This window comes from Drosophila mojavensis, unplaced genomic scaffold (genome assembly GCF_018153725.1).
Source record: "Drosophila mojavensis isolate 15081-1352.22 unplaced genomic scaffold, ASM1815372v1 contig_136, whole genome shotgun sequence".
NCBI classification, from domain to species: Eukaryota; Metazoa; Arthropoda; class Insecta; order Diptera; family Drosophilidae; genus Drosophila; species Drosophila mojavensis.
The window spans coordinates 4,444,982-4,588,867 of NW_025318667.1; the positions used below are offsets into that span (position 1 = coordinate 4,444,982).

General features: G+C 40.9%; 11 protein-coding genes and 3 long non-coding RNA genes across 35 annotated transcripts in view; 7 read left to right on the plus strand and 7 right to left on the minus strand.

Annotated features, from left to right (window-relative positions):
• Positions 1-13,495: 13,495 nt before the first annotated feature.
• On the plus strand, positions 13,496-73,874 carry LOC6585879 (high affinity cGMP-specific 3',5'-cyclic phosphodiesterase 9A). Its single transcript, XM_032733089.2, has 8 exons — positions 13,496-16,460; positions 52,255-52,580; positions 60,687-60,838; positions 60,911-61,018; positions 70,150-70,276; positions 70,349-70,644; positions 70,702-71,137; positions 71,905-73,874. Exons 1-8 carry the CDS (start codon positions 14,168-14,170, stop codon positions 73,279-73,281), a joined length of 5,115 nt encoding a protein of 1,704 aa, XP_032588980.1. The 5' UTR covers positions 13,496-14,167; the 3' UTR covers positions 73,282-73,874.
• Positions 65,822-67,911, minus strand: LOC6585881 (neprilysin-4). Its single transcript, XM_002011469.4, has one exon. It carries the CDS (start codon positions 67,878-67,880, stop codon positions 65,889-65,891), a length of 1,992 nt encoding a protein of 663 aa, XP_002011505.4. The 5' UTR covers positions 67,881-67,911; the 3' UTR covers positions 65,822-65,888.
• An 8,016-nt stretch (positions 73,875-81,890) lies between the features above and the next one.
• LOC6585882 lies at positions 81,891-102,467 on the plus strand. 9 transcript variants are annotated; one of them, XM_032733109.2, is made up of 7 exons: positions 81,891-81,956; positions 82,443-82,490; positions 83,124-83,348; positions 84,813-85,270; positions 98,835-98,983; positions 99,055-99,135; positions 99,476-102,467. In XM_032733109.2, the coding sequence occupies exons 4-7, from the start codon at positions 84,991-84,993 to the stop codon at positions 99,599-99,601; spliced, it is 636 nt and encodes a 211-aa protein (XP_032589000.1). In that variant the 5' UTR covers positions 81,891-81,956; positions 82,443-82,490; positions 83,124-83,348; positions 84,813-84,990; the 3' UTR covers positions 99,602-102,467. The 9 variants fall into 9 exon arrangements, with proteins under 9 accessions (XP_032589000.1, XP_032588998.1, XP_032589004.1 ...); XM_032733107.2 differs by having other exon boundaries at positions 82,443-83,348; XM_032733113.2 differs by lacking the exon at positions 83,124-83,348.
• On the minus strand, positions 94,025-98,174 carry LOC26528545. 13 transcript variants are annotated; one of them, XR_006358031.1, is made up of 6 exons: positions 98,156-98,174; positions 96,418-96,812; positions 95,496-96,321; positions 95,310-95,427; positions 94,705-95,246; positions 94,025-94,416 (listed from the first exon to the last, which is right to left on the minus strand). It is a non-coding gene; the product is annotated as an uncharacterized LOC26528545 (long non-coding RNA). The 13 variants fall into 13 exon arrangements; XR_006358029.1 differs by lacking the exon at positions 98,156-98,174 and adding an exon at positions 98,077-98,144; XR_006358037.1 differs by lacking the exon at positions 98,156-98,174 and adding an exon at positions 98,099-98,127 and having other exon boundaries at positions 96,418-96,553.
• A 1,837-nt stretch (positions 102,468-104,304) lies between the features above and the next one.
• On the minus strand, positions 104,305-117,199 carry LOC6585883 (polyhomeotic-proximal chromatin protein). Its single transcript, XM_032733131.2, has 6 exons — positions 117,042-117,199; positions 109,859-112,119; positions 108,788-108,945; positions 108,387-108,739; positions 106,441-108,320; positions 104,305-106,340 (listed from the first exon to the last, which is right to left on the minus strand). Exons 1-6 carry the CDS (start codon positions 117,074-117,076, stop codon positions 105,496-105,498), a joined length of 5,532 nt encoding a protein of 1,843 aa, XP_032589022.2. The 5' UTR covers positions 117,077-117,199; the 3' UTR covers positions 104,305-105,495.
• A 77-nt stretch (positions 117,200-117,276) lies between these two features.
• LOC122757867 lies at positions 117,277-119,191 on the minus strand. 2 transcript variants are annotated; one of them, XR_006358041.1, is made up of 3 exons: positions 119,177-119,191; positions 117,987-119,100; positions 117,277-117,357 (listed from the first exon to the last, which is right to left on the minus strand). It is a non-coding gene; the product is annotated as an uncharacterized LOC122757867 (long non-coding RNA). The 2 variants fall into 2 exon arrangements; XR_006358040.1 differs by having other exon boundaries at positions 117,762-119,100.
• A 9,113-nt stretch (positions 119,192-128,304) lies between these two features.
• LOC6585884 (D-2-hydroxyglutarate dehydrogenase, mitochondrial) lies at positions 128,305-133,811 on the plus strand. The gene is made up of 5 exons (XM_002011472.4): positions 128,305-128,411; positions 130,558-130,800; positions 131,483-131,624; positions 131,695-132,388; positions 133,221-133,811. Exons 2-5 carry the CDS (start codon positions 130,618-130,620, stop codon positions 133,792-133,794), a joined length of 1,593 nt encoding a protein of 530 aa, XP_002011508.1. The 5' UTR covers positions 128,305-128,411; positions 130,558-130,617; the 3' UTR covers positions 133,795-133,811.
• On the minus strand, positions 128,332-129,125 carry LOC122757870. The gene is made up of 2 exons (XR_006358046.1): positions 128,875-129,125; positions 128,332-128,648 (listed from the first exon to the last, which is right to left on the minus strand). It is a non-coding gene; the product is annotated as an uncharacterized LOC122757870 (long non-coding RNA).
• A 730-nt stretch (positions 133,812-134,541) lies between the features above and the next one.
• On the plus strand, positions 134,542-137,369 carry LOC6585885 (6-phosphogluconate dehydrogenase, decarboxylating). Its single transcript, XM_002011473.4, has 3 exons — positions 134,542-134,698; positions 134,786-135,009; positions 135,937-137,369. Exons 1-3 carry the CDS (start codon positions 134,691-134,693, stop codon positions 137,148-137,150), a joined length of 1,446 nt encoding a protein of 481 aa, XP_002011509.1. The 5' UTR covers positions 134,542-134,690; the 3' UTR covers positions 137,151-137,369.
• Positions 137,298-138,282, minus strand: LOC6585886 (protein bcn92). Its single transcript, XM_002011474.4, has 3 exons — positions 138,069-138,282; positions 137,873-137,993; positions 137,298-137,642 (listed from the first exon to the last, which is right to left on the minus strand). Exons 1-3 carry the CDS (start codon positions 138,146-138,148, stop codon positions 137,565-137,567), a joined length of 279 nt encoding a protein of 92 aa, XP_002011510.1. The 5' UTR covers positions 138,149-138,282; the 3' UTR covers positions 137,298-137,564.
• Positions 138,283-138,394: 112 nt separating this feature from the next.
• Positions 138,395-139,415, plus strand: LOC6585887 (U1 small nuclear ribonucleoprotein A). Its single transcript, XM_002011475.4, has 2 exons — positions 138,395-138,853; positions 138,928-139,415. Exons 1-2 carry the CDS (start codon positions 138,501-138,503, stop codon positions 139,223-139,225), a joined length of 651 nt encoding a protein of 216 aa, XP_002011511.1. The 5' UTR covers positions 138,395-138,500; the 3' UTR covers positions 139,226-139,415.
• On the minus strand, positions 139,380-140,390 carry LOC6585888 (thioredoxin-T). Its single transcript, XM_002011476.4, has one exon. It carries the CDS (start codon positions 140,205-140,207, stop codon positions 139,710-139,712), a length of 498 nt encoding a protein of 165 aa, XP_002011512.1. The 5' UTR covers positions 140,208-140,390; the 3' UTR covers positions 139,380-139,709.
• Positions 140,391-140,650: 260 nt separating this feature from the next.
• LOC6585889 (thioredoxin-1) lies at positions 140,651-141,375 on the plus strand. Its single transcript, XM_002011477.3, has one exon. It carries the CDS (start codon positions 140,741-140,743, stop codon positions 141,059-141,061), a length of 321 nt encoding a protein of 106 aa, XP_002011513.1. The 5' UTR covers positions 140,651-140,740; the 3' UTR covers positions 141,062-141,375.
• A 71-nt stretch (positions 141,376-141,446) lies between these two features.
• LOC6585890 (bromodomain-containing protein DDB_G0280777) overlaps positions 141,447-143,886 on the plus strand; it is a 3,302-nt gene continuing 862 nt past the window's right edge. The window contains exon 1 of the mRNA XM_032733130.2: positions 141,447-143,708. Within this exon, the coding sequence (XP_032589021.1) occupies positions 141,756-143,591 (1,836 nt within the window). The 5' untranslated portion in view covers positions 141,447-141,755 and the 3' untranslated portion in view covers positions 143,592-143,708. The remainder of the gene's footprint in view (positions 143,709-143,886) is intronic.

Consider the following 143,886-nt stretch of genomic DNA (forward strand, 5'->3'; position numbering starts at 1 on the left):
CGCTTACTATGAGAACTTAATTGCTTAATAACTTTTTTGTGGACGTACGATCTTCATGAAACTTTCAGATTATGATTATGACATGGATATGCATGTAATTGCCAAAGCACAAGTCTCTAGTATTTGAAATACGCTTTTTACAAAAGTGAGGGTGAGGGGGTGAATTTAAGGGTGGGGGGTAAATTTTAACAAAAACCGAAATTGTATAAATTGCATATAGGCATACATTAAAATTTTGGAGACTCTAGCAATAAAGGTGTAGAAGATATAATTTTATAACTGGTTTTCGATAAGGTTTTTTATCGATAAAAAAAGATCGGGATGAGTTATCGATTTTTAATGATAAACTTGATATGCGCGCTGTAATTACGAACATTTTAAAAAAAATTTGAAGTCTCTAGCTCTTATATCTTCTGAAATCGACGCGTTCATACATACGGACAGACGGACAGACGGACAGACGGACAGACAGACGGACAGGGCCAAATCAACTCAGCTCGTCACCCTGATCAAGAATATATATACTTTGTGGGGTCTGCCACGCCTCCTTCTCCCTGTTACATACATTTCAACAAATCCATTATACCCTGATTTCCCATTGAAAATGGGTTCAGGGTATAAAAATAAGAAATTGCCATAATAACAATTTGAACTAGTTTATGTGTGTGTATGACTCTATGTATATGTACTATGTATATGTATGTATGCATATGCTGACATGTATATATCTGAAGGTGCTGTACTGTTGACATTTTGTATACTCATTCACGACCGTGAAAGGAGTATATTGGTTTTGTGTAATGTTCGTCTTCCGGCCTTACGGCGGTTTCAAGCTAAAGACATGAAATACGGAACATATAGTCGGCATACATGACTACGGATCTACCCACTTTTGGGCTGTGAATGAGTATTCTGAAGTCGGCTATGTCCGCTCTTGTTTTGTCAATTGTTCAGGTGAGAGATGCCTCTACTGGCTCTTCTTAATTTTTTGACTGTACTCTATGTGGGTATTTCTCTATGTATGTGTGTATATGTGTGTGTGTATGTGTGTGTATTTGTGTGCTTATCTGCTGGCAAATATTGTCTCTATTTGCTGTGGCAGCAGCAGCTCAATTTTTTGTCTTTTGCACCGCAAACAAACGCAACACACAAAATCGTCAACAGTTATTTTATTTTTATTATTATTTTTATACGTTTTCTTCTTCTTCGACTTCCTCTCCTTCTGTCTTCTGTCGGCTGTTCATTTCATTCTATTTGTTGTTGTTGTTGTTGTTATTGTTGTTGTTTATCTTGCGGACATTTCATTTGACTCGCAGCTATCATCATTTGTTTTGCCACGTTGACACGTTGACCACGTACCATCTGCTCTCCCCCTTCCCTCTCACATTCTCAGCCACCCTCCCTCCCCCTCTCTCCATCTCGCTCTCTCTGTTTATTTGCAAAGAGGCCCACCACGTGCTCGGCCAGCTTATGTCACCGACGTATCCATCAACGTACCTCACTTTGTCTTTTTGATTAATTTTCGTTCTATTTAATTGAAAGTTTAGTTTAGCCCACTCACTTGGATTAACTGTAAATGCAATCCATTTGTTAAACAGACCCAAATATAAGCCGCAGATTAGCACACTCAAATTGCCTGAGAACGTGAGAGGCTCATCGACGAGTCAAAGTGTCGAACTGCGTGGAGACGCGCAAAGCTATTCTTGGCCTAATAAGAACAGTGTTGAAAAGTGTCCAACATTGTGGAAGCTGGCAGGCTTTATAAATCATATATGTTAATATATAAGGGGCTTGAATCACAACAGTGGGGCCTACTCTTAGATTATCATAATCTGAGAGCGCAGTGTTGCAAAGTGTCAAAGTATATGATGCTTACAATGTTGAAAAGTCTCAAACAAAGCGAGTAAAGACTGAATGAGAATATCTTTGATGACAATTGGACAGTAGAAAATTGCATATATAAATTAAAAACAGTGTTGTAAAGTGACCAATTGAACGAGAATAACATAGCTGGGCTACTGCTATTCCGATTACTTTTCCAAGTCCGCTTGCCGCCCAGTAGTGTTGTAAGGTGTCAAAATGTCTATTCATATACATTGCAATATGCGATAAGCTTTTGTCAAAATATATTCAAATCGATTTGCCAATTTTGCATGCAGAAGCTATTTGAATAGGAATTTCAATAACATCTTGTTTGCAGCTCTCTCATATGAACTCTATTTATTTGAAAGAAATATAATACCCGTAGTATTGCGATTTAATTGAAAGTGCAATACAACTGCAAGTTTGGGGTTATTCCTTAGCAATAAAATATCAATTGCATATGTGAAATGTAGCAAGAGGTGGGGAGCCCATAAATGAGTGGCACAATTGCTACCGTCTCGATCGAGTTACACATATGTATAATTCTGTAGTTTAGCAAATCGAAATTTCTAATTCATTTTGAATTCGAGATATTGTTGGCGTGAAACTTGGCTTCTTTCATTTATTTTTTTTTATTTTATACAAATAAAAAATTGAGTGCTAGATTAATGTTTAGCTCAACCGAAACATTACTCTATTTTTTTTTATTTTTTTTTAATTTTTTAGTTTTTTTTATTTTGTGAGTTTTTAGTTGATGAAATTGCAGAAGTTTTTGAATGCAGCCGCCGTAGGGCGCAGCGCGTGTGGAGGGAGAGGAGAAAGAGACTAGCAGACTCCATTTTGCATACTGAACCCGTTATAATGCCAGCGCCATCTATCGGGCAGAGGCTGCTTAGCACTTGGGTGGCTACTTGCGCGTTGAGTTGTTGTTGTTGTCCCTTTTCTGGTGTTAATTAGCTGTGTTCACGATTTTGCTGCGAATTGTGATCTGGGAATTGGAATTGGATGGAAAGCACACGTACACACACACACACACACACACACACACACACACACACACACACACACACACACACACACACACACACACACACACACACACACACGTACGCCCACGCGCACACACATCTGTTTAGAAAAAGGTATCTGTGTGTGATGCTTAATATCCATGTGCCGCAGCCGCAGGCGTCGCTTGTTTACTCGACTTATTTATAGATTCTCAGGGATAGCGCCCAGAGCTTGACATTGCGTGGATAGAGCCGATATCACACCTCGCTCCAATAGTAATTACCATATTGAAGTCGCACACACACATGTGAGGGACACAGTCACACACACACCCACACACACGGAAAGCAGAGTAAACTAAATAAATAAAAATGAAGCCAACGAAGATGCTTCAAGCAGCTATTTGAAGGTGATTATCGAATACTCTTTAGTGATTCAATCAAAGCCAAAGTAGTAATTACCTAATTAGCAGCTACGAGGGATGTTCAGGAAGTATCACAAAAATAAAAATATCTTTTTGTTTTCATCCAAAGTAATTCCCATTCGTTTTTATACCCTGAACCCATTGAAAATGGGAAATCAGAAGGAATCATCGCAGACCCCATAAAGTATATATATTCTTGGTCAGCACGACGAGCTGAGTCGATATAGCCCTGTCCGTCCGTCCGTATGAGCAAGCCGATCTCAGAAGATATAAGAGCTAGAAAGCTGAAATTTGGCATGCTTACTCGTCTATACCATACGCAGTACAAGTTTATCATATTTTTTCGATAACTCATCCGATAACTTTTTGAGCCCTTTAAGACCTGGAGACTTCAATTAGTATAAAACGTATTTCAAGTACTAGAGACTTGTGCTTTGGAATGTACACACATTTTAACCATATGATCCGAAAGTTTCATAAGATAGTCTTACTATAAGAGAAATTATTCAACTAATAAATTCTCATAATATTGCCCACACTGCAGCGCAGCCCAAGCGCTGTCGCTGCTAACTGCGCAGTCAGCAGAGCGCGTGAAATACGTGTGTGTGGATGCGTGTGTATGCATGTGTGCATAAAAGAAGTGCAGAATGAGTAGAATGTCAGTTTGGAGGGTTCAGGGTATCTCCCAGTCGAGCAGTCTCGATTGGAGCCTTCCTACTTGTTAAGCATTGTGTGAATGCTTTTCCTAATCGGGGAACAGTTCAAAATTGTATTTTTTGTGAACTTTTTTTCGATGCTTCCTTAATCTTCCCAATCGTCGCGTCCTTCTTTCATGTACCTCAGGTACCTCATGTACCTCCCCCTCTTAGTGGAATGCCCAATAATCGAAGACGAGCCAAAGCACAGCCAAGCCAAAAAGACATTCACATTGGCCAAGATTTTTCGGCATGAGTGAAGCTTTTGATGTAATGCCACCGAGAGACCGCGGAACAGACCTCGCACGTTGCCAGTGTTGCAAATTGATTGAAAAACTGTGAGTTGCCCAGTGCAAAGGACATTTGGAAACTAAAAACTAAAGCAGAGCTTGCAAATGGAAAATGTGTGTCTGACAAATGTAAAAGCAGGCAACAAAGGGCGAAGGTAGTTCGCTCGCTATCTCTCTCTCTCTCTCTGTCTCTCTCTCAGCAAAGACTTTTGATTTATCACCTTAATAAGCGGCAAAGGATCCTATGGGTAACATTATTTACAACTAGCTTGAATGATGAATGATGCCACCTCTCTCCGCGCCGCCCTGCAGCCAGGTGAGACAGGTGACCCACGCACACACACACACACACAGGCAGAGGTAAACAAACACATACACACACACGCAGACTGTAGCAATGGCATCATCAGCAGCACATTATTGACATGAAATAGAAATTAAAAACCCACACACACACACACTCGCCCACTCGCACACACTCACACACACATAGTCAGTGAAAGAGATTGGCAAATCTAAAAATCAGTTGGTAAAGTAACTTTGCTCGGGCGTCGTCCGTTTGACATCTCCGTGTCCTGCATCCGGTGGCACGCCTTCCGCCTCCAACCGCCACACATCCTGCCTGGCTCGTCCGCTCGTTTATGTTTATTTTATACGGTTCGTTGGCTTTGCTTTTAACCACGCGTATTCACTCGCCCGCTACGCCCCCTTTTCCTTCCCTCTCTCTCTCTCTCTCTCTCCCACTCTCTCTCCCACTCTCTCTCTCTCTCTTTCTGTCTCTCTTCATATCGCTCTCCATTTCTCTCTCAGTGTCGCGGGCGCGCAGCTTGTGTGCGCTTAGTTTGATTGAACGCCAATGTCTCCATAGTTCTGTTTAAGTGTATTAGTGCCTGCGCCACTGGCATCAGCAGCAATGTCAATGTCTCATCAGACAACACTGGCCTCCAGTGTTGACAAACTGAATTTCGAATCACTTAGCGATGCGATTTCAACTATTTTCATTACTTCCTAGAGCTTGAATGGAAATAGAAATAAATGTCTTCCAGTATAAAGAGATACACTCAACAAAAGCAAATCGACAAAAGCGAATCGACGTTGCAGAACTGTCCAGTGTTGGTTAACAGAATATGAATCGCTCTCTTAAAGCTATATTGAATTGTTAAGTGCAGCTATATATACAAATAATTCAAAAAGCATCATACAACACTATTGTCAAGTGTTGATAAATAGAATTTGAAATGATGTATTTCAGTGTATTTCAGAAGTATTCAACAAGCGACGATCAATGTAATTTTAAAAGTGTAAAACCCTCAGAACTCAAAGATCATCCATCAACACTAGTGTCTAGTGTTGGCTAACAGAATTGGAAATCAGCTAAGGCAAATTTTTATTTACTATAGAGTCATCCTCTTACGAGTTTTCTGCCATCCATAACACAACTAACATCAGACAACACTACATAGTATCCAGTGTTGATAAAGGGAAAGTGTGAAATCACTCAGGAAAAGCTTTTATAATCTGTTGAATGTACGAATTCGCAACTAAATCTCACTCACAGTAGCCAACTTAGAGAAAATTCAAATTGAAATAGGTTAAGGAGCTACAGAATGAGTTCAAAAAGCAGAGTAAAAGAAACCCGAAGTCACGCTCGAGTTCAGGTTGCAAACATTTTCGAATTGATGTTTTTACTATTGCTCTCTGCCATTGTGTGTTAACAAGGGCCATAAACGTAGTCGAAAAAGAGAATGTGGGTAAAAAATGCATTAATTAGTTGCAGCTTAGACAGAACTAAGAATAGCTGTGCCCAGATCCTGCCACAGGATGCATGGAGCAGGAGCTGCAGCAGGAGGAGGAACGTGAAGGGCTTGGCGCTTAAGCGATTTCCGTTGTGGGATTGAATATTTTTTGCACTCTGTTTGTTTGTGTGTGTGTGTGTGTGTGTGTGTTTGTAGTGCGTGAGTGTCTGGCATATTTCTATTTTAAGCAAATGCACAATGCAACACACACAAACACACTCACACACAAGCTGTCAACTATGGAAAAGGAAAAGTTGTAGAGCTAAAGCCAACTCTGAGCAAGCCGCCGCTTCAATACCCTAGCTAGAAAATTTATGAATATATCCGACTTACTTTTAGACTATATTGGAAATATTTAATTGATGCGACAGTTTTAGTGAAGTATGATTATATCTCAATTAGTTGTCCAAGAGATTGGCCTTAATGGAATACCCTTTGCTGTTAGAGCGCATTTGGCGCTGGCCCATAAAGGCAAAGACACACACACACACACACACGCACACACTTGCACGGCTGGGAAATAAAACGTTGCCAACCGCACGCCATTTTCATGTTGCATCCTGCCATTACACACACATACAAACACACGCGCACACACACACACGTACACACACATACACACGCCCTGTAGCCGGTTTTCACGGTTGCTCTGGCCGCATATGCAAAAACTGTTCGTTTATTCAACAACATAAACATTGTTGTGCACATAAATTTATACAAAGTTCTAGTTTACATACCAACACATAAATACACACACACACACACACACACACACACAGACATATAGACACACGAACACACACACTCGCTTAGCTGGCACAGTTAAACGTACCGAATCGATATTCATATCAACCGCAAAATGTGTGTCGACGTCGCTGCCGCAGCAGCAATTCAGCATTTTCTTTTTTCTCTGCTGTTCCATATTTGTTTGTTTTTTTTTTCCTTTCACGATACCCTTCAGGCGTGCCTATTCGCTGGCAGTGCCAATATATGACCCTTGGTAGGGCGAGAGTCCGTATTTCCTTTTATCTATTTGGTTTTACTGCCTTTTTAGGAACCCTTCCATGGACTCTTGACTTGCTCTATGCTTTTATCTCTTTCACCCTCTTGCTCAGCATACAGCTCTCTCTTTTAGTCTCTGTCACTTGTTGCACTTTTCCTTTTTTACTCTCTCATTATATTACATTCCCTCTCTCGCTTTTCATCTCTCCCTCTCTCCTTCTCTCGTTTGCATTCACTCTCTTGCATGTACTTTCTACCTATCTCGTTCTCTCGGTCTCTCTTTCTTTAGCTCTTTCTTTTTCTCACTCTCTCTGTCTCTGGTTTCACATTCGCTTTTTCACTTTTGCTCTATCTATCTCTCTCTCACTCTGTCTCTCTCTCTCTCGCTCTCAGTTTCCATCTTGTCAATCTCTATAATTTCCTCTTTCTATTTTTCTTGTTTCCTCTCTCTCACTGGTTCGCGATTTCTCATCTGTCTCTCTCTCGCCCTCTCTCTCTCTCATTCACTCTCTCTCTCCCTCACTCTCTCATTCACTCTCTCTCTCATTCTCACTATCATTTTCTCTTAATCTGTCTCTGTTTCCTATCATCTCTCTCTCTTTCTTTCTCCCTCTCTCTCTCTCTATCTATCTATATTCTGCCTTTCTACTCTTCCATTAGATTTTCTCCCATTCACTTTTCTCTTTATTGCTGACTTTTGCAAATAGAACATCCACTATATATAGTTATCTATAACTACACTTATATCTAGTATATATAGCATAGGCAGAGTATTTCAGTGTGCGCCTTTCTCTCCCATTTCCTTCCGCTTTCCTAGCTGTTCGCTTGATGCGGGCGCTTTGCCTAAATGTAGGCTGCACAATTGATGCATTTAAAGCACCTGCACATTGCCAGGGCCGCCACGCCTCCTAGGAAAAACGCCCCCTTAATGGCGCAGCATTGAAAGCCTGTAATTTGTCAATCAATGCGTCAGTCAGTCACTCAATTTGCCACGCCTACTGGGTTGCTGCCTACGCTTGCTGCTGCTGCTTTGTTTGTGAATTCCAAATGAATAATAGATGAGCTCCCACAGCTTAACGCGACTTAGCTTGACTCGTTACATATTTGCCTTTTCTATTCTCCACTCGCTGAGAACGTTCTTTCAATTGCTTTCAATGTTGTGCATTTGATATTCAATTGTTAATTGTATTTTACTTGCGATATTTCCATCAATTAAATAATTATTCTGGGCTGAATATGAATAACTGTAGATTTATATGTTCAGGATTATCAAATAAGAGCATTGGCAAAAGTAATTCATATAGATGAATAAAACTTGTTGAGGCTTTTGACTTTCTATTCGAAATGTGATTCAGTATGTAAATAAATATGATTCGGGATTAGCTTTGGATGAATTTGCAAAGCTCACTGAATATACTAAGGAGTTAATCAGTTAAAGCGCTGCTCAAATATACTCATTCTCTTCTTTGTTAGCTTAGCTAGTATCAAACTAAAATACGGCTAAACATGTAGAGCCTAGAATCTAGGGCTGGCGAATATTTTTAAAATATCGTAACGATGCTATTTTAAGTTTTGATATATCGATACATTGAAAATATTGTAAATGTATACGATATTATGGCAAAAAAATATTCCGATATAAATATGCATTTTGTTGACAAATATAGCAATATTTTGATATTTTTATATACAGTAAAATCCGGTTATAACGACTTCGCTTATAGCGTCTGTACGCTTATAGCGACGAAAATTCTAGTCCCCAGGCAAACTTTTATGTGCAAACTTATACGGTTATACCGCCTTCCGGGTATAACGATGGTCCCTTGAGTGTCGTTATAACTGGACTCTTCTGTATTTTCTACAACCCTAGTAGAATCATTTACCCACGGCTCTATAAATGACTCTATTGCTTCCCAGGGTACTTCAGTATAACAACAAATGTAAGCAGCTGATGAGATCTATAGATCAAATTAGTTTCGACCTAGCTGGCGACAACTCTGAGATGATATAGTCATTAATGAATCATTAATGAATCCTTTTAAATCTTTCGAATGCGAAATTTGTCGACTCAGTCGTTTATAACTCCAATGGTATCTCAGTGCAACAACAAATGTAAGCAGCTGAAGAGATCTATAGATAAAATTGGTTTAAGCTGAGCTGGTGACAACTCTGAGATCATATAGTCATCAATGAATTAATGAATCCTCTTAAATGTGGAACATCTTTTGAATGAGAAATTTGTCGACTCAGTCGCTTAGAACTTCAGCTGGCTGATGTTTGTTTGACTCAATAGATCTCGATGATATTCTCTGACACGATCTTAATTTAAATTATCCCTGAGAAGGTAACCTCATAATATATTCATAATATATTCAAATATTCTACTAAATGGCATATAGCTTTCAAATGGGCCCACATACAATATATTATCTCAGATCAATTTTGTTTTATTGCTATTTCATTTCGACCTACAATGGACGCCCATTGATAGGTAACAATGGCTTAAGCACAATAGGTTTATGTGCATGTTAGCTTTAAGTTATGTAACTTGTTTTAGTTAATTACTCATTCTAATCTCATCTCTTTCCCCTTTCGCATTGTGCTCATTATGCAGAGTAAGCTCTAGTCGAGCCCGTTTGTGTGAGCCAAGACGGAAGCTTATTATAAAACATTTCATTTCATTTCATTTGCTGCTGTTTTTCACACACACACACACACACATATATATATATAATATTTCTCTGCTATCCATTTAAACGTAAATAAATAAAATGGCAAACAAGAAGGGCAGCAGCAGCAGCAGCAGCAGCAGCAACATCAACTTTTGGCAAACGCCCAAAAATTTGTTACCATTCAACAGTTGGCCACATTCATTGAGGTTGTCTGGGCTGCCAAGGAGTCGTGGGTCGCCAGAGGGAGGGAGGGGGGCCATCGTGTTGCTGGGCTTTTGACAGAGATGAGGGCAGTTGCTGGCTGAGCAAGTAGGCGGTGGGGTGGGGCGGTTGGGGCACCGAGTGTGAGCCCATTTCTGGCATGTTTTGGATACGAAGCCGCATTTGCGTTCTCAGCGGTTTCTGTTTGCGTTTGCGTTTTGTCAGCCATATGACAGCAACGTTCAGCACAGCAGCGCCACCTGCGGCTCAATATTGACACTTTTGTGTGTCTGTCGCTCTGTCTCGCTATCTGTCTCTGCCTATGTGTATGTGTGTGTATGTGTGCCATTTTGAGCGTATTTGTTCAAGAGCTTTAATCAAATAGCCCATAATTAAATGTAACAAGTTTCCAGCAACAACAACAACAATAATAACAACAACAACAACAACATATGTATACATGTCAGCAGAAATATTGTATTGCGTCTACTCTCTGTCTTTTCTATGTGCTATCCTGCCATTCATCCATCTATGCCTACCTATCTAACTGTCTATCTAACCGCCTGTTTGTCTGTCTGGCTGTCTGTCTGTCTCTCTCTCTCTCTCTCTCTCTCTCTCTCTCTGCTCTCACCTGCAACAGTTTTGTTTTTCTTTTATTATTTTCCTTTTCTTTTTTTTTTTTTTTGCCTCCTTCTATCTCAGCTTGTTGCGCGTTCTTTGGATGCCAGCAACAAATATGTGTAGCATGAGCGACAGAGACAGTCCGTGAGTTAAGGTATTAGGTACAGCCACGCCCCCCCTGTCAGCCCCTTCGCAAATGCCATGCCACGTTAACTGCTCGCAATGCGTTCGGAATTTGAAGCCAATCCAAATATTTCTTCACTTCGCTAGCTGTGTGTGTGTGTGTGTGTGTGTGTACCTGAGGAGTTGTGATAACGAGCCAGATTCTAATAAATGATTGATTGATTGAATGATTGATTCAATAGAAGAACGGCATGCAGTTGTTGCCGCAATAGCTATTAACCAGCCCTTCTATTGCTTAATATACCAATATATATGTAGAGCTCATATATTTTTGAGTTTGCTTTTAAGCTGGCTATAGGAGCGAAAAATATCTTGAACTCCATCTTGAGCTGCTCTTTTATATCTACGCTCTCTACTCCAACACTTCAATCCAATTTGATTGAATGTCTATATGGAGTATACGAAATACTAACTTTTAATGATGGCAAATAGCTAAGGGCAATGCAGAAACCTATCGATAACTTAGATCATACTTGAGGGAGGAACTAGAGTGCTTACAGAGTATGAAATAAATCGCAATGCGAAGAGTCATCGATAATTTGAGTTGTCAATTTGATTAGTCAAGTCTAACAAATGAAACAAAATACGAAATGTTATCGATAACTTGAGCCAAAGTTCAAGTAACAACATTTTTCCGATAATTGTAATCTTATATAACTTGCAATGATTGCATAGCCATGAGCAAATCTATCAATACTTTCAAGAGCAGACACTGCCCACCTCAACGCCCACCTTCTACTTGCACACACCAATTCCCATTGTGAATGGAAAAAACTTTCTGTATTTAATTAAAATTGCTGCATTTTTCTATAGCTGCAAAGGAATTCGAGCCATCCCTTTGACCATAGTTAAATTAATCATTGACAGCTGTTGCCTAGCCAAAGGCTTTCATTTCCTGGTCTCGCTCCTAGCCTAACCTACTTTCATCTCCAGCTATCGGATCTGTTTCATTAAAGCTGAATACACAAAATATCTTCAAATAGATTAGAGTTTTAGAGGCTTACACCTTCTGGATTATGCAGAAATAGTTTAAGAAATGACAAATCCATTCGAACTTTTCGATTGTGAATATATATTACAGGGTGTTTACGAGTTGCGTAGACCATGTCAAAGTATTGGCTGCAGTGGTACGTTACCTTTGAGCTATGAATACACTTCAGGCTGTTTGTATTTATGGCAAATCGCTTGCTGCCGGGTATATTCTAGCTGAGCATGCCCAGCTTTAGTTCCGAGAGCTGTGAGTCCCAATGAGAAGCTGCGAACTTTTCAACAGTCCTATAGAGCATCTGCAGCCTGTGCATACCCGCACTAAGGTTTCATGTAAATCTGTTTTGTGGGCGTGTCTGTGGTTAACATCGTTCACCATCCATGTGGCATTCCACTATGACGCTTTGTCTTGTCGACACACGAGCTGCCAACAAAGATGTCCGACTGAATGACTGAGGGACGTCATATAGCGCCGCTATGCCCTACACACATACACACACACACACACACACACACATATACATACATGTGAGTTGCACTTTAAGGACTGGAGCCATGCACCATGGGGAAGTAAATGTTTGACATTTGCTGTCATTGCGAATGTCCTCGACATTTGTTGTTCTTGTTGCTGTTGTTGTTGCTGTTGTTGTTGCTGTTGACCGACTGCGTTGGCATTGTGCATTTGCCGTTGTTTATCGAGAGCCTTTGGCCAGCAGCAGCAACAACAGCAGACAACAACAGCCCTTTGTCTTTGACAACATATAACTGTACGGCCAAGCGAGCTATCGGAGGCCTTTAACGGCTACCCTATCACAATGCACAACCTTTAAAAAGTACGATTAAAACAAAGCACCTCACAAAAAAACAACAACAACCAGTGCCTGCAGTGTTGTAAAATTCGATTTTTCAAACGATTTTTGTTCGAATCTGACGAAATTTCTTATAAATCTTTTATTTTTCATCCACCCCGTCAGCCGCCTTTAACATTTTATCAAGCTGTCAATTCATCGAATTGGTTACATATCAAAAAATTCATTGATTCATTGATTTGATTTGAGTCGACACCCAAATTTGCATTATCCAATTTAATGTGCAATGTTTTTGATAGCTCTCAATTTGTCAATGGTTTATTTTGACAAGGCTTGAGGGGCGAGAATTTATCTGAAAAACCTTAATACAATTTGATCTTCCTTTAGATTTAGTATGAAGGCTAAAACACTTAGTTTTTCACTACTATTTCGAAATCGATAAATATCGATTCTTGGTTGGAAAGATAAGCAGAAAATAAGAGGTATATGTATATTTATATTGAAATGGGTTTAAATTTTCTAGATTAGATTCAGTTCCACCACTTAAATGCTTCACTTATGGATCAAAATCTAATACTATCGATAAATATCGATTTCCCCTCGTGTGCTTTAGTTTTTTAACTGCTATTTCAATATCTAATATATTAAAGCTCTATATTAAATATTTCATGTCATTGTTAATAATTCTATTTATGCATTCCTTTCAATATATTTCAGCTACAAAAACTAACTGACAGCGGGCAGCTCGAAGAACTTGTGATTATTTCAAAACGGAAACGGAAGCTGAAAGAGCAGCAGCCACAGCAGCCGCAGCGGGGAGTGGAGAAGAAGCAACAGCAAAAGCAGATAGTCGCCAGACGACAGTTGAAAACAATGCAAATTAAAATACAATAAAATGTAAAACACGGCAGCAACAGCAACAGCAACAACAAAGACGACGACGGCGACGGCGACAGCAGCAACATCAGCTGAAAAAGAGAGATAGAGAAGAAGTTAGAGGGAGCGAGAGTGAGAGAGTAGAGTGTGTGCGTTCGTAGTATGCGTTAGGGTGTGAATACTGTGGTTGAAGCCCGTCAAATGGAAATGAGAAGCGGGCGAAGTGGCGGCAACTTTTCTACTGAATTGATTTGCGCAAAAGTCACAGGATACGCGGTGTAGATAGCAACAGCAACAACAACAGAAGCAGCAGCAACAGTCACATCAGCAACATCAGCAACAACAACAACAGCAATTTGCATAATTTTCAGCAACAGACACGCCAGCAACATAAGCAACAAATTGCACACAGCAAACGCAACGGACATAAAAAGGCGCCGAAATAAAACAGGAGGAAAAAAAATAAAACAGTAAAAAAAAAAAAACATGTAAGCTACGTTTGCTCGATGGACTTTTTTTTAGCTTTTCGCATTTAATATATGCAAAACAGAAGAAAAAAAAATTAAAAACCAAAAGCCGAAAAAGAAACAATCAAAAGCGGAAATAAACGCGCGCAAAACGCGCTGGAAACGCGACGAAAAGCAGCAGGAAACGCCAAAGTCCAGAAACAACAGCAGCAACAACCGCAACAACAACAACAATAACAAGAGCAGCGCGTACGCGAAAGTTTTTGCCTATAAATGTACCAGGACAGCAGCTGCAGCAGCAGTAGTCGACGTGGCAGCGCAGCAACAGCAACAACAACAGCAGCAGCAGCAGCAGCAACAGCAACGACGACGGCAGCAGCAGCAGCAGCGGCAGCAGCGGCGGCGGCAACTGGGAATGAGGAGGATAACTTTGAGGCGTTGACAATAATAACGACAACAACAACAATAACAACGACAGCGGATATAGCCAAAGTGGGCGTGGGCGAGGCGACAACAACAACAACCACAACAACAGCAACACTAATCACAGCAGCAGCAACAACACAAACAACAGCAGGCGCAGGAGCAGGAGCAGCAACAGGAACAAGCGCCGCTGGCAGCTGCAATAACAGCGACGACGACGACGATATTTATACATCAGCCGATGCCGAAATAGATATAGAGTGCATAACAGCGCAGGGCTCACGATTGCCAACGAGCAACAGCAACAACAGCCACAGCAGCGGCCACAGCAGCAACAGCAGCAGCAGCTGCGGAAATGCCGCGCTGTTCTGCAGCGCACGACAGCAACAGCAGCCGCAGTCGCAGCAGTCGCAGCAGCAACAGTTGCAGCTGCAGCAGACGCAACGTGCCGCCGCTGCCCTAAACGCCGATGTGCGTTTGCTGCGTAAAATCGGCTACATTGCCTCGCGAGTGCGCTGCCTGGCCAAATACTATAACGACTTTCGCCTGGTCAATCCGTACAGCGCGCATCGGCAGCGACGTCAGCTGCAGGAGATATTGTTGAAGCACTCGATATTCGATCCGGGACGCGAACGGGAGCGTGCCTTGCTGCTGGCAGCGGCAGCGGCGGCAGTTGGTGCAGCAACAACAGCGGCAACCACAGCGGCAACAACAGCAGCAACCACAGCGGCAACCACAGCGGCAGCAATTGTTAGTCGCAGCCAGAGCTGCAGCAGCAACAGCTTTGAGCCGCTGGAGGAGCAACCGTTGCAGCTGGAAGCGGAGTCTGATACAGAAGAGGAGCGAGAAGAGCTGGCCATAGCCACGGTGACAACGACAACGACAGCGACAGCGACAACAGCGACAGCAACAGCAACAGTGCGACGCAAATCGTCGGCTAGCAGCACCGGGAGCGGCCCAGTGACAGCAACAGCAACAGCTTCCGCCTCGGCATCGGCATCGGCGGGCGCCTCGACCAGTGCGTCGGCCTCGCTGCTGACAGCTGCCACGCCCATAGCGCTGCTGGAGGAGTTGCTCATACAGTTCTACGAGGATCAGGATCAGTGCCGCAGCAAGTTGACTGTTATACGGCGGCGGCTGGCCTGCAGCGACAATTTGAATACACTTAATAACAACAACAACCACAACAACAACAACAATAACAGCAACAACAACAACAACAATAGCAGCAGCAGCAGCAGCAACAGCAGCAACAACAACAACAGCATCAGCATCAGCAACCAGAACAACAACAGCAACAACAGCAGCATCAACAATTTCAGCAACGGCCACAGCCTGACCATGTCCACGTCCATGTCGAACATGGTCGAAGCAGCAGCAGCAGCTGCTGCTGCCACAGCCACAGCGACAGCAACGGCGACGGCCACAGCAGCAGCGGCTGCCGCAGCTGCCGCCGCCGCCGCTGCGACAGCGACAACGACAGCAGCAACTGTTGCTAGCGACATTGCTGTTGTCCTGCCCACCAGCAGCAGCGGCGGCAACATGTGCACTGGCAGCGGATCTAGTCAGCAGCAGCAGCAGCAGCAGCAGCAACAGCAGACGCGCGCCTATTTGCAGCCCTCGCTCGACGGCGACCATCCGTCGCGTCGTCGTCGCGCCAGCGACTGCTCAGCGGCCGCTCTGACGAACCAGCTGCACTGCATCACGCTGAAGAACAACAACTGCACAGCCGTCGCAGCGGCCAGTGCGGCTGGCAAGCTGCCCTTCCATCGGGGCAGCTGCGGTGCTGCCGGCGAGCATCTGCTGGCAGCGAACTCGATCGCCAATCGCGCCACCATCATATTGAGCAAGTCCTGCAGCAATGTCGACGGCGACGTCAGCCTGACGGCCACCGTGCCCAACAACAAGCTGCGGGCCAGCGCCACCGACATCGAGAGCAACTCGAATGCCCTCAATGGCGGGCGGATCGATGCCATGCAGCAGGCCATTGCCGATGCCACCTCGAACAACGGCAACAATGAGTACAGCATCCTCCAGCTGAACAACACGATCATCCAGTGTCACTTCAACGACGACGACTTTCGCGCCCTGGTCAAGGATCTCAAGCGCAAGGTTGAGTATACGGAGCGCATGAATTGGCTATGTAAGTAGAGCTCTAACTATACTCCTTCCTTATACATTCGAGTCCCGATAATCCGAAATGGCAGCGGGATCAGTTTTTTTTTCGATTTATCGGGAATTATCGAGGACGAATTGTTTTACAGGGGATCGAATTTTTTCGATTTACCGCGACATCCAATTTGGCGGGGTACAAATTATCGAGACTCGATTGTCTATTCAATAACTATTATAATAAATTGTTTGTTACAACAAATACTGGGTCGATATCAATGTCAACTGTTTTTATGCTGAAATTTTATCAAAACATATCTAGAAACTCTCGAGAGAAACTATCAAAATCATTATTGTATACATGGAAGTCCTATAAATTGTATAAGTGTCCATGATAATCGAGTGACTCTTAGCACTTATCGATAACAAGTTGTTACCATTTTTGCATGAATCGAATTTCTTGTAGGCAATCGATTACATTTTGTTACATCACTTGCAATATTTCCCTTAAAAGAAATCAAAATCGAATTGGCCAGCACTCGATAATTTTTGCCATTTTCTCAAATGGATTAAAAGCAAATATGTTTCAAATAATCGATAACTTTTTCTCAGGCAATCGATGATTTTTTAATTTCTATTAAATTACATGATCATCAAATTTGCAAGTTATCGATAACGCTGTGTCATTTTATAAAATTAATTGAAATCAAATTTTTCGGAAACTATCAATAATTTTCCTATTTTGAATTCATGTCAATTAATAGCAATTAAACAATTTTACATTTTAATGAAATCAATGCAAACCAAACTTCTTTCTACTTGGCGAAAACTTTTGTCATTTCTGTGAAAATAGACCTTGCACTTCTATTTCCATGAGAAATCAATGAAAAGCAATTACAAGCTTTGCTTACACATCATGGACATTTGTGTCGATTTTCATAAAGTCAATAAAAATCAATTTATTTTCAAATAATCGATAACTAATTAATAAGTCACTGAAGTCGATAAAGTTGCTTCCTAATATATTTCAAGTCTCTTTTAAAGCTGAACTCATCAAGCAAAGAAAACAGACCGAGAGAGAAAGAGAGAGAGAGAGAAAGAGAAAAAGAGATAGTGTTATCGATAAAAAACCAATAGTTGGCACTTGAGTCCAAGTCATTTGGACTCAGTCAGCGAATGCAGTGAACCGAATGAAAGTGCATGGACCGAGCCATCCCGCCCACCCTCTTCATGGCTATTGTGAATGCAATTTGAAATGATTTTTACATTTCATTGTTGTTCCATTTAGAATTTTTGCATTCACTTTCGCACTCGCACTCGCATTTGCCAGCTCACGGCTCATTTGAGGCATTTACGCATCAAATTTGACCCGTCCATTTGTTAGTGGCGTCCTTTTAGCAAATATGCAGCATTTGATATTTGCTAAAGGGACGCCACTAACAAACGACCCGAATGCATAACATGAACACTTGAACACTTGAACACTTTCCATGCATATGCAAATGCAATGTCATCTACTCTGATTTTGTTGCATGCAACAAACTGCATGTGCGAGACGTGCTTTGATCTTAGATATAGAAATGAAATATCTTACCTTTACAAGATTCGAAATGAATGCATTCAGAGACTAGACTCTCGTTTGAGCATTCAGGTTTAACTATCTCTTCTCTAACTATTTCTTCATTTGTATTCAGTCTTCATTATCTTTCATACTTCTAAAAAGTTTTACTCAAGACTCTTTAACTAAACTTGCCTTAAAGAACAAAGTATAGTTTTAATTACAACAAAAATCGAAATTGTATGAAATACATGGAAGTATACATTTAAAGTTTGGAGACTGTAGCTCTACAGGTGTAGGAGATATAATTAACTAACTAGTTTTCGATAAGGTTTTTAATCGATAACGAAATACCGCGAGTAGTTATCGATTTTCGGAGAAAAACTCGATATGCGCGTGATATACACGAACCTAGGAAACAAAATTTCAAGTCTCTAGCTCTTATATCTTCTGAGATCGACGCGCTCACACATACGGGCTGACGGACGGACAGACGGACAGAGCTAAATCGACTCAGCTCGTCGCCTTGGTAAAGAATGTATATACTTTGTGGGGTCTGCCACGCCTCCTTCTGCCTGTTACGTTCTTTTAACAAAACCAGTATACCCTGATTTCCCATTTTCAATGGATTCAGGGTATATATAATAAATTCAGATATTAACAGATTTAAAGGAATTTAGATATGGTAATAAGGTATGGTATAGTATAGATATAGGAGAATGATCAAAGGCCCCCAGCCATAAAGCTTATTGGGCTGATTCCTGACTTAAAATCTTGAAGCTACAAAGGTGTCCTTGAGCTTTACCTGGAACTTACGCCCCAAAACTTTTTCTTTGTCTGTCTTCCTTCGCCATCTTCCATCTTTATATATTTGCAATAGCAATAGCTCTACTATTCTGGAATCAGAGGGAGAGCTATATGTAGAGGGCGTAATTTTAAGAGCGATTCTCTATAGTAGCTCAAATCCACTTGTAAAGCTCTGGCAGGTAAAAGCTCTTAGCGTCAGCATGAAAAATGCGAGTTGGGCAAATAAAATTGCACAAGTGCCAACAAAGTTGCATTGAAAATGCAAACTTTCGGTCATAAATATTTCTCTGCATATATCTAGATATATCAGTTATTAATTGAGGTATCACTCTAGAAACTTCAAGCTCAAACTACAAAAAAAAAAAAAAAAAAAAAATCGAAACTAAAACGCAACTTGCAGCGACTTGTGCAGCGTATCGTATAAACAGTTAGCTGCAGCAAGCAAATGGCTTAAGGAAACTGCAACAACAAGGAGCAACAAACAACAAACAACAACAACAATGACAAACAACAACAACAATACGGCTGACAGCAAAGACATCAATCGGAGCATGTAACTTGTGATGCTCATCAAGAGTTGCGCTACTTTTGGACTGTGTCCTTGCCAGCGCTGTCTAGGTCTGTGTCTATCTATCTATCTCGCTCGCTCACTCCCTCTGTCTCGCTCTCTCTCTCTCTCCCATACTCTCCCTGTCTCTGTCTGCTCTGCTGCTTGTGGCTGTGGCAAATTTTGCTTTTAAGGCTTACGCCTTTTATATGTCCTGCCCGTGTACGTGTGCATGTGTGTGTATGCGCCCGAGCTCAGCCAAGGACAGAACAGACAGGGCCGACGACGACGACGACGACGGCGACGGCGACGGCGTCGGCGACGACAACAACTTTGTTGAATGGCATTAAAAGTTGTCTTTGTATCGACGCGCAACGTTTGCCGTTTGCCGTTTGCCACATTTCGTTTTGTTTCTCCTTCAATTTTTTTTACATTCCTTTCTGTCCTTGCACTTGGCCAGCACGTGTGTGTGTGTCTGTGTGTGTGTCCGTGCGTGTGCGTTTGCCTGTGTGTGCGTGCGTGCGTCAGTTTTCCGCATTGTCGCATTTTAAACATTTCAATTAAATTGCGTCGCGTCGCGTCGTTTGTTCTCGACTCGCCGTCAATTCGCATTTTTCGTTGCCTACTTTTTGGCGCCTGCTGATTGCCTTCCATTCAATTCGATCTGTCACTCTCACTCTCTCTCTCTCTCGCTCTTCTCTCTCTTCTCTTTCCTCTCGATCGCTTGCTCCGCAGAGTCGTGCTTAAATTTCTGCCCGATTGTTTTGATTCGCATTGTAGTTTTTAATCTCTTAAGATGATTACGCCCGCGCTCGCTCTTTCTCACTCTCGCATACAAGAGTGTGCATATGTATATATGTGTGTGTGTGTGTGTGTGCTTCTACATGTGTTTCGCTTCTGTCTGGCATAACCTGTTCGAGCAATCAACGACATCGTTAATTTGCTTTCAATTGTGCAACTGCTGCGGCGGCTCCTGCGGCTCCTGCTGGCGCCTTGCCTTCTATTGGCCTTGCATTATTTTATGTCGGGATTTTGAACTGTTTTTATGCTCGTTCAAGATGCGAATAAGAGAGTAGATTGGCTTTTGGATCAGCATTTCCAAATCGGAAATCTGTTGCCAGGTAAACTTGAGGGTCTAATAAAGCCAGAGATATGAAAGATGGTTACATGGTATATGTATATACATAGCTTGAGATCCTAATGAATCCAGAGATACGGAAGATTTGGACATGGTATAGATACATTTCTCTATGTTCTCATGCAGCTGCCATTCACATAGCGGAATCCATCGATATGATCTTTGAGCATATTTCTTCCAGTTTCCTCTGCTGAACTCTCAAATGTGCTGCAACTCAATTTCTCTCTCTATTCCCCTCTTGTACCGTCAGACCCATAAATTTGACTGTTCTCCCTTTGAGGTAACTTCAGCCGTTTTTAGAGTTTTATGTAGTCAGAGTATTATGCAGTCGGCTACACCCGTTCTACTTCCTCTTTCTGGCACGCAATTGTGATTTTTCCCGCTGCTGCTGCCAACAGCAATTATGAGCAGCAGACGCTTTGCCAAGGCTCACACACGCTCTCACGCACTACCCCTCCCTCTGCCCACCCCCTCCCTTTTTTCCACTCTCTCGCTCTCTCGTACAGTCATCAAGTTTTGGCTTGTCTTTTGTTTGCATACTAAGTATTTTCGCAACACTGGCTAATTTCGCCGAGTCGCTTGGCAACACTGCGCGTAATTAAAATTGGCATCTGATAAAGAGAAAAAATAAATACATAATCTGCTTTTATGACAGCAAATTTGGCTGCGAAAGCAGCTGGCCAAATATTTTACGACAGCAATATAAATGTCTCACTGTCTCCTTGTCTGTCTGTCCGTCTGGCTGTCCTGGGTGGCAGCAAACTGGGCAAGAAAATTAGCAGACATTGACGAAAGTTTTGAGCAAACTAAACCCCTGCCATACACATAGTGTTTCTTAATCTGGAATATTACGATGGACTCGCTGAAAGACGTTCAGATACGGAAGAATTCTATCTTGAGAGTAGAATCTTCTTGTTCTTCTTCTTATTTACTGCAATTCGAAATTATAACCTTAACTTGGAAGACTTCCTGAGCTGAACGTGCTGAGTAATTTGAGTAATAATTCCATAGACACTTGGAGTATGTTAGGCATAAGAAATTCCTAGCTTTGTGTGAACTTACTCCATAAATTCCATTCAAATTCTCTAAAAGTCAAGGAAACATTGCGCTGAAGAGTCTTAAAGAGATGCTTCAAAGGAATACATATACAAACGAATCTAGACGTAACCAAACGCATAGCCAGTGTTGGAAAACGTTAAAGCTTCTCGCTGCAATTCACAGATGTCAGCGCTTTGTTGCTATGCTGCAATCCTTTTGCTCTTCTCCAGTATCTTTTGCTTTGGCTTTTATCAATCTTGACTGTCTTAAGCCACTCGATCAAGTCGTGTGCCTAACACCTGTGTCCTGTGAACACCTGTTGTCAGCCCTAAGTTGCGTGTCAATTTGAATGCACATATAAAGCCGAGACTTAGTCAAGCCGTGACGCGCAGAAGATTGCGGATGCTGCCAGGAGGCGAGGGGCAGGCGAAAGCATTGCTTCAAAGTGGGTCAAGCACGACGGCGGCCTGTGGGTCGCATTGGGTCGTAAATCAAAACAGAGTGCCACACGTACTGCCTACACGCCTGTCGCACTCAGCGAGTATGTGTCAAAGGTCGCAAAACCTAAATTGCCCCTCGCGGCAAGCGAAAGCAAAAGCAGAGGCGGAGGCTGGCAGAGGGAGGGGGCGCGGGAGCGTTTGGGGTGAGCCACAAAACGCAAAATGGTCATAAATTCAAAAAGCCTAAATGGCTTGGCAATACTTACGGCGGCAAAAAATGAAAGAAAGAAAGAAAAAAAAAACTCAAAAGAACACAGCCACAGCCAAAAAGGAGAAAAGGGAGACAGCAATGAAAAGAGGAGCAGAGAGCAAAGAAAGCAAAAGAAAAGAACAGGCCACATAATGCGAATGACAAATAACAAGAGGCAAGAAATATGTCGGAAATCTACTCGAGACAGCCGCAAGCCACCAAATGCCAAACGCTAACCAAATGCCACAGCCGACACGCAGGGTGTGAGAGATTGAAACTGTGTGAGAGAGACAGCAATAGAGCGAGCGAGAGAGAGAGAGAGAGAGATGATGACACTTGAAGGCAAACAGAATGGCAGGGGATGTGTATTTGGATGAGGAGGGGGACAAGGCAATGGCCAAAGCAAAAATCTAATAATAATAAAATACTTTATTGTTCGGTTAACAATTCAATTGTTTCACTTAACAAGACACAACAGCAGAGACAGGCATAGGCTGCCCAGAAAGAGACAGCAATACGAGCAAACGAAATGGAGAAATAAAAAATAAATTGCCACAAAACAACATTAAGTGATAAAGTGTTTGGCAAATCAAAACGAATCACTTCAATGGCTGAGAGCGCACACAAGGAGAGCGCCAGAGACTGAGAGAAAGAGAGAGAGCGAGAGAGCCTAAGAGAAAGAGAGCAAGCTAGATGGCGCTGTAAAAGCAAGTGGCCCTTTCATTCATTAGATAGAGTAGCCATGGGTGGGCTCCGATTGAAAAGGACGCCGACAGAAAGCGAGTGTTGATTCAAAAGCCACAAGTGAATCATGTCTATATGGGATCAAACAAAGTGAGGGTGTTCCTGTGTGTGTGTGTGTGTGTGTGTGTATTTGAGTAAGTGGCATGTGGCATCAAACAGAAATTTCAGAATTTATGAAATTTACTTCAGAACAACTATGCCTCATCAAAATATGTTAAGTGAGCCGTTTCTGTTAACTGAGCTATGTTAACTGGACATTGCTGTATTTTATTTTATTGTTGACAATCATAATATGATATCATATTATATTAAATGATATTATAAAGCTTATGCATTAAATTTATGTTTAACAGTTTCTGTTAGCCGAGCTATGTTAACTGTATTTTGCTGCACATATTCTGTAAGCTCATCTCTAGTAACATAACATAGTAAAGTGTGATATTTTGAACATACATAACAAATGCATGTATGTATAATATGTAGCACAGTATATCAGGTAAATATATCAATGGTTATATTAATGTAATATCATTATTTTAAATAAATGTAGAAAGTATAACAGAAAATTATAACAGATTATTATATTAGTTGAAAATGATAGATAAAATATTCCTCAAATGATTAAATCACCAAAGTATAACAGTATAGTATAACAGAAAATTATAACAGATTATATTACTTGATTATGATAGATCAAATATTACTCAAATGATTAAATCACCAAAGTATAACAGTATAGTATAACAGATTATTATATTAGTTGATTATGATTGATAAAATATCATATAGATTATATGATTGAAAAAAGTAGTGTAATATAACAGATTAATATAACAGAACTGTAAGCGCACATAGTCAGTAAAACTTAAGAAAAAGACTTTCCCGTTGCTTTTAATGCAAGCCTCAGCTAATCATATGTTTTTGCAAATGATTCTTCCAATACTCCAGCATGAGCTGGAGTCCATATACGGTGCTCATTCATGTATGTGGGATGCAGAATGGACTGTTTCATTAAAACGCGTACTTTCTGGAATTGAAATGTGTCTCTGCTTTATTGGGAGTGTAACACACGGACTTAATGCTATCATTAAAGAATCTTCAATTGGCTTCCAAGTATAAAGCACAAACAAATCAATATTTCTTTGAAAATGTTTCCCAGCCCCACCGATGGCGGCCAAAATAGAATTTCAAAATAAATACAGTTTTCCTTGAATTGAATAGTCGGACTCCAGCATCTCTTTACATAAAGATATGCATATGTATATGTATATATGTATGTATATATCTTTAATTGGAATCGTACTTGTGCGTCCACTTGTGTTATTTAATACCTTGACAAAGGCAACCACAGCAGCGGAAATGCGAAGGGGCTGCAGAAAGTGTTTACGCGTTGGGTAGCATCTGAAGCTTGTGCGTTGAGCCGGAGACTGCTTATTGTAGCCAGCATACATAGATAGATATGTAGATGTATACATATTACAATAGCAGCTATGCAAAATATTTGTTAACAAAGCATGGAATATGCACACATACATACATTCATCAGGTTTGCTCCTGCCAGCTCTCCCATATATGTATACACATACGCATAGAATTAGCTACCGGCAATATGAGAAGGAGAGCGAGGGATGGAGACTGTGGGAGGTCACTAGTTGAGCTGCGAGCTGTACTTCTGTATATCTTCACATTCATATCAATATCTGTATCAATATAAACAATCTGTATCAATATCTACGAGGTATCCCTATCATATCTATCATATCTATATCTATATCTTTATCTACTTCTACTTCGATACACATGCATATACATAGGTATATACATACTACTAATGAAACCGCCTTTTCTTAATAAATGATGGCTCCAACCGCAGTGCTGGGGCTCAGCCACAGAATGTCATGTTAGACGTAGCAGCCCCCTGCAGGGGTGCGAGCTAATTGCCTGTTGCACTCGCATGTTAAGCAGCCGAAACATGCAGCATAAGTTGCCAGCAGGCAACTGATGCGGAGTAAGAAAGAGCAAGAGAGTGAGTGAAAGAGTGAGAGAGCGAGTGCAGCCTTGACTTAAGTTGAAAAATTTAAGAAACGTCAAGGAAATTGTTCTCAAACGTCAAAATTCAAAAGAATTTTTTTTGGCATATGCAACTTTAATCTTTTGTAGCAGGCAAAAGGTGACGAAGCTACAGAAGATTTAAATCGATATATCGATACATTTCTAACTTTCTTTATGCTTACCCAACTGTCTGTTGTTTCATTCTCAAAAATATCGTTAGCCCAAAGAAGCGTAAGACTTAAAATTCAAATTACTTATATGCTTGTATGCGTGACATCCATCTAATCGATATATATCGATATATGCTTTTAGAGCATAGCTTACATAAATTTTCAATATTTTCCAATATGTATGCCTTTTGCATATTTCCTCAAGCACTAAACGCAGAAAACCCATTTCGAATAGCTATTCGATAGAACTATGATCGAATAGTTTGATAAGGAAGTATTAGATTATAGGAAGTAATAGTAGAAATTGCCTTCTAGATTTCTAGAAAAAACAACTGTGGTCGCATGTCATTCGATAACTCATAGTCGAGCACTCCCAACTAGAGCACAGTTACATGCTTTAGATATGGGTGTACGTGTATATGTACATATGTATGTGTAAAAGAAAAATAAACAAATTACATAGTCATGAATTGACGCCATTTTATAGAACATTTCCCACTTGCTGGGCGCTTTGCCGCAGCAAAGTTTACGACTCGACCGACCAGTGGAATAAAAAGCAAAGTTTGTTATTTTTTGTGTTTCTCTTTGTTTTTGATTTTCTCTTGCTTTTTTCGTTTTTGGCAACAGCTGCAAGATTGTTGCATTGTTGCCAGTTGATTGTGTGTGTGAGAAAGGGAGGGGGGAGGAGTGGTATGGTTTGAGGCGATCTGCGGGGAGCTGGAATTGTTTTGTGCAGTGCAACAGCTTGCACGATTCATTGACGCTCCAGACAGACAGACAGATAGAGAGACAGACAGACACAACGATTGCCAGAATATGGCACGCATTAACTGGTAAAACGAGCAAATTGTTTACGGTCTAACAGACAGGGCAGCCCGATGAACTTGTTGTGCGAGTCATTCAACAACATCATCAATGCTGAGCGGCTACCAAATGAGCTGCGAATGAAATTAGGTGAAAGCAACACAAAAGTCAAATGCAACAAAAACACTTTATAAACAGCGTTTAAATAATGAAACAGAATCTGTTTTTGATGATGATGATGATGTCTTTCTAGGAATTATAGAATGCTAAAAAGGCGAATAAAAGATTGTGCAAATTCAAGGAATTTAAGTAATTCGTAGTCTCAAATTGCAACATGCTAAAAGTGGCAGTAAAATTTTAACGGACACTTGATAAACAGTAAAGTCTAGATATAGCGATAAAAAAAATGGCATAAAAAGTAGAGAAGAGACAGAAATAGGCAGATATATAGAGAGCCAAGAATTAGAGAGTGAGATGGGAAGACAAAAGTAGATATACAGAAAGAGAGGACAGGAGAGTAAAAGCGATCTGAGAGAAAGATAAGATAGAGAGAGAAAGAGAGACAAAGTGGAGTGCCAAATAAAAGAGAGAGAGAGAGAGATAAAGAATGAGAGAGACAGAGAAAGATATAGAGATAGTGAAAAAGAGAAAGATATAGTGATATAGAGAGACAGACAAATATAAAGACGTAAACGACGGAGAGAAAGAGAGGTATAGAGAATGAGAACGAGAGACCGAAATAGAGTCAGATTCAGAGACATTGGAAGAGAGAGAGAGAATAAAAGAGAGACAGATATAGAGAAAGAGATAGTGAGAGAGAGAGATAGTGATATAGAGAGACAGACAAATATAAAGACGTAGAGCAGATAAATAGTAAATAGGTGCAAAGAGACAAATAAAGAGAGAGAAAGAAATCATCCTGAGACAGAAAGATAACGAAAAAGCAGGTAACGGTTTTCCTTCTTTCGGTAGACAGCAACGGGAATGTTTGAAAAGAAAGCAAATAAGAAAAAGACAGAAACACGAAGCCAGCCAATCAGGAATTTTTCTCTATTCTATTTTCTCTGTAACTCATTAAAGCTACTAGCTACATAAATACTTCCCCTTGGCTTTCCCTCTCCCCTCCTCGATTGCTATCTGGTTTCTGTCTGTCTGCCTGTGTTTCATTTTCTTGTCAGTTTATTTCCATTTTTAAAACGTTGACAGCTGTTCCCCCCTCCCACGCAGCCGTTTTCACTCGTCTTCGATGCGCTCATAAGTATGCTATAAATTTTTTGAAAATATTTCCTTCAGCCCTACTGCGTTTTGCTTCGTCACTAAAAGCTGAAAACTACCCTCCGCCAGGCTGGCTGGCTTTTGGCCTGATAGTGTAGTCGACAGTCACACCTAGGCACGCACACACCAAAACACACACATACACACACGCATATGCATAGAGTTGACTTCGTTTGTTCGCTAATAAAGTTAAGCAATCAATAAAAATGTTGATTATGTGCGCCAGCAACAAAAGCTTTAAGAGGCGCACACACAGAGACAAACACACACGCACACACACGCACACACTCTTTCTGTCTCTTCCTCCCTCCCTGCCTCTCTCTTTGTATGTAAATTTCATGATGCTTGGCGCATAACACAAAATAATCAAAGTGTGTGTGTGTGTTTTTTTTTTTTTTTCAACTAACGCCTCGACAGACCAACCGAGTCACCCTCAGTGCAGCCGCCCCCCCCCCTCTCCCCCTCCAGCTGTGAGCTGCCTACGCGCACCCTTGTTGTGGCCGTGTCACTATGCACTCAATCAAGCGTTGCCAGATCGTTGCAGTTTTCGTTCGCCAGCTTTGCTTGTTGAGGCTGTGAAATTCCAAATCGAATTTTGGGTCCAACTAATAAATTTGTTATTGACTTGTGTTGCGGTCATGAAATCATGTTGTTGCTGTTGCTGTTGTTGTTGCTGTTGCTGTTGTTGTTGCTAGGGCTTAGTTCATATATGTGTGCATATGCTCGTAAATACATTTATGTTAGCAACACTTTTAATGAGCAATAAAATGTTGCATACTTAAGAGCAGCAGAGCCAAAGCGCAGTAAAAACCTACAGCAAACCGCGGAGTGTGAGTGTGTGTGTGGGTGTGGGTGTGGGTGTGGGTAGTTACATGGCTTATATGTATATAACCATTTGCTAACCACTTTTGACACCTTTTCGTACGACTTTCTCGCGTACTTTTCAAAAAGTTTTTCAGCAACAAAAACAAAACGCAGAAAACTGCCGCAAAACACCTTGCCAAAACCATCTCGCTCTCTCTCTCTCTCTTGCTCTCCCTCTCTCTCTCGATTTTCGCTCCCTTTTCATTGTTTGACTGTTGGTAAAGCAAGCATTTAACTTAAATTATTTTCGAACAACAACAACGAGAATGAGCAAAGTTTTCTCCTTCGATTTGGCAGCCGCTGGCAAAGTCGTTTACGAAACTCGAAACTAAATTACATTCGAAACATGTCCAAGTTGTGATGGGGCATTACTTATTCTGATGCTACTGTTAATAATATTATTACCAACACGACTTGTTTTTAGTTTCCGCCCTCATGCCCGTCTACTCACTGCACAGGCTTAATAGGGAAGTAAAAAAAAGAAATGTATAATGATTCACAGCTTTGCTTTAATATTGAAAACTCGCTAAAGAAATAAAAAATTATAGAATATATCATATAATAGAATATATATAATATAATAGAATACATGTATATATATGTATAGAGGCATATTTCATATGAATTTCTTTACCTTTGTGATGAATGAGCATTTTATAGTCGGTCATGCCCCACTTCAAGCTTCTTCTGTGTTTTACGCTGCTGTTTAAGCTGCTCGTTACGCCAACATCTCCCTCCCCCTCCCCCTCTCTCTCTCTCTCTCTCTCTCTCTCTCTCTCTCTCTCTCTCTCTTGCTCTCCGCCGTTCTCTGCCTTCTCGCAATTGGTTTATATAACTATTGTTAATCTATATGTGACTTCTAGCCATACTTTTGATTACATGTCATGTCCTCTCTCATTTCAGTTTAGTTAATTTTGTTGTCTTTCCTTTCCCATCATTGTATCATTGCATCATTGCAGCAAATGAAATTCTCCTTTTTATAGCATTCAGTATTCCTTTTGTCAATTAGATAAGCCCTAAGGAAGTATGTGGAAAAAGAAAAGAAGGTCATGTCACACGGCTCTCAGTAGCTTCACAGTTATGCTGGCTCACTCATATGCATGCGGTTTGTTGTTCGCCGCGAATGGCAAAGGAAGTTTCGCAAATTAATTGACAAATAACTGTACTGGCTGACCATGAGCACCGGCTAATTGACAGGCACTTTGACAACAGAATATAGTGGCTGCTGTGCTCGCTTCGCTCTCGCCCAAGCCCCAAAGAATGCGTTCATAAAAATAATTATCAAACAAATTTGGTTTGAAGCAATTTCATTACACTTAATTAAGAAGCGCTCTGATACATGTGGCCAGGAGTCATGTGGCAACTGAAAGGGTACACCTGCCATGCAAGGGGAGCAGGTTTCAGACTTCGGGCAGGACGCGTGTGACCTGCCACATCTTTAATGCATGCGCGAAAGAGTGGGCTGGTGGGGTGGTGGGTGGAGAGGGGGTGGGTGGTACACTGGCAGAGACAGAGTTGACAGCTGAGAACACCTAAAAATGTTTGCCATTTCCATGATACGTGGCAATACATATATGTGCGTATAACATGTTATATAACAGTATATTATGGTATGTATGCTCGCGCTTGCTGTGCGACGTGCCATGCGGCGTATGCGTAATTTGGAAATGAATTTTAAGACGCAGCCGCCAATTAGTCGCCCGCCCATTCGATTGGCAAATGCATATTGAATGTCATTCATTAGCGATTCATTAGCGATTCGTTTTATGTTTATGTTTTTTTTTTCAGCTATTTGACATTTGGAATTGAAGTCGGTGTCAATTTCATCTGATTTAATTTGCAATTATTCATTGACTTGTCTCGCGTTGTGGTTTGAGAGCTGCACTCGCGTGGGCAGATGGGGAACACGCATTTAGCTACCCTTTCATGGTCAATCGCAGATATGACTGATGAAACTTATAGTATTAAATTATATTTCAAGTTATCGATAACTTCGATAACCGTATGTTAGTTATCGAAATAGTTATGCAACTGTAAAGTGCAACATATGATAAATACATACCTGTAACTAGCCAAGATCTTGGCCAAAGAAAAGATATTCAATGCTAAGCTCTGATATTGCTATCGATAGTTATCGAACTGCTAGGCAACCTAGCCACAAGACTTAGTTCAACTAGAAACTGAAAGCTGTCTTAAGGCTATAGAAGAAGCATTATGAAATCCATTAAAAACCAAGACACCAAAAGTTATCGATAACTTTTTCATTTACATGGCTAGCTATAAAAGTAGTCGACATAATTTAATTCCAAAACAAAACTAGCTTAAAATTCAACACTTGATAAAGAAAATGTGAACATTCAAAGTTATCGGTAACTTCGTTATTGTTATCGTTTGTTATCAGTGCCATTTAGTGTTAGACCTCAGTCAAAATAAACTTACTTTAAATAGAGCCAAACCATTCACGGTGCTATTCATATAATTTTCCTAAGTTATTTATATCTTAGCTATCGAAACAGTTAGCTATCGAAACGAGTTATTATAACCCTAACTGAGTGTTATTGAATTTGTTTTATTTACGGGGCATAATATAGCTTACACTTGTATTATTTGTCTTGCCACTTTTCTGATATTGTAATTACAATATTCTTATCTGTCTCTCTCTCTCTCTCTCCCCTTCTGGCTGTGTACGTGTAATGCCAGAGGTTGTTAGTTTATGGAGACTAATGCACACATACATACATATAGATATATTTATATATATATTTGTTAAGTTATTTTTATTTTTAATATCTAAATTGAGTATCTATGTTAGGTTATGTTTTTTTCTCTTGTTTTGTATGCTTTATTTTTGTCTTCTGCTTGTTGCTGTTGTTTCTTTATTCTGTTTTTTTTTTTTTTTTTTCTTCTTTTGTGGCACGTGCTGTAACTGTCAGGCCTCATTGAATATTATTTGAATATTTGTCTGTGCATGTGTATGGGTGTATAGGTGTGTGTGTGTGTGTGTGTGTATGGGTGTGCGTTTGGGTAGTTGGGGCATGTCCGTATCCTTGTCCATGCCCACACGCCCACAATCGACAGCGCAACGCGCACAGCCCAGAGCTCGCAGCCCGCAGCCCTCAACCCACCGCCCCCCCGCCCCCAGCTCACAAGTACGCACCACCTGTCCACCTGCCACATTTCTCATGACGCGTGCCCCGCTTTGTTTTATTTCATTGCTGTTGTTGTTGTTGTTGCTGCTGATGTTGCCGCTGTAATTTATACGTGTTGTTTATTTTATGCCAATTTAATGCAACTTACAAACACACACACACACACACGCACGCACGCACGCACACATACACACACGCGTTCAAATATAGCCGCAAGCAGAAATATAACAAACGAGCCGCGATTTGACTAACGGTTTCATCTCAAGAGCTTCAGCGCGTCGCGTGTGTGTGTGTGTGTGTGTGTGTGTGTGTGTGTATGTGTGACATAAAATATTTGACATATTGTCACATTCACGTTCGTGATGAAGTGCAGCCAAGTTAGTTTCGGAGACTTCGAGACCAACAATCGAATATCAAACCCCAAAGAAAATATGAATACCAAAACTGAGAACAGCCTGGACGGTGCTGACTATGTGATACCCTGTAAAATTATATCAGATATCATCATCTGTTGAATTCTGCTTTGCATTTATCTTATTTTTATTGTCTTTTTCAAATTGGTAATTCTAACTGCCAGTTAAATATTTGACATGAGGATAAAGTTAATACTTAAAAATTATTAGGCAATTGTAGCTTGTAAACTAAAGACAATATACAACATATTTTGTGAATGAAAGTAATTTAACAACATGTTAGATCTGCCTGTTAACTTTGACATGAGCAATTGATTCCTACTCACATTTGCATATATGCACTTTTTGTGAGGTAAAAGGATTTAATAACTTGTTAGATCTGCCGGTTAACTTTTACATCAGCTTCAGATATATTTGCTTCTTCCTTGCTTCTTCTTGGATAAGCAGTTAGCAATCCCTTTGCTGCCTGGAGCAGCTAGATTTCATAACCAGCTGTTAAATATTTGACATGCAGTTATAAAAATGTGTTTCTAACAGTAATATATATAGCGGGTTTATATTTTATGAACGAATGTTAAAATTTAATTTGACAACATATTAAATATGGCTGCTAACGTTGACATGAGCCTGGCACATGAGATCAGAGGCAGTTGCTGGCACCCTCGAGCTATGCAGCTACTGCTTTATGGTTCTTGGCCCGACTAGAAGAAGACATTTTCCTTGCCGCTTGACAAGTTTAGCTGTAAATTATTTTCCTTCGTTCATTTTGCTTTCTTTTTTGTGTTTTTGCTCTTTTCTCACTTTTTATGACCTTTAAATGTTCGCTTTGATTTAAGAGTTTTAAAGCAATTTCACTGTCGCCGTTGCCGTTGCCGTTGCTGTTGCTGTCGTTGCCGTTGGCATTCGGATTCCCATTGACAGCGGGCCTGGGCCTGGGCCTGGGCTGTTGCTATTCATTAGATGCGCTTAATCAACTGTATTTGGGAACTGTCTAGCGTGCATGTGGCACATGCTATATGCCACCTGCCACACATGAGCACACACACATGCCAGGACACGCCCACATATTCCTTTAGAATTGACTAAAATTTCTCAACAGCAGAACCAGAATGAAAATGATAACCAAAATGGGAAAATGGCAAACTCCAAATGTAAAATGTAAAACGAAAATGAAACCAACAAAGCTAAGGCACAAGTCGTTTTGTTAGATCCATGGCAATCCACAGCAATCCATAGGAGTGCATTGCCTAACGACAACGCTCAGTGCATACCCTGTAATTGCAGTAAATGTTTTGAATATTAGGGATATTCCCTTAGTTTCCTTTGAATTGAAATTTTGCACGGAATAAGCTAGTTATTCGAGTATTATGTATATGCCTTAGAAAGAAGACTATTTCAAATATTAAGGATATGCCTTTAAAATAATAGTTTTTCAAATACATATTAGGGATATGCCCTAGAAATATAAACTGATTCGAATATTAGTTAATTATTTGATAAGCCTAAGCTCAGCTTGCCAGACAGCTTTCAAATATAATTTGAATAGCTCAAAGGATTGAATGCCATAAAAACTAACCCTACACACACACACACACACGCACGTACAGGATATTGTCAGCTATGCTGAAACTTACCTCTGCTCTTTGGGTTGCCTAGAAGTACAAAAAAAATATTTAAAAAAAAAAAAAAAACGAGACGTTAATAATTAAAAATGAAAAATTCATGTTGTTGTTGTTGCCCACCTGCTATACATGTGTGCGTATGTGTTTGTTTGTGTTTGTGTGTGTGTGTGACTTTGACAGTTGAAAGGATTATGAATCAGTAAAGAGCGAATGAGAACAAAGCTGAGCACGAAAATGGACAAAAATATGACATGGCCCACAGGGACAGAGACAGAGATAGAGACAGAGACAGAGACAGAGACAGCAGCAGCAGGTCAGCAGGTAAAAGCCTGCCGGGAGCAGGACGCGGCTAGGGATAAGGCTGAGTATTATGTGCAGATTCCATGACAGGACACTTTTTGGCCAGGCCACACGAAGCGTTGTACTCTCTATCCATCTGTGTGTGTATATATATGTGTGTGTGTGTGTGTGTGTGTGTGTGTGTGTGTGTGTGTGTGCGGTTTGCGGCCGTCGCTTTTAAAACTGTTCCCAAATAAAAATTTCCCTCGTCCCAGGTGAATAGAAGTTGACACCTTTTGACGCGCTTTCCTTTTGCCCTGTTTTTTTGCTTTTTTTTTTTTTGTGGCCTGCCAATGAAATCATTTGAGTATATTAATTAAAAGCACTCGGTAAATACGCTCTGCTCTGTTGCGCCTCGGCCTCTGCTGATGCGCGCAGCTGCCGCGTCCAGAGCCCACAGCCTGCTCCTGGCAGCCGACCCACCGCAGTCGACGCGTCGGCGGCCCCAAGTGCTTGCCGCTAAGCAAATTGGATTGCTGTGGCGGAGTCACTCCAAAGCAGGATGCTCAAATTGTCTGCCCGCACCCGCTCTCTCACTCTGTCTCTCTCTCCCTCCCTCTCTCTCTCCCTCTCCTTCTCACTTTCTCTGTCTGTCCTCGTCACCGGATGTTTAGCAGCTGAATTATCAAGGCGAAAAAGTTCAATAGTTCCAATTCCCCAAACGCGCCTTTCAAGATCGAAGCCAGCAACAAGCGTCTCGGCTGCTCCAATTGCGCCATTTGCATTAATTGAGAGCGTTACACACACACTTATACACAAATACAGATACATACATACATATATATGTATTTAAATCTCTATACAGTCCTCGCTGTGTCTCGCTCAATGCCAACGCCATTTTTTTCACTCAGCCTTTTTGCTTGCGGGTCATAGAAGTGGAAATGGAAATGGAAGTAGAAATGCTGAAAGAAAAGAAGAGAAAACGGAAGTTTTTGTATTTTTTCTTCTTTTGTGCAAATTAAACAATTTGCTAACAAAAACTTTATGCAATAGTTTCTCAATTAGGTGAGCTAACGGCATTTCAACTGCAAGCCAAGTGCAATTGTGCAATTTCTCAAATTACTTTCATTTCATACTATCGATAAAGATATACAATATGTACATATCTGACATAACTCAAAGACTACAAACTTATTTTTGAAAATTATTAACTATATCTTGTATATGTTATATCATGACATGATGTATATATGATATGTAGTAGTATTTTTTCCAATATCTCCAATATCTCGTGAAGAAATAAGATGTTGCCCGGATTAGCATAGAGCTCTAGCATCAATTGCACCCTGGTTTCCCAAGACGGCTAGTTGAAGTCTGCTCTCCTGCAGTCTACTTAAAGGTGTCAGGAAGTGACCTTTAATAGGAACATATTCCAGCTGGAACATATTCTCGAAGAAGGGAACGCATCACTCCTTTAGTACCTTCCGTCTCCATATAATCCTAATATTTGCTAGAACTGTCCAGATGCTCATACTAAAGCAATAGACTGTCCATCTGATTCTCTTTTCCCAGATGTAGGGCCGTCAGCATGTTCATGCTTGAACACCGCATTCTGTTGCAGTAGTGTTGACGTTAGGCTAACAATTCAAATAAAGTTAGAGTTAGAGAAAGATGTTCTCCTAGCACACAGTTCTCATATTTGACTTATACCTTATACCTATTGAGAAAGAGAACGAAATATGACTTTTGCGGGCGTTGCTGATTGAGAGCGACCGGACTATTCAAATCATTCAAATATTGTCGATTTGAGTGTACGAAGAAAAAGGTATTAGAAATAGTGATTCTGGAAAATCTTATGTAAAGGCCAGTATAATGGGAAGACGTTATTACTGAATATAAGCTGGCCAAAGTGACACAGTATATATGCATAGGTCGTATCACGAATATAATAAGACGTCAATAACATTGTAGTAACAGTGCGCTGTACAACAACAGAGGCTCTAATTGCTAGAATAGTGCTGAAGGTATTACTCAAGTTGGCAGCCCGCTCCTCACATTACTCACGGTACTCAGTGAGAGAGAGACAAGTATAGCTGCTGCTGTACATGGTCCCCTGAGTTGATGAGAGAGAATGAGATGGCATGAAGGTCTCTTGTCTTCAAGAGAGAGAAGAATCGAACTGTAAAGGCACAGCAGTGACGGAATAGAACTTGTTTATAAATATGGGAAATACATCATGATCAGACTTTGACATTATTTTTAAGATATAATTAAAGACTTGATTATATACATATGTCAAAGAATCAATTCCAAGGAATCAGCATAATTTATACACCATTTTCATTTATTAACCCATTTATATTTAAACATATCTACTCTTCATTTAACCATATATATGTTTGATATATTTTCAATGTATTTATTTGAATTTATTATCAGCTAACGTTTTATGTTCAAGAAAAAGGTAAACTTGTTTCCATATGCCGCACGTGTCTGCTGCCCGCTGCTTGCTCTACCTCAGCAATATCATCGTCATCAACATCATCCTCATCATCATTATTATCATCGTCTTGTTCTAGTTGGACACTTTCCAGTTTCCAATTTCATATTCATAATTTTAATAACATAAAAATTTATCATGACTTTCGCTTTCGCTCAAATGTTCCGAAAATAACGAAACTTTGGCACGTTTGCACAGCCGACGATTCCCAAACGTGTCACGCCCACTTTCTCAGACCATGATGAGCTGAACTGGAAATGAAAAAGTTTATATATGTGTACATACATAAATGAATATGAATATATCTCTATATTTGAAAACAGTTCTACTATATCTTTGGCTTTTCCTTGATAGTTGGCTTTTCCAAATGATTTGCTGGGTGGGCGTGGCTGTGCTATTGTAACTATTGATGCGAGGCGATGGATGCAAAAGAGTTGAGGCTGCAAAGTCTCGAAAAATTTCAATTTCTGTTGTAGCAAACAGAGCAAAAAAAAAAAGAAGAAAAAGAAGAAAAAGAAAAACAAATTTTGCATTTTCGCCTTTAGCTGTTTTTACCTGCTGTGTGTGTTGAGGTGTATATGTACCCCCTGTGTATAACGGCGTGTGCTATGTTTGTGTGCCTAGGTGTGTAATGCGTGTGTGTGTGTGTGTGTGAATTGTGTTTTTGCCTTTGAGCTTCTGTTAGTAGCATTTGCTTTCAATACACTCACAATCACAATCACACACACACACACATACAGACACACCTCTACACCTTCTTTTTTAATTTACTAAACATGCCACGCCTCCAGCGTCATAGGCACGCCTCTTTAGCTACTGCCAGCTGCATAGCACATGGCCGCTCGCCTCACCTCATTTTCCACTCAAGTGAAACCGACTGAAAGCTGCCAATAATTTTCACTCCTGAATATATGCAAATCATTTTAACCCATCAAATTGCCAGTTCTCGGAAATATTTTAGACATTTGTTAGCATTCACACACAAACACACACACATATACACACACACCTCATTGGCATCTACTATCCTTACATCTATATCTATAATGGAATCTATCTGGCAACGCCGTGTGTCCATGAATTTCGATGGAAATCATCTGAAGCGAACAACAAAAGTGACCTTGAAGCGTCTCTAAGCCCAAGCCTAAGTGTACTAACGACTTGACTGAATTCTGAAGAGAGAGAGAGAGAGAGAAAAAAACGAGAATCAGACAGGCAGAAGTAAACAGTGAGAGAGACAGAGAGAGAGAGAGAGAGAGAAACAGAGAGAGAGAGAGAGAGAGAGAGAGAGAGAGAAACAGAGAAAGAGGTATCGAAAGAGAGCAGAGAACAGTTTTCCCCCACTACATTCCCTAACTTTCATTTGCTCGCTGTCTCTGTGTTTCTCTCTCTTTTGATCTCTCTCTCTCTCTCTTGATCTCTCTATCTTTCTCTCTCACTCTGTCAGTGCCTTATTTCTTCACTCTTCTCTCTCTCTCTTTTTCTCTTTTTTCCCTTTCATCTCATTCTCACGCTCTGTATTTTTTCTTCTTTCATTTTTAAAAGCCTTTAGGTTATTCTCTCTGTCTCCCCTTCTCTATGTCTTTCGCTCTCTCTTTCTCTCTCTCTCTTTCTCTCTCTCTTTCTCTCTGTCTCCCCTTCTCTCTGTCTTTCGCTCTCTCTCTTTCTCTCTCTCTCTCTCTCTCTCTCTCTCTTTCTTCATCCCTGCCTTGTTTCTCTCTCTCTTTTTTCAGCAATTTCATCGCCATCTTTTCGTATATTTTTCCTTATGCAACTTTAATCTAGTACAGGGCATACATTTATTATTAATCCACTAAACTCATCTACTGCCACACCTCCGCCGCCTCCTGCTGCCAGCTGCAAATGCAGCGCGTCGTAAATTCATTGGACTGAATCGCTGAACAGTTTCTAATTGCATTGCTGGAGCAGCAGCTCGCGGGGCTTTGTCTTGTCAGTTATCCTGCGGCTGTAGCCGGTTATTTCCTGTGATGCTGGCATTTTAATGTTAAGCCCCTTACCCACACACACACACACACACACACAGAACCAACCTGTGCTCTGCTCGCTCCCTTTGCCTTACACTCCCCCTCTCTCTCCCACTGTTTGTCTGCTGCTCGCCCTTGCGCTGGCATCTAAGTCCTGTTTTCATTAACTGTTTGGCTTTCAGTTAACTGCTGATGCAGGATTTGCCAATCAGCATCAGTTCACTTGCTCAGCGTGCTCTCGTGCCTTTGTTGAACTGCCACTCCTGCTCCTACTCCTGCTCCTGCTCCTGCTCCTGCTGCAGACTCCTCGCTGCCCAGGCGTCGTATAAACACACACAAATTACCGCAAATTTGCAAATTTCGTGCAAAAAGAATGAAATTCACTGCATAAATATGTATGCGATATATATCTATATATATACTTATGTATATGTATATTTGTGGGTGTGTGTGACTCGCACATTTTCTGGCAATATGCTGCTATATCGATGCCTGCCTGCCAGCCTGCCGGAAGGACATTGCAAAACATTGCGATAAAAATCCATTTAGATGCGCAAATAAGCAAAAATCAACAAGGAAATTGACTTTGATGAGAGACGACAAAGCCAGACAGCAAATACGACGCACGACACACTCATACACTCTCACGCACACACACACACATAGTCATATATGCCTAGACACGCCTGCGCCCCTCGTCCCTCGCATAAATGATGACTTATTTATTTCATTTCTCCATTTTTTTTTTTTTTTTTTTTTTTTTTTGGCGTCTAAAATACTCGCAAAATTGTTTCTATTTTCAAGCTCTACCTTGCTTGCTCTATCTCTATCTCTCTCTCTAGCACTCACTTTTTTTGTATGTCTGTCTTTTTCTTGACAGCTGTCAAAATGGTGTTCAATTTTTTTCATGTTTAAATCATCGCAGCAATTATAACGCTGCTGCCTCTCTCACTCACACACACACACACTCTCTCTCTCTCTCTCTCTCTCTTTCCCTTTCCCTCTACAACGCCCCAGCTGTCAAAATTTTTGTAAAAATTTCGGCAACGCCTTTAAATATTTATTGACATTCGCAGCAATTAAAATATCCCCATTTAAACCTTAACCTTTCTCTACCTCCGACTCTGCGCCTCTTTACTTTTCTCTGCCCCTTCTCTCTGCCTTTTTCTTACAACTTCTAACCCTAAAAAAGGTACATGGCCTGCAGGACTTGGCTGCCCCTGACCCAGCGCCTTGTTAATCCCATTTCGGCTGCGTTTACATTACGTTTTTGGCCAGCTCGAAAATCGGCCCGAAACTAGCCCCAAGAACAACAAAGGGGACTAACACATATACATACATATACTTGCGATTCCAATTAAAATATCTATAGGTCTATGAAAACATATTCATTTAGATTATAAACACAATTATAAATGCGGCTTTTTGCGGTTACAAGTCCCGGATATTTTTCACGTGACAAGCAAATTCAGTTGCGTTGTCCGTGTTAAGTCTCTCTTGGGTTTCCTTCTTCTTTGGCCGACAATCGAACTTGAATTCAAATGGGTTTCCCTTTAAAGGTCTCGCTGAGCGAGTGAGAGTGAGTGAGAGAGAGAGAGAAAGACAATACAATGAAATTGAAATAAAACATAATTGATGTGAGTTGGGAAGTTCGCAGCTGACCGTCTAGACGAGCTTACTAAAGCTTTAAGTTTGAGCTCTTATTTCGGTTGAATCCATTCAATTCATCTGATTGACGGATCTATTAGAAACTCTTCAATTCCTACAAATCTGGCTTGAGATTTAGTGTAAGACCCGAACGACTGACTATACTCCTTCAATTAAAGTCGTGCACTCCATGTCAACTGAGCCGCAATACCATTAAACTTTATTCATAATTTCTTAGATTAATCTTGATGCAATGGAAATGGCAATGAATATTTCAACGTTTGTGTGCTATCGATAACCTAATCAGCTGCTGTAAGTTATCGTTAATAGCAGTCTCCTCTGGTCCACCTAGACTGTTAACTAACATTGGTTGTGTTAACTTTGCTTAACATATGTTGTATTAACATTGCTTAATGAAAATGCTGTTAGCTTAGCCAACTCGAATGAACCAACAAGCGCATCTAGTTATTGGAAGAGTCATAGATTTCTCATGTAGCTTAAGCTTTGCTCAAGGCTAAGGAACAAAATTTGGATTACTTTGAGTTATGTTAACTGATGGAATCTTATAAACTATATCTTATTAAATTAAGTGCTCAAGCTTCTCGCATGTCAGTTGAAAGTTGTTGAACAATTTTGATCAAGATTTCATGCTTAAGCAATCTCTCTGAGTTGGTCATTCTTTAAAACGATATAAGTACACATATATGCACATATGTATATACATCTATATGTGTATGTGTATATATGTATATTCCCCTATCTGTTTCATCTATAGATTTTCATTAGACTCTTTGCAGCTCAAATTTTGGCTTCAGCCTTCCGTTAAACGGCATTCAGCTGCATCATTTCATGCAGCACAACTCAATTATGTGTGTGTGTGTGTGTGTGTGTGTGTGTGTGTGTGTGTGTGTGTGTGCGCTTGTCTGTTGCTTTTGTGTTGTGCACAGCGAGTGGCCGAAGCGACGTTCATGGAAACTTCATTTATGTAAAGCTTTTAATTTGTTGGCAACACACACACAAGAAAGAGAGGAAGATAGAGAGAGACAGAAGACAGTGAAAGAGAAAGAGAGAGAGAGAAGGAGAGAACGGAACGATGTAGCAGCTGCACCAAAAATGTCAACCAAGCAAAGTCGTGTTCATGTGTGTGTATGTGTGTTTGTTGCTGTTGTTGTTGCGGTTGTTGTTGTGTGTGTTTTGGTTGGAAAGGGAAGGTGAACGAGAGTTGGCCAGCTGCAAACTCTCTAAATTCATTTAATCAACACAAAGCGCTTAATCTCGCAAAATGTATGGCAGACACACACACCTACACACACACACACACAGTGCACACCCACACTCACACACACACGTGCGCAACGAGGTAAAGAACGTGATTACGCGCGTATCAATCAAATTTGTCGCTCTAAATACATATGTGCTTATACATACATACATACATGTATAGATGTGTGGGTGTGCGTGTGTGTGTGTGTGTTTTCATACACGTGCTGCCCACGCACAATGGAGCAAATCAATGTTATTTGAAGCATAACTAAATAGCTTCAAAATCGAATGACAAAATATTATCTGCGCATGCCAGACACAAGTCCAGTTAGATGAATGCAGTGTAAGAAAGCAGAGCTGTGTATATACACTGAAAGAAAAGCCTATATTGTTGATACGTATCTATGCATATACAGTCGAGTCTCAATTCGTACCCCGCTAAATCGAAAATCGCGATAAATCGAAGAAAAATCGATCCTATTGAAAGAAATTCGTTCTCCATAATTCTCGATAATTTGAATTTCTGTGTAAATCGAAAAAATAGTGATCCCCTTGCCATTTCGAATTATCGGAACTTTACTGTAGCTATCAATATATATCCACATACATCAATATATTCTCTCAAAACAATGAAAAGTTACTGTTAAGCCACTGTTAGGTTAACAGCACTTGCATATGTTCGGTCGTCTAATGTAAAACAAGCAGTTTATAAGCAAAGCTGAACAAGCAAGAGTTTTACTATTTTCGATAACAATATTTCAGCATTTGTAGATGTTATCGATAATTAGAAACACTTAAAATATACCTCTGGATATTTTATTTGAATCTAGTCACTGTTATTTCCGCTGACAGCCAAGTTTTCTGTATGTATGTATATGAGCAAATGCACATTGAGCTGCTCTGTGGTATTTGTCCCACTGTGCAGCTATGTGTAAAATTAATCAATTAGAATCGCATTGTGAGTCTGTTCGAATGCAAATTGCTCTGTTTTGTGAAATAATTGGACAAATTTGACATGTCTTGGGTGAAATGAGGTATATGATTTATCGATGTGCTATGCATACGATTACTAATGGCTGGCAATCGCAATTAATCGATTATGGATTTTAGATGCAATTCGCCTGGAATGGCATCGAAAAGGGGCAAAGTGAATAATTCAGATGTAAACTTGGTAAAATTTAAATATTTCTGATTCAATTTGCAGTATTTTGAGATAAATACTGAAATAATACTGCAATACTTAAATGCCAAGCGACACTTCTTTATACCCTGCTCATTATTTATTTACGTTAGTCTTACGAGTCTTGAAAGAAACTATAATTCATAATTCATATAATACTTACTGTGATTACCTTAAGCCTTACCTTAAGCTACTTTGATTAATTACAAAAACTCTGAAACTCGAAATTATCTATGAGTCAAAAAAAAAAAAAAAAAAAAATGCGCAGGCGATGAGAAATTTTGTGACATTTTCGAAAAAGGCAATTTGGCAAATTTGAAAACTCACGCAATATTCGCATTCGAAAATGGAAAATGGAAAATGGAAAAACGGAAATGACACACGCATAGGCTGAACGGAACTGGCGAGAACTGTCCGGCCATAGCTTGGCTCGCAATGGCCAAAGACAAGTTTCAATTAAGTGCAGAGAGAGAGAGAGAGAGAGAAATGCACTATCGCTCTGTGTGTGTGTTGTGCGTGTGTGTGTGTGTGTGCTAACTACGTTCGTATTGCCAATTGCTGCTAGATCCACGTTGATTCATTTTGATTTGGCTCAGCTGCCAGGCAATGGCAGCTTACACACCTCACAGTTTCACTCACCCTCCCTCCCTCGTCCCTCTTTCCCTCTGTCTCTCTCTCACTCTTTGCTTGTTATTGTTGTTGTTGTATAGTGGCTCTTGGCTATCAATTTGCACATTTTTTACCTGCCTGAGTGCCGTTAGCATGCGGTGTGTGTGCGTGTGCCCTGCTACACACACTCAGTGTGTACACGTGTGTGTGTGTGTGTGTGTGTGTGTGTGTATGTGTGCGTGTGCATGTGCGCCTGCCTCTGGCTGCAGTGTTTTCTACTTTTGCTTTATTTGCATTTGCCGCAAGCGTTTCTTTTTTTTTTTTTTTTTTTGTGGCTAACTAAGTTCGCTCTACGCCAACCCTCAAGCCTCAACCTTCCCCTTCCCCTTCCCCTTCCCCCACTGTTGCTGCCCAGTGCGCTGTTAAAATGAGTTTTTCGCTGACCGAAAGCATTCAACAGCAGCAACAACAAGCAACAAATAATGCATAAAGCGCTATGCAATTATTAACTCGGGCCACGCGACGTATACGGAACGCAACGTCTGTGGCTTTTCAGCCTTTTCAGGCTCTTTGCCATTTCCGTTGCCTACTTTCGAGCGCGTCTTCAGCTAATTATAGCCTAACATTAACCGCATGCAAGCAAATGCATCAATATTTAAATAGAACTTGAAATTGACAAATCGCACCAAGTTTACAAACAGACAAACTAATTATAAGGGACACACATATATATGTATATATATATAGATGTTGGTCTGTTATACATCTTTTTTAATTGGCTGAAATATTTAGTGAGGTATTTGTCAGGCAACTTAATCTATATGAAATCGGCTAAGTTAAAAACTATGGACGATAATCGGCATACACAGATTAGTAGGGAATACATAGTCACGGTGTATATAATAGATATAAGGCATAAGTTATGTATATGTGATAGATCTCAAATCAAGTCTGGGTGCAGCACCTCTTGAGGTGGCGTCTGAGTCCAAGAGATCTTTATGATCATTATTAACTAGACGCCTAGTCAGGCCTCTTTGGCATCTAGTCTATCGAGATAGTGTCTGCCATTCGTATATTAGCGCGAATATATGCGAAAGCATAGGGAAGATAATGTAAATGGAAAACATGGCTTAGTGTTGGAAACAGTTAGAGGAGCTGAGCAGTTGTTGGGCCTTACAGCAAGCGCCTAGATTTATATATATATCATATATCTATATAACTCCCTTGATACTTCTTACCAATCGCAGACATTGCTCCGTCATCAGCAAATATTACTCGATTGTCCTTTCGGTTCAGCCAGGCTAATTGCTGCAAGCCACTGGGCAATGCAGTGCGGTCAAGTGTCATATACCTCTCTCTCTCTCTCTGTGTGTATGTGTGTGTGTGTGTGTGTGTGTTGGCTTGGCTAAAATGTTTGCGGCCAGTGGCTAATTGGCAACAAGTGGGCAGGCAGCAGCAATCTTAGCTAACAACGAACGAACAAGACCCTAAGCTAGACCATCAATTAAACAATTAACCCCATGAACTCAGTCAAGCAACCTGCCACACCCCTCACCCGCACCGCCCTTCGCCAGCCACCTCTAGTCATTGGCCAAATCAAGCAGTTGTATAAGACCAAAACGTAAGCAGGCAACATAAATCAATGCAATAGGCTATGAATAAAAAAGAAGGCGTGGCCCGGAATGAAAACAAAGGACAAAACAAAAAAAAAACAAACAAGAAAAACAAAATATGGCCATTAATTAGGCGAGTGTAGACGGCTTCATTTCACGCCCAAAACGAAATGCAGTAAAAATGTTAGAGTGTGCATGTGTGTGTGTGTGTGTGTGTGTGTGTCATACTCCAAACGAAGGCTCAATGAAAGCGCAGGCATAAAAAAAAAAAAAGGAAAAACAATAATAATATTATAAAAGGGACAAGACAACAACAACAACAACAAAATGTGTTGTTGATTATGGCCACATTATGTATACAAGTTGCTTATATCAATTGTTGTTGTTGTTGTTGTTGGCCTGTTGCTGCTGCTGCGGCGGCTGACTTCTGTCCATACTAATGACTCCACCTCCTTAGGCTGCGCTAATTAATTAATTGATTGTAATTAATTATTTAACGCAATGTTATTCGTCGTCTTTTTACAGTTGTTGTGTTGCCCTTTTATCTGTCCCTCTTTCTCTGTGTCTGTTTTGTTCTCTGTTTGTTTCCTTGCACACACACACACACACACACACACACACACACACACACACACACGCACACACATAGATTAAATATGCATGTTTAACAAAACAGAACACGCAGCAAGCATCAAATGAAAAATCCTTGACAAAACAAACTGACAGGCAAAGGTCTTTGTGGCTGCACAACTATTAAATACCCTGTAGAAGATGTTGACAAAAGTATGCGCAAATAAAGTGTAAAGGAAATGAACAGAAGAAGAAGCACGGAATGATTATTGTCAATATACGAGTTGAATTAAATTCAGTTTGATTGAGAGCAGAATTGATTGAATGATGATAAATGATTAAATGATGCTGAGTGACATTTAATGATGTTGAATGATGGGAAATTGTAGCAATAAATACTGGTAAATGTTAGTTAGTTATAGTGAATAATGATGAGCGATAAAAAGTAATGGGAAATAATTAGAAATTATAATAATAAATATTAGTAAATCATGATGAATGATGATGCATGGTAGTTAAAGAATATTAATTAAAGATGACAAATGATGATGATAATAATCATAGATGATAATCAAAAATATTTCTGAATTATGTTGAATTAACAGGTAATTTTAATAATTAATAATGCTAATGATCATGAATGATGCTAATGAATAATGAAATATAAAAAATAATTATAGTAAATAATAGTAAAATGGGATGATAAATGATAATCAAGGGTAATCAATAATGGTCAATGATAAATGTTAATGAATGATGAAACATAATGAGGAACGATGATAATGATCAATAACAAACGATAAGTGGAAAATTATAAATTACGAAGAGTAATGTTAAATGATGATAAATTATGCTAATTAATGGGAATAATGATTGCACGAGCTAATGAATGATAATAAACGGCAATGATGATGATGAATGAAGACAGGGATAAATGGAAATAGCAATGACTGAAATAAGTATTGCTAACAAGTACATAAACATGTGGAAGATCTTACTCAGAACCACAAATGGACGCTAGAACCAAAGGAAACAATCTGATAAACAAAGAGCATGGGGATTACGATTTTGCCTCTATTCGAAGTAACTGCAAAGGGAAGAAATAAATGTGGATAAATGAGGGATAGCTCCTTATGCTCGACGCACTTTTCAGGTATTTCATGTGGACATGAAATCATTAAAAATCTATCATGCGAATGAAGAGTGTCCTTTCGGATGAGACAAAGCGAAGGCAGAGTCCTGACTAGAAACACGAACGCAGCCAATCAAATGGAAACAGCAAACCATTAGATAAAATCGTATTATGGCTATAAAAATGGGCGTCACTCGAACAAATACTGCATGTGGGCGCGGCTAATGGGTTAGGGACAATGGATGCTGCGGTGCCTTAAGCCACCAACTGATTAATGGCCAGCCGGAATTAGGGCCCAAGACAAGGGGGAAGAGCCGAAGGCGAAACAGGCGAATGAGGCGAAGCAGCAAGGATTTGAATGGATGTGAAGTGTATTAGTCCGAAAGGGCAGTATAAAAATAATGAGAAGCACTGTGCGAAGAGCATGTGAAGGATAAAACGAAGAAGCGCTAGAATTGAGGTACAACCACCATTAGGATAATGAGGAGCAGAAGAAGAAGAGGAGAGAGAGAGGAGAGAGCTGAAGAGGGCTGTATTAAGTAAAAGGCTGTGATGAATATAGAGATAAACAGGCGCCAGAGCAAGTGCAGAGAATTGAATGAGGCAGAAGAAAGATAAAGTCGAAATACTGCATTAAAGGCATTAAGGACTAAACAGGAAGTCAACGTCTATCGGGGGGGGACTTTGAGTAGAAGTTGATGAAGTGGACGTCGAAGCATAGGCTAGACTGCATACTCAATTGCAATGTACAACAATTGCTGCACGTGCGTGTGTGTGCGTATGTGTGTGTGTGCCTGTGTGCGTGCTGATATGCTAGCCACCTCCTTTTTCAGGCCAGGCTATTGGTTCTTCATACCACGGTCCAATGCCTCAGCTCCCTTGTAGCCTCTCCTCCGGGACTCGCTCGCTTGCTCTACCACTGCTTGAACTATTCACTAAAGTTTTGTATGTGTGCGTGTGTGTGCGTGTGTGTGTTTGTTTCCTTCCTTCCATTTCAATTTGGCGATACCTGGATGTCCGTTCTAATGACACTGCCTCTACCGCTTCCTCCAGGTGTCGCCTTTTCTTCGAGCCTCAGCCGCCCTCCGCATATTTTTGTTAGCATTCCTCACCAGAAATGTCCAAAATCTCGCCATGCTTATGATATATCCGCGGTTCCATTGCCAGCATGTGATTATTTGTCCACCAGTATTTTCCTGAACTCACCTTCCTTATGCCTACGTAAGGCTTATACATAGCTCCTTCTCTGTTCCTCTCTCCCTCTCACACTCTCTCTCTCTCACACTCTTTCTCTCTCTCACACTCTCTCTCTCTCTCTCACACACTCTCTCTCTCTCCCTCTCACACCTCTCTCTCTCTCTCTCTCTCTCTCTCTCTCTCTCTCTCTCTCTAGCTCTGCCTGAAATGACTCGATCCCTGAATGCTTTTGTCCAGATCGTAGAACGCATTCCGGCAATTGTCCCAGACTGTTCGGAATGCGCTCAGTCGCTAGATGGCGCAAATACTTTGGTTTGGTATCGATGTGTGTGTGCATGCGTGTGTGTGCATGTGTGTGGGTATCTCTGACATCGCCGCAATTACTTTGATTGGTTATCAAGGCTGCACTGGGTCTCATTAATGCACAGAATTTCGCATGTAATTGAGACAATGTGGGCAACAAAAGAATTCCTCAGAGCGAGACAGAGATGGAGTGTGCATGTAAGAGAGAGAGAGAGAGAGAGAGGGAGAGTGAGGGGGAGACCTTGCCTGTTGCTTTCAATTGAGCAGTTGTCATTTCGGATGGCCGCAGCAATCTTTCATGCCACAAGCACAAACGATGCATCAATGCATGCGGCCAAGATATGCGAATGCAATATGTAAATGGCAGGAGCCGCGACCACGCCCACAGCGTGCCACAGCCAACGGCGGGCATGGAATGCAACATAATTGACAGTTAATATGTTGCAGCTGCCGCTGGAGAAATGCGAGATGCGAAATGTAAAGTGCAAAATGCGAATTGCGCCGAGGTCAGGTGGGAATTGCGAAACTCATCGTTCATATTGGCATGCACTTGACGGGGGGGTTGGCGGAGTGGCCGCACACAAAGGAAAGATATCGATAAACAAAGGCTCTTCCCCACGAAAGTTTAATTCAATTTAAAATTCGAGACGCCGACTTGGGCCCGAAGTTCGGCCACGTTTGCTGTTGTGCTACATAAAAAGTTGGGCATATTCATAAACCTGCATGCAACTTGGCATGCGGCATGCGGCATGCGGCATGTACGACCCGTGACACGAATAATAATTGTGCAACTGATTCCATTTGCTTTTCTTTTGTTTCCCTTCCTGCTGCTTCTCTCATCCCAAAAGGGGATGCACTCCCTACTATTTGCTTGAGAGGCTGAAGTCTAAACTAGTTGAGAATTATAAGATAAATGGAAGTTGATTAGCCCATGAAGTCAGTGGAAATTCGTGAAAAGTAAAATGGAAGTTGATTAGCCCATGAAGTCAGTGGAAATTCGTGAAAAGTAATATGTGAAATAATATGTGAAAGTAATAAGTTCACATGGTAAAAAAAAAAAAAAACAAGCTAATAAAAAATACTTTGGGTACTGTATGAAGTAGAATTTAAGAATTGAATTGTTTTTTTTTTTTTTTTTTTTTTTTTTTTTTTAACAAATTCCTAGTCTTATATATTATTCAACAACTGAATTTTTTTTTTTTTTTTTTTTTTTTTTTTTTTTAGCTAATTCCTAGTCATATAGTCACAGCACTTTATATGTACTTTTAGTAATGGGAAAAATCATCGATAAACATGTTCAGGCCCTGCTCTAGCCTTAAATACGAGCTTCGTTCTTTGCTTGTTTCAGAATTCTTGGGCAGATTATATATATTATATATAATGTATACTGTATATACAGTCGAGTCTCGATAATTTGAGCCCCGCTAAATCGAGAATCGAGATAAAACAAAAAAATTCTATACCCTTGAAAAAAATTCGTTCTCGATAATTCTCGATAGTTGGAATTTCTGTGTAAATCGATAAAAATCTGATCCGCTCGCCATTTCGAGTTATCGGAACTCGACTGTATATTTAAAGGATATACATACATATACATGCCATCAATTAGATATATAATATATTTATATGTTGAGTTAATTAAGCATTAAAAGCAGCTAGAAGCCGAGTCTCGGGAAAACAAATTTTACTTGACCAAATCTCTCTTGTTTTCCCAGCTTATATATATATTTCTATGTATAGATATATTCATATTCAAGGTGTTTGCGGCTTACTACTGCACTGCTCTCATCACATTAATTTAATTATTAATATTAGCATAGAGCATCAAATGAATTTTAACTATTTGCCATTAGCTTTGATGAAATTCTTAGAGCATTTTTATTTTGTTGTTGGAGCTATTTTTATTTTTGCGGAATTCGAACGCGCTGCCAGCTAGAGAAGTGCGCAGGGTTGCGGGCGGGGGTGGAGGGGCGCGTGGTGCTGCTGCGGTCCAAATAGAAATGCGCTGAGAACTGTGCTTAATTAAAAATTGTAAGTGGCAGTAAATTAATTATAAAACGCAGCCCGCAAAGTGTTTGGCTTGCAGCGGCAGCAGCGGCAGCTCCACATGTGGGCGTTGTCGACCACAAGGCATGGCCAAGCACAGGTGTGGAGCTTTGCAGTCCCTCTCTCCCTCTCACTCTCTCAGACGCACGCACTTAACTCCTTCTCCCTCTTTTGCGGTAGCTGTCAGCATTTTAAATTTCTTTGTGCATCAAAAGCAGCTATGTTAATCAAATTTAAATTCCTGATTATGTTTGCGCCCATTTAAGCAGGCCAGCTATGCTGAGCGATGGGCGGCGCATGGCTGGTAGGTGTGGCTGCTCTCAATATGACATCTCAGAGCTACTATGTTGATCCAGTTGCCAGAGGCCGAGCATTCCACATAATTTCAACTGGAACTTGTCAGTGGAATCTGAATGAATGCCAACACGCACACACACACATACATACATTCACCCATCCACACCCACACCCACACACGTATGTGAAATCCGAACTAATTGTCATTTGCAACTAACTGAAAACAACTATTTAAAAACAATTTCATTGCAAATAAAGTTAATATAGAGGATAAACTGCGCATGCAGCAAAGTCATTAGAGGAAACAGTGTTGGCAAATTTCAGTTAATGCAACTTTGAGTGGCTCCACCAGTTGGCAGTGTTTGACAATGGGATTACCCGGAACTCCAAGCAGAGCTGCCGCTTGAAACATTTAATTTGTGTGCTGTGTTGCAGACAAATTGTGATCACAGTTAGCTAAATGGTATATTTAGAATCCCTAGTTAAACGAGCAGATTCAAAAATATCGATTTTGATCGATTAAACTGCATATCGATTTTGAGATATAACAAGTAAATGGAATGAGTTATCGTCAGACTTTTATACATAAATAGGAATTTTAAAATTTTAATCTGTTGTGGATTCGTACGATTCTATGGAAGGACGGACGGTCGGACAGACGATTGGTTAATTCAGCTGATCAAGAATATATATATACTCTATAGACTATACTCATAGGCTCACATGTATCCTTCAGTCACGCCTCCTTCTACCAGGCCTCTTTCTTTCACCCCTCTTTCTCTCATGATTCCTCTCACTACTGCCTCCTGCTGCTATCCACGCCTACTTCTGACAGTCCACATTGTACCAAATTTACTCGAACCACGCCTCCTTCCTTCTCTCACACCTTCTTTTGCCTCCCCTCCTTCTCTCACCCCTCCTTCCCTCACACCTCCTTCTCTCACACCTCCTTTCGCCACCCCTCCTTCCGTCGCACCTCCTTCTCTCACACCTCCTTCCGCCACCCCTCCTTCATACGCACCTCCTTTTGCCACCCCTCCTTTTTTCACACCTCCTTCTCTCACACCTCCTTCTGTCACACCTCCTTTCGTCACCTCTCCTTCTACCAATCCTCAATCAACAATTATGCTAAAAGCTCTCTCCCAAACGTATTTCAATACCCTGTAAAAAAATCCTTATGGAAAACCAATTCATTTGACCCCCACTTAAATGAATTTTTCGTGCACAATTCCAGCAAAATTGAAGTAAAACGAAACGAAATGAAACGCAATGGAATTCCAGCTGCAAATAGTTTTGTGAACTGGCCAGTGTTGCATAGCGCAATTCGCTGACCGCAAGTGTTGCCAGATGGTTGCGAGTGTGCGGTGTGTGGTGTGTGGTGGCCGCTACTCGATTGTCGCGCTGCTGCATTTTGTGGCAATTGTCAGCGAATTTTGCAAGTCAGTCTAGGTTTTCCCTGCCCCTTTCTCTCTCTATCTTCGTCTCTCTCTCATTTTTTTTTTTTTTTTTTTTTGGTTGCTATTCATCAGCCACAGATCGACAGCTCAGCGAGTGCGGCGCACCTGTGTCACATGGACACACACCTGGCGTTGTTGTAGTTGTTGTTGTTGTTGCTTTTTAGCTGCTTCGTCAGGTCGGTGAAGCGTGCGGCCGATTGAAAATTTAATTTCCCGCCCATGGCAGAGGCGCATACAGCGACCTAAACTACAAGCTGTTAGCCTGGGTGCCACGCCCAGCCGCCCAGCTTCCCAGTTACCCAGTTGTTTTTTTTTTTGTTTATGGTACGGCCAATGTATTTCCGCCATTTCAGCGTTTGCTCTGTTCCGTTTTCACTTTTCACTGGAGTTCGATTTGGTTGCGCTCTCTCTGTCTCTGTTTATCTCCCCCTCTCCCTCTCGCCGTCTCTCTGTCGGGCTGTCTCTCTGTTAGCTGAGTTTGTCTGTCGTTTGGCCTTGTTTATGGCTCTTCATTTGCAATAATCCAAATTGCCATGGCTACCACCAGTCGGTCCAACTACCCCAACTGTATTTCCTGTTTCAATTTGCTGATTTATTTATTGCCTCAGCCGACAGCAGCAACAACAACAGCAACATGAACAGAAGCAGCCGGCGACAACAGCAACAGCCAGACCTACACAGCCGCCCACTTGACTGATTTCCGTATTCTTGAAATGAGAAGAAAAAAAAATCAAAATGATATATGTATATATATATGTATATATATTTGTGTCGATTTTATATCTATATTAGTATCTGTATCTGTATCTGTACTTGTACCTGTATCTGTGTCTATCTAATTTGAGCTCCATCCGCTTTTGAATTCACCCTCTTCAGGTCTCTCCAATCGGCCATTGGGCCCGCCACATCGCAAGAGCAGTCTACCAAAGCATCAGGAGGTGAAGCGTCGCTTCCTGCAAATTTGTGATACCAACTTTTCGGATGAGGTTAAGGCGGCATTACGTCTGCCGGCGTTCGATTCATACGAATGGGGCGATGCGGATGTCATACACCTAATGCAGACCATGTTCCTTGAGCTCGGCTTCGTTGAGAAGTTCAGCATACCCGTCGACACGCTGCGCGAGTGGCTCTACGAGGTCTACAAGCACTACAACGAGGTGCCATTTCACAATTTTCGACACTGCTTCTGTGTTGCCCAAATGGTAAGTGTATTAGATATCGGCTAAATGTAAGTTAATGTTTGTAATAGGTGCGAATAGAACGGGTAGCTTAAGTAAGAGGTATTTGCTTAATGAATAGCCTAACATCTCTGAGCAGCATCTATTTAAAGCGTAGCTCTTAACCCTTAAAGGTGTGCCTAGGAGGTAAGACTTGATATCGATTTTAATCGATTTGTAGGGAAATTTTAAAAAGTTATCGATGAGCTGCATGTGTTATACAAGAATTTGAGTACTATGTAGAGTCAATTATATCCTTCGCTCATCGTCTACCTCGCTGACAATGCCTTAAAGGTCTTAAGTGTTGCAGAAAGCAAAGAATCAAGTGTTGGATAATGCTTGTAAAAAGTCTATTTAAAGCGTAGCTCTTAACCCTTAAAGGTGTGCCTAGGAGGTAAGACTTGATATCGATTTTAATCGATTTGTAGGAAAATTTAAAAAGTTATACAAGAATTTGAGCACTATGTAGAGTCACTTATATATTTCCGTCTACCTCGCTGACAATGCCTTAAAGGTCTTAAGTGTTGCAGAAAGCAAAGAATCAAGTGTTGGATAATGCTTGTAAAAAGTCTATTTAAAGCGTAGCTCTTAACCCTTAAAGATGTGCCAAGGTGGTAGGACCTGATATCGATTTTAATCGATTTGTAGGAAAATTAAAAAAGTTATCGATGAGCTGCATGTGCTATACAAGAATTTGAGCACTATGTAGAGTCACTTATACATTTCCGTCTACCTCGCTGACAATGCCTTAAAGGTCTTAAGGGTTGCAGAAAGCAATGAATCAAGTGTTGGATAATGCTTGTAAAAAGTTTTCTATAATCTCATTCATTATGAACTTTAATCTAAATTCATGCCATGTAAAGTCCAAATCTATTTATTTTTCTCTCAGATAGTTCATATATAAATAAATAATAGCTCATCTCATATCTGCACAGTACTGCAAAGGAATTTGTATGCAAAATAAGAAATTTCCAAATGCAAACTTAATAGTTTCATTTAAGCATTTGCTCTTACTCTAAATACCTGGCGCTGCCTCTGCCTCTGCCTCTGCCTCTGCCTCTGCCTTTGCCTTGTTATCTGCCAGTTGATGTATTCAAGCCTTAAATGCAGCTTAACTATTTATAATAACAGAAATGCAAATGTCCTTTGGTTATCCCGGCACACATGGCCCGCACCGACTGCTCAGCGCCTCAAATTGAATTCAATTGTAAATTGTATTGAAGAGATGCTTGCTAAATACATTGAAATATGAATAGTTCTCCACAAGAGCTTGTAGATATATATATGTATGTATGTATGCATGTATGTATGTATGTGGGAAAAGAATGCCTCAGCTGCATGCAATCAATATTTGCTATCTCTCTCTATGCGTGTGCTTGTGTGTGTGTGTGTGTGTGTATGTCAGTTTGTATGCAGCTGAACAATGGACGCCGCTTTGTATGCAACAGAATACGCCAAAGGCCGACTGAGTGTGTCTGGCTGTATGTGTGTGTGTGTGTGTGTAAGAAAAGGCCTATTTATAGCTACCAGAACAAACACACGCACACACACAGAGACGTATTTATATTTATGTATATATACATACACTCACACACACACAGCACATAAAAATAGCAACAACTGAAGAGCCAAAGAAATGGACGCGCCAAATGTTGTTCACTCCTCGCTGCAACAACAAAAACAACAACAACAACAACGAGCAGCAGCAGAACAACAACAACTGGCAGACAGACAAACAAGCTGACTGGCCACTAACCGAAAAAAAGCACTCGTCAAGCACCAAGCGCAAGACAACAGCAAAGAAAAAAAACAAAAACAAAAACATGAAAATAAAAAATTAAAAAGCAGGAAACAAACATTCAATCAGGCATAGCCGACGCTCAGATGTCCTACATACATATATGTAGAAAGAAATTATATGATGCAAATTTGAAAAAACAAAAGAGAAATAAATTATACGATACAAATCTATATATGTCTTATAAGTTTTTGAAAACAGTGTTGATAAACGGCAGAAGACAAAGAAATTGTGTCATACAAATCTGTATATGTATGTCTTATAAGTTTTGGAAAACAGTGTTGGTAAACGACAGAAGACAAAGAAATTGTATGATACAAATTTATATATGTAAAAAGTTTTGAAAAATAAAACAGTGCTGGTAAACGACGGAAGACAAAGAAATTATATTATGTCTTAAAAGTTTTGAAAAACAGTGTTGGTAAACAACAACAATAACATTTACTGCACAGCAATGCCAAGGCCAACGTATTATAAATTTCTTTAGCTATATGTATATCCCTCTGTATATACATACTTTGCATACTTAATAGGCCAGCCGCAAGACCCCATCTTAGTGTATATTAACAGCGCTAACCAGAGGCTAGCGAATTGCAAATTCTGTTGGCCAAAATTCACAAAAAAACAAAAATGAATAAAAAAAAAGAGAAATAAAAACAAGAAAACGAAGGCGACCCACTTAGATGCTCAAGTGCCAACGAAGCATTTTGCGAGCCGAGTTTTTAACCTAAATTTTTACCAAATGAAACTTTCACTCTTTATGCATATACATGTAGTAGATATGTATGTATGGATATATATATAAATATATATGCATATAGTTTATTTTGCTGTTAGTTTGGGACAACGATGAATTATTAATTTGCAGTTGTTAGTTGGCATCTTGAAGCTGCTTGGCCTCCAGAACTGGACCTTAGGGCACCTTAAAGGGGCAAAAAACGCTAGCCGAATTTATCGATAAATATCATTAGACATACAATTACAGAGCATTTGATATTATACTCGAAATAGTTTACAGAGTAATCAAAGTGTAGTGATTGGCAAACTAAAAATTTTAAAATAGTGTTGGTAAGCGTCCATTGGAAAATAGTTTTAATAATAATGGCAAAAATTATATTATAATTTAATTATATATAGTGTTGTTAGTTGGATATGCTTTAGGCCAGTGCTGATCAACATTTCAACTTAATTGACTCTCTTATAGTTGCTAAAAATCTTATAGCTAAACGGTAACATATATAGTGTTGAAAGACGTTTTTATTAAAGTTTTATTCACAAATTAGAAATTGGTGCTGCTAAACATTTATGCAAAAATATAACATTTAGTGTTGGCAAACGGTTGAAGAATTTATCGATATTCAATAAAGCGGTAGTGTAGATAAACGATCAGCTTTGGCAAGGAATTCTACTGCTACTCAAGAAAGTGTAGTGTTGGTTAACGCATTGAAACTGTATAAGATAATGTTGGTAAACATCAAGACAATATACGTATACCAAAATGGCAATACGATTGTGTTCAGTGTTGGAAAACGTTGCAGTGTGAAGTGAAACTAAAGTTAAGAAAATAAAACTTGCAGCTTTAACCAGGCTTTACTGTACTGTATATACATGCGTGCCATGTGCCGTGTGGCCTTTGGCTTTATAACAAGCAAAAGGAAAACTTAAAAAAAAAAAACGAAAAGAAAACAACAACAAGAAAGAAAGAAAAAGAAGAAAAAAAAAACATTTCAACTTTTGACAACAAAAGCGCCCCGAAAAAATAAGGGAAAAGTGGAAAATTTATGGAATACGGAACGGAAAAGCGAAGAGCTGAAAGAGAATTGGAGATGAATATGGCCCCGGGGCAGCAAGGTTGCACGCAAGGCAAGCTGCAATTGTTTCACATGTGGCATGCCGCAAGCTTCTGCCACAAAATGCGCTCCCAGACGCAAGTTGAAAGCAGCTCACAGTTCACAGTTCACAATTTTTTCGCAACTTGCCGCCTGCATCTTGCATTTTCGCTCAGGTAAAAACATACGGCGAACGCATGAGTCGAGTCGAGTCGCGTCGCGTCTCTCTAGCTCTTTACAATTCAGGCGCTCGGCTTTTTAGGTGGCCACACAAAGGACAACAATTGTTATTATTATTTCCATTGTTATTGTAGCTGTTGCTGTTGTTGTTGCTGTCGGCACAACAATGGCTGCACGCATTGAGCATGCGATATCGATAGGCGATAACCAATCGATTATTTAAATAACATTTGTGCTGTAGGCTGGCGGGAGGCTTATGCTGTATGCTTGCGGCTCACACTGCTGCAAATGCGGCAATCATATGCACTGATGGACCACAAGACACCCTAGGCAAGTATTTACCATATAAAGATTTGTCTAACAGGGCTGTCAAAAATATATCAAAATATCAATATATCGATTTTTTGCATGAAAATATATTTATATCGGAATATATTTGTTGTCTAAATATCGAATCTTTTTTAAAGATATATTTTTTATGTATTTGAGTATTAAGAGAACCCAGCGAAAATTATAAAAATGGAATATGGTGAAAACAAATTATTCTGACTTAAAAATTGGAACATCCAAATGTAGTGTATGTCTTAATGTAATAAAAACAAGAGCCTAACACATCAGATATGGCGTCGCATATGAAAAAACAAAGACTATGATTGTTTTGAGTACCGAATACTGGAGTTAAGCGGTCTTTGTCATATAAACAAAATATACTTATTTTTATTATTCTTGTTTTTTTTTTGGCACGGATGATAAATTTATTGTGGGAAAACAGTTATTAAAAATCTAAACATTTTGATATATCGGTATTTTTAAAGTTGCATATCAAATATCATATTGATATGTTTCAAAACATAAAATATCATCGGTACGATATTTTTAAAATATTCGACAACCCAATAATCTAGGCACTCAGCAACTGCTGCAAGTCATCGGCACTTATAAACCACAAGTTACTCTCTAAGCTAGGCTCTCTAATTGAACATTTCAATATACCAGCCATTGCCTAGCCAATATACCCAATGTAGTGCAATACCCTAGCTTTTATTGAACTACAATCTGCTCATGATGCATACAAATACATTGCATAGGCGGTTTTTGTGAGTCCTCTCGGCATATGGCACTTAATCGAAAACTCCTTGATCTACGCTGTGCGGCCTCAATGGCTTAACTTGTGGGGCAGCCCTCGCTGGCTAAACTACAAAATGGCCGCTAGACGCGTCTGCATATGCGTTCGTCTGTATTTTACAATTCAATGGGCGTCCATTTGCATAGGCACTCATGTATGTATGGTCCATGTAATTTCCTCGCCTCCAACGACTTCTCCTTCTCTCTCGCTCTCTGACTCACTATATACATTTATCTCTCTCTCTGCCGCTCCGTCTCTACGGACAGGACACAAACAGCCGTTAAGCGGCTTTCGCTTTTGCCTTCCTGTCATAGACAACAACAATGCACGAATACAGAAAAAAAAATCGTATGCAAAACAAAATAATAAATTCAAGTACATATGCTTGACTCACATGATACCCTGTAGGGGCTCATTTAGCAAATGAATTTTGAATGGAATGATTCGATTACTTGTTACATATGTTATATTGTTATGCTTGTAGAAATCTATCTCCCTTTCTTTCTCTCTCTCCCTCTCCCTCTCTCTATCTCTCTATCTCTCTATCTCTCTCTCTCTCTCAGTATAATCTGACAACTATAGAGCTAAATATCTTTCGATATCCAGGTCCGATATATAAGTAGTCCATACCTACCACAAGTGTAGGGCCGTAAGGATTAATCAAGCTCTCGAAGGCGGTGCTCATAGGCGGAAACATTGTACATTCGGCTGTTTCGACCCTCGCGACTATTCCCAATGTGAATAGCACGTGAATCTTATATGTATTTGTTAGCAATGAGTTTGTTTTGACTTTTGCGTTTCAAATGGAAAATGCGAAGCTCGGAAAATTATGATGAAAAACAAGTTTGAGGCAGGAGTCTGGCGCATTCTTGAGCTATTGTCGAATGAGCTGAGCCACTATGGAGATGTCCTTTTGCTATTTGACAGGTTACAGTCACGGGTCGCAGATACCCTACTAATTTAGGGCACAATGCAGATCTCGCCCTCCTCTCCATTGCCTGACATTGCTGTTCGATAGAAACTACCCTTCCATACTCGACAGGGTATTGCCTTCTAAGCAGTGCTGCTACTGGATATACCCTTCTGGTGCTAACCTAGGCATGAATTACAGGGTAAAACCAATAAATGTCTGACTGAGCTATTGAGCTGACAATGGGCCCAGTTGGCGTTTGGAGAGCAGCACACACACACACAAACGCACACCCATTATTACAAAGTGTTTTTCTTTTTCACGTTTTTCGTTGTTTTTTTATTTTTTTTTTTATGCCCGTTACCAAATGAGCGACGCATCAGCTCAGCTTTTCATTAACAAAGTGCAGTTTGCCAGTTGCCAGTTGCCAGTTGGCAGTTGCAAGTTGTAGTTGATTTCCTCGGGGTGTTGACGCTGCAAAACTTTTGCGAGTGTTGTGAATGCCTGTCGAGCATTGTGGCGGTCTGGGCTTGGGGCTGGTGCTGGGGCTGAGCTTATGGCGGCGGGTGATGGGTGATGGGCTTTTGTGGGTTGAGCTGACACTTTCCACATGGTCGTTGCGTCTGTTTGCTGACAATGAATTTAGATAAACTTGCGAAATTCGAAATGCAAACAGCATTTGCATTTGCATAAATTTATAGCAGCAATAGGAGACGCCTGCCTCCCTCCATCCAACCACCAAACACTCCCAGCTGCGCTTTGTCACGCCCCGACAAAGATTTTGCATTCACACAGCGCTGCTTAATGCCAAAGTAAACGCAGCGACGACGACGACCGAAAACTTGTGCAACAGCAAAACTTAAGCGAGCCCTCAAGCACCAGATCTAAATGTATATATATATATATATATATATATATATATATATATATATGTATCTATCCAATACTAGTTTCCGCGACCCCTCAATTGCCAAGTCCAACTTTGTTGAGCAAAGCAAACTTTACGCTGCTTTTGTATTTCAAAAAGCTTAAATTGAACGCTGTTGAAATTCCTTAAGGGTCTCTTAACCAACCATCTAACCAGCTCTCCACCACAACCTCTACTCACCTACCGCCCGCCCACACGCCCAGACGCCCACTGCCCCTGGCCCTATCACCCTGTCGCCCAGCAGGAGGCGAGGCGTCTGCTCCTGAGTGCTGCTCTAGTAGCTGCTAGTAATTGCAAAGGTTTCGCAGCCGTTTGCAGCGGACAAATTAAGTTGGCTTTCAGCTCTACCTTTACCAATACCACCAATACCTATACCGTTAGCACTGCCAACGGCTGCCGCTAAGGCTGCTGGCCAAGTTTAAGCATCAAATGCGATTTGGCTTAATAGTTTGCAACATTAAAAGTGCGCGCGCTGCCAGCCAACCAGTTGCACTCGCCGACCCACAAGCGAGGCCGGGCCAGCAGCGCCGCTTTCTTTAATTAGCCAAATTGAGAGACAATCCAAGATGGAGAATGGGTGTTAAAGACCAACACAGAGCGAGGGAGAGGGTGAGTGATGGACAGAGACTGGGAGCAAGTGAGAAATAGTTAGAAAAATGAAAAGCGTGCCCAACTGCAGTTGACAGGGTGACACAAAAGATACCCTTTGAAAGTAAGCAAAGGGGTAGCTGAACTGCAAATGTACTATATACAAATATATGATTGATTGATGGTCTCACTAATGTCAGTTGACAGCAGCATTCAGTGCTCAGCCTGATTAATGAGATACCCCTTAAATGCTCTCCTTAAAACATATTTAGGTTGATCAACAAATATATCAAATGAAATGTGATTGAAGAAATGCGTTTAGCATGTGATTGATTGAGTGACTGATTGATTGATTAGGGTCTGAGGAGTTTAATGGTACAAGTTGTAACAGTTTGAGTTGATATTAAGATCAAGTACTCCAGCAGCCTGAGGCGGATCCAATACTGATGAGATAACATTGATAGACTATTGTGATTGATTGATTATGATTGATTGAACGCACTCTATTCCTGGCTTAAGCTTAAGAAACTAGACTAAAACATTATACCCTGATTTCCCATTGAAACTGGGTTCAGGGTATAATTAAACAGATAAGTGCTCGCTAAAGGGTAATCTAAACGAAAGCATACCCTAAGCTTCAAAGTTTTCAACAGAGATACAGTACTTAATCTATGCACTTACAGGGTATTTACAATTGAGTAATGAATTCAAATTTCTTGCATATCCTTGCAGATGTATGCGATTACACGCCAAGCGAATTTACTGACTCGTCTGGGCGATCTGGAATGCCTCATATTGCTCGTATCCTGCATTTGCCACGATCTCGATCATCCTGGCTACAACAACATCTATCAGATCAATGCACGCACCGAACTGGCACTCAGGTAAGGCACTACCTATATGGATATAGATATAGTTATAGTTATATATACCATTTTTTTCCTACTTGCTTATAGATACAACGATATCTCGCCGCTGGAGAATCATCATTGTTCGATTGCATTCCGTTTGCTGGAGCATCCCGAGTGCAATATATTCAAGAACTTTAGCCGTGACACATTCAAGTGAGTATTACAGCCAGGGCAGTTGGCGTAGGGCTGAGGGCTGAGGGCTGAGGGCATTGGGCAATGGGGATTGGATCAAATGCGAGCTGGCAGCCAGCAATTTAATTGCCAACTTTGCTTGAGTCCATTTTATGCGCGGCACGTACAAAATGATGTTGCATTAAACGTCGGCACCGTTTGCCGTTGCCCTAATTAACACCCAACACGGACGGAGTGGTCGGTGCGGACGGTGCGGACGGCGCGGACAACATGGCCAACATGGACAACATGGCCAACAGCTGCAACAGCTGCCACCTGGCAGGCTTATCGATTTGCTGCTCAGCTCAGCTGAAGCAGTTAACTCCATGGCTCTCTTTCTCACTCCCTCTCTCTATATATATATATATATCTCTCTCTCTCTCTCTCTCTCTCTCTCTCTCTCTCTCTGTCTCTCTCGCTGACAGTCCCTGTCGTCTTTGTCGTTGTCGCTGCTTCAGCTTATTGCATTCTATGCAATTGTATGCGACACCCTTTTGGCACACGACGACACAGCGAACGGGCACGCAGCCGACAAAGGCGGAGCAGGTGGAGCCCGTTGGGCCCGTTGGGGCGCTTGGGACAGGCTGGGCAGGTGCTCTGCTAGGGGCAATGGCAAACCGATTTAATGCTCACAAATTGCAGTTAAGCTGCTTTTTGAAAATACTTATAAAAGAAATACGCGCATTATGATTGAAGCATTTTTGCGTAAACTCAATTTAATTCGGATTCGGACACTGAATCTGATTCGGTTTCTGATTCTGATTCTGTGGCCTTTCAATGCGAATATCGTGCCACAAAGAAGATATGAAATAAATAAAATACGACTGCAGCAGGAAAATAATTTTTATCCTGTTGCTTCTCATCTTTTGCCGGACAATTTTAAGCTGTAATAAAATATGCTTTCGGAATTTATTCAGCTATAGATCTTGTGTATTTAACGTTAGGGTAAGCTCTACATATTCCTTTGTTTACAACGCCTTCTCTCTATGTCTCTCTATTTGCTATCTCTTTATATTCGCTCGATTGCTCTCTCTTATTGTATATCTCCCCTTTTCTCTCCTCCTTTTTATTAAACACTCCCTTGCTCTCTATCTCTCCCCCCCCTTCGTTCTCTCTTTCCCCCTTCTCACTCTTTCTCTCACTCTCACTCTCACTCTCACTCTCACTCTCACTCTCACTGTCTCTTTCTCTTTATCTCTTTCCCTCTCTATGCCTCTCTCTCTCTCTCTCTCTCTCTCAGACATTCACTCGCCCTGAGTCACTTTCCTTATCTCAATCTTATTCTCTCCCTTTCTCTCTCTCTCCTTCTCTCTGTCTTATTTCCCATTGCAATATTTTCTACAGTATTTTCTTTGACACCTCTCTATCTTAATTTGCCATCCCCTGACAAAGCTTCTCTTCTTTCCTGCATCTCTCATTCCTTCCCCCTCTTCCTCTCTCTCTCTCTCTAACTCTTCGGCCTTCTGTTTCGTCCTTCCCTTTCTCAATTTTCTTTTTACTCGATTATGGCAATCAATCAGTCAGCTGCCTTTAGACTCAATGCAATTAGGAATTTAACTCCAGTTTCCCTTTTACATGACTCCCTATAACAATTACGAACAATGCATGATTCCAGGCTTGATGCTAGCTGCAATCCTCAAATTCCAAATTTCAAATTCCCAATTCCGAATTCCAAATTCCAAATTGCATTCAATCTATCAGCGATGATGGCTGCCAATGGAAGTGCGTAAAAATATCGCATTTCTCGCTTTCAATTCAATCCAAATGCGCGCACAACACACAAATCATATCACACACACACTCACATAGGTAGAGTCGTCGTTCCCGCCCCCCGTGTGGACTGTCGATAATTCTTGATTGGACAATAGCTGAATTCTAGGTCTGCAGCCTAATGCCAGCATGAATTCTAATTAGATACTCCATGGCGTGCCATTGTGATGCAAATTGATGCATTCATGGGATGACAACAAATTCCGTGAATTACACAATAACGGGAAATATTATGTGGAAGCTCTGCTTTAGCTGCATTCCAAGCAACAGCTCATGCTTCAGAGCATACAAATTTTAATGCAAATGCCAGACATTATGATGTTTTCTTCTCCTGCTGCTGCTGCCTCTGCTGCATTTAATGGTACTATAAACTATTGCTCATACCAATTAGCTGGCTGACCCTCGGCTCTGGCTACTTTAAGCTTATTATACCCTCGAAGGAGCGCACTGGACCATCCAGCGGGTCCATCGCCGCCTCCACAGGCTCCGCGGCCCTGCCGCGTGGCTTTTGGCTTCTGATTAATTGGCTTAATTCTTGTGTTGTGTGCACTTTCTGCACTCATTGCAGCGCATATATATTACAAAATGCTGCAAACATTAATTAGCCGGATTAGTTGGCTGCAAGCGGAAATGTTTTTTATGCTGAATTGCGAACGGGTGTTGGCTGCTGCGAGGGTGGCATCCAAAGTAGCTAAAATGGCAGTGGAATGGCAACTGAAGCCATCGATAAAGTCGAATCTCTTGTCTTACCCTTGGCATATGGCATATTGCATCAGATATGCTGAAAGGATTATGTACGCACTATTCCGGCTAAAGCACCTCAGAGAGGCTTCAATGCTGCTTGCTACAGTCATAGATGGATCACCTAGCAACTGGCCTAAGATCCTAAAGAGCTTGCTCCTGCTGAAGGAGCCTTAAGGGCTCACGGAACTGTTTGGAGACCGACCTCACTCGAATTTACCTAGTCCAAATTTCAGACAACTCTTTCGAATTATTTTCATGCATTCGATCATCTAGAAACCTAGCGACGTCATGTTATCGATAACTTAAGCAGCTGCTGAAGTATAGTTATCGAAAAGAAATCCCTACCAGTCCTTTCATCCTTTCAGTCCTATCCTTCATCCTACTTACACTTTCATTGCTTGTATACTGAAAACAGTTGAGCTAGCCTTAGCAGCACTTCTGCATCTTTCTTATTGAAAATATATAATCTATAGAATAGTACAAATATATTCTTGCCTATCAATAAGGGATCGTCGCTTCCTCTTTATATACAAATTTTCAACTCAATTGAACGTTTTCGGTAGATTCAATCAATAGTAATTGTTGTCCCTTCAGACGCAACCTAACCACAGGTCCCAGCCTTGATATTCCAAGAGTTTTCAAGAAAAACCCATATCAAACACATGGAAATGTTGCACAAATTCATTGCTAACATTCACGTCTCAACAAATACTAATTAACAAATTGGAATTTCAAACTTGTGGCACGACCCTCGAGGAGTGGCATGGGCCTGGGCATGCCCACCATCATCATTAGCAGCCGAATTATCATTAAGATTGGCATTAGCATTACCATAAGCATTATCGTCATCAGAAACTGCGAAGGATGAAAGCTGCTCTGCCTGCTACTCTTGCTCCTCCTGCTCCTGCTGCTCCTCCTGCTACTGCTGCTGCTTCTCCTGCTGCTCCTGCTGCTGCAGCTCCAACGCCTTTTGCTTCACTGGCGAACCGCACTCAGAGTTTGGCACGTTCGAAAGTCCCGGCGTTGGGCGCCTTCACGATGTTTTGCTGCCAAGTTTGCGTGCATAAACTGATGCATACATTTGGGAGTTTCTAATGGCAAAACTTGCACACACACACACAAACAAAAAGTGGCCTTGGAAATTCTATGCACCAGCTGCAGCAGTCGGAGCAGCAGCAGCAGCAGGAGCAGCAGGAGCCGGGAGTGCCAAGAAGTTGCCGAGCGATGCCACATGATACTCTTTGCCTATTTGTACGCTGTCTAACCGTGCATAAACATGCCTGCAGTCAACATCATATATTGTTTATGCACTCTCCCCTCTCCCTCGCACTCTATGGTCCATCCTCTCTCTCGCTCCATCTCTATCTATCTCACTCTGTCTGCGTCGTGGGTGTGTATTACCATGTTGCCACAAGTAATAATCAACTGGGAATCATCTCACATTCCTCTTCGTTGGAAATACTTTTGAGGGCATCCGGAACGACTGATGATTATCTACTATCATAACATCTTCCACTTACTATCTACTATCTACTATATTCTGCTTACTATCTACTATCTACTATCTACTACCTGCTATCTACTATCTACTATCTACTATCTACTATCTACTATCTACTATCTACTATCTACTACCTGGTATCTACTATCTACTATCTACTATCTACTATCTACTACCTGGTATCTACTATCTACTATCTACTATCTACTATCTACTATCTACTATCTGTTATCCACTATCTACTATCTGTTATCCACTATATACTATCTACTATCTACGATCTACTATCTACTACCTGCTATCTACTATCTACTATCTACTATCTACTATCTACTATCTACTATCTGTTATCCACTATCTACTATCTACTATCTACTATCTACTATCTGTTATCCACTATCTACTATCTGTTATCCACTATTTACTATCTACTATCTACTATCTACTATCTACTATCTACTATCTACTATCTACTATCTACTATCTACTATCTACTATTTACTATCTACTATCTACTATCTGTTATCCACTATCTACTATCTATTATCCACTATCTACTATCTACTATCTACTATCTATCTACTATTTACTATCTACTATCTACTATCTACTATCTGTTATCCACTATCTACTATCTACTATCTACTATCTATCTACTATTTACTATCTACTATCTACTATCTACTATCTACTATCTACTATTCACTATCCACCTAACATTTCCACACTTTAAAAAATTCCACATCAGTCGAATGAGATAGTCGAGGGTATTCATATTGGAAAGCTTTACTCTCGGATATACCCTGAAAAACAGACGTAAAGCAATGATTTATCCGGCTACCAGATGCGGCACTTCTCCGGCGGATGCATCGGGCTGCCTGCCTTGCAGTCGAAGGCCTCAGCGAACTCTGGGAAGTTGCCCAGCACATTGTTGACACGTTCCCGGTGCGATGCATGCTGAAGGGCGCCGCTAGATGGCGCCACCGCCTGTCCGCACCAATTCTGGGCAAAAGCGACGAAAAACGGTCGCATCGTCGCATTGGCCGGCTGCTGCATGCGATACGCCTCGTAGGCCAATCGCAGTCCCTCGCTGTCCGCAATATTCTCGTTGATGGTCAGCGTGGCATTGCTGTAGCGTGCCCCCAAATAGCAGCCCGCGCGCAGACCGAATCTGATGATGGCCCGGGCCGGCCACTGGCCGCCAGCCACACGTCCGGCTGCATCGTAGTTGATGCCGTCGTAGTCGAAGCCGTGGATGAGCTCGTGTCCGATCATGTAGCCCAGGCCGCCCATCAGCTGAGCAGCCGCCTCCGCCCGCCCGGCCGCCGCACAGTGGGGCAACAATGGGGGCCGCAACAGGCCCAGCGGCAGCTCGATGGCATTCAACTTCAGCCTGTAGTAGACATTGACGTCCAGGGGTCCGACCGAGTGGCCCGTCCAGCTGATGGCCGACTCGCAGGGCAGCTGCAGGCACTGCAGGCCCAGCTGGAACTCGGCCTCCGACTGGGCGCGCGACAAGTGCAACAGATTCGAGTCGTAGCTGCGCGACTGCAGCACACGCTGTGGCGCCTCGCCCAACTGCTGCGGCAGCGACAGCGGCGGCGACAGCAGGAGCCGCATCGCGCGCAGCTTCTGCAGCGCCAATGTCTGCGTCGCGGCGTCCTGCTCGAAGATGGGCGTGGCATTCAGCAGGCGCTCAAACTGTGCCTTGATCGTGTCGAACAGCTGCTGCAGCTGCAGCTGCGTGCGATTGAGGAACGCTGCGGCTGCCGCATCGCTGCCGTGCAGAAGGCGCAGCTGCAGCTGCGAGAGCTGCTGCGGCATCAGCTGATTCAGCTGCTGCAGGCAATGGTCACGCTGGGAGGCCAGCGATGCGTCCTCGTGCAGATGCAGCTCGAAGTGCGCCGGCAGCTGCAACAGCAGCCAACTGGACAGGATCCAGGGATCGGCGCGCTGCAGCAGCTCCTGCAGGCGCTGCAAGTAGTTGGAGTCGGCGACCAGCAGCAGCTGAGTCGTATAATGCTCGCCCAGCAGCATTTGGAAGTAGTCCAGCAGCTGGAGCTGCGGCAGCTGTGCGGCCAGCTCCTGCAGCGTTTGCGGCGCGTGCAGCACGAGCGTCTGAGTCGATGGCGGCAGCAGCGCGCGCAGCTGCCGCTCGAAGCCGACCAGCTGCTCGGCCAGGCTGGCAGCACGCCGCACTCGCAGCCCCAGCTCCAGCAGCAAGTACTTGAGATAGCGCTGGTAGAGAAACTCGCTCTGCTCGCTCGTGCCCAGCAGCTCGAAGCTGGGCGGCAGCAGGTAGAAGACGCGCTGCTCGGCCGCCTGCCAGTTGGGCTGCACCGAGAGACGCCACAGGCCCTGGGCGCCGAAGCGTCGCACCGCCGCATTGCCGCGCGGCCAATCGAAGCTGCTCGCATTGTTGAGCAGCGGCCAATCCGGCAGCAGCTGCTGCACTGCATCCATATAGACGTGCACCGACTGCCGGCCGTTCATGCAGCTGCCGTAGAACGAGGCCAGTTGATCCGTAGACGTGTCCTGCTCACCATTCAGCTCGAAGTGCCGCACCAGCAGCTGCTTGTTCATGGCCCGCAGCTTCGAGCGCATATCGTGAGCGCCCAGCGATCGCTGCCCGTACGGCGCATGCCAATTGCCGCAGGCGTGCTCGTGGAAATTCTCGCACGGCGGCTTGCTGACATCCATGGCATCCACTGCCTCCGACAGGTCACAGTGGACAGTGGCGCGGCCCCAGCTCTGGCCAACGAGGAGGAGGAGGAGGAGCAGCAGCAGCGACAGCAGCCACGCCAATTGACAATTGTTGAGCGTTGCCATTCCGACTTTCTCTTAGAACCGGACTGATCGGCATTTCAGCTCAGCTCGGCATCGAAGCTGCTTGGCTGCCAGCTAAGCAGCCAAATAGCTAAACAGCTGATAAGCCGTCGCTGATAAGCTCTGACATTGAGAGCGCTTTGCGCAATGCCAAATCATTGGCGATTGGGTTAGCGAGTGCTGATGCGCCGACAGACAACAGGCGAGGGCGGGCACCAAAGTTACCCACTGAGAAGATGGCGAGGAAATCCTAGTCTTATTCAGTTCATTTCAGTTAGCTAAATACTTGAATAATTTGGGTTAGCTAATGATTGATTAACCAATCAACATGGCATAATGCTAGTGATTGATCGACCTGCAGCAAGATTGATGCACTTATACAATAATGTGCTGATACTCTAATTGACACACTAATTTAGGGAGTAATGTAGTGATTGATTGCAACTGACTGACTGTACTATAGTCAAAGAGCAAACAAGTCATCAATCAATGACTTGCCTCAATAATTGACAGTGATTGACTGAGTAACTAAGTTATGTTATGAATGATTCACTGATTGTGCTGAAGCCGAATGATGGATGGTTTGATTGATGGTCTTACTCATATATTGTCTGATTCGTTCTGGAATAGACGAGCTGACTTATTCCGTAATGTAATAATTCATGCACTGAGAAAATCAAACGATTGGCATGGCTAAATGGCTAAATGATTGACGCGCTAACTTTATATACAATATTTAAATTGATTGACTAGTTGACTTAATCATTGATATTCGATTTTTGATTATCAGACTATTTGACTGCTGTTACTGATTGATTGAGTGATTGAATAAGGCGATTGACAGACTTGCTTAGTGACTGACGGCGTCACTTACTGAAGAATAAGATGATTGGCTCGTTTGCTAGCTTTCTGATTGATGCTAAGATTTATTAGTTGACTGACGGATGAAATGATTGATAGATTAGTTGAATGATACACTTAATTAATTGTTAATTCTCCAATTTACTGGATAAGTATTCAGGGCGAAATTTATACTAGACTGACTCTTAATTTACTCAGTATTTTACTTATATCGATTGACTGATTGACATATTTGCTTAATGATTGAGAAGCCAACTGAAAATATGTGCCATAATAATCTATTGATTTATAATAAATACTAAATCTAAAGATTGATTGACGGCTTTACTGCTCGACTCACTCGCTGTCAGACTAACTAATAATAATAAGCTGATATAATAAACGCTTGAATGATTCAGTGAGTCGCTGATTGACAAGATAAGTAATGCTTATTACGAGTAAGATAAATTCATATTAAACTCACCTTGGATTTATCTACTCAAGCTGCTTAAATTGGCAGCTCAAGCTCGATTTCTTTTCCATTCTCGAAACGCCAACAATAATTATTCGGGGAATTTCGCAAAAGAAATCTCGACTAAATGACAAGACACGATGAGCAGCAGGCGAAGCAAAGGAAGAAAAGAAGAAGGTAAAACCGTTGCTTGTCTCTGGCTCTGGCTCTGGCTCTGGCATTAAGTCAAGTGCATAAAACTCGCTTCGCTCTATTTGCCGTTGAGACGTGGCAGGTGTTGAAGTTTCGAATGCAGTAAACTCAAGTGCCACACACACAAACACACACACACACACATATACACACACGCTGCAGCTGGTGACTGACTAGCTGTTTGTCTGTGCACAACGTCAATGCCACTTGACACGACAAAATTCAATTTTCCGCTCGTATATGACGCGACTTTTGCACATTTTTCATTTTCTTTGAAATAAAAATAAACGAAATGCAATTTAATATTTACGCGCCGCATGCTGCTTAGCCTGCAACTATTCTCTCTGCCCCTCTCACACTTTCGCTCGCCCTCTCTTGCCCACTTGCGTCGCGTTTGGTTGCCTTCCCCTCGCTGTTTGCTCTGAATGTCAAAATATATATTTTTCGCTTTTTTCCGGTTAGCAGCGCTCAGCTCAAGTCTCAAGTCGCACGTGAGCCAAAAAAGAAAAAGCAGAAAAATAGTGAAATAGTGAAATAGAATGGGGCAAATCGGTTGGAGGGGAGGGGGCTGGGGTAGATAAGCAGCGGGTAAACAACACACCGAACATGGCGTATACGCAATGTGCACCCAACAAATATTACGTATACGCCCCGCATCTCGTACAATTGGTTGGAGCGCAGACTTAAAGCGCTTTTGTTCGCATTTTACTCTAGTTTCGAACCTTATCGAAGTCGTTTCTCTATATTTTCTCTCTACTTCTCTTGCAGTACCATACGCGAGGGCATCATTCGCTGCATTCTGGCCACCGACATGGCGCGTCACAATGAGATACTAACGCAGTTCATTGAGATTACGCCCGTCTTCGACTACAACAATCGTGCACACATCAATCTGGTAAGTGAAGGAGCTCACTGGACAGATATGCAGAGACAGTAGAGTATATTAATTTACGATCTCTGTTGCCAGCTGTGCATGATACTCATCAAGGTGGCCGACATCTCGAATGAGGCACGGCCCATGGATGTGGCTGAGCCGTGGCTGGATCGTCTGCTGCAGGAGTTTTTCGCCCAGAGCGCCGCCGAGAAGTCGGAGGGGCTGCCGGTGACACCGTTCATGGATCCCGACAAGGTCAGCAAGCCCGGCTCACAGGTGCGCTTCATTGGACTTGTGCTATTGCCGCTCTTCGAGGCGCTCGGCGAACTGGTGCCCGAGCTCACAGAGCTCATCATTATACCCGTGCGCATAGCCCTCGAGTACTACAGGTGAGTTGTCGAGCCATGCTGAAAGGATACGCATTTCAAGCTCGACAATTTTCACAGGCGCCTGAACGATGCACAGACCAAGACCCGCAAATCGGTGGCCGACAGCAATGCCTCGGCCACATCGGACAGCAACAGCGGCAACATGGACTCGAACGCAGCCATGGCCAGCACGCCCGGGCACAATGCGGCCGACAAGCAATTGTTGGACAATAATAAGGGCTCAAATGCTGGATCTGGAGCCGGAGGTGGGGGATCTGGAGCTGCTGGAACTGGAGCTGGCACTGGCGGCGGCGGTGGCGGTGGCGGTGGCAGCGGCTCACCTCAAATGCCGCGCTCTGGCTCCGCCATAAGTGTCAAATCACGTCGCAGCATACCCTCACAGAAGTCGGCGTCGCGCACCTCCGTGGATGAGCCAGGCGGCATGGCCGCTGAGCTCCACGATCTGCCCGAGGGCAGCGAAAGCGGCGATTCGGAGACAGCCACCGAGGTGGATGTAAGTTCAATGACAAGTAAAAGATTTAAAATTGGGTGCAATCAATGGACAGACGGACGGACGAACAGACAAACGGACTGACAGACTGAGGGGCATACTGGGAGATGGGCAGACGAATTGACTACTGAAGAAATGGAGAGATGGGCGGACAAATGAACAGACGGACAATGGACAGAGAGATTGGACGGTCAGCTGAATATACGGACGGACAGATGAACAAACCGACAGACGGACAGACAGACGGGCAATGAACGGACGGACATATAGAGAGATTGGACGGTTAGTTGAATTTACGGACGGACAGTTGAACGGACGGACGACAGACGGACCGACAGACGGACGGACAGACGAACATATAGAGAGACAGATGACAGACGAACGGACGGACAGACGGGCAACGGACGGATGGACATATAGAGGGATGAATTTACGGACGTACAGATGGACGGATGAAAGGACGAACAGATGGACCGAGAGATGGGCATACGGACATACAGACAGACATACGAACGGACATACAGAACAGAAGGACAGAGTGACGGACAAATAATCATAAGGCCAGACAGAGGAGCGAAGGGAAAGGCGGATAGGGGGCCGGCTAGATAGTCGGACAGAAGGACAGCACAGATACGTGCGGAAAAAATGGACAGGTAGACAAATGTTCGACAACCCTAATGTGAACTAGTATTAGAACCGCCATGACAGAAATTATCGAAACCTAATTAACAAATGCAATGCCCATCTTTTCAATGCTCCTCCAATGCAAGGTGGCTGAGAAGACATCCAAGTTCAAGGTGGACACGGAGGGCTGCAGCAATCGCAGCAAATCGTCGCACTCCACCTCACGGAAATCGTCGCGCGAGAAGCGGCCCTCGATGATTGGCGAGCTGTGCAGCAGCGGCGGAGGCCAGCGCATACGCAACTCGTACGGCAACATTCACGGCTATCACAGCAATCGGTGTCACTTTGGCAGCAATCGTGCGGTCAGCCTCGATCAGTACAGCACGAACAATCGCCGGTTGTCCGATGGCCTGCCCCAGGTCATCTCGGACAGCAATGTCTTCTACGGACGACCCAATCGTGGCAGTCTCGAGGCAACGGCAGCGGCGGCCGCGGCTCAGGGGGGCGACCTCAATATGAACACCAGCAGCAGCAGCAGCGGTCAAGCGGGAGCAGGAGCAGCAGCAGGAGCTGGAGGAGCTTCGCAAACTGTGCACAGTCAAATGTTGTCGTCGCTGCGCGAGTCAGACAAATTGCCAGCAACAGATGTAGCAGCGGCAGCAACTGTTGCTGCCAGCACCACCAATGGCAACATATCGCCAACGCTGACCCAAACCTTGGCCAGCAATGGCAGTGCGCGCAGCAGCAGTGCTGCGACAGCAACTGTTGTTACCGTGCAGCAGCAGCACCATCATCACCACCAGCACCACCACCACCACCAGCACCAGCAGCAGCAGCAACTACACCAGCAACAGCAGCAGCAGCCCAGCAGCAGCAGCAGCTCCTCTTGGAAGTCGCGTTTGCGTCAGTTCTCCGACTACTTCAGCTTCAGCTTTGACAAGGGCAACAAACGCTTTGGCAGCACACGCAGCAGTCCTTGCCCCGTGCGTGGCAGCAACAGCGGCGGCGGCGGCGGTGGCGGTAACAACAATGCAACAGGCAGCAGCAGCAACAACGCCGGCGAGCCGAACGCCGAGTCGAAAGCAACGCAGTCGACCGGCACCTATTGCAACATTTCGAATAGCCCCACGCCGGGCGGCCCATTGGCTGCTGTTGGCCAGGCTGCGGGTGGCATGGGCCGGCATCGCGCCTACAGCTTGGATGTGCCCTGCAGCCGGCATGCGGCGACACGCTACAGCTCCGGGGACAGCAGCAGTCGCAAGTCGTCGTCGCGGCACGACGAGCACAACAACAGCAACAACACGCTGCACAGCAGCAGCGGCGGCATGGGCACGGGCATGGGCATTGGCGAGCTGTCGGGCATACGTATTCGGATCGGCAGCGCTGAGGAGGGCGGCGGCAGTGGTGCCAGTGGTGGCAGTGGCACAACTGCTGCTGGCGGTGCAATCAAATTGCCGCCGAGCATCAGCTGTGAGATGGGCTTGGCCAGCGGCTCCTCATCGGAGCCGGTGCCAAAGATTTGACAACAGGGGAGCTCCGATACGACTAACACAAATACAAACAATTCGCTCTGCAATCAGGCGGCATTTCACACGGTCAGCACGGAGGAGGAGCCACAGCCGGAGGAGCGCCGCCAACGGCTGCTGCACCAGCAGCAACTGGAGCATGACGAAGAGGAGGAGGCCATCATCAACGACAGCGACGACGTGGATGGCAGCAGTGAGTCCGATGCTCTCCATCAGGACACCTCCAGCTGTGAGGTCTCATCGATGACTATGACCGTTTGGTCAGCCATTGGCCAGCGGCTCAATGCGCTCGTCTGCCATTGCTGTGAGCGCAAGCTGCCCGAGCCGGAGAATGTGTAAGGAGTCGATGCCAAATATAGCAACAATTGTGTCACGGACATGTACACACGCATCCATAAATACACACACACACACACACACACACACACATGCATTGACATTGCCATTGATATCGTTCATCGATAGTCGATAGTTGTCTATCGAAACCGTACAACAACAGTAACAACACGCACATATAAATTTTAATTTATTGTTTTAAGTTGAGCGATAAACGTTTGTCAATCGCTGATTGTTTATCCAAAAACCACATTTAGACTCAATAACAATACCAATAAGCATTTATCGATCATTCATTGATAGCACAAACGAAGTGTTAAGTGATTTATCAATAAGCATTTCTCAGTAGCACACTTTCGATAACAAGACAGCAGTCGTTTATCGCTTAGGCATAGCCATAATTAATATCGATAGTCACACATCCATAATTACCATTCATTGCAATTAATCGATAAACAACACATGTTTGTCGATAACATAGTCCAATTGCATTTATTGTCGATAGTATCGATTAAAAATTATTGCGTTCACATACTTACGCTTTCGATAATATATCGATGATGATTTAAAAATTACAGACATGCGCTAACATATCGATCAAACTCATATGCAGTCGACTATCATGCATTTACAACACACTCACATACTGACAGTCTTGATAACATATCGATGTTCATTTGTCAGTCACATGCAATAGCTTATCGATAATACATATCGATGCCAAACAGAAATAGTTGATAATTGTGCATTAATAGCATACTCACAATCTGCAAATATCGAAAAATATATCGATATTCATTTATTATTAGCGGGCAAACGTTTATCGATAACACATTTTTTTTAAGTCTTTTTTTTTTTAATTTTAATACTTTGTATGCAAATCTGTTCGTCTTTTATTTTGTCTATTAATTATTTACTTGACAATATATTAAATACAATTAATTAATTGATTGTAATAATATTATTATATTATATATTATTATTATTATTATTATTATTATTATTATTATTATTATTATATATTATTTTAATTGAAACGCTTTGAGTATTTTATTTATTTCATTTCGCGCCTGAATTCTTATCTTGGCCTCGATGTGTCAATGCCAATTGCACTGCGATTGGACATTGTGAAAAAGTGATTAGGAAAACGAATTGATGCAGCGAGACTTGTGTAGGGGGTGTGTGTGTGTGTTGGCCATGTTGCTATAGCCGGCGGCTGGGCACAGGCTGTTGCATATCATGGCCCGATTGGCTGCATGCGAAATGTGTTCCCGTTTAATTACACAAAACAAAAATTTTGCATTTCGCATACGCGATGCGAATGCCAATGCGAATGCGGTTGCATCCGATGCAATCAGAGTGCCACAAGTTGCATGCCACGCACACACATTCGCACATTCGTACACCGAGATTTAGCAGCCTCCTCGTTGCAGCTGCAGTTGCATCTCATTTCGAAATGCTTGAATTGAGTGCTGAGTGGGCAGCTGCCACGGCTGCTTGTGGCATGCAACGGCAAACTGAGCTGCAACCAGTGCAGTGGCATGCCCCAAGCATGCGTACACTTATGTGCCACAATCTCTGCGGATCACAGCTGCTTTTTATCCGTATGCATTTTAAGCACAGGCTAGCCAATGCGAGCAGTTTCAATTAGGCGCACCTCCAGTTGATATCTGAAAAGTTGAAGAGGTGAAAAACCATTGCGTTGTCGATAGTTTCTCGATATTTGTGTAATATAGCTTAATTTAGAGCCATATTTTATGAATCTACTCGTATATTGACACTGGATTGGGCACCATATAAATTTGGTTACATTTGATGAGAAATGTGCATATCGATATATATCGGATTTATTCCGGGAATATTCCATCAATTACGATAAGCCAGATTTTTTTTAAATATTCCACATATTTCATACAAATCGATATTGCTTTAGGAAATAATTGGTGAGCTTAAGCTGCTTAAATTTTAATATATTTTACATAGTTTGAGGTCTTCTTTAAGCTGAATATCGATAAAAATCGAATCTCTATTTCAATATATTTTATGCGTTTTAACTTATTTATTTATTTAACTATTTATGGGAAGCTAAAATGAATTTCAGCATATTGAATATATTTACTACAACTTCTTCATATACATAAATCGAAAACATCGCAAGAAATCGATTAGGAATAAAATATTCCATTTTATGCCAGATAGATATAAATAAATTCTTTTCGTTTATATATCATATATTTAATTTTTTTTTTTTTTTACTATTCATTTTCTCTTGCTTTTATTTATTTATTTTTTTTTTTTTTATCATCCCAGTCAAGACTTTAAAATTTCAATGGCAATGACGCTCGATAACAAAAGCTACACAACAGAATATTTTAAATTAATGGAGAAGAATAAAAGAAGTTAAATATAATTGAGAACTTAAAAACAACTATTGATAAATACCTATATGACAACATATCCTAAGCAGGATGTTAAAGTATTTGAGAGAAAAGATAAAAAAAACCTCGAAACTGCAACTGAAGAGAAACGTAAAGAATTCCGATCTTTACTCACTTAACAATTGTTAAAAAAAAATTCAAGTCCAATGAAAATATGTTATATATAAATGAAGCAAACTATGTGTATCAATGTAAATCTCTGTATGTAATGTATGCTAAGTCTAACAAACACACACACACACACGCGCACACTTACACATAAGGAACAAGTGAATGCAGCAAATGGAAAACGTTGCCTACTTTTAAGCGCTGCCTGAGCAAAGCCCCTGCAAAGCTTACTATAAGCAGAGCGTCAATGAAGCCGAGCTGGTACTTGGCAAACAATAACATACACACACACACATACGCACATATATATATATACAATAAGTGTAAATGTCAACTGCTAAACTATAAATTTTCCGAATCTTTTTTTTTTCTTTTTCAAACTATTTTTTCAGGCCAAATGGCATAGATTTAAGAGTTTACAAAGATTTTTAAGTGTCTAGCAAATAATGCAAAATAATCAGAAAACTTAAAATATATATAAATGTATTTATATCGATATATATACATACATATTTGTATATATTATGTGTGTGTGTTGTATTTGTTTTAAACTAATTGTAATAGAAAATTAGTTATTGTTTGTTTTAAATGTTGTTTTTTTTTTTTTTTCTTGTAGCTAAGTATCGTCCGTGTTGTTCTTGTTGTTGTAATTGTTGTCAGTTAAAAACTAAAATAAATGTTTGTTAAATCGAATGACAACAACATCAAAAATAATGAAAACAAGTTTGCTCGATGTCGATGTCTATAGATTTATATACACATATATATATACATACCTTTTTTTTGGTAGTTAGACTAGAATTCTAACTAAACTAACACACATACAAATATACATACATATATATGTATATGTATACTAGATGGAATCTTGAGTAACTTTATAGAGTTGAGTTAGTGTTAGACGATATTAAGCAGTATCTGATGTCGCTTACATACTCAAACAAGCAAACACACACACATATATATATATATATAGCTGTATGTATTGGTGACAATGTTATGTGTATTTGTGTTGTATTTAAAATAAAACCCAAAAACAAAACGAAAACGTCACACAACTTCCCTTGTTTAATGATGAAAAACATAAAGACTAAATACTTGAATTTACAAAATCCTTTCCAACAAAAAAAAAAAAAAAAAAAAAAAAAAAAAAAAAAACTTAAAGCTAATGCTAAAACTAAAAACTAAAGAATTAAAAAATAAAACTATAAATATATATATATATATATATATATATAACAAAAAAAAAAGAAAACAAAAAATTCTAGGTGTTTTACAAAATGTATAAAAAATTAGAAAAGAAACAAAAAAAAAAATTGAGATAAAAGAAATTTTAAGCATAATTTAATTAGCCTAGACTCTGAGAAATATGCTTATCGATGTAAATTTTAGTCAACTATTTTGGCAGTCAATTAATGAAAAACCCACACGCCACAGTCACGCCCCAACGCCCCCACGCACCCCCAAACCACTGACTCAAGTTACAAACTATAAAAGTTCAAGCCCAACAAAGTTCAAAAACTAAAGCGACTCAAAGTAAAGTTAGAGAAATGAAATTTCAATTCATGTTGCTGGATCGTACATAGTTAAGATCTGAAAAGGCTTAGCAATTTGGACCAAACAACAACAGCAACAACAAATATAACTACAACTAGAACACACTCTCTGAATGAAGAAACACTTTGAACAAAATATTTACTGAATATACTAGCAGCATGCCTCACACATATACACACATAACTGCATACTAGATAATACGTATTACTCGTTTCCCAATAATTGTACGGTTAAAACGAAAGCAAATGAATATTTAAAATATATCAACAAAATAGTTAAATGTTACCTACGAAACGAAGGACGGCAATGAAATCGAACACTATGAACCACAACTACCTGTCCACTATTTACAGCACAGCTAGCTCAAGCCCGAGACACTGGCGGACGTATATCGTATATTTTATATCGTATATGGTGTATCAGGTATCGTAAGGCCTATAACGTTAGCGTATATGATATAATGTATATCATTATGCCGTATATCGTATATCTTATGGTTCATAGTACATGATATATTGTATGGTGTACACCGTATATGATATATTGTTTATCATATATCATGTATCGTATACTGTATATGTTATATTATATATCGTATACCGTATATTGTGCGGTTTATGTATATGATATATTGTATATCGTATATCATATATCGTATACTGTATATCTTACATATTTTATATCGTATATCGTATGGCTATTGCCTATATGATGTACTGTGCATTGCATATTTTATATCACATGCAGTGTATCGTATATCGAATATCGTATGATCAATATACCGGGTGTTGAATATCGTAAATTGTATATGATGTGTCAAGTATCTTATATCGTATGTCGTTCAGCGAATATGGTATATAGAAAATTGTGTATCGTATAACGCATATGATATATGGAGTATGACATACGGTATATCGTATAACGTATATAATGTAGCTAGTTCATGACATATACACAGTCTACGGTACATACATATATAAACAACATATGATAGATGATATGTTGGGACTATATCCTACTGTATGACCATATTTCGAATATCGTATATGGCATATATTGAATATCGTATAGGATATATCGCATTTACAGTTTACTAGTGTTGACGGCCGAGGCAACTACTTTATACTTTTTTACGTATCTTACAATTGAAAGCGAGAGCGTTACTAACTTCCAAAACGGTTTCCATGCCACTCAACACACACTAACGCACACACACACACACACACACATCTGCAGAGAAAGCCCCTTTTAAAGAGAGTATATACTAGATATACACATATATCTGACAGTGTAGAATTCAAGTTGATATTAATCCCAAGATAACGACAACAACCACCGATAACGGACCACAGTAGTGCATCAGAGCGCTTTAACCATGATTCATTCATTGTTATCGAGATATCGAGAGACATCAACTGTTGCCAGTGACACAAACGGATACGGCATTTTCGATGGGGCGCCACAATGCCCGATACTTTATAATTTCACTTCTGGCTTCCTCTCCCTCTCTCTCACACACACACACAGATACAAAATAGTGCACTCTTAGAGAAGTATATTTAAGTGCATAGAGACTATATACTAAGTACTATATACATACATACATACTATACTATATAAATATATATATATATGGTATATGTATATACTAAATACTAGCGACCCTCCTGAACTTTCAAACCAAAAGCCTTTAATTAAAACAAAACAAAAACAAAAACAAAGACTACATTTTATTATACAAGAATAAAAAATCGGGGATAACGATGAACCAAAACTTTAATGCAATTTTAAATAGAGTACGAGTATTACGAATACTATTAGTATAGCATACTTCGGCAGGCCGAAGCCTAGATGCTCCCTCTCACTCTCTCTATCTATTATTCAGTCCATCTCACTCACTCTCCTTCAAGGCCCACACACAGACACAAACAGGTAAGAAGTTTTAACCAAAAACAAAAAGAAAAGAGTCCTAGAAAACCTATTCAAAAAAAAAAAAAAAAAAAAAAACATATATATACATAGATATATATGTTCTTTTCGATATATATTTATATATAAATGTATGTCAATGAAAGAAGTCTATATACAGTTATATGTTATATATATGTATACTAAAAGAGATCAGATCATAGTTATTATTTATAAGCAGAAGCCGAAGTTACGTGGAGAGCCCTAAAGAAAACTTAAGAAGTTGTTGAGCAAAATAAATGAATATATATATACATAAATAAATACTAAATGAAAAAAGAAGAAAATTATGAAAATGATATGGAATCAATTATATGGTATACCTATACAAAAGCAAAAGCAGAAGACAAAAGAAAGCAGCAGTAACTGGCGCGAGAAACTAACTGAAACACATTCAAAAACTATTCACGAAACAGAAAAACACACACATACATACATATAGACATATATGAAATAAAAAAGAAAATACTATATTATATAAATAAAAAACAAATACTGCAAATTTCTATGCACAACGTGTTATATAAGTGGCAAATACATACATATATACATACATACATATATTAGCAGGAGCAGCAAAACTTAAGTGTAAAATACTAAAGCAAAAACAAAAAAATACCATACAAATACCAAATATCTATATATATACATATGCATGCATACATACATACAAGTGTGTATGCCAAGTTTTTTTGTCCCCCATTTAAAAAGCAGTGAAAATTGAAATACTGATGACAAAATACTAAAGCAGTTGGAAACTATTTACAAGCGGTATGAGTACAGCACCCACAAAACATTCAAAGAAAAATACCAACAAGAAGAAAAAATACACACACAAAGAAATACAAGTACAACTTGTTAACGAACCCAAAGAATCATTCAAAATGAATCCATAAATTACAATATTTAACATATATATATGTATGTACTATATACATATATTTATGTGTATCTGAGAAATATGAGAAATCTATGTGTACAATGAAATATTTAACTCAAATGCATTAACGACAAAGCAGCAACAATAAACATTTAAGTACTATCATAATATCATATAAATGATATATCTGTATATGAACACTATCAACACAACTGGTATATACCAAACAAATAAATATATATATATTTATTCAAAGAAAAACCCACACAGAATATAATAATACTACTAAAGAAGAAAACTCAAACAAAATACCGAAATTCCAAAACCCAAACAACAAGCATACTAAAAAATAATACAAAATACAAAAAAAAAATAAAAATGAAAAACTTTTTCTGAACTGCATTTAAATGGAAAATCTTGAAATTGAAAATAAAAATAAATAAATAAATAAAAACAAAAAAGAATATCGTATTTAACATTTAAGTTAAGTCCAATATTGAAAATGTTTTGGACAACAGCGAGCACGAGTAAACGAGTACGAATACGAATCCGAACACGAATACGAATATGAATATGAATACGACTATGAGTACCTACCTATGGGTATTGCTCACATAGCAAACGAGTACTCATGCCACTCGCTCACATACACTGACAACACATACAAACACACACTCATACACACACACTCACACATGTATTTTTGTGTAAAAGTTTAAAACATGAAGAGCAGAAAAATATGAACTACTGATTAATATGAAATATATTGAAATAAAATAATTTCCAAACTAATTACAAAGAAAAAGCTTTTGCTCGTTTCATTTGCCTCTTGCTTAAGCTAAAAGCCGTTTTAAAGCTCTCTGCATGTGCTGGATGTCGCGAAATATGCTAAAAGCTCGCTCGAAGAGCTTTGTATGCGTGAGCTTTTAGCCATTTTTCTTCAGTTGCATTGCTGCTGCAACACTTTCGCAGCTTTCTCCCGCGCGCAACATGTTGCGTGTGGCAGCTGTGTTGTATGCTAGAGTTAAGAAGAAGTTGTGAGCGTAAAAAAAATACTAGAATATTTAAAAAAATTTAAAATATGTGTCTAGATGATTATTAATTTAATATGTTTTATTATCATTAAACTTAGTCTATTTAATATTTTTGTATATATTTTTTAAACAATCGATTGCATGCAATTGAAGCACGCGCCATTGCAGCATGTTGCAGCACATGCCGCTGTTGCGTTCGACTGAGCGCCTTCATACAGGCTCGCACATGCTCGCACACGTTCGCAGCGCAGCCGCCTCGAACATCCGCAACTCAGTTGACATTTGCAAGCGCGGCGCAGCAGTCGCTGGCGACGCTCGATTCGGCATTCAGCTCGGACACACCAGCTCTCGGTTCGTTGTGGACGCTAAGTTAATATATCGCAGTTAATAGCAGAGGCAGCGACAGCGGCAGCGGCTGCGGCAGTGACGCAGGCAGCGACAGCGCTAGCCAACAATAAAAGCGAAAGGAAGAGCAACAACAAATGGTCGCTGCTCCTGTGTGTGAGAGGGCACTTTATTTGTTGTTGCATTTGCCATTTACCATTGTTGTTGTTGTTGTTGTTGTTGCCATTTTACGCTAGTTACTGCTGCTGCTGTTGGTGCTGCTGCTGCTGCTGCTGCTGCGTTCGCCGCGCTTTACATTCTCGCTCCATTCGCTTCATTCCGTTCCACTCGCCATTTTGTCGGCAACGTGCCCTGTGGAAGGTGGACGCGAATTTTTTGTGTGTGTGTGTTTTGTGCTTTTTGTTTTGGTTTCATGTGTGTGCGTGTGCCTGTGTGTGTGTGATTTTTTTCTACTGTTTTTGTTGTTGCCATCATTGCTTTAAGTATTTTTAGTGTTCGCGTGCGAAATTCGGTGTCAAAGTGAAACATTCTACGTGAGATGTAAGTTGGAAGAGGCCTTGAAATGTCCTGAAACAGGCCAAACGAGAAACGACAACAAACAAACATAAAAAAGGCAAATAAGAGAAAATCAATGCGCGTGCCGAATGTGTGTGTGTGTGTGTGTGTGTGTGTGTGTGTGTGTGTCAAAGAAAATCCATAAAGCGCGCTGTGAAACTCGTCGCAGTCGAGCTATGCGAATAATTTATAAGATTGAAATTAAAGACACCGAACAGCGCTCTCTCTCACTCTCGCTCACTCACTTTCTCTCACTCTCTCTCTCTCTCTCTCTATGTGTGTGTGTGTGTGAAAGTAACCACAAGAGGCCAAAAGGAAGATAGCGCAAACAATTTCTTGGCAGCTGCCTCAACTGCAAACGAAATGCCGAAATGCTTGGCCTGGCCCCAAAGCCGCCTCGCCCGCATCCGCATTTCGTTCCACTTCTGTTCTGCGCCTCCCTCTATCTCTCTCTCTCTCTCTCTCTCACTCTCTCTTGCTGCAAAAATGTTGTAAACATGCGAGGCCGCTGCCAGAGGCGCTGGCAGCATCATACGGAACAGCTGATTCGCCTTTGGGCCGCATTGCCAAGCGCTATAATATGCACACACACATTCTAACACACACACGTGCATCTAGGCGAAAGCAAAAGCATCAGAGCACTAGCAATAACTTTTCTTAAGTGCCAAACAAACAGCAAGTGAAAAATATTATTAAAAAAAATAAAATTAAAAAAATCACAAAATACGGCAAAAGCAATTACAAATCTCAAACCAAAAATTACAACAATTAAAAATCAATATAAATAACTTACAAAATATATGAGAAGCTACATAAAGCTGGCCCAAATATTGAGTTGAGTAAGTAAGTAGCGAGTCCTGCTGCAGCGAGTGATAGGATAATATCAATATAATCGATCCACAGATTTTGCATAAATTATTATTTCGGTAGGCAAAAAGCTATAAAGATATTGAGAGAGTTTATAGAGAAAACATCCGTTCCTTTCTACATATAACAAGAGAGTTTATAGAACCAACTTACTCGAGATTGTAATTCCAAGATGTAAAGAAACACTTAAAACCCTTATGAAAATCTCTACGAATTGTAGACCAAATTATAGTCTATTTGTTACATATACTTTACTATATAATGTAAATAAGAAATAATAAATAGATAGAAGGTAGAAGAAGTAATTAGTTGGCGAATATTACCCATAACGGTGAGGCTATAGAAATTCTTTCAGAATAGTAGACCCAGTAAGTAAGGGAGCAATATATAGCGAATCAAGTTAGAGAGAGTGAATGCTCTTGAACCCACTTGAGAATCTTTAACAATTTTGGATCTAGTAATGATATTTAATGAAGAAAAAATCACTCGGTACATGTTTAGGTAGCATCCATATAGGTAGAGCTCTCCATATAATGTATTCCAACCGTGGCTTATGTAGTAGGAGGCGTGGCAGACCCCATAAAGTGGAGACAAACTTAATAAGCATGATGAGCTAAGTTAATCTAACCCCGGCTGTACAAAAACAAGGGAATTGAAATGTCTCTAGTATACCATAAGCAGTAGGAGTATGTCGTTTCGTACTTTATGCATAAGAGAGAAGCATAGCATGAATGATATAGCAGCTCCGGCCAAGCTTCAGGGTATGTACGATTCAGGCACTCCCTACTTGAGCAGTCTTACATGTGCTGTAATCAAATATGCATTCATTATTATTTATTCTACTCACATAATCATGGCCTCATGAGGACTTTAGTTTAGCTGAAGCAAAAGAAGATCTAAGAGTAGAGTTTATATACTTACTTTATAGATGACTGTCTATATAGATACATTTACACTTTGGCAATATATTTTTATGCCCATCCAACAGTATTTCTGTCGTATTTTTACTGCACTCAATTTGTATCTAGAATCAAAAGAGAAAAACTCGTAAAGCCTTTAAGGCTTGAAATATAGCTGACATATTACGTATACGCAATGCTGGCAGTCAAGCGAAGCGAACATATTTCATTGGCGTGCACTCCATTTAAGCATCTTTGAGATACTTAGTGCAGTCACTGTGAGCCGCTTAATACACGCAGCGAAAAGCTGTAGCAAGTTCCGAGAGCAAAAAAAAAAAAAAAAAAAGAGAACGAAGAAATTAGACAAAAGTTGAGCTGTATTTGGAATGGATTTTCGTAATTTATTTTTTTTTGTATGTTTTTATGTTTGTGCTCAGGCCTGTCCTGATTTCGTGCAGTGTAAACAGCATGAAGGCCAAACGACAGCTGAGCACAGCCTGTCTCTATGCCAATCAACTTAACTATGTTTAACTTTCTACAGCTCTACTCGCAAAGCAGCAACAGCAACAACAACAACAACCACAACAGCTGAAGGGCCAGCCCACGTAGGAGCTGTGCAGCGCCAGTGAAAGTGGAAGAGGAAGAGGAAGTGGAAGTGGAAGCGACAGTAGCAGTGGCAGTGGCAGTGGCTGAGCCAAGTTCAAAATCAACGCCTGACAATGACAAAGCGCTCCACTGGGCGGCCAGCAGCAGCAGCAGCTGCAGCAGCAGAAGCAGCGGCAGCGACGTGGCGCACGCCAACAGCAGCAGCAGCAGCAGGAGCAACAACTACAATCAATGAGAGCAGCACGAGCTGGCGACGACGCTGCACAACAGCAACAACAACAGGAGCAACAGCAACAGAAATGCGCATTAGGCACTCGACTGCGCTGCCGGCAAGCGGCATATCCTGGCTGCTGTTCGTAATCTGTATGCTGAGCTGCTTGTGCTGCTACACAGGTAATTACCAGCACGCCAAAATGCTTGACACTTGATTAGCATGACATTGCAACTGCAGCTGACACGCCTTACCCCGTTACCCCGTTATCCCGGCAACACTCCAGCCCATCGCCCGCCCCGCCCTCATCCCTCATCTCCCATGCCCTACCTCAGCCAAGTTGCCCAAAGTAGCAAATCAGCAGTTGACAGATCCGCTTCGATTACGTGTTTAAGGGCTTATGTGCTTACGTACTTACGTGCTTACGTTATATTATGCTTGCCGTTGCAATTGGCTCGAGTTGTGCATCGACTGTTATCTTGTTTATCGTTCTGATTTGGTCACACTGGAGTGATTGAATTGAAGTGCTACATCTTGAAATCCTTATGCATACATATCGTTATCGTTGAGTTAAGATGAAGACTTATCGAAGCAGGTTTACTATTTCTATAGTTGATATAGTCATATCTATACGCCTGCTTACTCGCCTTTCAGTCTAGCTTTAGCATAACGAAGCGAGCTCAATAAAAGTGATCGATTTATCGATATTTTTGCATTCGTGTGACATCTTATATGTCTAATCAAGCTACCTATGAATTCCAGCGAATTTTCTATAAGATTATTATTTTCAATTTATCCACAACTATATAAAATACTTAAGTACAGTAGAGTCTCGATAATTCGTACCCCGCAAAATCGAAAATCGCGATAAATCGAAAAAAAATCGATCCGCTTGAAATCATTTCGTTCTCAATAATATGAATTTCTACGTAAATAAAATCCCTTGACCTTTCGAATTATCGGGACTTTACTGTATTTTCATTTCTCTCAAGTATCCATATCGACTTATTGAAATCGATTAAATTGTAGCTAACTTTACTCTACTCTAATAGATAGAGTATCATGGCATATAATAATCAGTCAATAATGCCAGGAATTTGTGTATATGCCTATATCTATAGCTATCAATATAACGATATCAGTTGAATATTATCATCTTATCTTATTAATAAAACGTACCAACGTTAAGGTAATACAAGTTGTCTTATATTCTGCCTCTACTTCTACATATCTATTACACTGCTGTCGATTAGCAAACCGGACGCTGAACTAGCACAGTTATCGACTTATCGAAATCTATACCATCATTGCCAATTGCCAGGGGCAACAACAGTGCGGCTTTCGAGTAGAAACAATTGCTACTTAGCAAAGCCGATAAATACAATAGAGCCAAGTATTTTCGGATGGCCAAGGGTCTTGGCATCGCCGTTATCGCCTCGATTGTGAGGACACGACCTTGATACGCCCATGCCAAGACGAAGAAATAATAATCATAAATAATGACGAAAACAATTGGGCGAGAAATATGAGAGAGGCATGCGAATGGCAAGCGGAAAGTGGATACGGAAAATGTATTTGGGGCACGAGCAGCGGCGCTGGCCGTAGAAGGGGCAGGTGCCCAGTGCCAGTGCCAGTGCCAGGGGCGGGTGCTGTCAGCGAGGGGGGTCGCCGATGGCAGGAAAAACAATTGCGGATAGCCTTGACATTGCACATGCAAAGTCGACTTTGGCTTTCGTTGGCTTTTTCGTGGCCATTCGGTTGCCAAGCACCTGACGCCACCAGCTGGCGATAAGTTGGGCGGTGGGCGTGCCGCACTTCAATTTTGAACACTTGCCCAACAGCGACAATTCAACATTGTATTGCACCACACATCCAAATAAACAATACAAAAATGCACTTCACAATTGAGCTCACACAGAATTATACACTTTTGCCTTTCAGTTAGTTAGTTTGACAACTTTTGTATAAAAGAAAGCGAAAAACTAAAGTATATTTCAGTGAGAGCCAACAATTTGATGGGTATATTGGCGATGATTACAAATTTGGTTTTACTTCAGAGTGAAACAAAACCTAAATTTATATTCAACATTAAAGCTTTTGAAAGTTCATCAAGCAAGAAACTTATTGTATAATTTGCATCAGAATAGAAACTTGTAAACTTTTAGCTATAACTGCAAATGTCTACTACGTAAAAGCTTAAATGCGCTTTTTTGAAGAGCTATGAGTAAAGCAAATATTGCAACTTATTTAATTAATGTATAAAAGTACATATAGAATTTTAAGTTGACTTGATTTAAGCATTGTCTATTAGGGACTTCGACTAGAAAATTTGAAATTATATAGAATGTAAGGTCTATTAAGTAAAGGCCATGACAGTATTAGTGCAAGCTCCTTTACAGCAGAAGCTTTAATACTCTAAAGCAGGATTCAATATACAAGTATCTCGAGCAAAAGCTTTAAGCAACTTTCTTATTGAAAATATATAAAACCTAATCGAGGTCAAAGTTTCATCAGCTGGCTTATTGGCTGACACTGAAATCTTCTCGCTTTTTATGCTTCTTGATAACTTTGAAAAAGCGCATGCTGGCACTTAAGCGGGTATGACATTAAAATATCTTGAATATGAAAGTTTGTTAAGTCTAAAATCGAAACGAAGATCTTAATATTTAGAGTTACACATGCTGTTAAGCTTTAACTTGTTCATTTTATTTAAGCTTAAAGCAGCTTAAAAATCTCCCTTTAACTTCCACTATAAATAAGCCATAATTCACCACCAAGTCATATATTCATAAAAATCTGACAGCTTCTGATGTATGTAGTCTGTGTAGGGTATGCGCAGACCAAAGCGTGCCAAAAAGGGGAAAAGCACGAGCGAACTTTTGCCTCGCTCTTGTTGTTGCTGTGGACGCACATGGCCAAAGTTAGTGGCCAAACTATTTTGGCTGGTGTGGTGTGTGGCATAACGAGTTGTCGTCGCTCCCACGAGGCAGCTCAAGTTCGGTTTTAGTGCTTCCGGCTTTGGCAATTGGCGGAGCTCCTCTCGGATCTCTCACCACGCTTAGCCCGTCAGTCAGTCAGCCGAGCACAATGGCAAGTTTTATTGCTCGGCTCTGCGCAATTGAGTTATGGGACGGGCAGCATTATGGGGCTGTGGATGTCAAGGCAGTGCGATTGATAAGCTCCCTAGCCCCTAGATGGCCAGCTAATTAGTTGGACTTTAGCCAATGTTCAATTACATATTAAAAGCGACGCTCAAGCTATGCTTCAACTGTACACTTAGCAATTCAATTGCCAGACATGTCGGACAGGCCAGGACGGACGACGATAATGCGACGAGCGGAGGCTCAACAATCGGATCGATAGCTCCGACCGGCATCAAATACTAATTACATAGTCAAGCAGTCAAAGGGCCAACACACACACACACACTCTCTCTGTCTCTCTCTCTCTCTCTCTCTCTCACTGTCTCTGTCTTTTGCATTTTTAATGGCACTTGACAACTGAGAAGTGCGTTGATAGACGGACAATCGAAACCCTTAAACGCACGTGCATAAACGCATGCATAATTGAAGCGCTTTGTGTTAGCGAGTGCATTGTTTGCCATTCGACTAATAAATAGGCAATCATCGGACATGCTGACGTCAGGCTAGGAAGGCAATGGAAACCCATGAACTAGTTTTGCTAAAAATAACTAGGTTAGAGCTAAAATGCGAGTGAATATGGAATGAAAGCATTTAGGTATAAGTAGCTATAGCGAGTAGCTGTAGCGAGTGGCTACAGCGAGTAGCTGTATCGAGTAGCTGTAGCTAGTGGCTACAGCGAGTAGCTGTAGCGAGTAGCTGTAGCGAGTAGCTATGGCGAGTAGCTATGGCGAGTAGCTGTAGCGAGTAGCTGTTGCGAGTAACTATAGCGAGACGGTGTAGCGACTATCTATAGCGAGTAACTATAGCTCTACTCGCTATAGCTAGCTTCTTCAGTTAATAAATATAACCTATAGCTCTATAAATATAAGTAGCAAGAGACTTCCAGCCAATAGTCGAATGCAAACAGTAAACAGCTCAGCAAATTGCTCTCGCCAAAGTGAAGCATAACGAGACGCATCCATTTTTCACAAATGTTGAGCTACCCGCTTTGCATCCCGCTTGCATTTCCGCTTTGGCATATTTAGGGTTTTTTGTTTTTGCTTGTGAGTTGGGTTTCTTTTGTATGTGTGTGTGTGTGAGTGTGTAGTTTTTTCCATTTACCTGACGACAGCTCGGCGGGTCGCATGCATCAACGCTCGCCAGCGACACGTTGACAGCGAGGAAGACGTAAGGGCAAAGGTAAAGAGTGGAAAATTTGCATTGCATGCGGCGACAGGCGACAAGCGAAAGGCGACAGGTTGGGCGCACGTTGAGCGTTTCACTAATTGCATTGCACATAACATTCCAAATGGTTTTATAATCTTTGCTTCCGTTAACAATTCATATGCCAGCAACAGCAACAACAATAACAACAACCAGAAGGTTTCCTTACGTGCTCTGGCCAACAGCTATTTTCTCACACACACACACAAAATCTCATTAGAGACGGCCGATGATTACCAGCACACACACACACACACAGCCATACCCACATTCACTCACACACACACACATACACACGCACACTTTGCGGCACTCGGTGTAAGGCACAAGTTGCAAAGTTGATGGCTGCACTCACTCAACGTCGTCGCCCTGACACTGGCTGACACGCCCCCGCCACCCATACAGATTTGCCCAACATTTTGCACTTGCCACTGCCATTGCGTGTGCGTGTGTTGGTGTGTGTATGTGTGTGTGAGCTTACCAGAATTCTAAACATTTATGAACTGTTGCGAAATATAAAAGTTTGCTGGCAACTATTTTGATGGGCCATTGCTTAAATGAGAGTTCGAAAATTGCAGTGGAAATTGAAATTGAAAGCGACATATTTTAGATTGAAACAAAAAGCGTAAAATAATTTAAATTACCTATTGAAAAGCAAACAAATTGAGCTTAAAGTTTAAGCATGAAAAGATTTAATTGAAATTGAAATTGAAATTGAAGTTGAAAGAGATTTTCAAGGGTATATAATAGTTAGGGTAGATATAAACAAAAAGCGTAAAATAATTTAAATTACCTATTGAAAAAGCAAACAAATTGAGCTTAAAGTTTAAGCATGAAAAGATTTAATTGAAATTGAAATTGAAGTTGAAAGAGATTTACAAGGGTATATAATAGTTAGGGTAGATATAAACAAAAAGCGTAAAATAATTTAAATTACCTATTGAAAAAGCAAACAAGTTGAGCTTAAAGTTTAAGCATGAAAAGATTTAATTGAAATTGAAATTGAAGTTGAAAAAGATTTTCAAGGGTATATAATAGTTAGGGTAGATATTGAAATAAGCTTGGGCAAGAAATATGTATGTACAAATCTATGAAAATTGAAGGGCAAGGCAAAAGAGAAGCAAAGAAAAGCAAAAGAAAATGCATATTGCAATTGAAATTGGATTGATATTGAAAGTGTTTGCGGTAGAAAAGAAAAACAGCGACAAATGGAAGCAAAACTAAATTTAGAAACTGAAATTGAACTGGAAATGCAGGCTCAGAGAGTGTGAAAATGTAATTTAATTATATATAATTATAATATACTATATGTATATAGAAATTACAAATGGAATTAATATCCAAGAATTTTAATTGAATGACAGCAAATGCAAAGTAAAGCAATTATTTAATTGCAGCAATTAACCCTAACAAATTGAATTGTTCCATACAAAGCAATGCAAGCAGAAGCAATTTTCAATATCAATTTGATTTGCATTCAATAATCATGCAGAATGCAATCAAATCGATTATTTTGTTGCCTTCATCGATGCCTGCGAGTGGAGCGACATTCCTCTATAGTATATATACATACATATACATGCACATATAAATATATATATATATGTATATCAAATTCTATTTGAAAACTCTTGTAAAAATTGAAAAAGGGAACTCCATATTGTTTATCCATAACAAATTCGATGAACAGCTAAAATTGATTTTCTATGAAAATAGAACAAGGGACTGCGGCTGCAGGCGGTGTTTCAGCTTCGAGGAGGTCACCAGCTAAATGTCATAACAAAAGCTATTTATAAGTGAGCCGCATGGTTGCACATAAACGGCCAACCGTCACCTGCCCAAATGCTACATCGCACCCCTCCCCCCTCTCATCGCCCATTCCATTAGCCACCTCAGCTCGCACCCTCGGCTAATGCCCAGCGCGCTGAGATTGCAAGTCCGAGTACTGTGAAAGGCACGCAAGTCAACGGACATTAAAAAGTAATAAGCATAATTGTGAAATGTCACCATGATGGTGAGGGAGGGGGAGGGGGAGTGGCAGTGGGCGAGGAAGAGAAAACGAACAAAACAGCCATGAGCAAACTGAACAGACAGTGTAAGCACGAGCGAAAGAGACAGAGCGAGAGACAGAGAGACAGAGAGAGAGAGAAGGCGAATTGAATGTAAAGGCGCGTGACGTATACGGCACGTTGGCCCAACTTTGACCCAGAGCAGCTAAATTGTTTGGTCGACAGCTGGCGCAAAAGTCGGGCGCTTGCTTTTAATTATTCAACGATCTCGTAAGGGGTTTAGAGCAGAAGACGCCAACAGCGCGCAGCATAGAAAACATCGAGCAAACAACAACAAAATGCAAAGAAACATGTAAGAAGCAAACGCACAAACAACTGCAGCAAATTGCAGCAGCAGCAGCAGCAGCAGCCGACCAGATGTCGCCTGAATCGGGCCGCTCACGCCGCGCTGCGTTTGCCCTGTGCCAATTGTTCGCCCAGCAGAAGGAGAAGCAAAAGCGCATAAAACAGAAAGAAAAAAGAAGGAATTGAAAGAAAAAGTAACAAAAACAACCATGCATAAGGCTTGAATGGCAAAGCGAAAAATAAAATAAAAAAAGTTTGCGGTGCTTTTGCCGCCGCCGGCGTCGGCACCGACATCGACATCGGCAACGGCAACGGCATCGACATCAGCATCGGCGTCAGCATCGACGTCGGGGTCCGGCGTCCGTTCAGTCGTCCGGAAGTTGCTTACAACTTCGAACCAGGCTTCAAGTGGGCAGCCGCAGCCGAAGCCGCAGTCACTGCAACTGTAACTGTAACTGTAACTAAAACTGCACTCAGCTATGCAACTAACGGTGAAAGTGGCAAGACTGGCGACGCATGGACTATTCAGCTGGGCTCGACCATTGTGAGGGGTGCAAGTGGCGAAGGGAAAAGTGTGTAAGGTCGAGGCCCATACACTGCGCCTACGTCATGAGGCCCAGGCAACACGAACGAACACAAGCTCAACTCAAACATGCGCAAGTTCTATGCTAAAAGCCTTCAGAGTCCGCACAAAAAGCTCATTGCAACGAACCTGCGACAGGCTTGCAACATGTTTGCTGCCGCTCTGCAACTCGAACCAAACTTGATCCCAAACGCACCTGAACGAAGTCCATTCGAACCAATCCAAAACATGAATTCAGAGTCAAAATCTAAGCTGTAGCTTCGAGGGAAAGTCTGGAGTCTAGAGGCGGTGGAGTACAGCAAGTAGAGAGTGAAGAACCAAAGCGAGCTAAGCCTAGAAATGGTAAAGTCTGGAACGGGTAGAGACACTAGAGCGAATGAATCTATAAAGAGATTGCTCAAAGAGTCTAGACCGAGAAGAGTCTAGACCGAGTAGAGTCTATACTGAGTAGAGTCTAGACCGAGTAGAGTCTAGACCGAGTAGAGTCTATACTGAGTAGAGTCTATACTGAGTAGAGTCTAGACCGAGTAGTCTAGACCGAGTAGAGTCTAGACCGAGTAGTCTAGACCAAGTAGAGGCTAGACCAAGTAGAGGCTAGACCGAGTAGGCCGAGTAGAGTCTAGACCGAGTAGAGTCTAGACCGAGTAGAGTCTAGACCGAGTAGAGTCTAGGCTGAGTAGAGTCTAGACTGAGTAGAGTCTAGACCGAGTAGTCTAGACCAAGTAGAGGCTAGACCAAGTAGAGGATAGACCGAGTAGAGAGTCCAAGCCGAGTAGAGTCTAGACCGAGTAGAGTCTAGGCTGAGTAGAGTCTAGACCGAGTAGAGTCTAGAACAAGTAGAGTCTATACCGAGTAGAGTCTAGACTGAGTAGAGTCTAGACCGAGTAGTCTAGACCAGGTAGAGGCTAGACCGAGAGGCTAAGCCGAGTAGGGCCTAGACCGAGTAGAGTCTAGACCGAGTAGAGGCTAGACCTAGTAGAGGCTAGACCTAGTAGAGGCTAGGCTGAGTAGAGTCTAGACCGAGTAGAGGCTAGACCTAGTAGAGGCTAGACCTAGTAGAGGCTAGGCTGAGTAGAGGCTAGACTGAGTAGAGTCTACACCGTGTAGAATCTACACCGAGAAGAGTCTAGACCGCAGAGAGTCTACACGGAGTAGATGCCGAATAGTATAAGTGAGTCTAGAGCAAGTCGAATAAACTGGAGTAGAAACTGATATTAGTTCCTCTGTGTTTTAATAACCAGACTAGTGCATAAATTCATGTATCTAGTATTGACTATGTACGCCTTGATTATTTTTTAGGAGGCTTTATTTAGTCTTCTTCGCTTTCTACTTAAGTACGCTCGTTTTCTGCTTCTTCTGCGTTAGCTATTGACGATTCTCGCACTGCCAACTATCGACAGCCTCGTAGCCATCGATAAGGCTAGGCATCGACAACTGTCAACAGATATAAATCTATCGAATAGTATTGATTCCTTTAAACTCTTATTGACCTACCTCAATTCTTATCCCATCGATGGGCTCGTAAGGCACAGCGCTCAGCTCTTACATACACTTATTACGAGATTCAATTTGTATGGCATTCACATGGAATCAAAGAATGGCAAAAGCCATCGTATTCTGAATTGCTGACTATAAATTATAAATTCCAATTGCTTCAGTCTTACAATAAAGTTTATTAGAAGTACTATTGCATTTACAAATTAATCGCTACCGGAATTCAGATGCCCAAGCCACTGAGCAGTAAAGATCCAAATTGTAGGCATACATTAAAATTTCGAGTATTATATAGTAGGCACAACCTCAAGGAGAATCCAGTGTCAATAAGTGTTCTGCTGCGTTGTTTTGTTCCAATGAATAACATTAGAGACAATCGTTTAGTGTTTAAGCCACAAAAGTTCTACATTATCCACATATTTGAACGCTGAGTGTTCTACTCCAGCCCGGCATACAAAATGGAATTCGGGTTCGCTATATAATGCTTCCAAATTTCAGACTCATCAGCGCTTGTAACTCCGGTCAGCGAGTGGCTATAGCAGCAGCATGTCCTAAAAGAAATAGTGAGATTGGATAAATGAGATAAATGAGTTTAAATAATTATAATCTAAAACCTAGTCAGGAAAAATTGATGTGACCTGACTATTCAAATCAAAAAAAAATTACTATCTAATCAAACTCAATTCGATTCCATTTCCATTCTCTGCGTTGTATAAGTCTTAACAGCTATTTCTCACTACTTAGATACACACTCTGCCCTTCACAGCTTCTTTCTTAACAGCATCCTTGGCTTAGAGCCTTTCCCAAACTACTCCCCAATCAAGAATCATAAAACTTACCTCAAGTTCTCCATTGATGAGGTTGACAAGCCGTAGCTTCCGAGGCTCTTGCACACCGTGCAAGATACTGGACTACAGCATCGTCCGAAATGCTGAAGGCGAGCAAATCCAAATATATATGTATACATATATATCTTCTATAGCCACTCGCTAACAAAATGAAATAATGCTGTTGAGCCATCAAATTAAAGCTAAATCTAGCGATCAGTATGCCCAACAGGCTGCAGCAGGATGTCTCAGAATATATTCCACAGAACCATCTCTACATTGAGAGAATGGGATGGTTAACTCTCAAAACGCTACATCTGCCGCACATGCATATGACAAGGATATAAATGTAACGACTGGCCATGCGCTTCGCCAAGGTGTGCAGCACAGTGTTGGAGATCGTAACCAGATATGTATATAAGGCTTAGATAGTCTGAGTTATCCGCAACTTCGGTCAGCGGAAGATAACAATTGAGCAATGAGATTGACAAGCCGTAACTTCCGAGGCTCTTGCACACCGTGCAAGATACTGGGCTACAGCAATACCCGAGATGCTGAAAGAGAGCAATTTCAAATTAATATATAATCATACGAATCATAGAAATCAAGGTACATACCTGGTATAGCTAATCGCTGATAAAGTAAGTTGAGGGACCCTCAAATTGAAGCCAAATCTCTCCGATTGGATGCACGACAGGCTGCAGCACATCACAGCTCCAGCTTAGCATATCGTAACTGTAGAAGATATCATTGTTATATAGTATATATGCATGTTATATCTGTATATAGACGACGTCGCTTACCAGGTCGGTCGAGCTCAGATTGCAACAACTGCAGCATTTTGAGAGTCAAGCACACTACTCTCTCAATGTAGAGATAGATCTGTGGTTTTTATTCAATCACAGAAAATTTTGACTTCTGATTCGAAAAATTATTGATTGTAGACGATTTTCAATTACAACATTAAATTTGACAACTGCTTCTTTCTAAACGTTTAGTAAATCCGTGATAATATTCTAGAATAGTTGAGCATGGAGTTGACTCAGGCGTAGAGCTATTTTTATTTCGCTTAGTATTTTTCCATTTTTTATATTGATTTCTTTTATCTTTACTAATTTACCGACAAATTCGCAAAATCCAAAGATCTGATGTTATAAATTCACTACTTTCATTACGTTTTTTTTTTTTTTTTTTTTTTTTTTTGATAATTAAATTATTAAATCTTTAACTTGAAATTTTGCATTCATGTCCAAATAATTCCACTTCGAATTTGCACTTATTTGTATTTAGTCACTTAAATTTTTCTTTGACTTTCAATTGATATATATATCATTCATTTCTTAATTTTTTTTCTTTTTATTTATATTTGATTTTAGATTTTTGTATAGTCCAGGCTTTTTACCCAAATTCCGGTTCACTTTTTTGCACTTTTCAATCGTTTTTATTTTTACTTTTTTTTCATCCTTCACATTGATTGACATTCACCTTTTTTTTTTGTATTTTCGATTCCACGTTCTTTTTACTTTTAGTTCTGTTTTCTGGTGTTTTAATTTTCAAATACGCGACCAATAATATTCCGAAGCAATCTGAACGACTTTACTTTACTTTACTTTATACAACTTTCACTTTCTGGGAAGAAAATTAAAAAAAAAATTTAAAAAAAAATTTAAAAAAAAAATTAAATCAAATTTTGTTCCAGCATTTGGTCGAGACCCGCTCACTTACCTGATTTACTTTGATACTTTTACTTAACAACTAATTTCACTTTAAATTTTGCACAACTATAGCCGAAAATTATATACAGTAAAGCTCTACGCTATTCTTTCTGTTTTTACATTTTTTTTTTCCTTTTTAACTTTTTCTTTGTAATTCAACATCAAGAAACAAAAACACAAAAAAAATAAACTTTTAAACACGGTAAAATTTTCAAAAAAAAAAAAAAATTGTCGATGCCTTTTAAATTTTGAAAAACTTATTTTATAATTTTTTCCCGATTATTATTATTTTTTTTTTTTTTTTATGTGCTCTATTTGGAGAGCAGGCACAAACTGAATGCTTTTGAAGCTGACTGGGGGTGCCTTAACTTTTTGACCGAATTTTGCGCCGAAACCTACTTTGATCTGAAAAAAAAAATGTCGATGCCTTTAAAATTCGAAAAAAAATTTAATAAAATTTTTTTTATGTGCTCTACTCGGAGGGCAGGCACAAACTGAATGCTTTTGAAGCCGGCTGGGGTGCCTTAACTTTTTACCGAATTTTGCGCCGAAACCTACTTTGATCAGAAAAAAAAATTGCCGATGCCTTTCAAATTTTGAAAATTTTATTTTATATTTTTTTTCCGAATTTTTTTTTTGATGTGCTCTACTCGGAGAGCAGGGACAAACTGAATGCTTCAAAGGCTGACTGGCGTACCTCAACTTTTTGACCGAATTTTGCGCCGAAACCTACTTTGATCAGAAAAAAAATTGCCGATGCCTTTAAAATTTGGAAAAATTTATTTTATAATTTTTTCCCGATTATTTTTTTGATGTGCTCTACCCGGAGAGCAGGCACAAACTGAATGCTTCTGAGGCTGGCTGGGGGTGCCTTAACATTTTACCGAATTTTGCGCCAAAGGCTACTTTGATCAGAAAAAAAATTTGCAGATGCCTTTAAAATTTGGAAAAATTTATTTTATAATTTTTCCCGATTATTTTTTTGATGTGCTCTACCCGGAGAGCAGGCACAAACTGAATGCTTCTGAGGCTGGCTGGGGGTGCCTTAACATTTTACCGAATTTTGCGCCAAAGGCTACTTTGATCAGAAAAAAAAATTGCCGATGCCTTTAAAATTTGGAAAAATTTATTTTATAATTTTTTCCCGAATTTTGCGCCAAACGCTACTTTGATCAGAAAAAAAAATGGCCGATGCCTTTAAAATTTTGAAAATTTTATTTTATAATTTTTTTTCCGAATTTTTTTTTTGATGTGCTCTACTCGGAGAGCAGGGACAAACTGAATGCTTCAAATGCTGACTGGCGTACCTAAACTTTTTGACCGAATTTTGCGCCGAAACCTACTTTGATCAGAAAAAAAATTGCCGATGCCTTTAAAATTTGGAAAAATTTATTTTATAATTTTTTCCCGATTATATTTTTGATGTGCTCTACCCGGAGAGCAGGCACAAACTGAATGCTTCTGAGGCTGGCTGGGGGTGCCTTAACATTTTACCGAATTTTGCGCCAAAGGCTACTTTGATCAGAAAAAAAAATTTGCCGATGCCTTTAAAATTTGGAAAAATTTATTTTATAATTTTTTCCCGATTATTTTTTTGATGTGCTCTACCCGGAGAGCAGGCACAAACTGAATGCTTCTGAGGCTGGCTGTGGGTGCCTTAACATTTTACCGAATTTTGCGCCAAAGGCTACTTTGATCAGAAAAAAAAATTTGCCGATGCCTTTAAAATTTGGAAAAATTTATTTTACAATTTTTTCCCGATTATTTTTTTGATGTGCTCTACCCGGAGAGCAGGCACAAACTGAATGCTTCTGAGGCTGGCTGTGGGTGCCTTAACTTTTCGGCCGAATTTTGCGTCGAGGCCAACTTGGAGCAATGAAATTGTTGATGCCTGTGAAATAGAGTTGCCAGACTTTCTATCTTAAGTGAAAGCCTGCTTTGACACGTAATAGGTGCTGCCAGACTTCCATTTTGCCAGACTTCAAATATACCACTTTGACCGACAGCGAATATTTTGCAAATAATAATATAGAGGTTTATAAGCAAATCTCTTGTGCTCTTTAGTAAAATTAAACGTTGTGGACAACAGATGTAAGTTACATCTATAAAGGGGATATCTATTAATAGAAATGTTTGATAACACAATATATTGTAGTTCACACAGTAAGCTTGTGATTTCGCTTTCTTCGATCTCTCTCTCTCTCTCTCTCTCTCTCATTCTGTCTGCCTCTTTCTCTCTCTCACACTCTCTCCCTCTTTTCCCAACCCAGACATCCACCTAGAAGTTAATTTTCCACTTCCCCCACTGCCATCCATCAAGAGTCTGCATCAATCAATTCTCATGTTCAATTCTCTAATTGAATACATCTATAATTTATTGAGCTCTTCTTTATTCTTATTTATTTTTCCTTGTTCTCTACTCTGCAGTTGCGCTGGAGGAGGACTGCGTGGACTTTCAGGGCAACAAGGTGAACCACGGCATGCTGTACGTGCCCGGGCCAGGCGTTTGCAGCCTATGCGTTTGCTATCATTCCGAGCCGCTGTGGTGCAAGGCCATCTACTGTGATCCGCCCTACGTAAGCGTTCGATCATCAATTCCATAATATCCAGCTCTAACACTATTTCCATTCACTTTTCCCTGCGACAGTTCTGTAAAAACTTCAGAGTGGGCGAACGCTGTTGCGAATTCGAATGTCTGGATCCGCCGGGCGAGGACAAGCTTTATCAGGTAAGTCAGGCAGACGGCAAGACATTCTTTGAATTATGAAGAAAAAAAGCAAAGCTCTATTAGAGATGTATAGATATATCGTCCTAAGATATATGATATATTGTATGATCTAAGAAATATACCCGAAGATACGAAAGATACTAATATCTTCAGTCTCACTATGAATATAATGGATCAACTATCTAGATATACTATAGATATCCATGCTATGGAACGGAAGATGCTCCTATTATTGAATATTTGATCTTCAGATCTTATATATAGATACACATGACACTTTAGATAGGCCTATACCACAGATATTATATACTTATTGATTCTTATTTTTTTCCGATTGCAGGAACGTATGCGTAAGCGTGCCGAAATTCTGGCCGGTAATAGTACCGCATGTCAGCTACAGGTCGCCCCGTTGGCCGTGTCGACCATAATGCTCGGCTATCTGGGCAACAGCTTTCTCAGCTTATAACTTGAGCAGAAATCGTCTGAGTATATAGCTATAAGTCAGCCAGTCGAAAAGATCTTAAGATATATAGCCGGCAGGTACAATTTTGTTAACTATAAAACGATCCTAACCAAATCCTAAAAGCTAAATAAACAAGAAACCCAAAAATCAATTAATTATTACAATGTAATAAATGAAGATATATGTATATATATATATATATATATATCGAGATATATAGATATATATATATATATATATGAAGAATATAATCTGGAGTAATACAGAACAAACCCGTAGGTTCTCAACTTATATGTATGCCCCTAGTCTTATGTAGGTACAATAATACAAATAATAACAGCATATAACACAGATATATATATATATATATAGGATATATATAGTATATACACAGTATATGACTTGTAAATACGCTGCCTGGCGCTCTATACACCAGAAATCGGATCAAAAACTTGTTGATTAGTGTTTAACTAAATGAATCAAAGATGATATTTAGATCTTAAATGAAGATATATATATACATAAATATATATATAAATGTGCCCCTTTTTAATATTAAATGATAAAAAAAAACACTAAATAAATAAATGATCGCAATGACTCCTCGTAATACTCATTATAAAACGCGCCCCAGTTCAAACACCTAGTGAAACTTTCAACACTATCTAGTCATTTTTTTTCAAGCATAGACTTTAAGATACTTTCAAATGCAATTTAAGAACGTTAGTAATTTACACATATCATGAGATACGCATACACACTCACACCCACACACGTCTAGTATATATATATAGTATATATATATACCTAAAATTCTTAAATATTTTGCATTGGTGCTAATTTTATTGTAGGCTAAACATGATCCACACCAGCACACCTACATGAACATACACGCACACTCATTCAACATACATGCCCAAGCAATACAATATCCACAAATAACCTAGTCATGATCCATACCCAATTCACATACGATCCGTTGACATTACATATACAATACATAAATATATGATCCACGAATAGTTTCCATATGAACCACTCACAACGTACATTCGACTCGAATGTGATCCACATTTTATTCATAAAGGCATATATGCGATCTACATACTCAAAATCCACAAACTCAAGATCCACAAACTCAAAATCCACAAAATCAAGATCCACAAACTCAAGATCCGCAAACTCAAAATCCATTTGATTAAGATTCACAAATATAATGTCCTCAACTTGAAGATCCACAAGCTCAAGATCCACAAACTCAAAATACACACTCCTAGCCCACACACTCAAGATCCAAACACGTAAATTCTTCTCCCATGCACACTCGCTAAATTTTTTTGATTCTAAATCAACAGCCATATCACTGGCCTAACAAGCATCCAAAAGAAAACTCTTATGTAGTACACATAGAAGTATATATATAAACTACAATAAAAACCCAAAGTTAACCCAAAACTGTACTTTCATTTACAGTAATAAACCATAAAAATTAATCAAAAGTATTTGAGAGATAAAAAGCAAAAAAAAAAAAACCTAAAAACCACTTGAATTTCCGTTTCATTTTTGTATAGATTTTAAGTACTTTTAAAACGCTCTGTAAAAAAAAAATCCCTTTTGAAATAATAGAAGTTCAATTAATTTCTAGACCAGGACCAGAGACAGTCTTATAAAACACTTAACAGAAATCAATAAAAAATAGAAGATATATTTATCATATATATATATATATATATGTATATATATATATAGATGATATACTAAGCAGTACGGCTGTGACATTTTGATTTTGGTTCTGCTTCACACAACTGTAAATAATAAACAATTATATATGTATATCGCGGATATATATATATGGTATATAAATCAAACAAATCAAAGCAAATCTATAGAAATTTCAATATTTACTAGCTAGAGTTATATGTGGAAGGTTCAGCTGTAAGGGAAAGCCTTCTATATGAATAGGAAACCTAAAATAAAATGCATTTACGGACATTTCGTATATCAAAGTAAGCCAGCAACAGAAGTCTATAAGCTCCGATTCGATTATAATATAAAACTCAGTAAGGGGTTTTTCAATCTAAAGAAAATTATTGTAATTCTATTCTACAAAATTTTTAATTCAAGTGATCTTCTAGCATCTGGTCTGGACATATGCATTAAAATATTAGATTCTAATCTCTAGTCTATTGGGTAGGCAAGGAGAGAAAAGTAGGGAAGAGTGGAGAATAGAGTAGAGAAGAGGAAAGTTAGAAGAAAAGAAGAGAAGGGATAAAGAAAAAATTAAAGTAAAAGGACGGCAGAAGAGAGAAATGAGAAGAATAAACTGAAGAAATGAAGATCAGAAAAGGAGAAGAGAAGACGAGAAGAGAGAAAAGAGACAACAAGTGAAGAAGGATCAGGGAGATAAAGAGAATGAGAGAGAGACGAGCATTTAAAATAAGCGAAAATAGATGAAGAAAGAAGGGAGAATAGAAAACAAAAAACTGACCAGACGAGAGGAGAACGAAGACAAGAAAAGAAGATAAGAGAGGAATGACAGAAGAGATGAAGAGAAGAGAAAACTCAGAAGGAAAATTAAAAAGTGAGATCAAATTTCACAATCCCAATTCCCGCATTGCTAAAATATGGATAAATGGACAGACCGACAGCCAGATGGATATAGCATAAAACCAATATACTCTCATTTCACACTGCGTGAAGGAGTATTACAAAAACATGCTAAAGTATTCCGAGTGAATGATAATTAAAGTCTACTTAAGACCCACAGATGTATATCGAAAATATCTCTACTGCAGGCTTACGAGAAAGAAATCAACAAAAAAACAAAATCGAAAGCAGAAACAATAAACAATGATCTAAACTGAATGTACAATTCGAATGCCACAATATCTGACCAATATGCGAACGTATATATGTAGTATATAGTATATACGTATAGATATATATGCATATATATTATGTATCTATATATATATACATGCATAAGTACACATATATGTATATATAGTATATATATATATGTATAATACATTTATGCATAAATTATATAAAATCGAAAATCGAAAAAAAATTATGCCTAAACTTAAGCTAAAAAAATCTGACAAATTTTAAGAGAAATCATTCATAACTTAATAACAACTTTGCAACAGCAATAATGCAATAATGCGCTTAAGAAAAATACCAACAAAAAATGCATAAAATACCGAAAATACTGACAACTTGCATAACTAATAACAATTTATACATATAAGAAATAACAAACAAAAATGCAAAATTTGGGCTTTAAAAAATTTAACAGAAATTTATAAAAAAAAAATAAATATATATAAAAAAAAATATATATATATATAAAAATTTATATAGTAAGAAAGAAAACAAATTATATATATATTCTATATATATATGAAATCTTTACCCTAGTGAAACTCAAGCTCATTTTTAAAATGAAACGAGTATTTTTTTAATTTTTCATTTCCTAGATAGATTTCCTAAAACTAAATTTAAAAAAAAAAATGAAAAAAAACTAATTCAGAAACCCGTCTAAAAAAAAGCTTTGCCACTAGAAACCTCGAAAAAAAAGAGTTTTTTTTTTATAAATATAAATAATAATAATAACAATAATACTTAAGCAGTGGATACAGAGTTAACTGTAACGCTATAGCTCCATTAGCTCCCCACTTAAGGTATTAACTACTCTAACATATATATAAATATATTCGAATTTTCGTTTCAAACAGCCGCACTTGATAAACTCTTTAAAGTTCTTGAACTAAGTTAATTAAGAAGAAGAAACCCTATATACATACATATATAATAATCGATTCTAAAGCAAGTAAATTCAATTGAGTTCAAAATAAATCTCAGCTCATTGAATTTCATAGAACTCTAAAACTCATTTATCCAGGGGATGCATAATTCTATAAATTCTAAAAAAAATTAAAATAATATATAAAAAAAATACTTCTAAAAATATTTAAAAAATATTTCAAGTACCAGAGAATTTTAACAAAAATAAAAATTAAAAAAACAAAAACAATATTTTCACAATAGCTTAAATAAAAAAAGAAAAAAAAAACATGAAAATTGTCTTTTATTTAGCTTTTTTAGCACTTTCAGATCAATTTACTGGAGATGAACTTCAATGAGAAGTTTCTCTAGCGATTAGAATGGCATGTAGACAGAGAGAGAGAGAGAGTAGGAGCGAGAAAGTAAGATATAGATAAGGAGAGGAAGAGAGATAATGCAGTGATACTTCCCGCTTTTCTTCAGCTTTGACAACATCATTCTCTCTATATCCATCTCTCTCTATGTATTTTTCTTTGTTCTCTCGCTCTTTCTCTTTCTTTTTCCTCTTTCCTCATAGCACAGCTCTAAATATTCCAGAAGCCATACAGTAATCTCGCTCCTTCTGCCTATTTTTCTCTCTTTCTACATCAGATATCTGCCATGTCCCGCCCATGAAATAAATGAAAACCAAATGCCATAAATAATTTCCATATTCACATTTATTAAACACTATACAGTGAAGAGTTTTTGTTTTTTGTTTTTGTTTTTTTTTTTCATTTTTCTTTTTTTTTGTAATTTGTTCAGCCATAGCGATAAAAAAAAATCAATTTCGAAAAAAAAAAAGTATATCTAGTATATATACATATACATATGTCATATATATATATATATATAAGAGATTTGACACTTAAAACTAGGCGTTATAAAAAAAATATTTACCAGATATACTAAACATATATATATATATATTATGATTAAATGTTTAGCAAAAAGATTGTGTGTTATGTGTGTGTGTGTGTGTAGTTGGTAGTATAGGCTATATATTGGCTATATATAGACTCAGTTCCACAGATATCAACTGGTTTAACTCTAGCTAGCATTTTGCCAAGTTGCTTTCAAGATAAATACACACATATATATACCGATAAATATATATGTGTATGTATTTGAATAAAAAAAAAATGGTGTAATTTAAAGTACAATTAATGTAAGTATATATATATATAGTATATAGTAACTATAACTATCATATATTAACTAGTTTTTCTTTTCATTTTTTCTCAAAATTTTCGTACAATTTCTGGTTTGTTTTTTTTTTCTCATTTTTTTAAATATTTTTAATGCATAATAAAAAAAAAAAAAGTTTATTTTCAATTCAGAAACTTACATAACTGCAATTAGCCTTAGTAAATTAATAGTATTTTGTTTAGTATATTTAATGGTATTTCTCTTTTTTTTTTTTTTTTTAATAAAAACGTTGAAGAAAATTTTTGTTTTCCTTTTTGAATGCTCTCGATTGTACAATTGATGGGTATGTGTGTGTGAGGTGAGGGGTGAGGGGATGGCTTCATATATCTATCTATAAGCTATATAGACTAAAGCTAGATGAGGGTGTTAAGTGGATTTAACTTAGCCTAGTTGTAGTACTCGAATCATGTTTATCATACCATTGGCCTTACAAATTTGAAGCTACATTAAAGTTAAGTTTAGAGACTATGAGACAGCAGCGAGGGAGGGGGCGTGGGTGGTGGGGGCGGGGTTGGGAATGCCTAAGATGTTGAGCTGGGAGTGCGTGGATGGTGGTTGGGGGGTGAGGGGGGTAGGGGGCTGGTTGAAGTCTTAGCTAGTTTAGCTAATGTGAATCACATTCACGATAAACTCCGACTACAACTCCAACACCAACAACAACTGGTTAGACCAGCGCCAATTTAGACGGGCGAATACGGCGGCGGTGTTATGGAGTAGGTGGGCGATAGCAACGATAGAGATGTGGCAGAGCTATCGCTGCCGCTGCTGCTGCTGCTGCTGCTGTTGCTCCTTCTACTTCTTCTGCTGCTGCTGCTGCTGCTGCCAGCGACAGGAGCAACATCAGCCCTTGCTCGCACTGTGCACTATTGCTGGGCATCCTTGGCCACATCGTTGACAGCGGGCAGATTCACCTCCTTCATGGACTCCACTTTGGCGACGATTTTGAGCGCCGGCCCCAGCTTCATGCCCATCGCACTCACCAAGTGGCTCTCCTTGAGCAGCAGCAGCGCCTGCCCATCGATTTCCTGCTGCACAAAGTCATCCACGTAGTCCTGGCAGCCGGGCAGCTTGCGTATAAATTCGCTAACCTCATCCACGCTCCAGCTCGAGATCGGCGCAATGGCAATGGCAATGTTGTTGTTGCTGCTGCTGCAGCTGCTGGTGGGCGTGGCAGCCGCTGTTGCTGGCAGCGCTGTGACAGCGGCTGCGGCAATTGCCACCGTTGCCGTCGCCGGCAGCTCGGCTATGATCATGCCCGGGTCCGGGCTCAGCGCATCCGTTTGCATCTTCTCCTCGGCCAGCGATTCGTCCAGCTTGTCGGCCAGCGCCATTGCGTCGGCGCCAACCATGCCGATGCCGCTGCCATTGCTGTTGTTGTTGTTGCTGTTGCTGTTCGAGTTGCTGTTGCTGCTCGCGTTGTTGTTGCTCGTTTTGGCCAGGCGCGCACAGCCCGGCGAGCAATAGCGCTTGCGTTTCAGCTTGCTGCGATGCTCCGGCTTGCCGCACTGCTCACACGCCACCATGTCGGCGGGCAGGCCAGCCAGTGGGCCGCCCACAGCAACGGCGCCACCGCCACCGCCACCGCCACCAGCAGCAACTGTTGCCTGTCCAGTGGCGGTGGTGGTTGTCGTTGTTGCAGCCGCTGTCGCTGTCGCCGCTGCTGCTGCACTCGACTTGAGATCCGTTTCCTGCAGCGCTGCTTTTTTCTCTACAAAAGAAAAGCAAAGATTTTCAAATTACAATTTGTTGACTTTGGAATTTCCTTCATCTTCTTTTTTTCCTTTTCTTTTTTTTTTCTTTGTACTTACTGGGCGGCTCGTCCTTGTCATCCTTGTCCGCATAGCGCTGCCGGGTGACCGGAAAGGGCTCGTTCGCCTCCTGTATAATGAAGCCATCGATGACATGCGTCAAGACATTCGGCTTGATCATTGCCTTGGGCAGGTCTTTGCCATTGCTGTTGCTGCTGCTGTTGTTGCTGCTGCTGTTGCTCGTCGTTGTTGTTGTCGATGTGGTTGTTGTGCTGCTGTTGCTGCTGCTGCCGCTGCTCGCACGCAATCCGCTGCTGGCAATGCCATTGGTAGACGCTGTGCTGCTCACATTATTGCTGCTGTTGCTGCTCTTGTCCTCTTTGCTGTTGCTGCTGCTGTTGCTGTTGCCGCTGCTGCTGCTGGGCAACACTGCATTGCTTTGCTTGACAACAGCAGCTGTTGCTGTTAGCTTGGTGGACTCGCTGGCATCGCCGTTGTGCAGCGCCTCAGCTGCTGCTGTTGTTGTTGTCGTTGTTGCCGTGGAGCTGCTCGAGTCGACGCTGGCTGCTGTCAGCGACGATTCGATGGGCACCAATGTTGCCGTTGGCTGCTGCTGCTGCTGCTGCTGCTTGGGCGTCGTCTCCTGGCTGCTGTTCATGCTTACGCTCTTGGTGGGCGTGGCTGGCAGTGATGTTATGCTGTTGCTATTGCTGAGCGTCACCAGCGCCGTGCTGACCGTCGGCGTTGCTGTTGTCGCTGGCAGACCAACTGTTGCATTCATCATGGATGTCATGGCCAGTATGGGATTCTGTGTGGGTGAGCTGGCGGTCAATGTGGTGCTAGTTAACTGCTGTTGCTGCTGCTGTTGCTGCTGCTGCTGCTGCTGTGCCTGCTGTTGCGCCTGTTGCTGCTGCTGTGCCTGTTGCTGTGCCTGTTGCTGTGCCTGTTGCTGCGCCTGCTGCTGCGCTTGCTGCTGCGCCTGCTGCTGTGCCTGTTGCTGTGCCTGTTGCTGTGCCTGCTGCTGCTGCTGCTGGTGCTGAGTAGCCGCCGCTAGGCTAGCCGTAATGAGTTGCTGCTGCTGCTGCTGTTGGTGCTGTTGCTGCAATTGCTGCGCCTGCTGCTGCAGGCTGGCTACCGTGCTGCTGGTGACCAGCGGCCCAGTGCCCTGGTTGCTGATGGTGACGACGCTGCTGCTCGGCATTGAGTTGCTCGTCTTGGCAGTGGTTTGAAAGACGGTGCCCGCCGAGGCGGACAAAGCCGCCTGCAAGGCGCTCGAGGTGGCAATGCCCGCGGGTGTTGTCGTTGAGCTGACAGAGAACGGCACGCTGGTTAGCTGCAACTGTTGTTGCTGTGCTTGCTGCTGCTGCTGCTGCTGCTGCTGCTGTTGTTGCTGCTGCTGCTGCTGTTGGTGTTGCTGCTGCTGCTGCTGCGTCGGCTGCGACTGTTGCACCACAATTTGCTGTATGATATTTTGTTGATGCTCGCGCTGCTGCTGCTGTTGCGCCTGTTGCTGCTGCTGCACCTGCTGCAATTGATGCTGCAGCAGTTGATTTTGCAACTGTTGCTGCTGTTGCTGCTGTGCCTGCTGCTGCTGCGAGGCAATAAACGTATTTGGTGCCACCTGCAATATTTGCTGCGCTGTGGCATTTGTCAACGTCTGTTGCTGCTGCGTTTGCTGCGTCTGCTGCTGTTGCTGCTGCTGCTGTTGCTGCTGTTGCTGTTGCTGTGCCTGCTGCTGGTGTTGGGCGTGCTGCTGCTGTTGCTGTTGCAACTGCAGCAGTTGGTGCTGCAACATCTGCTGCTGCAACAACTGCTGATTCTTCATGATCTGCAACTGTTGCTGCTGGTGTTGCTGCTGCTGTTGCTTATCGACGCTGCCCGTCTGCAACGTCTGCCCATTCTGCAGTGTTATGGGCGTGCCCGTGCTCATGACCACCATCCTAAGGAGAGACAAAGATACAGATTAGCAATAGCTACACAAGCTGCACCACCTGTGCACCACTCACTTGTTGCCCGCCGTCGTCACCACCTGATGCAGATTGGCAGCGGCCGCTGCTGCTGCTGCTGCCGCCGCCTGCTGTTGCTGTTGCTGTTGTACGGCCAAGTGCTGGGTGAGCGCATTGCTGTTCACCTGTCCGGCCTGCGCCTTGTTGCCGCCAGCGCCCACCTGGCCGTTCTCCGTCTTCAGGGTGGGCAGAGCGGGTCGCACCGGCTGCTGCTTGTTGCGCATCTTCGCCTTGAGCAAGCTCTGGTTCTGCGCCGTCTGCGTGGACACCGAGCTGGCTGGCCGCACCTGTGCCCCATTGTGTGGCAAGATGGGCGCACCTGTCCGCTGCAGCTGCGCCGTCAACTGTTGCTGCTGCTGCAACACCGCCTGCTGCTGTGTGGCCAGTTGCTGTTGCGCCGCCTGCTGCTGCTGCTGTTGCTGCTGTTGCTGCTGCTGCTGCTGCTGTTGTTGCTGGGCGTTTGCCTGTTGCTGCTGCTGCGTCTGTTGCTTGGGCGCCAGCGCGTCTAGCTGAGCGCGCGCCTTTGTCGGCGTCTGCGTCACATTGCACTGAATTATCTCTGCGAGAGCAGGACGGAGCGAGAGAGACAGAGAGAGAGAGAGAGAGAGAGAGAGAGAGAGAGAGATAACATTAAATTTCTAGTTTCTAGTTTCTAGTCAGCTAAAGAAGAGGGCATTCCTTCCTCTAGCTTGACACTCGCTCTCAACTAGTTCAACAGCTTATATACACTCAATAGAACTAGTTCCAAATTCCAGCTCAATAAGTTCATCCGTTCACATACGCTATCTATGCATCTTCCGTGCCTACAGCTCACTTGTGCTGCTCAATGGAGTATGATAGATCAACCACAGATTGGAACTAGTTCCGACAACTAGTTCATATGCTAACGTATTTTCTATATATCTCACGTCTATGGCTCATTTCTACTAATCAATGGAGTACGATTGATAAAGCCACAATTTGGAACTAGTTCCAGATTCGCACTGAACTAGCTCATTTGTATGCATAGTCTCTATTTACACAGATGCCATGCCTACAGCTGACTTCTGCTGCTTAAAGGAGCACATCTAGTCAATTTTGTTTTGGAACTAGTTCCAGCTCGCAACTAGTTCGTAAGCTAACGTATTTTCTATATATCTCACGTCTATGGCTCACTTCTACTAATCAATGGAGTACGATACATATATAAAGCCACAATTTGGAACTAGTTCCAGTTTCGCACGAAACTAGTTCATTTGTATGCATAGTCCCTATTTACACATATTCCCTGCATAACTCCTACGTCTGCTATTTAAGAGAGTACAGAGCAATCAATTATAGAGTGGAACTAGTTCCAGCTCGCTACTAGTTCATTAGCTGAAATATGTTCTATACTTTTTTCCATGTCTATGGCTCACTTCTGCTACTCAATGGAGTACGATCAATCAACTTCAGATTGGAACTAGTTCCAAATGCTCATTTGTGGTACTTACGATTCTGTTGGGTCTGGAGCGCCTGATGCGTCGCCGGCTGCTGTATGAACATGCCCGACGTATGATCCGGCTGGCCGCGCAATATAATCGGATTCGCACCGAAATTGGGCCAGAACCACGGGCCGAGCTGCATCTGCTGCCCGGTGGCCGCGTTCTGCAGCGGACTGATGAGCTGCGCCGCCTGGGCGGCCGTCACGCCCGGCAGGGTCGACTGCGACACCTGGACACATTGCTGTGTGGTGGTCTGCTGCTGCTGTTGCTGCTGCGTCTGGGCATTGCCAGCGGCACCGCTGGCCGCCTGCACCGTGTTCGTTGTGGTGGTCACCTTCTGCACCACCTTCTGCTGCAGCTTGGCCTGGCCATCGGTGGTGACGCCGACCTTCGAGGCGGTGACGGCGAGAGCGGCCTGCTGGGCGGCAGCAGCCGCAGTCAGCTGTTGCTGTTGCGTCAATTGCTGCTGCTGCTGTTGCTGTTGCTGCTGCTGCTGTTGCTGCTGCTGTTGTTGCTGCTGTTGCTGTTGCTGCTGCTGCTGCTGTTGCTGCTGTGCCGCCGCCGCCTGCATCGAGTGCAGCAGACTCTGCTGCTGCGGCGAAATCACATTCACCGGCGATATCAGCAGCGTCTGCGGCGACTGGCTCGAGGGTATCGCATAGGTGCCGCCGGCGAAGCTCGCCTGCCCGCCGATCATCTGCTTGGCGTTCTGCGTGGTCGTCGTTATCATCTGCGGCCCGCTGCCCTGGAAGTGCTTGCTGGCGATCACCTGGATCGGCTGCTGGCCGAGCGTTGCCGGCAATAGGTTGCCGGAGACGATCATCTGCGGGTAGATGAAGCCCGTCGAGGGCTGCATCAGCTGCACTGTCCGGCCGTTGGCCCAATCGCCGGGCACTCCGCCGGTGGCAGCGGCCAGCTGCATTGGCGACATTGTGCTGATTGCTGCCGAGTGTTGTTGCTGCTGTTGTTGTTGCTGTTGCTGCTGTTGCTGTTGCTGCTGCTGTTGCTGCTGTACAACTTGTTGTTGTTGTGCTGCCGCTGCTGCTGCTGCTGCCGCTGCCTGGAGCGCATTCTGTTGCGCCGGACTGCCGGCAGCAGCAGCAGCAGCAGCGGCCGCCGCAGCAATCGCTGCACTGCCATCGCCGGCCGCCGTCAACTGTTGCAGCTGCAACTGTTGCAGCTGTGTCGTCTGACTGGCGTCCAATAGGCTTGTTGCATGCTTCAGATCGTTGCTATTGCCACTATTGTTGCCGCTGTTGCCGCTATTGTTGTTGTTGCCGCCGCCGCCGTTGTTGCTGTTGCCGCCACCAACAACATTGTTGCTATTGCCGCTAGCATTGTGTGTGGGAAACTCCTGCTTAACCTGTATGGCCGTATACGGATAGAATTGCTGAAATTGCTCTGGTGAAATTTGCAGTGGCACCGCCGCAGCGGATGCCACCTGTTGGGCGGGGCTCTGTGATTTCTCCAGCGTGCCGCCAACAACTGCTGTTGCTGCTGCTGCTGCTGCTGTCGCTGCTGATGTTGCTGCTGCTGCTGCTGCCGCTGCCGCTGCTGCTACACGCGATGTGGGCGTGCTGGAACGTGAACGCGAACGCGAAACGCTGCGTGAGCGCGCGTTGTTGTTGCTGTTGCTGTTGGGTGTTGTTGCCGCTGTGGGTGTTGTTGCTGCTGTCGGTGTTGTTGCTGTGCGACGCGGTGTTTGCGCTGTATTTGAGGCAATTGATGTGGGCGTGCCGCTTTTGATGTGATTATTGTTGTTCAATTGTGTATTGTTGTTGTTGTTGTTGTTGTTATTGTTGTTGTTGTTATTATTATTGTTGTTATTAGTGTTGTTATTGTTGGTGCTGCTGTTGTTGTTATTGTTGTTGTTGTTGCCAATGCCTGGATGCGGCGGACTAGCAAAATCGTATTTCTCGTCAAATGTTATTCCAGCCTTTTGAGCCAAAGTCTCCAAACACTTTAACGGTCGTTCAATATGTTGCTGTTGCTGCTGTTGCTGTTGCTGCTGCTGCTGCTGCTGTTGCTTATGTTGCTGCTGTAACTGTTGTAGCTGTTGCGTTGCTGTTTGCAACTTGTCGCTGTTGCCGTTGTTGCTGCTGCTGCTTCTTATATTCGAATTGTCCTTTAGGGGTAGCGCAGTTGTTGTTGTTGTTGATGTTGTGGTCGTTGTTGTTGCTGTTGCTGTTGAGGCTGCGGCCGTTGTTAGAATTGTTGCTGCTGCCGATGTATTTGTTGTTGTTGCTGTTGTTTCGCTTTCAGTGTCCGCTCTGCATTAACCAGAATGAGAAAGAGGGAGAGATGGCATAAAAATTAGTTCAAACAAATTTGTATAAAATAAAATAAGCACAATGCACACACACACACACTTGCAACGTTTGCGGCGACCGCGCTTGGCATGCAACATTTTCGCACAACAATATCAAACAAATAATAAATATGAGAAACAGCGCGGCTAAAGAGACGAGCGTAAAAGCAACACAAATTGCACTCAAACTGCAAACAGGTTGGCAGCACCCGCCATTTGCATGCAGGCAGCAAACAAAAATAAATCAAATAAAATCAAATAACAAAAAGCAATACGAAAACAACAGCAAAAGCCAAAACCAAAGAGTGGGTGATAGATGCTCGCTTACGCGCGTCCTCTCCCACTCTCTCGCTCTGTCTCAATCACACACAAAAAGCTCGGCGTAGACTGAGCGAGCGTTAAAGACAGAGATCATTCATATAAATAAACTAATTAATATGAAAGATATTACTTGGCTCATGAATAACAAAAGATTAAATTTATTATTGAATAATTGTCACTAACAATTAGAACTATGTACATCTAAAAAATATTTAGGTTATTAAATATTATATTTATTTTAATTATGAATTTATAAATGGTTTTAATAATTAATTATATATTATTTTTGTACTATATAACATTTTATACTAGTTTCCATTAAACTTCAGCATTGATCTGCTCTGCCCAACTCCTTATTCACGTGTAGCTATCTGCAATTATTGACCCATATTACGGTAAATGTAGCTCACATAATGTCAGCGTACACATATAACTCTCTCTCACACACACCTACAAACGCGCGTTAGTTACTCAAAAGAGGTCATTTGTGATGCGAAATTCTGCATATGCAAATACACAAACACACACATACACATAAGCCCCGGACAACATTTATATATAGATTATTATGATTTTATTTTGTTGCGCTCTTCCTCTATGGCCATCACTTGGTAACTGTAAACAAGGAGAGAATGCAAGAGTTGCCAGTGAATGAGCGATGCAGTTGGACTGGATGCGTGGGAGAGACAAACAGGAGAGCAGGAGAATAGTAGTGAAACAAAAACATCGAGAGAGACGGAGAGAGTGAGTTGCACATGCAGTTACCGTTATGTGTGACTCTTGCAGCCCAATACTATTTTAATGTTTTATGCATAGAATGCCGAATATTCAAAGTTCAAAAGTGCAAAAAGAATAAGTTTTGCATTTGGTTGTTACTATGACTATGAAATACATACATACATACATATGTATGTTAGCGTCGCAATCAGATAACATTAAGCTGCATCCCTGGAATTGACAATTGTGTATCATTTTTGTCAGTGCGAATGTGGTTAGGAAAATTTAGTACGCTTAGTGTCGAGTTTCAAATTTAACGTCGCCGCAGCTTAGAGCCAAATATTTTTTGAGGCGTTGCCAAACTTCAAAGTTCAAAGACCTACATACAGTAAAATCCTCACAATGTTTTAGTTTAAATAAGACAAGGTAGCCACACCAAGATCCATTTCAGGCCAAGCCACCTCTAGTCTCCCAATCTAAGCTCCTCACAATGCCCGTGAGGCATATAAAAAATATATGTAAAAGGAAAAAAAAAATACAACAGCAGAGGCCAAAGGAGCCAGCACAGCATTAGTTAGGGTTACCCCCGGCAACAATACAACGACAGCAACAGCAGAAACGGGGGTGGAGCAGCAGTGGGCGGTTTTGGCAAACCATGAAATCGGCCAAGGGTGTTTGCAATGCAACGCATGTGGGAGGGTTGCTGTTGGTTTCCTTCTCGGGTATGCTAAGGTTGCACGCCCCCACAAGAAGCACCGCAAACAGCAAAGAGCAAGCGAAAGCTGGAGAACGAAACAAATAAAAAGGAACGAAAAAAAAAGGCCGACTAGACGCTGTGCCAGACACGACAGCATCCTTTTCAACGTCGCAAAAAAAAAAACAAAACAAGTAAGAAGGCTCTAGTCGAGACTGCTCGACTAGGAGATACCCTGAACCCTCTAAGCTGATATTCTAATCATTCTGTATTTTTATGCACACATACATACACATGCTTCCACACGCACGCATAAGCCTGCGCTCTGCTAACTGCGCAGTAAGCAACGACTGCGCTTGGGCTGCGCTGCAGTGTGGGCAATATTATGAGAATTTATTTGTTGAATAATTTCTTTTGTAGACATAAGATCTTAATGAAACTTTCAAAATGTAATCATATGTTGAATATGTGTGTACATTCCAAAGCACAAGTCTCTAGTACTTTAAATGCGTTTTTTACAAATTGGGGGGAAAGGGGGCGTGGTATCCAAAATCTGAAAATTACAAAATTTTTGTATCGACTAACTTTATATACAACGCAAATTTGAAGACTCCAGGTCTAAAAATGTTCAAATTAGGCTGAAAAAACAATGCCGATTTTTCGATTATTCTCGATAAAAAAATTATCGGATGAATTATCGAAAAAATAAAGCAAACTCGTACTGCGTATGGTATACACGAGTATGCATGCCAAATTTCAGCTCTCTAGCTCTTATAACTTCTGAGATCGACGCACTCATACGGACGGACGGACGGACGGACGGACGGACGGACGGACGGACGGACGGACAGACGGACAGGGCTATATCAACTCAGCTCGTCGCGCTGATCAAGAATATATATACTTTATGGGGTCTGCCACGCCTCCTTCTGCCCGTTACATACTTTTTCACAAAACCATTATACCCTGATTTCCCATTTTCAATGGGTTCAGGGTATAAAAATCAAATAAACACACACACACACACACACAAACTTGCAGCTTAAGACTGGTTTGATGCTTGCTTGCATATGTTTGTGCGTGTGAGTGAGTAATTTCTATGAGAGTGTAAGAAACAGTGAGAGCCTCTGAGTGTATGTGTCAGCTCAATGTGAGTGGAACGGAGAAGCGTCGTTGCGATTGACAATCTAAGAACAATAATAATATTAATGCTGCACAGCCATCATCAATTTGATGTTCGTTTCGAACCAAATCAAGTTTCAGGAAGATTGATAACAAGCCGACAACGCCAACAAAACGAGCATGCGCTCAAGAGCAAAATATGAGAAAATAATATTTAAAAAAATTGTAGAGAAGTGTGAGTGAGAAGGTTAGAGCGAGATAGAAGAGGGAGAGCGCGCGCAGCTTGCATGTAGGCGAGAGAAGCAGAATTCAAATTGTTGCGAGAAACATGCGTGCAAAATTACGTTTGGTGGTTGTTGGGGCATTAAACCTGTACACGATGTAGGTGGTGACGGGGATGCGACGAAAATAGTTGACTACATATTGATTATACGAACCGGTTTCATTTCTACATGCCAGACCACAGCCACCAACAACTTACTCACTCACACTTATACGATTGCGAATACAGATACAATAGAGCGCTAAGCATTGATGTCGCCCTTGTCGGAGTCGTTTACCAATGCTCGAAAGTGTGAGCGGGATGACAATACTTTCCTGCTCAAACTCAACACACACAAGCATACACACATTCACACTTCTGTGCCAAATGGATGAGAGCGCAAGCATGAGTCGGTGTGAGAGTAGAGTTGCCAGCAAGCACAACAAAAAGTTGCATACATTTTCATATATTTCAACGTATATTAAAACAAAAGTGAAAAGGCATGACATGCACATATTTATTTATAATTAATTAAATGTTACAAGGAAACAATACAAAATTGAAACTACTGGTGGTACACGGAAAAATCATATAAAATGGATCCTATATTTATATGTATTAAGTCAGTAATTAAATTTTTTTAAACAGATGGCAACACTAACCACGCGTCTCAAATTTTGTTTACTTCCAACTATGGGCGCCCACGCGCACGCAAGCGAGAGAGCGAATGCACTCCACTAACTGTTGTTGCTGCTGCGGTTTTATTTTAGTTTCTTCTTCTTGTTCTTTGGCGCGGTGCTCCCGCTGCTTATAATGCCGCCTGCAGTTTTAATTTCGGTCAACAAATGTGTTGTTTGGCTTAGAACTTTTGCTTTTCAAACTGCGAAAAGTAAAAGAAAAATCAACCACCAACAAATTTACAAGCACACACACTGACGCATCGAAGCATTGCGAAATTCGCTGAATGTATGTGTGCGCGAATGCATGAGTTTGACTGCAGCGTTTTATAAACACGGCATGAGCTGAGCAGATGGAGCAACAAAAAAAAAAAACTCGTTTGGGACTTGTGATTTTGCTTGCTTTAGTTGAAGCAGAAGAGAGTTTCAAGTACAACTTCGATTATGATGGGACGTCAAACAGAAACTGCACACAGATACACACACACACACACGGCAGGCATACACTAGCAGTCGCATATGCATGTAATAGGTCTTGTACACATTTGTTGTTATTAGTAACAGTGTTGAAAAACGCCGCGCTGTTAAACAGCGCGCCAAACACGGTACACTGCAATTCACATTTTAAGAAAAAAAAAAAAAAAAATTGTATGTAAATATTTATATAGATAAATACACGTATAAAGCACTATATAAAATAAAATAGACATAAAAGCAAGTGTGTACACACAGCATAGAATATTCATTTATTTTGCGCTGTGAGGGTCACACTCAAAGCTAACCTGAGACGCGGCGCGATGTAATAATAACAAATACAAGTAAAAGAAACGCAAGAGCAAAAGAGAGAGGGCAAAGGCAAGAAATTCGTGTATGTAAGTGCGTGTGCAGAAAAAAACGAAATAACATTAGTAATAAGCAATAATAACACGAGTGCATTGACACACATATACATATATGTATGGCCATGTGCATGTGTGAGTGAGTGTGTGTGTGTTGTGTAGTGTTTGCTAGCAAATGGTAATATTGTATTTAAAAACTAAAATTAAAAGCGAAACAAAACAAAAACAAAAAAATCAAGAAACACAAAATACCTTTTTTGCATAAACTTCAATGCACGACGATCCATTATTCAAAATAAAAACAATTTGTATAATAAATTAATAGTATGCATGCGGCGACGTCAGCGGCGACGGCGCTGCAGCAGCGACGACAGCGATGTTCTGTTGTTTTTTGCTGTTACTGTGATGGCGACTGCGACTGCGAGTGCTGCTGCTGCGGCTGCTGATGCTGCTGCTATTGTGCTGCTGCTGTTGCGACTGCTGATTGTTTTTATTGTTGTTGGCAGCATATTGCTGCTTCTACTGCGTTTGTGTAATTTTCTTTTATGTTGTTGCTGTTTTTAATTTGCTGTCGGTAACAAATATATGAGATAAACACATACACACACAAACGTATATAAATATATATATATACACATATACGAGGAGTACAGGCAATAAACATATATACATATAAAACAGGCAAAAAAAAACGTAAAACTTTGTTGCAAGGCAAGCGCAACAACAACAACAAGAAAACATACAAAAATGTACACAAAAAAAATGTCTCGCAGAGCGTCAGCCTCAGTCGGTGTATCTGTGTTTATACATATGTGAGTGTGTGTATATATATTGGTAGTCCGTTCGTGGTTGTCTGTGTGTGCGTGTATGTGTGTGTGTATGTACGTTGTCTGAGACTTCGACTTCGACTGCGACTGCGACTGAGGCGTGTAAATGAACGTTTCGTGCACGAGAGCAATAATTAGTACGTACGTCCACTCGCTGCAGCGGCTGCGTCGACGTCAACGTTGACGTTGGCTCAGAATTAATGCAATGCCTGGCTTTATTTCACAGTTTATTCATTTTTGTTTTCTTTTTTATATGTATTATGCTGCATAGTCCAAGCACCTGTACACGTGATGTGCGTGGGCGCCCGTGCAGGGTGTATGGGGTAAGGGGGGTATTAGGCTTTAACTATTGTTGTGTGTCTCAGCTTACATAAAACGCGGCGGCGGCGACAACTCTAGCAACATATTTTTTGTTAGGCGGCACACAATTTCACTGCTCGCTTTGGCAGCGGCTGCGACTGCGACTGCGACGCCGGCAGCATAACTTTTCACTTTGCAGCATGTATCTTGTATCCTTGTGGAATTTGTTTAACTTGAACTTGCAACACTAAAAAAATATTGTAAAAAATCCAGTTGTTAATTTGCGGATTTAGTTAGTCTTGATGCATACATGAGCGTTTGCATATACGGCATGCATGTATGAGTGAGTATCTGTGTGTACGAAGCGCGACGCGTTGTATCTTTTAGCTCGACTAGCGGTTTGGACAGATCGGCGCGAGCGAGCAAACAAAACACAGACCGTGCGCTTCCAAGTTGTATTTTAGACTGAAACGCGCGCAGACGGCGGCAACTCTGCCGAAACAAAATGAAGCAGCAGCGCGCATGTGTATTGGTGACTGTGTGTGTTAGCCTTAGCAGGGTTGGCAGGCAGCTGGGTGAGGAAAACGAGTTTAACCACACATACACACGCACAGATAACACGTACAGCGAAATATTTCTCTATAACAAATGCGGGTGTGTGAGTGCGATGCCAATAGCGAAGCATATGCCTCAGCCATTGGGTGCGAGTGCGACTGCAATAGCGCCACGACTCGCTGTTTGCAGCGTTTTGTTGTGTGCGCTTTGGGGGTGTGTGCGAACGAAAGAAAAAATGTACGTGAACAAAAAAGAAGAAAAAAAAAAAACGAGGCTACACAGCTGGCGGGCATGTGTATTGTATTTGCTTTTGCTTTCGCGCCCGTTGTGGCGCATTCATCAATCCACATGTATGTATGTATGTATGCATGTGTGTATCTAAGAGTGTGCGCCTCTGCATGTGTGTGTGCGTCGCGCTGTCATCCACCCTGCCCGCTACTTTTGGCACTGCCGCCCTTGTCGACGAGCGAGAGACCAGTTTTCTGTGTCTCTATACTCGAATGTCGTTTCTCGCTGTGGTTGTTGTTGCTGTCGCTGTTGTTGTTGCTGATACTGCTGCTGGCTTGCTTGCTATACTTCATCTTCTTTTTTCGATTTCGCGTTTGCCACCACCACACCTTCGCATACGCCTATACAGACACACAAACATACATACGCATACATATTGATATACATACATACATATAAATATACATACACACATACCTGAGCGGACTAGCAAACGACAGAGGCTTTATTTTATTATTAGTTTTGCTTGTCGACCTCACCCGGGACCGTGGGTCGCATCGGGCAATGGTGGGGGGTGCCCCGGCTGTAGCGCAAAGAGGCAATCGTTCGCTTTTGCTTGCTCTCTCTCGTTCGTACAGTGGCCCGAGCTTCATTATTTTGATTTGAATTGCATTTTCTTTCCGTTTCATTTCATGTTGTTGTTGTTGTTGCTGGTGGTGGTGCTGCTGCTTTTGTTACTAATATTGCCGAATCGACATTTTCATTTGTAATGCTATGCGCTTCGCGTGGATATGGCTGTGACTGATGACACCCGGTGATTTAGCACACACGTTTGCTGATTTTTTGTTGTGGCACTTACTATTGCTGCTATGACATACATATGGCGTTGGCACAGTGTACAACTGCTATTAAAGTATTGACGAATATTCTGGGTTATATATAAAATGTATACATATATTATTTTAAAGAGTTGTAACTTTAATATATTACGTCATGTAAATAAATAGCATATCTTATATTATATTTATTTATTATTTATTTTATTTTTTTGCAATTGAGCATACTTTTGCAAAGGTAAATTAAAATAATATATATGTAATATAGCTACTTCGACTTGCTTATACAAACGATAAAAATATTTTATTTTACGCAGTATTATTTATATTATGTTTGTATATTATATGTTTTTATTATAACAAAGCAATTTAAGCAGTTTATAAAATCATTTAATATAAAAAACATCCATTATTAATTTTGATATCGAACGTACAAATATATTCCACTCTTGCACCACTGTGCCTTGACAGAAGCTCTAGCATTCCATTTTTCATTTTGTTGTTGGACTGTGAGAGCTGCCCCCGTATACATATGTATGTAGCTGTTCGTAACTGTGTGCGCCGCTTTGGGCTGTTCTTGTAGTCGACGTTCACAAATGTTCATCGTTATATGTATGCCAGTATGCTTGTCTCTCGTTAATGTTGTTCTTGTTGTTTTTGGGCCACTGCTGGCAATGACAGCCGACGTTGATGTGAGGCTCTTTGCTGTGGAACCGAACGATGGATGGTACGAAACATTTTTATGTTCCGTTCGTTTTTGTTGTTGTTGCTGTGTTTGCTGCAGCCGCCATATTATTTCTACGCTTGTTAAGTGTTTTTGCCTGCTGTTTCTCTCTTCTCTATTATGCCTTTTATTTGGTTTTTGATTGTGGCCCGTTCATGTGTATGTGTGTGTGAGTGTGTCCGCTGATCCGGCTTCATCTTTGGCTGGACTGTGTGTGTATTGGATTTTTTTTTTAATGATTGGACTTTCGTATTTTTTTGTTGTTTTTGTATATCTGAACGTAGGTTTTTCTTATTAGTTGGACAGACTCTTCTTCTTACGTCTTATTCAACTGTACAAAAATCCATGCGGAGCATGCGCTCTTTTTTTTTTATATGTACGTTTCGAATTATGAACTCGAGACTTGTTGGGTCTGCCTGCGGTTGTTGTTGTTGTTGGTGGTGGTGTTGCTGTCGCTGTTGGCGCTGGTTGGGGGGTCGTTGGCGTTGGCGCCGCAGTGTGAGCGAGCGCACGAGTGTGTGTCCAACGTTTCAGCATGAGCTGGCCTGTGTGTGAGCAGTTCTGCTTGTGTGCGTGTATGTGTGCTTTTGTATATTTTATACAAAAATGACAAATGTATAATCAGCGTAAATTGCTTTGCGCGTGCTTTTTTTCACTGGCATCAATTTGGCTTGGTGCGTTCTCGCTCGCGCGCTCTCTCTCTCTTCCTTTCTCTGTCACTCTATCTCGCTGCTGGCTCACTTGCGCTCATTAGCGCAGCGCGCTCGCTTGTGGCTGTGTGTGTGGGTATGTGAGTGTGTCGGTGTGTTGTAATTGCCTCACTCTCGCACACATATTAGCTCTGGCATTGTTATCGTTAGAATTTCCTTCACCATTTTTGAAAAAAAAAGAACCTTGGAATTATCAACATCTGCATACACACATACATACATATTTACATATATACACATACATACGGCAGCCCGACTAGGGTGTCATTCGGGGCGTATAAGATTGCTTTGCGCACGTCTGTATGTGTGTGCGAGTGTGTGTGTTGATTCAACTATCAAAATGGGTTGCTGATTGTTGGGTTCGCTTTGTTTCTGCCTTTGCTTTTGTAATGAAGTCTGAGCTCAGCGCCTAGGCGTGGTCAGCTCAGCGTCAATTCAACCGTTAGCTAGCCGAATCGAACGAAGCTCTGATTTAAAAATAAATCTACAGCAAATACACTTCATGCGTGATTGCATGTGCTTGCGCGTTATTTTCTTAGATATGTACATATGTATGTATGCTTGTATGCATGCATGCAGCTATGCTGCTTATTAACCTCTCGTATTACAGTAGCAATCGACTGATCGATTCACCCTCGTTGCTGTCCTTGCCCAGCTCCTCCTGCGTAGCGCACACACGCAGTCGCTATGCTCGCACGCATGCACATGTGAATGCCCAGGCGCAGTGCTGTACGGTTCTTTCTTGTTCAACATTTTCGTTCGGTTTCGGCGACATTCGTATGCGCTCTTTGTTGCCGTCGATAATGGTGTTTGATGAGCTATGCTTATCCTGGGTGTTTGAAGATTGAAACATGGAATGAAGCTAAAAAGTTTTGTTGTTTTATTTTTTAAATGAATATTTCGATTTAAAAATAAAGGAGATGATAGCTATGTCATTTATGTCAGCTAATTGTATTATTAATTATTTTTAGATGAAAAAAGTAAACTAAGTCATATTTAATAATATAGTATCATACGATATATATATATATGCATATCAATTTTATTTAGTCGCTGCTAACTAAACATGTTTGTAGTCAATCCCTCTTAAGAATTAATGAAAACCCCATTGAGGAGGCACGAACTGTACCGCTGGCTGGATGCGCTACTGTCTAGGGCAAGGGTAGTTCCTCTGCAGAAGCCACTTTTCTCGACAAAAGGGTTGAACTTTGGCACTTACCACACATACACACGCACACACACGCACACACACACACACATACACACATAATATCGTCATTGTATCGTCCCTTTTGACCCCGCAACCCTCCTTTCATTTCACCCTTCTCTCTGTTTTCCTGTCTCCATTTTACGCCGCACTGCGAATGCATTGCCAAAAGCAAATATTCAACAATTACCCCCAAAAATATTGCCACTATTAAGTGGAATATGCCAAATGCAACCCCTAACCTAGCTAAGGGCTGTTTCTCATTATTATTCTTGTTGCTGTTGTTGTTGTTGTTGCCATGGTAAAGAAGTTGCGCCTGGACCGGAACTATGCCCGGCCGACACAGATCTTAACTCTTGAAGGACACGGGGCAAGGGTTGGGGTCAGGGGTGCTTGTGAGACCATCACAGGTAAATCAGCTACGAAATCTGAAGAGCGATAAGTTGTTAATCTAATCTTGAAGTTCTTTAAGCTTGTATCGAAATTTTTAAGAGATATTTGAGTAAAACTAAATTTTGATAAAAGAACATGATATTTGTAGAGTTTCAAAACTCTAATCTTTAAACTATATATATAGTTTATATATTTAATATAGTTTTTTACTCATTTTCGAAGTAATTTCGAAGTAATTTTATAAAAAATTTGATTTTTTTTTTACGTTTTTATAGAGCTTTATACGGGATTTAAAAAAAAATAAATCCATGGAATTCTCATAGTATTGAAATTTCGATTGAGTAGATAATACCACTGCTCCTCTTCTGCTTCGACGTATCTTCTGGTCGTCTACCTATCACATTGAAATTCCATATAATCCTTTATTTATAAACCTTCTTTATCCTTCGATTTCACATGTCAAAGCATTTTCAGAACAAGGAAAAAGTGTTCTTAAAGTTTTGAAATTACATATCTAATCAATCTTATCTATATAAATTTCTGATACCTGCGAATAAAGTTCTATTTGTGGACTGTACTTTGATCGATAATATGTTCGTTGGACTGATAGACTATATATATACAAATATATTGTTAAGTGGAATTAAGATAAGATTAGTTTAGGGTCAGATGTGAATATAGTTAGTATATAGGAAACGAGGATTCGAGTATATGGAAGTGTAATATGTGGAACTTCGCTTATGGAAACGCTGTATATGGAATTCCAGAGTAGGGACATAAAATATAATGAAATATGTAACGGTAGAAACCCATTAGTAGTATAAGGAAGCCTAGAAACATGGAATATGAGAATGCTAGCCTAGTATGTGGAAACCTAGTATTATAAATCCTAAAAGCTTCATATTTGGGATACTTATTCTATGTAAGATCAGTGAGTATATAATAGGTATATACCCAGCCTACATGAAAGTTAGTATATGAGAAACGAAGACGAAAGTCTAATATACGAATATACCTAGAAAACCAAGTATATGAAAACCTAGTTGATGCATATAAATTTTAAGTCCTAGAAACCTAGTAAATTAATCCTAGAACATTTAGTAAAGGTCAATTCAATAGTTAGAGGCCTATTAGATAAAGGAATAGATTTATGTAAATAAGTTATAAGAAATCTGGAAGCTTAGTATGAGAGAGAGAGAGAGAGAGAGAGAGAGAGAGAGAGAGCTCTCAGCGACAGAGTTGAACCCGGCTATAAGGACTTCGCGTATAGCTTCCGTATGCTTATTGCGACGAAAGTTCTGGTCCCCTGACAAACTTTCATGGCTATAGCGTCTTCCGGCTATAACGACGGTCCCTTCGTGTCGTTATAACCGGCATCTACTGTAAGAATATTTAGGAACCTGAAAATCTAGTAAATGACAGCCCAGTATATGGTATATTATTAATTATTAATTTATTTATTGTTATCAAGAATTAATTCTAAGTAATAATTTGTTAAGCCAGAGCGACAAATGCCTTCAGGCAATATTTACATTATATAAATTATTTAAAAAAAAAAGTTAATATATGACAAAAAGTGAGTGAAAATCTATGTAGTAGATGAAAACCTAGTATTTGGAAACCCTAAAATGGAAAGTCTGTAGAAAATAAATGTATGAATAGGCAAAAATATGGATATAAAGTGAGTAATATTCGGTTTATTATTATTCAACTTCAAACGCCTTTAAAACATATAATATTAATTAAAATAAAAAAAAAGTAAATGCTAAATTGTAGATTGAAAAATAGCCTTTCCGATGAGGTATATATCAATATAGTATATTTAACATAACTGACAAAGATTATACGTATATAAAATATAAAGTTTGAAAAAAAAAAAACAAAAAAATATACTAATGTTACTCACTGTATATGTATAATTAATCTATACCATTGAGTGGAAGATGAAAGTAGGATAAGTAATACAGTAGAGTCCGGATATAACGACGCTCAAGGGACCGTCGGTATACCCGGAAGATGCATTAACCGTATAAGTTTACTCATATATGTCAGTTTGTCTGGGGACCAAAATTTTCGTCGCAATAACCGTAGGGACGCTATAAGCAGAGTCGCTATAACCGGATTCTACTGTACTTATATGTACAATAATTGGTCAAAAATGTTATAAATTGTATGTTTTGTATGTATGCACATTATGTAGCCTAAATTGATGCATATGGAACAATTTCAATGTTGATCTGGTATAGAACTGTACTTTTAGTTCAAGTTGTAGACCCAAAAGTCTCGGTTAATACAAATATTTTGATACACTGAAGTGTTTTTGTTGATTACAAAAAGTGGGCGTGGCTGGTGCCATATAGAATTCTCAACGTAACTATAAATTGATAAGTATGTAATCTGTATATGTATGTATATATGTATATATGTATATATGTATATATGTATATATGTATGTATATATGTATATATGTATGTATATATGTATATATGTATATATGTTTATCGATCTATATATAGATTTATCGATATAAATTCTAATCATCGATAACATTTTGAACTGCCATCCGTTCGATTTGGTGCTTATTTTCTTCTAAAGTTAAAAAAATAAAAAATATCTAGTTCTACAAATTCCTTCGGTGTTACGGGTATTGCCTAGTCGTACATGCCCGACTATATAATTTCTACTTGTCTGACCGTGAAGCAAGGACGGAAAAGCGTTGGAGGAAAATTTCGACGGCATTTTTAATTTAACTATATTTAAATAAATTTAACTGTAAAAAATTACATAGTTCACAACTAGAACAATTAAAGATTTTTAGCCGGGACTGCTCGACTAGAAGATACCCTGAACGCCAACTGCGCAGTAAGCAGCGACTGCGCTGCAGAGAATTGCATGAGAATTTCTTTGTTAAATAATTTTTTTTTAGTAAGAATATCTTCATGAAACTTTCAGAACGTGATCGTAATGTTCAAATGTATGAATATTCCAATGCACAGTCTCTAGTACCTAAAATTCACCTCCTACGAATTGGGGGTGATGGGGGCGTGGTATCCTAAATCTGTAAATTATAAAATCTTCGTATTCATCAAATACAGTAAATCTGAAGTCTCTGGATCTAATAGTGTTCAAATTACGCTGAAACCCTAAAATCAATTTATCGATTATTCTCGATGAAAAGGAAATCGGATAAGCTGTCGAAAAAATATGATAAACTCGTATGGCGTATGGTATACACGAGTATGCTTGCAAAATTTCGGACAAATAGACAGAGCTATATCGACTCAGTTCGTCACCCTGATCAAGAATATATATACTTTATGGGGACTGCGATGCTTCCTTCTGCCTGTTACATACATTTTCACAAAAACATTATACCCTGATTTCCCATTTTCAATGGGTGCAGGGTATAAATGCAAAGCAGAAGAATGGAAAACTTAGCTGCTTCTTACTTTTAAAGATGTGTTGCCAATATCGATAAATATCAATAGTTGAGAAAGGGCCGAACTAATTTACCAAGAATATGTTTATTATAATGACATATGTATAAAAATGAATATATGCATGCATCATATTGCCAGATTGCTCTCTTAAAGTTACCATCCAGTTTTTTCAAAAATATCAAAAATTTATTAGTTCTGACAGAATCCTCAAAAATTTTTGGGTGTACTTATTATTTTCATCATGAGTGTAGTATGTACACATTATATAATAAAAACTTTTTACTCAAGGTTTTTAATTATACACTTTTATGCGCTTTCATGATAAATAAATTGTGAATTAACATAACTTAAGATACACAATTTTAATAATATATATATTTACAAAAATAGCAAAATCTAATACAAATAATTTCCTACTGTTAATATAAATAAATATTTATTTGTTTAACATATATATACAAACATATGTATTTAGCATATATATACATTCATATAGTCATATAGTATTTATGTATAATTGAAAGATTTCCTTTTTCCTCCTTTTAAATTCTCATTCGTTGACTCCTCTGACATGGTACAACAACAATTAAACAATCGATGGCGTGAACAACAGTTAAAAAATAGAAGCGTGCCGCCATTTTGATTTAACTGTCATTGTCTAATTGCAGTTGGTATCGCGACTGCGTCCAATACAAAATGCCGACGGCGAAAAATGGGCGCGCTGCTAGCTGCTTTTTTTAAATTTTGTTCGGCTTGGGGGTGGGTGTGTGGTGCGAGCCGAGCAACAACTTTTGCGCAAGCGAAACAGCGACAGCAATAGAGCTAGTTGCAAAGGAACGAATGAGATAGCTATAGGTACGTCGCATGTTGCCCGGGGTGGTGGGCTGCCAAGTGAATGGGCGTTGCCGTGGTGAGTTAAGTCTCAACATGGTCAGTCAGCGCGTATAACAGTTTTATTGTAGCAATCTATTAGCTATCGAAATTCTTGTTAAATAAATTTTTGTATTTAACTATTAAAATAATAAATTAAGCTTAGTGTATGTATGTGTATGTCCATAGGTGTGAATGTGAATGTGGATATTTTTGGGAGGCGTAAATATTAGTTTTTGTGTATGCTAAACAAAATGGTGGACATTCCATTTTCAAATAAAAGTAAGGGAAAAATTTTGAAAATTTTGAAAATTTTTCTTTTTTTGAATTATATTTCTTATAACCTAACTTACTTTATACTAAATAAACTCAAATTATTTTTTTTGAGGTTATGTCAAAATTAGAATAGGTAAAATAATAATTTAAAAAAAATCAATAAATAATATAAAAATAGAAATAAAATAAATAAAAACATAATGTTTTAGTATTACAAAAAAAGCACTAAAGACAATAATAATAATAAAAATAATATTATTATTATTATTATAATTTTTATATTATATATTATTATAATAATAATAATATTATTATTATTATTATTATTATTATCTATCTTTCTGTTAAAATTAAAAACCAAAGATTGAAAGGAAAACAAACAAAATATTTTAATTTTAAATTAAATAATTATCATTATTATTAATTATTTTAACATCAATGAAGTTAAAGATCAAATATTTAAGTATGAAAATAATGCAGTTCATGAAATTAGTTTTTTTTTTATTGTATATATTTACATTATTCAATATTTATAACTCCCAAAAAATTTATTATTTTTAATGAAATATAAATTTAATATATTTAACATTTAGTTTTTAATTTAGTATTTATAAATATATTAAAAAATTTTATTACTACATATAAAATATTTTCTCTTTTTAACAAATTTTTTATTTTAAATTCAATGTTTTTTTTTTTTTTTTTTACTTGAAAACTGCTTAATAATAATAAAAATAATATGCAGTAAAAATAATGAAATTTACTAGTTACTTCATTTAGTTTTCATTTCTAAATATAAACTGATTTATTTCATTTTAAGTACACTTTGCCTTGTATTATAAATAAATATAATATAAATTTTAATTGCTAAACAAAATATAATTATAAATTTTAATTGCTAAACAAAATATAATTTAAAGCCTTTTTTCCAAATTTATATATTTGTTGTGTATGCCAACGATTTAGACTTCAGGCACGAAAGAACTTATAAAGCTTTGCAAACAGCTGATCACCGTAAAGGGGAGCTTTTATTGTGGCGCTCGTTAGCTTTTGCACGCTCGCTCACTCTCTGGCTCTACCTCTCTCTTGGTCACGCGCTCTCTCTCACTCTTTCTTCTGCGCCTTATTTTTTATGCGCGGCTCACGCTTATTTTAGCGGTTGTCGTCTGTGATTTTGTTTTAGTTTTGTTTTGGTTGCGCGCCTACCATTGTGCGACTGAACGAGCAAATACGAAAAAAGAAGAGTAAACAAAGTGTAGGTGCATTAACGTAAAGTATAAATATAAGTATCTAATTATGTATAAGCGTTAGTTTGGTGCTGTATCGTGCTGTTCTTGTCTTTTGCGTTGTCCTCTTTGCGGTTTTTTCCACAACGAATTATCAAAAGACTATGCAAATGGTTGGAGCGGTGGCGCTTTGTGTATGTGTATGCGTGCGTGTCTCTCTCTCTCTCGTTCTGCCTTCAAGTACGTGAATGGCGCGTGGACGACAGCTGATGACGAAACATACATACTTAAATGAGTATATTATATATGTTATAAATATGTGTGTATATAAATATTCCACTTATTGAATTCATTAATTACTGCGTTACTGTATATATTTATGCACATATAAACACTTGTACAATTTGACCAAAAATGTTTGCTTATCAGCTGCTATATGTGTATGTGTATGTACGAGATAATAAACAGACACACACGTTCACGCATACATACATATGTTTGGAAAGCCATACAAGCTTTTCGATGTAATCAAACAAGACAGGGCATCTGAAAGACGACGGGAGCAAATGTAAACAAAAACAATCGTGTGAAAAAGCGGTAAGGTCAAGAGCTTTAGAGCTTTTTGAGATCGGCCTGCATGCGCGAGTGACAGGTAGCGACGTCACTTAATTTTGTAATGCCGCGCGAATGCTGTTGAGTGAAAGAGAGAACACCATAGATAAAACTTTATTGGCTGCGCTCATTGCAGCCGCAGCTGATGAACAACTGTCAAACATGTGTGTCATACAATATGGCTGCAATCAGCTCACGATCACATGCTAGAGATGAGCTTATCAAAATTGTGAAATAAGAAAACCATAACAAAATTTTAATACGAAAATTTATTTATGTATATAAATATATATAGTAGAAAATATAAAAGATTATTATTTTGAAATTCATGGTTTCCATGGCAATTGTACGAAATTCACAATGGATTTCGGTGACAGTTCTGCCGGATCTTAGCTAATCGGGTTTTAACTCAACCTTCGACGATGTACTTCAGTCCCAGCAAGACCACAGCCAAGGGTGAGGCCGGCAGGCAGGTAAATTAGACCATCGTAAATGATTTTATGATTATGCAGTTTCCTTTGCCTTTATACCTGGAAGCAGACAGACAGCTCGACCTATGCACATATTGACAAAGTAAACCCGGTCGCGGTCATAAACATATTGACTTTAACAGCGCTCGGCTTTACGGCCCAAAACTGTTTCGCATTTTAGAGCTGGGAACAACCTGCTCAATTGGCCTGGAAATATGCAAATTCTAATCAACTTTTTGTGTGAAATTGTTTTTTTTTTTGTCTTTATCTTTCATAGTGTACGAAAATAAAACTTGTATAGATTAGAGTTTATTGTGTGGGTTTTTCTATTAAACTTTATGAATGAGATTACTAACATATACATACATATATATATATATATATATATATATATATATATATATATATTTATATATTTATATATATATATAATATAATTGAGATTGGTAAGTTTGGCAATATTGGTTTTGCCAAATGCGAGAGCCAACATACCTAATTTGTTATTGTTTTTCTGCTTATTATAACTTATCATATCGATAATAATCGATGCTTTGGCTTGGTTATAGATACATAATTTGAACAGACTTATTGAAGATTTAAACTTAACTTTGGGAGTTTACTGTGATGAAGGCGATAGATAAGTCACATTCATAAATAATAGATATAAAATAATAGATAATATATGTATATATAATATTAGATAATAAAGCTAACCGATATATGTATATGTAGTCGTATAGAAAGAAGGTGAATAGAAAAATAGATAATTTGATATGCATGTATGAATAAAAGATAAAATAATAGATAATATAGTTAATACCATAGACATGCCCCTTTAGATGCATTCATGCAAATGTTTGAAATAAACTATAGATAATAAATTCATTAAGCCCTTGCTAATCCTAAATTAGATAAATAAACATTAATTTTAGATATTCTAAATATAGATTATTTATGTGCGACAGAAAGCTAAGTCTATGAAGAGATTAAGAATAGATATAACATAATTTATATGTATATGACATCAGATATAATAATATATGTGTGTACAGTATTCTCACTTTTTGCCACTTCAACTTTCCACTCTTTATAGAGCCTCAAGTTTCGAGTGAGATCTTGTCATTGATTGCGGAATTTGAACAGCTTAACGAGAATGCGTTTCCCTCAGGGTCTTATGCAAATGCGCAGATATGCGACCGCAGTCACCCTGCGGCAATTTGGGCACACACACACGCAGACACAGACACAGGCCATTACACATGCACGCAGAGGCACAGAGGCGACGGTGGTGCGAACGTTGGCAAGCAGCGCATCGCCGCTGCCGGAACTGACACAGGTAAGAGCAACAAAGCAAGCTAGAGCGAGGGAGTGGGAGAGCGAGCAAGAGAGCAAGCGGTACGAGCAGGGGTGAGAGGGAGCAGGAGTGTGTGCATTGGTTGCGTGGTGGATTTTAGCGTTTGCCTTCTTGGTGGGAGGGAGCAAGAGTGTGAGGATTTTGTGTGTGTATGTGTGTGTGTGGTGAGTTTGCGGCGTCTCAGCGACCAGCATGGCCTAGGGTGGGAGGAACCAAACAATGTCAGCATTCATTCTATGGTAAGTTTTTGTTTATGCAGGCCAACAACGGCCAATCGGCGTCAAGCCAACCGGAGACAGCGTATTGCAAATGGTGGTGGCAAATCATACGATATGTAAAGTTGTACAGTTAGCGCAAGAGTTATGAATGGCGAAAGTGTTATTTATATCTGTATGTATGTGTATAAGTATATTTATATTTGTATGCTATATCTATATCTATATCTATATCTATATCTATATCTATATCTATATCTATATCTATATCTATATCTATATCTATATCTATATCTATATCTATATCTATATCTATATCTATATCTATATCTATATCTATATCTATATCTATATCTATATCTATATCTATATCTATATCTATATCTATATCTATATCTATATCTATATCTATATCTATATCTATATCTATATCTATCTCTTTCTCGCAGATATCGGATAACGTACAGCGGGGAAACTACGCCCAGCTCAATGATAAGGATGTGGCCCACTTCGAGCAGTTGCTGGGCAAGAATCACGTACTCACCGAGGATCTGGAGGGCTATAACATATGCTTTCTGAAGCGCATACGAGGTGAGTTGGCACCCTCTCTCACTACCCCTCTACATCACTCTCTAAATCTTCGGTTTCTCTCCAATCTCAGGCAACAGCAAGCTGGTGTTGAAGCCGGGCAACACGCAGGAGGTGGCCGCCATTTTGCGCTATTGCAACGAGCGGCGGCTGGCGGTGGTGCCGCAGGGCGGCAACACGGGTCTGGTGGGCGGCTCGGTGCCCATTTGTGATGAGATTGTCCTGTCCATGCAGCGCTTGAATAAGGTGCTCTCCGTGGATGAGGTGACGGGCATCGCCATTGTGGAGGCGGGTTGCATTTTGGAGAACTTCGATCAGCGGGCACGGGATGTGGGCCTAACGGTGCCGCTCGATCTGGGCGCCAAGGCCAGCTGCCACATCGGCGGCAATGTCTCGACAAATGCCGGCGGCGTTCGTGTCGTACGCTACGGCAATCTGCACGGCTCCGTGCTGGGCGTCGAGGCGGTGCTGGCCAACGGCCAGGTGCTCGATCTGATGTCCAACTTCAAGAAGGACAACACGGGCTACCACATGAAACACCTGTTCATCGGCTCCGAGGGCACCCTGGGCGTGGTCACCAAGCTGGCGATGCTCTGTCCGCACGTCTCCAAGGCCGTCAATGTCGCCTTCATCGGGCTCAACTCGTTCGACGATGTCCTCAAGACATTCGTCAGCGCCAAGCGCAATCTGGGCGAGATTCTCAGCTCCTGCGAACTTATCGATGAATTGGCGCTCAACACGGCGCTGCAGCAGTTCAAGTTTCTCAAGTGAGTACGACTAGCAAATACTCTGCAAGCTTGCGGTATAAACAAATTCGATTTACATTCTATCTAAACAAATCTCAGCGTTCTTTATAATTTTATAGGGTATACAGAGTAATGTTTGATCTTGTGCAAACGTAGTTATTTTTGGCACTTCTTCTATGATCCTAGTTTTAGTATTTACAGGGTATATGATAGATTCTTATAAGAATTTCTTACCAAGCTTTAGTTGTGAATTCATCCTATCTATACGCATAGCTTCTAGCTGACTCTTTGAGTGTTTACAGGGTATGCAAGATACAGAAGGAAACAATTTAGGAGGTATTCCTTGAACTTTAGGTAAGACATGGACGCGATATTTATACCTAGCTCTTATGCACCTGATTCTTATTTGATATTTATAGTATTTACAGGGTATACATGGTATAAAAATCATCTATCATCATCTATTTTTCTTAATTGTTGTTAGTTTGATGGCTCGCTTTACTTATAGGGAATTTCGATTTATTGAGCTTATTCCTCTGTGCATTTCTTAATATTTACAGGGTATAAATATTATATCAACAAATAAGCTGTGCTTTCTATATTACGAATTTAGAGATGTTTTACATCTATTAGCTAAACTCAATCTACTTAGCTCCTTTCATGTGTGTATGCATTTACAGGGTATCAAGGAGGTTGCACGATCGTGAAATTCATTCTCTGTAAACCTAGTGATTCCTTTAAACAAGGTCTAGCGACTAGTATGCCTGGCCCCTGATCCCCTTCATTTCTCTTACCCCTTTAGTTTGTACAGGGTATACAAAGTAACAATTCCATTTTCTCCTTTTGCCGTTAGCTCACCCATCTCTGGCTATCCGTTCTACATGCTGATCGAGACATCGGGCAGCAACGGCGATCACGACGAGGAGAAGATCAATCAATTCATTAGCCAGGGCATGGAGCGTGGCGAAATTCTGGATGGTACCGTTAGCGGGGAGCCCGGCAAAGTGCAGGAAATCTGGAAGATACGCGAAATGGTGCCGCTGGGCCTGATCGAGAAGAGCTTCTGCTTCAAATACGATATATCGCTGCCGTTGCGCGACTTCTACAACATCGTGGACGTGATGCGCGAACGCTGCGGCCCCCTGGCCACCGTGGTTTGTGGCTATGGGCATCTTGGCGACTCGAATCTGCATCTGAATGTGTCCTGTGAGCAGTTCAACGACGAAATTTACAAGCGCGTCGAGCCGTTCGTCTACGAATACACCTCACAGCTGAAGGGCAGCATCAGTGCGGAGCACGGAATTGGTTTCCTCAAAAAGGACTATTTGCACTATTCCAAGAATCCCGTTGCCATCCAATGGATGCGCGACATGAAGAAGATGTTCGATCCCAATGGCATACTGAATCCCTATAAGATGTTGAATTAAATGCACTTCGAAATCTTTTTTTTTTTTTTTTTTTTGTATTCTAATTATATGTATGTATGTATATGTAAAAAAGCTTTTAATAAATGTGCATTTGTTTGCTTGCCTACTTTAGCTTTGTGCTTTTTCATTTCATTGCATTTTTTGTGCGCCCGTGCCTATCGATAGCGGATATCGATAAGTGACGTACCTGGAGGGCGGCTCAAGGTGGAGTTTGAAAAAGTTTTCGTTTGCTTCGATCGTGCAAAAAGCTGCGCGCAGTTAGAGATGAACGTAGTGGAAAAGTAGGTATTAGGCGATGAGCACGTAGTAGTAAAAAAGTGAGGTGATATATGTGAGGTGTTGAGAATATGAGCTGAACCGGTGTTATACAGGTAATAATAAAAATATGAAAATAATAAGTTAACTTAAAATAAATTGTATATAATAAATCAACGAAAACAAAATTCATACATTTTAATAATATTTGACAAACTTTAAATTTTATATGACGTATATCGTAATTTATAGTTTTTCTATACTTTTACTGAATATTTCTGTTTGTTAACATGTAAATTATTTGTGTTCTATATAATTGAATAAATTATTAATAAATATTTGCTTAACTTGCAATTAAAGTTTTGCCAATTTAATACAATCCGCACATATCGAGCGTCTGCGTGACACGCCGTTGTAACGCTTACATACGCATCACTAGTGTAAAGCTTGTCGGATTTATTTACTTTTTTCGGCATTTATCGTGTACGCTTTGGCAACGTTTCGTCAGTTTCAGTTGGCGAGCGCAAGCGGCCGGACATCAAAAGCGTGGGGAAGGTGACGGAAGCGCGAGGAAATAAACAAGTTTTGCGTAAAATTTACAATACTATATTCATAAATCATTAAGTAAAAATAAAACAAATATGAGCGGGTAAGCAAAATTTTTGTGTAATTTGTCATTAGTTACGTGCTGATTTAATTTTTTTTGCCTCTTCTTGTTGTTCTTGTGATAATACAGGAAAGCTGATATTGCACTCATTGGCCTGGCTGTCATGGGTCAAAATCTCATACTGAATATGGACGAGAAGGGCTTCGTGGTTTGTGCGTACAATCGTACCGTATCGAAGGTGCGTGACTTTCTAAACAACGAGGCCAAAGGCACGAAAGTGATTGGCGCCGAATCACTGAAGGACATGGTCGACAAGCTGAAAACGCCACGCAAAGTCATGTTGCTGGTCAAGGGTAAGTCATTGTTGTAATAGTGTGGAGTGAATGGCGTGAAGTGATCGTTAGGCAAGTGTGTGCGCCTGTGCGTGTCTGTGTGTGTTTGTGTGTGTGGAAGTCAAAGCAAAGTCATGCACACAAAAATTGCATAGCAAGCGTCAAAAACAACAACAGCCAGTCAGAGAGAGAGCGTTTGCTTTAAGCTCCCTCACTGCCGCTCTTTCCCTCTCAGAGAGAGAGAGCGTGAAAGAGAGCGAAAGAGCGCTATCATATATGGTTTGCAATTTGTTTTTGTTTACCATTGCCATATGTACGCTATCGATAATTATCACTTAGAAATATATCGTTTAAGCTCAATACGCATCTTTATGGCTGAATGGTAAACAATGCAATTTATGCATAGCTTACATTGCCTTCTGCATGTACCGTGACATTCATTAGGTTAAAGACATTGACAAACGTTGCTGAACAGGTACTGAACACTTGGGTCAAGATCAATGCCGGCGATAAGAGCTGCCGTCAAGCAATCAAGAAGCAAGTTACCATTATCTCGTTAAAACGCAGAAACTGACGACTTTGGGCTGACCTCAGTTCAAGGTCAATTTTATGCACTGCTATTACAACTAGAGGTGAAAAGCTGACGGCTTAGAAAACTGAAAGAAAATCAAATTAAAGCACGTTTCACATAAGTAAAAAAAAAGAAGAGAATATTGTAAGCTGTAGGATTTATTAAAAATATTTGTAATATTAAAATTTAATAAGCAATATTTGTAATATGTCACCCGATGACGTAGTGCCACTCTAATCAGCGCATTTCCCATCACTAGATTAACCTTAGGAGGTGGCCTTACATGCATTTTGCACGATCAGCCAACTAGTGTGTGGGCACGCGGCCATCTCTGAGATTGCCTTTCTAATGCCAGTTTACATTCTTCTATTTGGCAGCTGGCAGTGCAGTGGACGATTTTATTGGCCAGCTCGTGCCGCTGTTGTCACCGGGCGATGTCATCATTGATGGCGGCAACTCGGAATACCAGGACACGACGCGACGCTGCGAAGAGCTGGAGAAGCTGGGCATACTCTATGTCGGCTCTGGCGTAAGTGGCGGCGAGGAGGGCGCACGAAATGGTCCATCTCTAATGCCAGGCGGTAATGCGGCTGCCTGGCCACTGATCAAGCCCATATTCCAGGCCATTTGCGCCAAGGCCGATGGCGAGCCCTGCTGCGAGTGGGTGGGCGATGCGGGCGCCGGCCACTTTGTGAAGATGGTGCACAACGGCATCGAGTATGGCGACATGCAGCTCATCTGCGAGGCTTACCACATCATGAAGAAGCTGGGGCTCACGTCGCCTCAAATGTCGGAGGTGTTTGGCCAGTGGAACAGCACCGAGCTGGACTCATTCCTCATCGAGATCACACGGGATATATTGAACTTCAAGGACAGCGAGGGATATCTGCTGGATCGCATACGCGACACAGCTGGCCAGAAGGGCACGGGCAAATGGACAGCGATAGCGGCGCTGCAATACGGCGTGCCCGTCACACTGATCGGCGAGGCCGTCTTCTCGCGCTGCCTCTCCGCTCTGAAGGATGAGCGCGTTGCGGCCAGTGGCGTGCTGAAAGGACCCAGCTGCAAGCCCTGCGTGCCGGACATCAAGAAATACCTGAATGGCATCAAGTACGCGCTCTACTGCGCGAAGATCGTCAGCTATGCCCAAGGCTTCATGCTGATGCGCGAGGCAGCCAAGGAGAACAACTGGAGTCTCAACTATGGCGGCATCGCACTGATGTGGCGCGGCGGCTGCATCATACGCAGCGTCTTTCTGGGCAACATCAAGGATGCGTACACCCGCCAGCCGACGCTCTCGAATCTGCTGCTCGACGACTTCTTCAAGCGCGCCATTCAGCAGGGCCAGAGCTCGTGGCGTGAGGTGGTGGCCAATGCCTTCCTCTGGGGCATACCGGTGCCCGCTCTGTCCACGGCCCTGAGCTTCTACGATGGCTATCGCACGGCCACCCTGCCCGCAAATCTGCTGCAGGCGCAGCGGGACTATTTTGGTGCCCACACCTACGAGCTGGTGAACAGGGAGGGGGAGTTCCATCATACCAATTGGACGGGCACCGGTGGCAATGTTTCGGCCAGCACCTATCAGGCATAGAGATACCAACCACATTCCAAGTTTACGGTTTACCGTTTTTTTTTTTTTGTGTATACTCTAATAACAAATAGGCTGGCCTCTTAGTGTATTTCTATTCTATTTCGTTATTTTTTTCTCACTTTTTTCTTGAGTACTTTAAGGCGGTACTTAATTGTACAATATTTAATTAGTTTCATTTTAATTAATATATATTATTAAACTGGTGTGTTTTTCTAAAAATCTCCAGTGCTTTGATTTCTTTTGGCGGCAACTAAATTGCACATTAACAAAAACAACAACAACAAAAACAATCAAATTTTAACGAGTCTTTCGCTGCTATTGTCCCAGCTGCCTTATGCCGTGCTTGTGGTATGTATATATATGTGTGTGTGTATGTATGTATTTCTCTGTTCATGTGATAGCGATGATAAATTCTCAGTCATCTGATGGCCGCAATGTCTTTTTCTGTTCGATAACCAGCTTGTCGGTTGTGTAAAGATGGCCAATAATTACCTGCAAGTAGAAGAGTGCATGCTTAATGAAAATAGTTCTCTATTCGCATTATTATCTTTAGGTGATTTTGACGTCAAATATGACGTGCACAATGCGATAAGGATTGGGCAACCGGGCATATCAAATACGTGCTTGTATGTAGGTACATATGTAGGTATGTGTATGCAGGCATGTATGCACATGGTGTTACAGCTGATTTGCCAATTTAATGACCCGGCACAAGCTCTCACCTGTCGTCGAATCAATTCCAAACTTTCCTTGGCATTAGCTACTTGCCGATCGATTTCTTTAAAATCATTTATCATCTTGTTGGCACGAAATGTGTCACGTATTTTCCGCATAGCATACATTCTGTAAACAAGAAAATTTCGACAGTTGTCATAATTGAGATGTTATGTTATGCTATTTCACAATTCACACTCGCACCTGAAGTTGTAGGAAGGCAGCTTTTCGGATTCACGCAATAAATTCCGATATAATGTAATGGCCTGGCGACGTGTCGACATCTTTGCGTTCGTTGTGTGTGGAATAGCAAACAAAATATGTTCTATTGTATGAACTTTAATTGATAATAACCGTGTTGATTATTTTGGTTAAACCGTATAATTTGGTGATGTTAACAAATAAAGAGTAAAGTAACGATTATATCGATTGTTTTCTGTACGAATTAACTGCACATAAAATCACATGTATCGGTATGAAAATCTTATCGATATATAGTACCCATCGCAAATATGGCGACTGCCAGTAAAATACTGCCCTCTCTCATCACTAATCAGCTAGGAGCAAACGAGCATTTTTGTACGCGTTTATTTTTTCATCACTTATTTTCGTTGCTCTTCATATTAAAACAACAATATGGATGTGCGTCCAAATCAAACCATTTACATAAACAATCTGAATGAAAAGATTAAAAAGGAGGAGCTTAAGAAGTCGCTCTACGCCATCTTCTCACAGTTCGGCCAGATACTCGATATTGTGGCGTTGAAAACATTGAAAATGCGAGGGCAGGCATTTGTCATATTTAAGGAAATTGGCAGTGCCTCCAATGCGCTGCGTACTATGCAGGGCTTTCCATTCTATGACAAACCCATGCGCATTGCCTACTCCAAGTCCGATTCGGATATTGTGGCCAAATTGAAGGGCACCTACAAGGAGCGTCCAAAGAAGGTGAAGCCGCCAAAGCCGGTGCCGGGCGTCGAGGAGAAAAAGTATGTATCAATGATATGAATTACGCTCATATTGGAAATCACTAATGATCATATTGCATTTCGAATTTAAACAGGGACAAGAAGAAGAAGCAGAGCAGTGCAGAAAATGCAAATCCGAATACACAAACAGAGCAGCCACCAAATCAAATCCTTTTCCTCACCAATCTGCCGGAGGAGACCAACGAAATGATGCTCTCCATGCTGTTCAATCAATTCCCTGGCTTCAAGGAGGTGCGCCTGGTGCCCAACCGGCACGACATCGCCTTTGTCGAGTTCACCACCGAGCTGCAGAGCAACGCAGCCAAAGAGGCGCTCCAGGGCTTCAAAATAACTCCCACGCATGCGATGAAAATTACGTTTGCCAAAAAGTAGACGCGCACAGATTTCCTCAATATATACACAAATATATGTATATATACATACATAAGTGTAGGAAAGTCGGGGTCTTTTTTTTTTAATAATTAAATGCTTCTAATTTAAAATAAATATAAATATACTTAGCATAAATAAAACACACAATGATGGATAAATGTGGCAAGCTCTTAAGTTGGCAACAAATCAAGTTTAATGGTGATTGACAATTTAGAGGGAGGCAGAGTGCTACAGTTGCATTAGTTTGTGCTTTGTGGTATAGTGTAGTGTAGAGTAGGTAGTATATGCGTCATTTAACAATTTCGGTGTTTTAGTTTTTGCATAAAATAACGTTTGTGTTGATCAGTGTGCTGCTCGCTTCACTGTACTGGCATTAGTTTCCATTTGCATGGGGTCGCTCGGTCATTAGTATTACATAAATATATACAGTGGTCGGGTGGCAGTGTGTTAGTGTTCTCTACTGATTTTCTGCGACATAGGGTAACTAATTCTCCAGGATGCCGCTCTTGTCCATAGCACCCTGCGTACATGGCGGTATGTCGTGCGGGTCGTCCATATCCTCGCCGAGATCACACACGGTACTGCCGCTGCCAGCGCTCTCCGAGGAGATGCTCAGCTGCTGCTGTAGATGGGAATCCTCGTCGAAGGACTCGTCAGCGTCGCCCACAAACTTCTCCATCGACTTCGTCAACTTATCCGAGTTGCCGCCCACAAATACTTCCAGCACTTCGCCGCTCTTGATGAACACGAATGTGGGCATGCTGGTTATATTGTACTCGATGGTTATCTCCTCGTTGTCATCGACATTCACTTTCAGCACGACCGCTCGCTCGGCATACTGGGCGGCCAGCTCCTCCAGTTTGGGTGCAATGACCTTGCAGGGGCCGCACCAATTGGCGCAGAAGTCGATGACAATCAGCTTGTCGCCGGCATTGGACAATTGCTGCTCGAAGTCCTCTTTGCTTTGTACGACGTGCACCATGGCTGAAAATCCCTTCTTATATTGTTTATTGTTTTTGTGTATGTGTGTGTCTTTTTTGTATGTTTTTACTTAAATTTCGAATAGGAATTGACAACAATTTGTGTGTGCGCACACAAATATATAGAATATTTGTTGTGTCAGCCTCTCCAGCTAGGTAGACTGCTGAAATGAAATATGAAGGAAGGCAGCTAAGTTTTTAATTTTAAAATAGCTGTAAACAGCAACGGTGCCTACTAATCGTTAATCGCCAATCGATAATGGAAGCTTATTTGTGCAAAAGCTGGCAACGCTTAAATGCTGGATAAGTACCGTTTGCTCATTTGAATGTGTGTGGGTGTGAGTGCTGCATAAAAGCGCGGGAAAGATTTGCATGAATATGTACATACATACATATGTATGTAACTTTCCAGGCAAAGCGCAGCCCTTCTAGCAATGGCTGCACTGCATTTAGTGTTCTACTTCTGCTCGCCAGATCAAGTCAAGTTAATTTTGTCCTTTAATCTTTGGGTTGAATCCATTATTTAATATTCAAAATGACCGCCATTCGCAACATGAATGAGTTCTACAAACGCCTGGACGCGTCGGACCGTAAGTTGGTCGTACTTGACTTTTATGCCACTTGGTGCGGCCCGTGCCAGGAAATGGACAGCGTGGTAAAATCGCTGGCCCGCAAATATGGCAGCCGGGTGGACATAATGAAAATAAATGTGGATCGATTTGAGGAGCTGATGGATATGTACAATGTGCGCAGCATGCCAACATTTGTGTTCATCAAGAACAATCGCAAGATGAGCCGCATGACTGGCGCCGACGAGTACAAGCTAAAGCAAATGATTTACAAACTCTGCGACTAATGTGCGAGAAGGAGAGTGAGAGGGACAGAGAGGGCGAGCGGTGAACGACGCAGGCGTCGCCATTTTGTCTAGAAAGCTAGAGCTGCGCAAATCTCTTTTATTATATGTATTATTATGCGTGTATATGTAAGATGTAACTTTGTAATACGTGATTGTAATTGTCAGCCATTTTTGTGTGATTTTGCATGCTCGAACATAACCTCAAATACAGACTTGATATAATTTTAATACACATGTAATAGCTTTTTAAGGTTAAGCACGACTGAATGTTCAATAAACCAAGCTAAATGTGATTTAGTCGTAACCAGATCGCAGTAGGTGTGTGTTTTTTATTCTACAGGCTTGAATCTACTACGGCAGGGAGGCATTCAGTAAAATCATTTTCGTTCCAGCAACATTCAACAAACAATCATTTTTTTTTTTTTAGGTAACGTACAAAATTTTAAAGTGCAACAAAAAGCGGAAAAAAAATATCTATTCGTCCTAATTGTCGCGAAATATATATATATATATATATACACACATACAACCACATACAAATACCCACGCACGCATCTATATACTGCATACATATATAGATACATACAATTCATTACATTCCAATTTGGTGAACCGAAACTTCTGCTTTGTCGATCGCATTAAGTGGCAGAGTGGGCCAATCGATTGCAAAAGAGAAGGAAGAGAGAGAGAGAAGATGTCGTACCAAATCAAGCGCACGCCCTACTTTCGGCGCATGTTCAACAATAGCCGTCGCAATGGGCAGCTGCAGCGGCTGCGGGAGGAATACGAGCGCATCCAGGAGTTCAACGATCGCACCATCGAGCTGAAGATGCGCCAGGTGCGCCTGAAGCGTTTGTTCCGTGAAATCGAGGATATCAATGAGTCACCTAGCACGTCGGCTGCCCAGCAGCGTCGGTTAGCGGCGCTGGTGCCGCTGACGCCGGAGGCGGTGCAGGCGCAGCAGCGTCGCGAGCGCCTCGATGCGCTGGAGCGTGCCCGCGAGCTGGGCCAGGAAATCTCGCGGCACAACGCCCAATTGGTGGAGACCGGCGCTGGCTACTTTTTGCGCAGCGAACTGCGACTGACGGCGAAAATGCGAGCAGCGGACCAGGCGCGGCGCGAGGCACAGGAGCGGCGTCTGCGGGCCGCACGTCGCATTAGCTACGGCAATGCCCAGTCCCGTTCGAACATTGAACGGATCACGCAGCGGCAGCAGCGGCGCCTGGTCACAAACGATACGCCGGCCACAACGCTAATGGTCGATGCCAGGCAGCAGGTGGCACAGCTGCCGATGCAGCCGGCCACCAGCCAAAGTCAATTGCATCCGGATCTGGTGAAGCGGGCCATGCTGCGGCAACGTCTGCAATATGGCAACTCGCGGTCCACCAACAACATGATGCGCAGCCAGTTGGCAGCGGCGCAGCGTGTGATAGGCTGTATCTCGGGGACGGACACGGTCAGCGATGATCTCGAGCAAATGGAAATCCAGCGCCATCACGAAGAGCAGCTACAGCTGGAGCAGCAGCGCAGGCTGCAGCGCATCGATCCGCAGCAGTTGCATCTGCAGGAGGAGCACCAGCGGCAGCTGCGCCAGCATATGTATATGCAAGAGCTGCAGCAGCAGCAGCAACAGCAAGAGCAAGAGCAGCAGCAGCTAGAGCATCAAGAGCAGCCAGAGGAACAACAGCTGACGAACCAGTCATTGAGCATTCTGGAGCTGTCATCCAGTGTGAGTGGCTGCAATCAGAAGGTCAACACCAACAACCTGATCAACAATCACCTGATGAGCATCAAGGACAACGATATCGATGATAGCAACAAGGACAGCACCATTAATCTTACTAACGAGAGCAGCAACAACATCAACGACAGCAGCAACAACAATATACTCAACAGCAGCAGCAACTACAAGGAAATCAACAACATGGACTCTGAGCTGGAGATGCACACGGCCATGCTGCCGCCCACAGAGCGGGAATCTGTGCAGCTATTGGACCAGCACGGCGACAACAGAATCAACTTTGATGATGTGCCAACAACAAGCCAGCATGCGCAAAGATCTGTGGATGCAACCACAACTGTTGCCGCCTATCAGCCGCCATTGGCCGATAATGGAGCGACATCGAATCATGCAGCGCGGCGCTGGCATCGCATCTCATTGATGGTGCCCTGGATCAAGGTGTTGCACGAGCGTCCCAGCCAAGTGGCAACGGTGTTGCCGCCGCACAACCTGACCATTGCCATTAGCACTGACCTGAGCACTCTTCACAATGATGATAACAATAACAATACGAATAATGCTAATGCTATCAGCAATACTATCAACGACAATCACAATAATAACGACATCAATCAAGATCAAGATACTAGTTGTAGCAATATCAGCTCAGCATTGGCAGTGGCCGACAGTGATAACTTCGAGAGTATCTGTGGACCATCGCTAATGCAAGAGGACTTGATACAGATCATGGAACTGGACGATGACGGCCATGTGCCCACAATGCATGTCATGCATCACGCATTTAAGTAATTTCAAATTCTCAGTAAGCTCTGCCCCCAAGAAAAAGATCAAGCCAATTCATCTAAATTCAACAGTCCCATCAAATAATACCATCCGCAAGTTCCAATCATTTCGTGGATTGACTGAGTAAGTGCTAAATTATCAGTCTGCATTGCGTTTACCTTCATTCCACATCTAATTGATGTTTGTGCCATCTCTAATGGAAGCTTATGTACCTTTACCTTTTTAAGCGAAGCTTCCATCTCTAGTTAACTGTTATGCTACTTACTTAATTTCTAATTGAAGCTGCGTACACTCTTGTACC

What these genes read in the sequence shown, in the direction of transcription:
- LOC6585879 (XM_032733089.2), top strand. Translation starts at nt 14,168, where the DNA reads ATGTACCAGGACAGCAGCTGCAGCAGCAGTAGTCGACGTGGCAGCGCA. An exon ending in ATCGTGCACACATCAATCTG is followed by an intron (nt 70,277 to 70,348) that starts GTAAGTGAAGGA and finishes CTCTGTTGCCAG; the next exon opens with CTGTGCATGATACTCATCAA. An exon ending in AGACAGCCACCGAGGTGGAT is followed by an intron (nt 71,138 to 71,904) that starts GTAAGTTCAATG and finishes CTCCAATGCAAG; the next exon opens with GTGGCTGAGAAGACATCCAA.
- LOC6585881 (XM_002011469.4), bottom strand. Translation starts at nt 67,880, where the DNA reads ATGGCAACGCTCAACAATTGTCAATTGGCGTGGCTGCTGTCGCTGCTG.
- LOC6585882 (XM_032733107.2), top strand. Translation starts at nt 84,991, where the DNA reads ATGACAAAGCGCTCCACTGGGCGGCCAGCAGCAGCAGCAGCTGCAGCA. An exon ending in CTGCTTGTGCTGCTACACAG is followed by an intron (nt 85,271 to 98,834) that starts GTAATTACCAGC and finishes TCTACTCTGCAG; the next exon opens with TTGCGCTGGAGGAGGACTGC. An exon ending in GCGAGGACAAGCTTTATCAG is followed by an intron (nt 99,136 to 99,475) that starts GTAAGTCAGGCA and finishes TTCCGATTGCAG; the next exon opens with GAACGTATGCGTAAGCGTGC.
- LOC6585883 (XM_032733131.2), bottom strand. Translation starts at nt 117,076, where the DNA reads ATGGATCGTCGTGCATTGAAGTTTATGCAAAAAAG. An exon ending in GTGACGACGGCGGGCAACAA is followed by an intron (nt 108,321 to 108,386) that starts GTGAGTGGTGCA and finishes GTCTCTCCTTAG; the next exon opens with GATGGTGGTCATGAGCACGG. An exon ending in TGACAAGGACGAGCCGCCCA is followed by an intron (nt 106,341 to 106,440) that starts GTAAGTACAAAG and finishes TTTCTTTTGTAG; the next exon opens with AGAAAAAAGCAGCGCTGCAG.
- LOC6585884 (XM_002011472.4), top strand. Translation starts at nt 130,618, where the DNA reads ATGCGTTTCCCTCAGGGTCTTATGCAAATGCGCAGATATGCGACCGCA. An exon ending in CTTTCTGAAGCGCATACGAG is followed by an intron (nt 131,625 to 131,694) that starts GTGAGTTGGCAC and finishes CTCCAATCTCAG; the next exon opens with GCAACAGCAAGCTGGTGTTG. An exon ending in CAGCAGTTCAAGTTTCTCAA is followed by an intron (nt 132,389 to 133,220) that starts GTGAGTACGACT and finishes TTTTGCCGTTAG; the next exon opens with CTCACCCATCTCTGGCTATC.
- LOC6585885 (XM_002011473.4), top strand. An exon ending in AGTCATGTTGCTGGTCAAGG is followed by an intron (nt 135,010 to 135,936) that starts GTAAGTCATTGT and finishes TCTATTTGGCAG; the next exon opens with CTGGCAGTGCAGTGGACGAT.
- LOC6585886 (XM_002011474.4), bottom strand. Translation starts at nt 138,148, where the DNA reads ATGTCGACACGTCGCCAGGCCATTACATTATATCGGAATTTATTGCGT. An exon ending in CTGCCTTCCTACAACTTCAG is followed by an intron (nt 137,994 to 138,068) that starts GTGCGAGTGTGA and finishes TCTTGTTTACAG; the next exon opens with AATGTATGCTATGCGGAAAA. An exon ending in TGGAATTGATTCGACGACAG is followed by an intron (nt 137,643 to 137,872) that starts GTGAGAGCTTGT and finishes TTCTACTTGCAG; the next exon opens with GTAATTATTGGCCATCTTTA.
- LOC6585887 (XM_002011475.4), top strand. Translation starts at nt 138,501, where the DNA reads ATGGATGTGCGTCCAAATCAAACCATTTACATAAACAATCTGAATGAA. An exon ending in CCGGGCGTCGAGGAGAAAAA is followed by an intron (nt 138,854 to 138,927) that starts GTATGTATCAAT and finishes GAATTTAAACAG; the next exon opens with GGACAAGAAGAAGAAGCAGA.
- LOC6585888 (XM_002011476.4), bottom strand. Translation starts at nt 140,207, where the DNA reads ATGGTGCACGTCGTACAAAGCAAAGAGGACTTCGAGCAGCAATTGTCC.
- LOC6585889 (XM_002011477.3), top strand. Translation starts at nt 140,741, where the DNA reads ATGACCGCCATTCGCAACATGAATGAGTTCTACAAACGCCTGGACGCG.